Genomic DNA, 144179 nt, shown 5'->3' on the forward strand with positions numbered 1-144179 from the left:
GATACCAGCCTGCAATGTCACTACAAAGCAGTGACAAACCTGCACCACACCATCTGTTGTGTCCAGCCCGTCTCTGCGGTGGGCTGGCATGCAGCTGGCTCTACGCTCAGTAGTAGGAGCTCAAATTTTCATCCGAGCCAAGCTTTGGAGCTACCTATACAGGAGCACTTGTGTTCAGCCAGGTGTTGAGTGGATGTCAAGGAACGCGTGAGCTCAAGAAAAGGCTCAAACTCACATTTAAAACATAATCCTGGTGTAGCCTGTGTGAAATAAGCCATGCCAGTTCCAAAGGAATAGGTGTCCTCATACTAAGAATTAGCAGACTGAGAAGAGTCGGCTCTCTTAAAATCCAGTCACCGAGGAGCCAACTTCTTGGGTTTTGTTCCTTTACGTCAGAATCACAGCACTTTGGTCAACAGGAAAGCTTTGAGTTGTGGCTGCAGTGCCCGGTTAGGAGGCTAGCTCTGGGGACCTCCCTCCAGCTCTCTTGGCCATCGGTATATTCGCTGAAGACGAGGCTGTACACCCCTACGCCCAAAACCGAGCAGTATTTCACATGGCTCGTCCCAGCTTACCAGTGTGAATAGCAGGTTCACGCTCTGTGTTAACTTCATAATTGCCTTCAGTTTTATATTAGCAATTACGTTTCCTTTCCACACATAACTCGGCTTCAGACACACCAACTTTTCAGGAAAATAATTTACAGCAATATTACTTAGTTCATCCAGCTTGCTGGTTGTGCCTTATTAATGCCTAGGTACAAGACTGGAGTTTTTTCTTCGTTCTGACAGGGATTCTTGGAGTCTCAATGAGCAATTAGAATAAAAAAGCTGTCCTGGGGAGACAGAATTAATACCAAAAAACCCAAGCCCAAACCTGTGTATCTTCAACATGTCTGGAATTTTGCGTATTTTTTTATTCATTAAAGGGTACATTATTAACTAACAATCTCCCCAAAAATACATATCAGCTATTTAAAAAAAAAAAAAAAGACTAATAGCTTTTTCTTAAAGGTTTCACAAGTTAATTTTAGTAATTGTCATTTAAAGTAAAAGTATAATGTCATATTCCAAGAGATCAAACAGTGTCCTGTTTAACACATGATGCTTCGAGAGTTGGTTTTTGTTTGTTGTTTGGGTTGTGGGTTTTTTTGTAGAACAACATTTTCATAAAAAGGTACCATTTCCCAAAGCATAATTATCACAGGACTTTCCATTTGGTCTTTCTGAGTACTGTTGGCAGCATCAGTTTCTTCTTTTTATTAGAGCTGGTGGGAGCCAAAACTAGATTATGGGGTTTGTAATATGTGTGAACTATGCAACACCTTCTGCAGTAGGAAAAATAAATAAGTAACAGCAATGCATGAAGACATTATATGTAACATGGCCCAAACTAGTATCTCACTAATGTGTATATAACCTGCTTTATAGAACCATATCTTAACCAGGCTAAGTGCTTAATTATTATTGATTAGTTCTGCCCACTGTTCCAATATCAGTCGTTATTGCAATAATCTCCGTATCCCTCATTAAACATGCATCTGTTTCCATGGGAATGCATTTTTAAATAAGAAGTGCTATTTGAATATTATTGGTTTCACTGGTTGTTCAGGCACTTGGTACTGTGGTCGCCCAATCTGTCATAGTTAATCAACTCTCATCTCTTAACACTGGCTGCAGTTATCAATGAGTTGAGGATTAATATTCTGGGCGAAGCAGATGATAAATCATTTGTATATAATTAGTGTACAGCAAGGTTACAGCTGACATGAATTTTTATCTTAATTATGAGAGAAATTTGTTCCATTAATTTAATTTAGTTTGCATGAGTGGCTAGACACCTAACAAAGTTAATCTTACACCTGTCATTACAACATTAAGGAGAGTCTCATTTTCAAGCTGTAGACACAGATACTCTAGCATATAAGGATAATGTTGCTCATTCTGATGTGAAAATAGATGATCGTAGACAGAAGATATAGAGCCCACTCTTTTTAAAGTCTTCCCAAAGGATTTATGTGAGAATATTACAGAGATTCAAATCCGGTTGCCACTGTACTGAGTAGACTAATTTTCCTTCAATCTTCCTTCTGTACTTCCTCACGAAAGAAGCATGCAGTACTTAAGAACAAAGGGAAAGATTTCTTTCCTTATTTTATAGATATGTATTTTAATTACTTTAACTGTATACATACAGTTAACCTGTGATGATGCCATACCACTTGTATGACATGATATCTGCATTAATGGCAACGGGTGAGGAAATATGCGCTGCCTGCAATCCAGCCTGCATATTTATGTGAAAAAGAATTCTTCATAACTTCATCTACCACACAAATGGCAATTATGCAGGCATTTCTGAGTTTTCAGCACACTGAGTAAACCTAAATGCTGTGTTAATTATCCAGGCAATTATCAAGTCTGATAAATCATACATGATTGATAGATAAGGTGGGGCTGTTTGGGTAACAGGATATGGTGTTAGTTATTTTGCTGATAATTAACCAAGCACCTAAATGAAAGAAGACTATTTGTGGCATCCCTTATAAAAATGTTTATCTTTATAGATTTGTTGATTATAGTTATTTTATTCTGGTAGGACGACTTCGGAAAAAGAAAAGCCAATACTCGAGTCTTTTTACAGCTAATGAGATGAGACTGAATACAGTGGAGACAGAACTATAACTGAAAATTGCATTCTGCACTAGCTCAAGTCCAAATACATATTTGTAATAACAAGCCACAGTCTCCTTCACATTTGCAGCATAAAAATAACCCTCGAACAGAAACATTAATTGAACAGTAACTCAGATTAATGTTTTGTAATATTAGTTCACAATTATTACTCTCAGCTAGGGTCAAGAAGTATATAGTTGGATATTCACAAAGAAATGACTGATTTAAAAACAAAGAGCTCTAATGGAATTCAATAGTGCTTTTCAGTCATTCCAGTTGGCATCTCTATTACCTGAAATGATTCACAGTCCATTATGGAAGCTTCCATGCTAATAGAATGTCTATCTTCTGTAATACAGACACATCAGGGCACTAACTGAGAATCTGTCACAATGAATTTCATCTAGATTTCACTTCATCTCTTCATGGACTGTAAAATTTGCTCTTGTACAATGCCTAAATTTACTGTTACTGTGGGTAATTGAGAGAGATCTATAGATGCAGCACACGGTAAAAAGTGGTTTTCCAAAGATCTATTATAAATTGTGCAGATTTGGTTCAGTTCGGAAAAGATTATGACGTGCTGAACACCAGTCTCTGCTAATTAAATGTTTTTGGTGAGCTCTGAAAATATGTTGACTGGATCAAGGTGAATAGAAAAGTGAAAACAGCAGCCTGGTTAAAATGTCTCTCTTGCAGCTAGAAAGGCAATAAAAGAGCTTTTGAAATTTAAGAAACCCCAAAAAGAGGTAGGCAAATGAGTGAAAGTAGGCTCCATTACCCCTGGTAAGACTTATGGATCATATCAAGTAGACCGATGATATTTTTTATCTGTCTTATGTTTACATAGTGCAAAGTGGGATATTACCCACTTAATCTGACTTCCTCTAGTTCTTTAGAAAATCCTACTTAAATAGTGCAGGCAACTCCATTTTATTTTTGCGGCTGAGATTATTCATCCTAACTGAAAACGTTGCTGTTAAGTTCTATGCATGGACTGTTGATAAAAAATTAAAGTAACGTTTAATGCGTGGCTCATTTTTTTTCCCAGCTGAATACTTACTGCTCTGCTCATGAAGTAGATGTGCTGAGCATTTTCAACTATTTCTTTCTTTTTTTTTTTTTTTTTTTAATTTTACTTGTTCCCATTAAAAGCTAAACGAAATTATTGGTATCCTTACCGATCACAGACTTTAATATTTGTTAGCCAATTACAATTGTGATATATTCTATAGCTTTTTTCCTAAGCCACAAACAGAATAATAGCATCACGCTCCACTGCAAGTGAAGTGATCTCAGCCTTTACATTAGGAGAAAATCAGAATGGTATGACTGCAGTTCATTACTGAAATAGGTAACTGATGAACTGAAAAGACAAAGGGCATTGTTAAATGAAATGTCATTATTAGAGCTGCTCATGTTTAACAAATGTACTGTAAGTTAATTCAGTGGTGTTTTCTCCAAAGTTCTCTGTAGGATGTTCACCATTCATGCTTATGTTCTTTACGTGTTCAACATATTTTTATTTTCTTCATGGAAACAATGCTAACTAAACGTTAAATAAACACCAGTTAAACTGTTGCAAAAAATGTTACATCAACTTTTGTCCAAGGTTTACCTCCAGAGCTATTGCTCACCCAGTAATCTCTGAAAGACAAGCCTTTTCAAATGTTTTTAAATGTTTATTTCTATCATATTTGAATAAATGCCTTATTTTCCTTGAAGAGAAATGGAAGGTAAATGCTGAGTTTCATGGGAAAAAGATTTAGCCTTTAGGCTCCAATTCAGCAATCTATGACTATGCAACAGAGCACTTTGGCACGTGTTTAATGTCAGGACCTGAAGCATCTGTTTTAATATGTTGCTGAATTGGGGCCTTAAAGCACAAGCAGAATCTTGGACCTCATATTTTAAGAGCTGTGTAAAAGTGGTGTTCTGATATTAAATAAAAAACATATCATACTTTCAGCATCTGTGGGAAACTGTTTGCATTGCCCCAGAGGTGATAAAAATAATTTATGGACCTCAGTATTTTTCACAACAAGGAAATGACCTCAGCTTTGGCGATCTGGGGTAGTTAGTGAAGCTTTTCTGCTACGTTTATGGATTTATTTGAGCTACATATTCTTTGACCCGTATTTTAGATTTATTGGCAGATACATCACAGTAAATAACCTAAAAAGCAATTGATGCTCCGTGCATTTTGTGCATGGACTGATTGACAGATTAAGAAGGGCTGCTTCTTCACAAGCCATTGAAACTTGTGCCCTTGCTTGTTATAAATATGTCTACTGGGATGTCATGCACTTTTTTTAACCAAAAATTCCAATATAACCGGAAGATTAAAAGCATATTCAGACTATAGTACATATAAATATGAGCTTGGAAAGAAAATATGTAGTTATGCATGCTACAATAAGGGCAATCAAACTCTTGAGAGCAGCCCTGAAGCCCTCTCTTCTCTGAGCAGTCCCACTGGCTTGATACCTCTCTCAGGAACAGGGCTGCAGAGTCCAGCTCCGTGTTGCAGAGCGTTAACGGTCTAAAAGAGGGGGACAAGAAAGGTTCCTCTCCTTCTGCTATCACAGTATGGACATTCAGATCAGCACTGTTACTAGCTGAGGACTTCAGCCAGAGCTTGCTAATGTCTTGAACAGGTTTTGAAATGAAGACCTGGGCCTTGAGTGCTGTATGCAAGGCACTCTTTGAGTGCCTTGCATAATCATACAGGACTGAGTAATCACCTTGGTATGTGATGGAGGGAGAGTCACGCTGGGTTTCCTCAGGTGGATCAAGCACTGAGCAGTAAATAAGGGAAATAGATACTGTATTTGATGGTCAAGCATCTGATTGGAAATCACAGACCCCACAAGCATGTTTTTTTCATGATGCTGCTATGGAACTAAGATATTAATGACATTAAGTAGACATCCCTAGTATCTTTTCATCCCTTTTTCACTTAGGCAAGGAACTTAAAAGTTGCAATCAAATATCTATACTGACATCTCCATCATTTGCCTGCTGGAAATTGGAAAACAACAATTCCCGTCTCCCATCCTTCCACCAGAAAGTGAGATTAATTTAAAGTGTGAGGCAGGGCTGTAGAAGTTTACTCGCAGTCTCTTTGTTCTTGTGTCGTAAACCGAGATCTTATTAACCTTTTCATGCAGCTTTTTTGAGGTAAAAAACCCCTGGCATTATAAAAGTTTTAAAGTAACCCATGGTGATATATCTTCATTCTCTCAGATGTAGCACCAGATACGTAATAAAGAATAAAAGTTTACTCACTTGAAACAGAGCTTCATCCTCATCTGTTCAGATATGCATAGGTTTTAAATACGGATGTAAGAAAGAAATTATAACAGATTCTATCTGTTCTATTGTTTCTATGACCAAAAATGTCACAAACAAAATAAACCTGACTTGGATTACAAACAGCTATGGATGAATTAATATTTTCTGCTATCTGAATGTGCCACGGATGATCTGTGCACTGGAAATGAACCTTGCACTGTCTGAATATGCACGGAGCTCTATGAGCTCTCGGCAGCAACACCATCCAGCAGGCAAAACACATTTTCTCGATTTATTTCCATCCATTTGTTTAACTTCACTGCCATCTGCTGTTAAGGAAGGGAACCTGTACCGCGGGCCCGGGAAATATCTGTGATGTGCACAGGTATTGCCATAGCACTTCTAACTCTTCTACATTTTTAATGTGCTGTAAACGACAGGAGGGAAATATTTGTCTGTAAGACTTGTGTCCCACGGGACCCTACGCTACTGCTACCATTGCCAGGAGTTCTTCTAATAGACTAGAAGATGCTGTGTTCCTACTAAATTGTTAAAATGGCCACTGATTAAATCAGAAGCAAGCCTGTCCCCTAGTACAGACTACTGCTTGATGCCCTCCTGTGCATGCTTATACCCTGCCCAAGGGAGCGTTTTATCACATCAAGACTCCAGCAACACCAACCTAAGTAATGCCATCATTCTTTGTGCACATTTCCCCTTCAGCATCTTCCTCTCGCTTTTGCTCTAGAGAGAAAGCCTTCCTCATGTTCCTTTTCCCAGCATTATTGCCCTATGTTCCTTCATACAGATCCTGGAAAATCCCATCTTTTCCACCTAGCTTAAAAGAACCTAGAAGAGCAGCTTGAAAAGTAATCAGTAATTATAGCATCGCTCATTCTGTGCAATGGAAGCACCAGCAGTTTATTAGGCAGAGAGGACCGGACCAGATGGATCATCAACTCTTGTCATTCAGTATGTCAGGTAGTTCCTTGCAGTCTGATTACTTGATGCTGGCATTGTCACTGTATTTAACAAACAGAAGTACACTCAGTATGGATAATGGGTTGCATCCAGCAAAAAAACTGGGCTATATGTGAAGACTATGAATTCAAACAATAGAGTTTGATTATGGAAAAGGTGTTAAAAGTGGAAAATATTCTGTCACTGCTGGGTGCAGTTAGAGATAGGAAGTCTGTAAAAGCAAGGCATTTTCTATTACTTCCTATGTATGCTTATGCAGCTTTGACTCAATGACTTAATTCTTTGGCCTGATTCAATATAAAGCAACAGAGAACTTTACTTTGACCTCAGTAGGCTTTGGCTGAGGCTGCCAGTAAAACCACTGTGCAAGCTAAAGTGATATTTGAAGATTAACCTAAATATTGTGTTTAGGTAGTTCATCTGATGGCCTTGAAAGGTAAGTGATGATATTAGAGTTATATACATTTATTACAAATAGCATGTTTTTGCTCTGCAGTGTCAGGGATAGGCTCTTGTCAGAAGCAGGTTACTACTCTGGTATTAGCTCTTTCCCCATGGCAACACCTACAATCTCCTTGCTTTTCTGATTTTTTTTTTTTTAATTACTAAAAGGCTTGATAACCAATATAGCTGTAGAAAAAGCAAGATACAGTCTATCTCCCCTTATGCTTTAGCAATAAAATTGCAGTTCAGGCCTGATCTCAGAATATCTATTGCTATCAAAGCTAAGTTATGAACTATATGGCAGAAAAAATGTAGCTCGATTTTCAGATCCTCTGTTAAGTGCAGACCTGGCAGTTAGAAAAATCTTATTTTGCCTTATAAATGGGGTGAATTTGATATGGAAATCAGTGAAAAAGCATCAGAATGGAGCACCAACATGCCAGTTCCCAAGTAGAACAACATCCCTCGGGGCAACCAGATTTGTATGGAAAAGTATTATCCAGCATTGGGTTACCTGTTAGCACCAGAGTGTGTTCTGGTGGACAGAATATATTAATAGTCATACTCATGTCCACATCGCCTGAAAAACCTCTGTATGAGACATGGAACAAAATACTCTTAGAATGAAAAGGTAAAACACTTTGGAAAGAGGTTGCTTTAGAGCTGATCAAGGTCAAAGGCCAGAGATGGGGGGGGGGGTTGTGTTTTATTTCGCCGTAAAGCTTTTAAAATAATTGTTCTGACTAACCCTTTCACTATGCATTTCTTCTTTTCTTTGGTTTCTCCTATATGAACATTCGCTCTTTCACACAAGCACCCACCATATAGGCAGGCAGAATTTCAGTATACCAGCATCTCTTCAGAACTGGCTTAACATTCAAAATTCTGCCTCTGCTGGCAAGTTCATGGGAAATCACTGGTACTTCGGACTTACTGCCTGGCACGAGAGCCACTGCTTGCCATCTAACTTTGGAACCCCCAGTTCACTTTGTCTTACTGAAAGCAGACTTGGTTTTTCTCTCTCTTACAGGTGAGCACAGACCTGTTTTCTCTGAGCAACTGTGAAGCATGCTGCTTCACTTCATATACAGCTCCAGAAATAAAGGCAGGCGAATCCTGATGTGATGTTCTGATACAGCATATGCAGCTCATTTCATCCTACTTTCTAAATCAAAAAATTGCAGGATATTTTCTGCTATACAAAGGGAGAAGTATAGCAGAAGGCTCGACTACAAGGCAGCCAGCTAGGGAAGCAGAGACTGACAAAAAGAAAATGCATTGTCAGATTTTTCTTTATATTTGCAGTAGAAAGGGAGCCGGGAGAGAGTCTAGCCAGAACAGATGAAGACAGAGAAGTGTCTGAGCTCAGTAGAACAGTAGTCAAGGTAAAAGGTTAATTATTCTTTCTGTGGAAGTTACAGTCCCTGAATTAAAGGGGGCAACTGCATTTCCCCCTAGAAGCAGTTACTGGATTTGGTCGTTTTTGCTCCACATGGACTGAACTGCCAATTTATAGCATTGCTCATTGCTCACTGCTTGGCTTCCCACCAGCCCTAGGCTTCCCAAAATGAAAGGAAGTAATTCCTGCTAAGTCCATCTGCAGGGAATGGACAGTTTTATAGGATGGTATTTTAATTTACAAAAAGTCTGAATAAGAGAAGCAACATGTCTCTGCACTCACAGGTCGTCACAGCCAGGGGTGCGGTGCTAAAGGAGTACCAGTAAGTTCTAAGAGCAGGGCCAAGAGATAGGAAGCTGGAAGAGGTTATATTCCCTACACGGAGGCAGATTTAGAAGAGAAGAGGTAGTTGCACATCTGCTTCTTATACTGAGCAAAAGTAATATGGATCCCAAGAAAGAGGGCAGCAGCAATGGGAAGCAGAGCTTGCTGGAGCTTTTAATGCTTGCTTTGTGAATAAGCTGTGATTTTAATAGCCATTCCGAACAAACTAGACTGGACAGCCTGCGGCATAGCCCAGGTGTATGTGTACCTGTAGGAACCTTTTTCCTAATTTTGAAAGTTATGGAAGTTACAAAGCATTCTTTCCCATCTTCGGTTTGTAGAAGGCATAGTCACTGATAAGAGGGCATGCTCTGGGGATAGGCAGTATAACTCCAAACATATTACTTTCAGCCTTTCAAACTCACAAGAATACAAACTACTGGAGACAGTGGAGAAATTGCTAGGAGAATTCTACAACAAAAAGACCTCATTAGCCTTGAACTATAAAAAAAATCCAACACAGTCACTGGAGTCAGCCAAACTGCTGCTTTTGAGTTGACTGATAAGAAAAATGCTAACAATCTTAGAGGTAAATCTTTGTCCTAAGAGGCCCTGCGTAAAGGATGTGAAGTTGTGTAATAAGGCATTGCCACTTCTCCCTGTTTTTATTATGGGCCTTGCAATATTCAATGTTTGTTTGAAGCCCAGCTCCCGGAATCAAGAGATTAGGTGAAAGTCTCTGTTTTAATTAAGAAACAAACAAGAAAGGTTTTCTTCATTTTGTGGTTGCTGGGGAAAAAAAAAATCTCCAAGGGCGCAAAAGCCAAAACAGCAGATAGAAAAACCTTCATATTGATATATGATTTAGATATATTAAATCACCTGATTTAAGTTGATTATTTATGGAGACTGAATTTTTAATGTTCACTGTTTAGTAACACTGATGATGCCAAACCCAAGAGGAGGTTTCTTTTTTAAATGACCCATCCTTTAATTAGCAACAAAACAGCTTCAGAGAGATCCAAGCTCAAGTCAGTTGATTCCTTTGTGATAGCACTTGTGAAGGAAAAAAAGCAGGTAGCACTGATAGCTGATGTTACCTATATGACTGCAACTAAGCAGGATATGCAGTATAAAGATAGAGCAAGCATCCCTGGCTGTTTCCAAACTGAGTTGCCACATGACTGACATTAGATGCAAAAGATAATAGCAATAATATCACCCTGCGGCACACAGAAAAGGAAATAATCTTGTCTGGAACACGTAAATCTGCCAAAGAGGAATCTTCCCCTTCTGGCACGTGACATTAGATCTTTAGCAAGACTGAATTGCAGATACCTGATTCTAAAAGCAAGAACCCCCACTGAAGGTAACTCACGGTTGTGAACCTTTCTGGCCACAATGGGCAGCTGGTCTTGCCATCAGAAAGGACAGAAAGCTATCATGAATGAATGTGGGCTGCTTATTGTCTCTGCCTGAGACAGCTTCTTCCAAGCTGTAGAGCTGAATTTGATGAACCTTTACTGTGAATGTGACCCTACTAGGTGGCTTTTTAACAACTGAGCTGGAACCTGGGTCTTCTGGACTTGGGTCTCTCTTGCTTTCTATTTTCAAATTCTTGCCCTCTAAAAAGCCTTAGAAGTCATGTACGAACTGGAAGCTAAGGCTTTTGGAGACGTAACTTTTTTCTCCCTCATTCTTTTGGGGAATAATGGACCTGTTTTCTAATTTACTGTTTAGTAGGAGTGATTTTTCTCCAACTCATCAGCTACTGCCGCCTTCCTCAATATTCCTCCCTGCACAAAACAGTAGACTTACCAGTTGGGTGTTTCTGCTACAGTGTGTTCAACACTGAAGCAAACAACACTTTCAGATGGCATCACAGGCTGAAGATTTATCATCCCGCTGCTGTGAGATGGTGGGAGGAAGCAGAGCGTATCACTTTTCTTTCAGGATAATCATCATATGCTATGTGCAGACTTATTCAGACATGCTGCACAGTTTTATGCTAGGTGACGTTCTGATTATTATCTTTACATTTTGGAGAGGTGATGCTTTATTATCTTATTAAATAAAAGATTCAATCAATATTATATGGACCAGGATCATATGAGAAATTAAAAAATAACTTGGTAATTATATGAGCATGTTTTTCATTAATTATATACTTGAGTCCCGTGTAACAGTTAAGAACTTCCATGGTTCCCACATTCTTGACCTTTATCTAATTTTTGGCAAGGTTCCCTGAGGTTTAGGGGTTTTGCACAGCTTTTGAAGTGTGAGAGAGTTAGTCTGCACAAACCACAGCCTTAGAAAACTAGTTCTTTGCAGACTAAAATACCAGAAAGTGTTTTCTAAGCTTATTATGATTACTAACTGCTTTTATTAATTCCTAACTAAACTCACATTAATATGCCCTTGAACTTTAATGAAATGGGTGTGATCATCATTGTGAAAAAGAACCTATTCAGGAAAATAATGTATTTTATTTGTTAGCATATTCAGGTTCAATTTGTGCTGAAATTAGCTGTGATTTGCAAATAATAGTCAGGTTAAGATCCATCCTTTTTCCTTACCTCTGAATAGCTAGAATGGTAAAAGGTAATTCATTTTTCCTAATAATTGCTTCTGTGGAAAAATCTTTGAAAAGACAGCTAAGCCATGTTTCTTGACCACTGTAAGAAAATACTTGGATCACACACAGAAAAACCTTGAAATGTCCAGTGCAATAAAACTTGGGACTGCATTTCATGGTGCCCATAAAATCTGCTCCAAAGCCTCCTAAAAGAATGGCTCAGAACAACTCAGAAAATGTTTGATTCAGATTACAAGAACTTGTCAGTGATTAAGGGACAGTAGAGATAGGGTCACTGTCAGCTCAGATTTGTTTTCCGCAAGTTCACTCTTTTACTTCTTATGCATAATTGAATAATGGATTAAAACATATTAAAACACATTGAGACAGGCTTTCCAAAATACAGGCTGTACACCATGAATGTATTTTCTGATGGCAGCAGCAAACGGTGATGTGCCTTGTGTCACCAGATGGTGCTCTTCCACCATTTGTCAAAGTATTTGCCTTAGCGTAAGCAAGATTTGATTCTTAAAAAGATATGTTGTTCTAATGGCAGGTTTGGATTATGCCAGAATCCACTGCTTAGAAGTAGTCGGAAGATGGAGAGAGTAGACTGAACGGTAGCAAAGTTTGCTTTTCATTTAGGGTTAAGTTGCTGTCAGGCTAAAATTCTTAAAAAACATTGCTCTGTGGGACTGTTTCATTTCAGAACGGGTACATGTATGAATTAATCAAGTTAAACATGATGTCTACCCAAACAGTATACAGCTAATTTTTTCTGCGGGCAACCTGCATTGTAAAGCAGCTTATAAGTGGTCCTGGATATCTTAAAGGTGTGTTATTAGTGTCATAATGAGACATTAGTATAAGAAGAAGATGGAGGATTTATAAAAGTTAATGTTTTTAATCCAAATTTTTTCATCAAAAAGGCTGTAGGTTATTTTAAAGTTAATGAAGTGAAATAATTGTTGATGCAGTGCTTGTAATTCACAGAAAAGGCAAAGTCCTGTTTACTTGAATAAAATAGGAATCAGGTAAGTGGGAATGCCTTTGTTCAGTACTTCACATGCCCTTCCACTCACTCTTCAGCCTGTTTTCCTTTTTGTTAGCTCTGTTCAAGATTATGCTTCAAGTGCTCGCCTTGTATCTCTACCTTTCTGTCTTTTCTACCTCTACATCACTGCTATTTTCTCTTGCACCTCTTACTACTTCTCTGCCTTTTCAGTTCTCTTTCACAAAAATTGACACAGAAGAAGAAAAGCCAGAGAAACTACTCCGCCTTAGTCCGTCTTTCTCTTGGGAGTGAGGTGTACCTGTGAGAAGTCTGTTACTGTTTCAGATTATTTGGCTCCATCAGAGAACTTAACTGTTAATTCTTACAACTATTTTAACTGAAGGATGTGCCATACCATTACGACATGTAGAAGATAAAGTCTAAATCTATATATTTTGCCTAAAAAAGCCATGCTGAAAACATACACCTCTCTGTCCCTTTGTAAAGATTTGTTCCAAGACAGCCAGTGATCCAACAACCTATATTCTTTTGGTCTTTGAACATCAAATAAATCTTAAAGCATGATTCTATTTGGAAAAGTTTTAAGTAAATATATAATAAGTTCCTGAGCTTTTTGTTTTCCAACAATTCCAAATCAGATTTGCTCAGTCTAAATATAAAAATGAAACAAAGCATGTCTTCACAATGCTAGCATCACAGACACAGCTGCAATCTGAAATTTAATATCCTGGCCCAAATCGAGGACTGTGTGACGCACTTACAGTGCAATTGTTCTCATTTTCTTTGTACCTTCTCAGGTAAGGGCTCGATGACTCAGACTTAATTAGTTGTTCCACGGATGATACGTGAGTCAGAAAAACCCACTTCATTCTCCCATAGATTAATTTCTCTTGACTGTAATAGCTACAGATGCCCTGACACTTTCAGAAGAGATGTGTAATGGCACTGTCCCGAACAAACTTCACTATGGGTAATCACTGTGTCAGGGTGTACTGTGCCCGTCCTTGCCTGGACTTTGCAATGTGTACCCATGTAGAAACCGAGAAACTCCTCAGTAGCCTGATTTTCAAAGATGGCACAGTAGGCACTCTCTGAAAATCAAGCCTCTCATAAAGTTTCTTAAAAATCGAAGTACCCAAAATGACTAATTACTTGAATATTCTGACCACAGTCTTTGAGTGATGTGACCAAAATCATGACACTGCAGAAGAGAAGTCTGGTAAAAACTTCAGTATTAATCAGATACTTAGTTATAATATTCTCTTATTCTCCAGACAGACTGCTATGAGAGCTTTCATGGATGAAATTGTAGAGAGGACCAGCCACCAATTTTTTCAATTTTTGCCTATGTAGACCATGAGGGAGCTGTGTTTTTTTCTTACCAGAACATCAGCATTTTCACCATTGGACTGTCTTGTCCTCTACAAATTCCACAGGCCATAAAGTCTTTCCTCTTCCTCCTGCTTAAAAAAGGAACTATGCTAACTACATCACCAAGAAGGTGACCACGAACAGGAGCTTCTTCCATTACTCCCACCTGTTTTACCTGTGTTTGCCTTGGGTCTGGTTGGGATGAAGTAGCTAGCAGCTTGGTAAGTGAGCTAAAAATGTTCATCTTAATGTTGCCAATCTGAATAAAACAGTATTAAAGATGACACAAACATAATTAAAAAAAAAAAAAATCTTCCTGTCTCCCTGTATGTTTTAAACTATTAAATGCTGAGAATAGGAATCGTTCAGAGGAGAGACTGAATAGGATCTTGGCTAGACTGTACCTTCTAGATGTCACCAATGGATGTGACAGTGGGCATGTTTAAAACATCACTATGTAATGTTATATGTGATTGCTGAAAGGGCACTATACCTTGCAAAACACATCGGCCTGTTTGATGGGATGCAGTGGTCTGCGGCAGCCTCTAACGCAATGGCTACTGTAACAGGTCTGTGACTTTTTCATTTCACAGTGCACAGAGCCTCACTTCCACAGATGATAATTGGGAATTTGCAATTGCCTACCGAATGGTTCCTCGTGCCTACTACATCTCAAGCAACAGATGAAGGGGGGGGCTGAATAACTGTAAGGAGACGGGATACAAATAACAAGACAACAAATAAGAAAGAAGAGTAAATGCATACAGAGGAAGATAGTGCTGCTGTGCCTGGCAGTCTTGCTAATTCCAGAAATCTGGATTGAAAACTTTGGCAGGAATCATTTCATTACGGATCAGGATGGAAGTGATCTCTGTGCTGGAGCTGCCAGGCAACAAAATGGGTTGAAAACAGAGCTCATCCAAGGTGCGAGCCACAGAAAACAACGCAAAAATTGCCTGACTTTGGAAGGCTTGGGTTAAGTCCCCTACAGTTGGCTTCAGCTTCTCCTGAAATTAGGAATACAACTCAGAAGATGCAATTATGGCATTATTGAGGTCCATATTCCAATGAAGTCACTGGGTTCCTTCCCATTTACTCCAAGATCTGTCCATGACACTTTGTTTTATGGTATACATAAAAGAACATTGTTCCCTAACAAAAAGACCCTGTACAAAGGACCATTACACAGGGAGTTATACTTTATTTTATCTATCATGCAGAATTTATGGAAAAAAATCTGTCTTTTAGGCCTCCTCAGCATAGAGATCATTGGAAAATTACCTAAGTCTATCTTTTTATTTATCTAACTGTGCCTGCCCAACAAAGAGTGGAGCCCTTGCTGTTGCTGTTACAACCCCATCTCACATTTTAATTCTTGTTACAAGAAAAACCAAATTGTGCTAAAAGATACAGTGAAACCTGAAACCTATTGCTACATTTTCAGTGGTGACCAAGTCTGATGTCGTCAGAAGTCCAGGCTGAACAGCGAAATAGATCGTGTGGTTATAAAAAAGGGAGGAAGCTCTTTAGCTCAGTTTCATGGGGTCAAGATTAATGAAATTGAAAAATCAAGACAGGATTGTTCAGAGCAGCTGCACCAAGACCAGAATTTGGTTTACCTTCACAGATCAAAATGGAGCAGGGAAAGGGAAAATGAAGATTAAAGCTGAACCTGCTAGAGATTTGCAAGCACAAAATCTAAAGATCTGAAGGAAGGGGGTTGTTTCTTTTTTAGACGGTACCCCTCTTGGGACTTTTTTTAAACCTAATTGGTATTTAGAAGATTGATTATCTGAATGTCATAGGGGACAACGGCTCTGTCTGGATAACTGGGTGAATTTGCATCACAATTAGGTATTGGGAAGCAATGCTTTTGTGGAGTATTTTGTTGAGGTTCAAGTCATCAAAGATGAGTTGTAATGACAACAGAGATACATTTTTGTATTTTCATGCCTTTCCTTTTCATTTCCTAACCATATACCAGGTGAAGGAAAATTCCAGCCTTCACTGTAAAGGAGAAGAATTTTTCCAGTCCTTGTGGTCGCATAGACATAAAGCAAATTAAAAGAACCTATTATATTTCTGTAAGTATATCATTTTAAGCCAGCTTTGTGATTTTGGATGCCAGTTGCATGAGTTTTAAAGTTAACTAAAGTTAGGAGTTAATTAGCCCAGTCTCCCTCCTTTCCTTTACTGTGCTTTAAAAAGCCAAAGCAACAGTTAAGTTTTCCAGGGTAAGTTTGATCCCCCCCTTGTCTGATACTCGATTACTACTTAAGCCCCTAGTTTATACTGCCCTTGGCTTTTTATTTATCCTTTTTCTTTAATGTATTTGAAAAGGAATTTTATGACCCTATCATGGCTTAGGAAGCTTTTTTCCAAGTTGATGTTTCTTTTCAGTAGTTATGTTCTAACCTGCGCTGGCTGCTGCCTCTGAAGGTCACATACATCCCTTCCTAACACTCCTCTGTTTCAACCCTTCTCCCTGTCCCTGTTTTTTGTTTGTTTCAACCTTCCTCCCCATGACAATCAAATTAGAGCCATACAGTTCTCTATGAGGAGAAGGCAGACAAAAAGCAGAAAGCATGTATTGCTCTGGTGAGCACGTTAGCCTTTAGGTCTGCGTAAGAGTTTTCTGCAACTCTAATTAAGACGTGGCCTGTGGTTACACCAGTACGCGACCTGAGCCAGCCTGGCATATTTTTGCTTCTATTATTATTGTTTTGATCACTCTGTCAGGGCAGCAGTCGGTATGGACTGGCTTGCGTATGCTCTGCTGCCCTCCAACGGATGGAGATGATGATCTCGCACGGCTGTTCTTGCTCCTTCTCCTCCCTGAGATGTCTCTAGTTGCAGCCTAACACAGTTTATTTTTTATAACGCTGTGTGTATGGCGAAGACCCTAGAAACTGAACGCTGGGGTAGACTTGGCCACTCTCAGGTATTTCTGCAGCCGTCGTCAACAAGAAAGGCTACCCTGCCTCCAAGCTGTGGGTTAGTTTACTACCAGGCTGTTATCACCCAGTAAATCCTTGTGCATCGTGAGTCCAAAGTGTGGTGGAGCCGGATCAGGGTGTTAGCGACCAACTGGTGTCTGGGCACAGCTTTCCAGCCCCCGGCCCTGCCAACGTACACCCATCGTGCCACGGGGCCTGCCCGGTGCTGGCAAACGTGGGATGGGAGGCCAGGCTCCAGCACATCGGGTCCCTGCCGACAAACAGGCATCTGCCCTCCCAACAGGGCCGTGCTTAGACACGGGCCCCACGACGCGCCCGCTGCCAGGAGGCAGATGTAGCACCGGATTAAGCGAGTGCAAAGGTTCCTGAGCGTGGGACCTGTGTGCAGGCCAGAAAAAATACAATTAAATCCCCCTCAGCTGTTAGGTCACCAAACAAAACCCAGCTGCTGATGAGGAGTGTCAGTGCCCTGTGGGGCGTTAGAGGCCGTGAGGCGTCTCTCAGGTCACACTCAGTAACTTGTCCTCCATGCTGGTGAGAGGCCTCAGGTCCCCTTGCAAAAGAAAAAAAAGAAGAAAAAAGAGAAGGGCGAACGCCAGTAAAACAGAGGGGAAGCGCCCGGGACCAGTGGGTGCAAGCAGGGAGGAGCCGGGCTGTGAGGGGACGCCTCCCGGCCCACCCCGCGGTCCAGGCGCGGCCGTGGGCACGGGGGCACCCGGGGGGGCCCCCAGGGGCGCCGCCCGCGGGCACCGGCGGGCGGGGGCGGGACGGCGCTCCGGCGGTTGCGCTGCATGCAGTCAGTCACATGAGCCGCCGGGGAGCCGCGCAGCCCCCGCCCTCCTTCCCCCGCACCCCTTTGGCCGTGAATGGCACGGCCCGGATGCGCTTGTACGCAAGGAGGGTGCGGGCGAACCATTGAGCGGGGGCGGGGGAACCCGGCAGCCGCCGGCTGGGAACACCCTTTCGCCCGGGCGTTGCGGCGGGGGGAGCGGACGTGACAGGCTGAGCGCAGGCTGCCGGAGTCGGAGGGCGATGGTCGTCCCCAGGGGACAGGAGTACCAGGCCCCCCAGGAGGTACCGTAGCGGCGTCTCTCCCAGCCCCCCCTCCACCCTGGGCAGAGCTGCGTTGGCGAGGCGCGGCCGCCCGCTGTTCCTCCGGCCCCGCTGCACTGGCTTCCCCGGGCTCCCTGCCTGCTCCTTCCCCTCCTCGCCTCCCCGCGGGCTGGGGCGCTGACCGGCCTTCGCCGCCGCGCTGGGGCTGCGCCGGGAGCCCGGGGGTCAGTGCTGTACGGCGGGCTCAGCCCTGTGCCCTCCCCCGCGTGCGGCCCGCGGCCCCGTGAGGTGGGGTCCCTCTCCGGAGGGAGAGCCGGGCCCCTCTCCGCCCCGCTCCCGGGGGAGGCCCTGTGGGGCTGCAGGCAGCGCCTGTGTAGGTCACCTTCCGTGCACCATTACGTTTCCCTGTTCCCTCTGCTTGCCAGGCTTTTCAGGTTTCCGTGGGAAGGAGAGGAGAGGAGGAGGAGGAGGCTGTCGAAAAGCTTTTGGGGAAGAGTGAGGTGGGGAGGGTTCGTAGGTGGGTCCCTGCAGCCCCTGAGGGGGAGACCTAAAGCCCTGTTAGCCGTCTCTCTGGCCTAGGTCTGAGGTGTTTAGGTGCTCTGTGCCTCTAGTAAATCATATATATTCTTGGAGCTGTGGGGATGCACCCTATCACATGGGGACAAAAGCACTCTTAAAAGGGTGCTGTGCTGATGAGGCTTTGGAGCACAGAAACTATCCAGGCTGCCTGTCAGAGTTTGGTTTTTGTTACTGCCATGCTTTGAGTTTGCTTAAAATTGCATTACCCAAAAAGTGGAATTCCACACGAGTTTCTCCAGTTTTTGTAAAAAGATTGTAGAAGCATTAATGTGAAGTGTATGATTTTGTGAACCCTGAAGTTGAAAGAAATGTGCGAAATGGAGAATAAATTAACTGTCTTATGGTAATAGGAGCAGTCTGTCTAGCTGGAGGCAAGCAGTGGACCAGGAGTTTGAACAGCAAAAGCAGATTAAAGTATTTAGCTGGGTGGAAAAAAAAAAGTGATGTTAAATGCATTACCTATTTCTTTGATGTCTTTCAAGTTAACAACCAAGTTGCTAATGGAAGTCAAGGTTTTCCCTGATACGTGGTCTATGTTGAGATTAGGTTTGGAGAACGTTCATTTGAAGAATGAAAGAGAAACACTGAATTAGTGTTGCGTTGTTTGTTTGTCAGGTTGAAACAAGAGAAGATGAGGAACAAAACATCAAGTTGACTGAAATTTTGGAACTGTTGGTGGCTGCTGGGTATTTTCGAGCAAGAATCAAAGGATTATCACCCTTTGACAAGGTGAGTACTGACAATGCAGTATTTTTAAAAGCCTTTTTTAAGTATATGAGGATTACATATTTTTTGCAAGTTTAGCAGTTCTAGGTGATTAAAAAAAAAAAAGATATGTGGAACACATGAGGCTTTCCTATGTAAGTAATTCTGCAAATGACCCAGTTTCAGACAGATAGGACCTCCTCAGTCTTGAAAAATGATTTTGTGCAGCAAGACCTGTTTTAAAGGAGACAATTGGATGCAAGCTAATTGCTGGTGTGCTTTTTGTGGGTGTTACGGCCCGAGTTAGTCGTATATGGGGAAATTTGCCCCTCTCTCAACTACAGTTAGAATAGCTAGAAAGACTAGATACTTGGAGATAGCATGGTGATTTTAAAAAGAAGTATTCATTAATGAGAAATGAGGAAATATTTGCCTCGAGAGGCTCTGTGTAAGAATGGAACAGTTAGCCTAGTGAGATTATTTTTGGGCTGTTTTTACGTCTCTTTAGAGTGTCGTGTATGTTAATCTTTCATTGTCCTAGACAGGAAGTATGTGATACTGACAGCGAGCAAAGTTCAGGTTGAAAAGAGACTTCTAAATTGTTTTAGTGCTGACTCTGTGACAAATTCCTGAACCAAGGTTTGAAAACACGGAACTACGTCAGCTTTTATATGGACTCTTCTGTTTTCTGCTGTTTCTTTGATTATAGCACAGCCCTACTTTGCAATACAATTTTAGTTTCTTCAAACTGCTTGGTGTTACTGACCTTAGCTGCTCAGGAGGCTGTGCACACAGACACGAAGTAGTTTCAAGGAGACCGCCTTAGGATGTAATGTTGTTGCGGTTATGTGTAGAAATGGATGCATCAGGTTCATACCTGCCTAAATACAATCGCAAAGTTACCATTTCGTGACAATGTCCAACCTTTAAAAAAATTAGCATTGCTATAGAAAATCATTTAGCTGCTAGTATAAAAGGGATACTGATTAACTGTTTCAAACGGGAATGTGAGAGGGGTAATGTGATAGAAAACATCGTACAGGACACCCTAATTTACTGTGTGATGTTGGTAAGTTATTCCACATTTTAATCCCTTTTTTCTGTTCTTTGCCTTTGCATACTTTTAGGTTATCTTGCGTATGTTTATGCAAGGTTGTCTTTAAATATTTACATAATTTATGTAAAGTTGATGGAATGGCTCAGGAGTATAAATATGCCTAAGTATCTGTAGGAATAGGGCTTGACATAGAGATTTCTACAGAGCTGGGGATTTCCATTGCTATGTTGATACTGTGCCTAGCACTTGGTGTTGCATATGTCAGCAAGCAAAGAATAATAGTAGCGAAGGTGTATATATAAAGGTAAATATATGAATACAGGAATTATGATCCTTGATAAAATTTTGATATGGTCACTTTTTAAAGATCATGTCATTTAACATACTGTCATGTTTTATCTAAATTTTTTTTTTAATCTGAGAGCTGTTTCAAAACTAATACGAAGCTAAGAGAGGAATTTAGAATGTCACTAACTGCTCTGGTTTTTTTTTCTGTTGTCTTGTATATGTATATGTGTATTGTATGTAGAAATTGATACATGTATTCTATCTATATGTATTTCAGTCTCTATATAAGAATACTGAGGATGGAGAAAATACTAAGCTGTAGTTTCTAAAATAAATAAAGCCTTTAAGATGTATTTGGTTTCACCTCTTCAAATGAAAATGGAACTAACCATGCTGTTGCTCCTTTACTAGGTGGTAGGTGGCATGACATGGTGTATCACTACTTGCAGCTTTGATATCGATGTTGATTTATTGTTTCAGGAAAACTCTACTATTGGTCAAAAAATGTAAGTTGTTTAAATGGCAAGTGTGGTATTTTTTTTTCTTCGTAGAAAAGAAGCGGGTGGGGGAGGGGGAAGTTACCTGATATTTGGTTGTTTATAAGAAGGATTTTTAGTCCAAGTTCCCTGCTTTTCAAGACCACCCGTTTGCAAAACATTGCACTGGTTTCTGGGTTTCTCAGACTGTAGTTCCACAAACTCTAAAACCAGAAAGAAGCTTATTCCAAAAAAGGCAGTGCTATTCGCCTCTGGGCTGCCATGTTCTTATATCCCTACTAAGCAGTGAAAGCATTTATGTGGCTCCACACTGAACTGGATTGGGAACAGATCCAGATTAAAATCTACCAAAAAAAAGGAAAAAAAGGAAAATAGTTTTAACATGAATCAGTTCCTGGATCCAGTTCTCTATGCAGCTGCACAGATGCTTGTGCTGGCACAAGGGGGTGATGCAGAGGCCAAAACAAAGGGCAGAGGGAGACCACGCTGCTGGAAACTGGAGTGCAACATTAGAAGACCTTCCTTGAGTTCTCTGTGTCTGCAGTTTTGCTGTGTAAATAACCTCTGATTCTCCTTTATGGTTCTGGGTTGGAGTTGTAGGCATCAGCAAACAGAATTTAAAGCATGACACTGTTGTCGAAACAGTTACCTGCTCCATACTGAGGAGGAGGAGGAATTCCTGATAGTGACCCAATGAGACCATTTTGATTTAATTCATTTCTTATGCATGGAATTTGCTTATAAGCCAGCTAATTCCAGTATTAGGGAGGTTGTAAAAATTGTTTACGCTGAGAAAGGGAATACATTCTAAACTACATTATTTCTTTATGCATTTCTGTGATAGAGCCATAATTAAAATTTGCAGGAAGTAAGAATAGCCTATCAAGTTACAGTTGCATGAAGAGACTTGTTTGCTCAGTGTAGTTGAAAAGAATGTCTTTCTGTGCTGTTTTCTTGAAAGTCACTTAGCATCGGCAAGACTGTAACACATTTGAAAATAAAGGTTTGTGGTTATTGCCATTAAACTTGGAGACACTTAAATCATCATAGATAACGAACTACATAAAGCATTGTTAAGTGCACAGAATGAAGCAGAGACTAGGAATGAAGATGGTGGTGGTAGTTTTTATAATTGCCATCTTTGTTACCCTTAAGAACAGCAAGATAGGAAATAGTTAAGTTGTTCTGAAAATGTTCTGTTATCTTTCCAGCTGACTGGATGCAAAACTGGCAAAACAAAAACCAGACTCCTCTCCCAAAACAGCAACAATGATTTATTTGTAAATCTAAAGTGTTCAGAGTCACACAAGCATAGGCTGTTTTGATGTCCATGTAATGTTTATATTGGTGGTGGCTCAGTGCTTCTGTGATGTTCTCAAGATAAGGAAAAGCTAAGTTGTGTTTTCTTAGTATTATTCTGAAGACATTTTGATCATGTCCTATTATTTAATTGCTGGGTTGAAATAAACATGGAAACATACATTAGGAGAGGATCTTGCATCTGTTGGATAAATAACTTTTTTTTTTTTGAATTGCATTTGCTTTGATTGTGCTGAGAGGCGCTGCTATTTTCATGTTGTAGAATATTAGTATGGTGCCATAGTGAAAATTGCCTTATAAGAATTACGTCGAAGTTTTCACTTCTCTTAAGAAGTGTAACTTTTCAGGCTCTGTTCCCAGACTTTGGTCTCTGTCTCATATCTCTTGCTCCCCTTTTGATCTTCCAGAATATCAGTTGTCCATTTGGGCAGTAATGAACCAGTTAATTTTTTTTCCTTCACGGAAAAATAGTTTCAGTTTTCCCAGTACAGTGTTCATCTTCAGTGCTGACACCTGCTTTAAAAATGTGCTTGACAGCATTGGCAGCAAAAAAATACCTTGCCCTAAAATAAGGGATTCAGTGGAAGCAGGGTGATGTTCTTGTAGATGAATCCCTTGTGTTAGGGTAATCCTTTCACTTTACCAGCTCTTACCAGAGCTGTAGAATGAGATGGTTGCCAGCAAATTCAGTTTTACTCACTTCAAAACCATGTGAAGTATACTGTGTATTTAGCTTTTAGGTGTAATACGTATTTAAACTTATAAAGTTTCAGTAGTAATGACAAGATATATTTTGGGTGTTCTGCTAAATAAATTTTTAAGTCCTTACATTTGATTCTGGACTTTTTTTGAGTGCATATCTTCTACTTAGTATAACTGTTCTTAAAGCTAGTGTTTCTTCATGTGTGCATGTATTATAATATAAATAATAATAATATAAACACAAAGGTGTTTGTAGATATATCTTACGTGGGCATTTCATCTGACCAGATATGCAGATCTTAAAATTTTGTGTGTAATACTATAAATGAAATCACAAGCTAGGAGCCTGCAAGAGGGGTTTAATCACCTCTTCACAGACTAATAATATATATAGTGCAATGTAAAAGCTATTTTGTGAATGAAAGTTTGATTGTTTTTCACAGCTGTATACAATGGAAGTCACTAGAGGGAACCTTCTAACTACGAACTGTGTTTGCAAAAATAATTTGTAATTTACAAAAGAAAATTGTAGCATATATACATGTGTTTTTGTTGTTTTATAATAGTGCCTTAACTGAAAAAATTGTGTCAGTATTACCAAAAATGAAGTGTCCTCATCGTTTGGAACCACACCAGATCCAGGGACTGGATTTCATTCATATATTTCCTGTTGTACAGGTAATAATTTTGTGATGTATTGATACTTTGCTGAAAAAGGTCATAAAACTTGCATAAAAAATTTAACGAAGATCTGTATTATTGTTTGGCTCTTAACTTCGGAATGAATAATCACAGAGAAGTAGTTCAAATGAATGTTTTTAAAGAATTGAGTGATGTTATGGATGATAGAATTCTTAAGTATTGTTTGATCCACATTTAAGAAAAACACAAACCAAACTCTTTAAATTCTTTGAAATGGAGTCAGATTCTGCCTTTTGTGGAACATCTCCTTAAAGAAACTAAAGTTTAAGCTTGTTTCGGAATCTGATAATCTACTTTGCCAGGCTAGGAAATAGAACAAATATTTTATAGTCTATGTTTAAGCTTATGGAGTAAGTTATGCACATAGTCACTCAATCAAAAGGATATGAATAAGGCAAAAGCCAGTTGGGGTTGTTTGTTTAAGCATAATTCATCCTTCATTCGTATCACTTAAAAACTGTATGGGTGAAAAAATAAATTGCTCTGACGTGTGACCCTATTGCTGTGTATTTGTTGAGCAACACTAATTGATCATGTGCATGCTCATAGTTCTCCATTTTATTAAGGTTTAAGCTAACACGTGATGTGTTCCAGTTACGTGTGGTATCTTGAGAATCCTCGGTATGTCATTACCATTTCTTGATTTTACTTTCATCTGCACACAGAAATGTATCTTTGATAAATAGGGAAAATGAAGACTGTTAAGCAAGCTTCTTGTTCATTAAATATCTCCTTACCTCCTGCCTGTGAAAGAATTTAGCAAGTAAGAGTTTAATCTAAATTCCAGTTTGTAAGAAGTGAGGAAAACTTAGGTTGTCTCTTGTTATCTTCTAGTAGGTGGCTCCTGAGGAAAACCACCCTTAACTGCACTCCCCACAAAAAGTTATGTGGTGTGCTACTGTTACACAGCTTTCAAGCTGTGCTGGTGCTGCCTAAGGTGGAAAGTTTGTATCTTGTTAATGTGAGTTTTTACTTCTGAACTTGTATTTTCCTACCAAAAAAAAAAAAAATCCCAACCCAGGTTAATTTCTTGCCCTGGTCACTTGATGATGATGATAATGGATGGTTACATTTATCAAATACAAGACTTCTCTCACAGGAAAAATAATTCCTCTCCTAAAGTGAGAACATAAACTATTACTCCTGCTGTAAAAACTATAGCACTAGGTATTCTCTTCTGTGACCTGCTTTATCCAAAATCCTGATTTGGGATATTACCTCTGGAAAGGAGAAACATTAATTCTAAGCAGGGAGGAAATCGGCTTCTAGAGTTCTCCAAGAGCAGTAATTCTTGGTATTAGTAGCTGGCCAGTAGGTGGTATATCTAATCCATAATTGGTGAAGAAGTCTTTCTTGATGAGCTTAGTTTTTTGTATGTGGAGGATGGTTTTTAGAAATTGTGGCTTTCTGTCTGGTCCCTGTGAAGTTCTGCGTGCTCCAGATACTGTTGGTTCCTTATTTTGCCCCAACAAAGGTAGGCTTTCAAGAAAACTTTTGTTGATGTCATCAGTATACTGTGTTCTGAAAAAGACCATGCAAGAGCTATAATAGGCTGACCACACCATGGCATGTAGGAATTATGTATTTGATAATGACACTTTACTCAATGCCCTGTTAAATTCAAGATTTCACTTGCTATCTGTAAATCTCAAATCAGTCCCCAAATAATACAGAAGCTCTTTCCTTCACCTGGCATTGTGTACTAATAGCTCCTGCACTGTGCAAGCTACTCTGGTGAACTTGACAGGAGGAATTTAGATGGATCCTTCCCTACAGGAAGAAATTAGATTGAGTTGGCTCACTGCCATAGACTGTAGCAGAATATTAAAAAAAAATAAATTCCAGTGGGCAGAAATGGTGCTGTTCTTCCTAGTAAATTCTGCTTATGTTCACAGAGAAAAGTATGTATGCAATCCTGTGTTGAGATGTGCTTTGTAATGAATAGTCTGCATTTTCATCTCTCTTGTTGTCATCATCTTCCCCTCACTTTCCAGGGGTTCATGGTTATAGCATAGAAGGCTGTTGCTCGTTCAAACTTGGATCCCAAGATTGATCTGATCTCTTATGTGACCTCCTGCACAGGCTGTCAACAGCCCACAAGATTTATCCTCTTCAACATTATTTAAAATGTACTTCAATCTCTTGTGGCTTTTTGTGTGGTCTTATAAATGTCAGAAGAAGTCTTTTTCTTACATGGGCATGTGGTTGTTCTGGAACACTTCATAGGCTTGAAGATATGTCTTTTGATGGTGGACATCAAAACAACGAGTGTTCTATAGTAGGAAAATCTGATAGAAATGCATATAACCTAGCTATAATGGCTTCCACCTGAGGTACAGCCAAGATTAATAAGATGAGGTCGTGTTCCAAGTGGTGTCTTCTGTCAGAGTATAATGGACTAATGATACAAGACAGGTTCAGTGTTGGGTCCTGGCACCGAGAGCCCAGAACATTTTCATTCAACTTCTAATTGCTTCAAATTCCAGCAGAGTTCCAGCCCATCTCCTCCCACTCAGACTGATAGAGATGGGTGCTGTGAACAGTTCAAGCTTGCTTTATGGAAGGATGACCATACCATAGCCCACAGACTGTATAAAAGCCACCTGGACTATCAGTTTGTTTTAAAGTATGCTCCCAAGGGCTGCTTTCAAGTAGAGAGGGGTGAACCTGTATGCGTGCAGAGTATAATCACGTTTTTGTATACGTGCTGTAAATCTAACACTTCCTAGAACCAAGGGGTTTATTATTTATTCAGTATGGCCTGCTCAGTAGAAGGACAACATTGATAGCTTTTAGGGTACAGTAGAGTTTTGAGGTTTTTGAATGTAGAATAGGATCTACGTTGTGCTGGCTGGTATAGCTGAGCTCTTGGTCTGGTGAGTTGTGAGGTGTGCAGGCTGTTCCATGGTATAGATGAAAACAAAAAGCCAGAAAATTAACATTCCTTTGTTTCGTGAACTACTGCTGTGTATTTTTCTATATTATGTATTGTTTGTATTTTGATAACATAATGTTATTAATGTTTAACAAGTAATAACAATGAATACTATAGATAATATAACTACTTAGTGTGGTGAAATGTACTTTGTTAAAATGTACTTCTGGCTTAAGTAGTAGATTTCTTGTGCTAGGATGTAGGGTTTGTGCCACTCAGATTTTTGGGAGGGCACTTTAGGGTTTTTTTGGGGGGGAGGGGATGGTTTGTTTTTTTCTTTCCTCCTTAAAGATACAAGCTAAAAGAATAATGTTTAAAGTGGCCCACATCCATTTCTATTCCACAGATGCTCTTCATTTTCCTTTTTGGAATTATTTTATTGAAGATCAAATTTTTTGGATTACAGAAATTCATACTGGCAAAATTTCAATGAACTTTGCTATGCTTGTGAAGATTTCATATGTTTTCATTTATAAATGAATCTGTCAACTAAGAATTCCTAATAGTTGAAATTTGCAATAGAATTTTCTTTCCATACTTGCTATAAGAAATTAATTAGAATGTAAAAGCAATTCAGTATATGAGAAGTTACAGTGCAAGCTAAATAAAGGGGAAATCATGCAACAAAAAACCTAATTTTGCAATACGCTATTTACAAATAATGTTCAGAAAAGTTAAAGACAGAAAAGTGTTTTTTGGGATACCAGGCTCTGCTCCAAGGAGCTTAAGGGAGCTCCAAGGAGCATAAGGGAAGGCAGTTTGATCTTCTTTGGACTATCGAATCTCACTGTAGTATGAACTGTATGGCTCATTATGGTTCAATATAGTTCAACAGGATGAAGAATATTTAAGTTTTTATATGTAGAACTTTGATTGTAAGAAAAGCCATGTGGTTTCTTAGCTTATGAGTTATCTGATTGCTCTACTGAGCTTTTTAGTACATAGAAGAAGAGCAAACGTGAAGTTTATAAAATAGCTAAAGCTGAATCATTTTGTTAGGAGTAGGTCCCTGAGTTACCATGTTTACAAATAAATGTTCTTGTTTGTGTGCTTAAAATGTGCTTTTAGCTTTTATCGTGTATTAAAAATAATTATGCAGTAGTTTGGTGTTTGCTGCTGTTATTCTTTCCCTTTCCACTGATAGAAACTTTTTTTGTTCCCCCCCCAGTGGCTGGTGAAACGTGCAATAGAAACAAGGGAAGAAATGGGAGACTATATCCGTTCTTACTCTATATCACAGTTTCAAAAAACTCATAGACTACCAGAGGTAAGATCAAGCCAGTTCTTGTTTCTATTGTAGTATGTCAAATGCTCAGGGGCAGTACCAGCTTCACAGCTCTGAAATCAGCACAATATACCAGTGTTTCCTTTGCTATCATTTTATTAATCGGTCCTAGAGGATTCCATGCACAAATTCAGCTGGGGAAAAAAATTAAAACATTGTTATAACAGAGAGTTCTGGTTAACTTTTGCTTAATAGTTGCTTTAGTTTTTCTGCAATATTTGGTACTTCTCTGTCAGTCTGGCTTGCCAGGTAGCTCACTTCTAGAGTGGATATAGAGCTCTGTGCAGTGTATCCAGGCAAACCGTATGACTGGAGCTACATTGCCTGAAGTGTGTTCGAGAACACCCAGCGTGCTGTGGAGAAGCTGATCTAGCTAAATGAGAATTGACGTGCTGTTAATGCTCTGTAACTTGGGTTTTGTTTTTGAGTGCTCAAAGTCAGCTCTTGTCTCCCTGTATCCAAACCCCAAAATTTGTTCTTGAAAACTAGATTCCCAAAAAACTTCATTCAAAAACTGAACTTGAGGAAAGATGGAGACGGAGAGGTTTGGGATAAAAGGAAATACATTTGCTCTGTAAAATATGATTGCCAGAGGAGTGAGAGGTGCAGTTTTATCTAGAAGTGTAGTGGTAAGAGTAATTTTGCACTGTTTGAGATACCTTGATCATACTCCTTCTGATAATAGTCAAATGCTGCCTGCTTTGAAGTTACATGCTTAGAACAGTGTTGTGATCCTCTTTTCTTCCTATTATGCAGTAATGATATGAAGGTTCCTTGGTGTAGGAGGAGAGCTGGAACGAGCTTGGATTTGTGTCTATAGTGCAGAGCATCAGTTCTGTTCATGCATATCCCAAGGCAATTCCATATTTAAAACCTAGAACCCAAGTTTTGCCTCTAGTTCAGTAGCAGCATTAAAGGTAGATGTCCCTAGTATTGGGAAAGACAGCCGGATTTTATTAGCTTGAGGTGGTTTGGATTTTGTTTTGGGTTTTTTTGATTGCTTTGCTTAGAAACCAAAATAATAGTAGGGGAAACTTCTCTTTTCCACATTAAGCCCATCCCAACTTCATTTCTTCATAGTGTAGTAATGATTGGAGATCCCGGTAGTGGGCTGGGATTGCATTTTGTCAGGTAGTGTATAAGCAGAGAGCAGAAAGACTGCTGATCTGGATACAGTTTTAAAGACCGACCTGCTTATCTGATGAGAGAAGCAAATACTTTTCTGTGTTACAGGAAATCGCTAACTTTTCACCAAATAATTGGGCAGCTTGGTTAGAAACTATTTGACAACTTTGTTTGCTAAACCCATTACAATGGTTGAGATTTAACCTCCGTTCCTGGTATTTTTAATCACCTCTGTTACTGTCTTGCAGGATGATGAATTTATGCAAAGAAAAGAGAAGGCTATCAAAATGGTTACTGATATCTTTGTGAGTATGTTAGATTTTTATGATCAAGAAACAAGTGGTTTTAGTAATGAAATGGTGGTGGTTAATTCTGTTTAATGCAGCCAATCCTGGGTTTTCTCATGAGAAGGTCCCAATTAATTTACATGCCGAGCTTCATTCTTAGAACAGGTCTCAAATGCCAACATGTCAGATTGAAAACCTTTTAGGTGTGCACTGTACGAGTAGATAAACTATATCAACTGCCTGCACAGAGAGTGTGGAGTTCCACACTATCAAACAAAAGTCACAAGGTAGCTTACAGGCTCTTAAACCCTCAGCAGACTAAGTGTTTGTTTGAAGCTATCAGCAGTTGGACTATTTATCTTGAAATTAATCAAAATGGCGATGATCTCCTCAATTTAAATGTCTGCATTTCAGAACTTGTCTTTTTTACTTCTTGTAATTGGCAATGAAAATATACACCCTACTTTGGAAATGTTTTCTCCAAGTAGCGAATGTTGGTTGGGAAAGGTGGTATCACTTGTGTTCTCCCTCTTCAGATGCAGATCTTCTAACTCTTGGATAAACTGTTTATATTTTTTGAAAGCTTGTTCATGAACGGTACGAGGAGTGACATGTAAAATACATAGGCTATATCACTGTCTCATACCTGAATTCAAATGCCTAGCTAGCAACTTGACTTTCTGTCCTTGCTTTCTCTCTAATTTCCCTGTTTGCTTGTGACTGTCAAGTCACCATTTCTGACTCCAACAGTTTGCTACCTTTTTTTTTTTTGTTTACTATCTTGATAAATTCACAGGCCAGCCTTTGAGAAGGGATGAGAAATCTGGGTATGCTTTGAATGGGACAATTCCAAGGCTCTTCAATAGATGGTGAAACCCCACTCCTCTGAGAAAATCAGTGCTGTTTCAGGTAGCTCTAGCCAGACACCCTGAACTCTTCATCCATGGATAGAGGTGTTGTTAAGTGCCAGTATAACGAGCTATATGATAGCTTGTGTAATGGACCAGACAAGTCATCTTACCCTTTTGTCATGTTCTGGAGGTAGTTGTTTTTCCATATTAGAGCCTAATATATGTGGTTGAATTACAGTGTATGTTTATAGAAAAACATTGCTATGAAAGTCTCCAGGTGATGACCAATGCAAATCCCTTGTTAATCTATTTGAATAATTACTCTTGCTTTGAAAATTTCAATTACAGTCTCTAACTGTTGTTCCCTATGGTTTGATTGGTTTTTTTTAATTATTAGCAGACTTACAATGAGTCTTTTACTCCAACCAGCAATACTTGTCTTTCCAGTGAGATCTGTTCCGTTTTACAAGTTAGCTCCTTGTGTAAATGGGTATTATTGTTTTGTTTGTGCACCTGTATAACCCTCTAAATTGAGAGAGAATGCAAACCCGTGTAAGAAAGTAAATTCCAAATGTGTGTTGTATCAAGTAGCACTTGAAATTCATTGAGCTTCTGCTTATTTTCGATTTTCAGAATAATTGTCCTAATTTTTCAAGTGTGTCCATTTTCTACCTGCATTGTCTTTAAGTAGCACTAAAGATTCTGTATCCAAGTGGCTGACACCAACCTTGTCACTGAAGAGACAGAAACAAAGTAACCGCAGTGCTGTTATGAGACACCAGTACCTAGAATTTTCAGTGTCTTTAAAAAAACTCAGAAGATATTTGATTAATAGTGATGAAAGGATCCCTTTGGTTGCTGAGGAACAGAAGTGGTTTCAAGGCTTAGTTTTTATGTTCTAATAATTTGGGTTTTTAAGTTTATTCTGTTTCATTAATGCATTTATTTGGGAGAACTTGTTTGAAAAGAAGGAATGCAATCTACTTTCAGTGTGCAGTTAGCTAGTAAATGTCAGGTCCCTTCAAGTGCCTTGTCCAAAGTCCCATGGTGCTTGGCTGAGTTTCCTTTACATGTTTTCTGAAATTGCTTTTTAGAGCCTGAAGAGAATGACATGGCAAAGGTGAAGCAGGTACATGTATGCCATATCAGGTGTTTTATTTGCTGGTTGAAGCCAGTGAATTGGTTTTCACTTGCCCACTATATTAGAGCTCTTACTTTAAAATTCATAGGTCATGGTCCTGGAATCAGATATGCATGTGTCTACTTCTGCAGCTAAGGGAATAGTTCCATATTCAGGGTCCAAGAATGAAACAGATAATGGAAAGCAAGGAAAACAAGGTACAGTCTTAAAAGTTTGGTAGTATTTTGCACCGTTAGCTAGCCTGTCTGAATATCTCTGAATATCTCTATCTGCAGGGTTGATAAAGGTGTATTCTGTCTTCTCCTCCAGATCACAGATCTCTAGTTTTTAGGTGTATCTTCATGATAGGTGAAGTTTTGACATTTGTTCATCACTGCTCGGGGTATCATTAGACAAACACCTCTTCCTTAAATATATGAGCTCTGTCAGGATTATATCCTCTACAGCTGGCACCTGATCTTCTTAATGGAAGATTAGTTCATGAGATCTCTTAAGGCATCAAGGCATGAGTGCAGTCTAGAAGAACGCACAGAGTACTTTTCAGGGGAGATAGTATACAAGCTTTCCTATCTATCCATAGGAACTGGAAGAAGGAGAAGGCAGCTATTAGATGAAGGCTCTTTCACAGGTCACCTTTAAATCATTATGCATTGGAATTGGAAGAGAAATCCACTTTCCTAAAAGAGGACCAGCAAGTGTGAAAGATTAGTCTGTTGTCTGAATTCGTTATTATAACTCTGGTCTAAGGACCTACCCTGCTCTTCTCAAGGGGACAATACAATGAGATTTATGGTCACGATCAGGCCTAAAGGTTAGAAAAGGGAATATTAAATATCAGTAACGGTTATTGGAATAAGAACTACTGCTGCTGAAGGGTGACTATCTAGTGAATTGACATTATCTTGCAGTGGTTTTGTTCAGCTACTCAATTATCTGATGCCAAGACTAATGTTTATGGTATGATGCCTACACTTTATATAGCACAGGTATAGAATGCCACCATAAAAAGTATAATTACTTTTATGACTTACTTTGCTTTCATTACATTTCACTTTGTAATGTGAAAGTACATTTTGTACTTTCAAGAATTGGGAGATTCTTGATCATAAAAAGCTTTTTCATGTGACAGGCAGAAATGTAGCAAGATATAATAGCTGGAAACCAAGATGACAGAAATTCAGATTAGAAACGAAGTAAAAATTGCAAAGGGTAACTAACAAATTCAGGAGAAACTTGCCAAGGAATACTGTCTATGTTCACTTGTTTGAAATCTCTGCTTTGGGATTACATGTCTTTGAAAAAGGTTGAAAGCTGTTTCAGCAATGTTATAGTACAGGAATTGCGTGTTGAAAATAATAGTTTGTTGTACAAAAAGTCAGATCAAACAAAAAATAATCTTCCTTTTTCATTTTCTTTTAGAATCTTTGCAGCTTCTTGCATTGAATCTTTTGTCCCATGTGAATAGGATTTTCTGAAGTTAAATGTATATGTGGAAAGCCCAAGCTTTGATTTCAACTTTTGGTTTTGTAATGTATTTGTTCTAAACATTTGGAGCCTGGCCCTCAAAGGATTTAAAAGATATGAATGTAAAACAGACCAGAAGAGGGGGGTGTTCCCTTTTGATGCTGATTATTTGGTGGTGATGATAATGTTTTTCTCTGCTGTGATGAGGGCTGGAATTTTATTTCAGAAAAAGGAGAAGACAAAATGTCATCTAATTGATTGGGGGGGTAACTTTTTAAAAAAAATCAATTGGAGTAAAAAAAAAATTTTTGAGATCACAGGTTCTTGGTTAGTTGTTTTTTTTCAGTATCCTTGCTAGCAGGATAGCACTAAATACTAGACTTCAATTAACTTCAAAATCTTTGTTCCAACAACAGAAATGTTGCATTACAGACTCGCTGCACCCTAATCTTTCACCAAACAAACAGCAAAAATAATTCCAGTCACAGTAAACGTTATCTCGGTTCTAATTTCTAATTTGGGGAAAGCTGAAGACCTCATGATTATTTTTTTGTTTGGTTTGGTTTTTGGTTTTGTTTTGTTTGTGCTTGAGGCAGAACAATTTTTCTAACGTTGTAATAATAGACTTTTATAGTGGCATTGTTGATCTATATGGAAGGGGGAAGAAAAAAGGTACTTTAATATGGGCCAGATTTACAGTGCTATAACAGTTGTGTCTATGTTAACGTCAGGATAGCGGCTCTGTCCTTTTGTTTCCATTTTGTTTTTAAATTGGAAGTAGCTCTATCAGCACAAAATAGTACTTGTGAATCCGTGTTTTATTTGATGGGCTGTTGTCCAGCTATAGGATCACATTGGGATAGCAAGAGATCGAGTGATTTTAGTACTAAACTTCTTAAGATATTTTTGTTCCTTACATTGCAATAGAATCTGCTTTAATTTCATTGTAACCTGTGATCATTGAGTAGATAATAATTACATTTAATTATCTAATAAGAGATTAAAAATAGAATTAACTCGCAAAGGAGGTAACACTTCTAGACACTGGCATTATCAGCTAAATCATAGGGCCTTTTTTTAAATAGATGTTGATTGTGTTATTTTTGACTCTTCTTTCAAATGTGATGGAGGAGATGGTTGAAGAAAGTATGTTTGTTAAATACCCGTTTATAATTTTTTTTTAAAACGTGGAAAGACAGGTCCTATAGCAAATTGTTTAGAAGTAAATTCAGTAAGATTTTATCATGTAATTCTAAAAAGAGAAAGTGAAGGATGTTTATTTGGTAAGTATATTGAGTTGGAAAGCAAACAGTGGTATAAATCACTCTAGATAACAATTCTTCATTTATTTTAGAAAAGCCTTTTACAAGTTCTGAATTAATTCACTTTCTTACAGGAGGTTTACAAACCCCAGAGAAAATACAAACGTCAGAAAGGAGCTGAAGAACTGCTAGATGAGGAATCAAAGGTTCATGCTACGCTTCTGGAATATGGCAGGTGAAAAGCTTCATTTAATTGTCTGTGGGTTTTGTATTCTGTGTATTTAGAAGCATTCCGTATAAAATTTGGATTGTGAGGTTTTTTCCTACTACTTGAGAATCAAACTGTTTCAGATTTACTCCTGTTTGGTTTCAGATTTTGTTTGCTTACCCTGTAAATTCTCTGTGGACTGGACAGTCCTCTCATGTGTGAACAATGTTTTGTACAGTGGGAGCCCAAGTTCTGACTTTATGCTGCTAGTGGGGTATGTTTATTTAACATACTTGTTCTTGGCTTGATAAAAATGGCTTAAATTCATGATGCTTCTAGGTAGTGTCTGTCAATCAATATTGCCTCTTTGCAAGCAATCCCCAGAAAGTGTGTGGGGGGGAAGGAGCTGAAGTTGTTATTGCTTCTTTTTGTAGTTCTAATGTGGTTGCTACATCAGGAGGCTGAATCATGGTTTAGTGCTTTGTCTAATTACTTTCCACAAACTTCCATATAGAGACAAAGGTACCAAGGTTTGCACTTATCCATTACTTTTGGAAGTCCCTCTGGTTTACGTAGAGCTTTCCAAACACATAAAAATAATGTTACAGAGTTTCTGTTTCTAGTTTCTCTTTCCAATTTTCTTTTCATAGTTCAGTGATATGGACAGCTTGTCTGCTGTCTGAGCTGTTAATACTTAATGAGTGCAAACGGCATTTGAATTCATTTTTGTATCTTCTGTGGCTTCTTCTCCTCCAAAGCCATAGGGGGATATTTTGGGGTGGTTTTTTTTTTTTTGGTCTCATTATTTTGAGCACCTTCCTTCTACCCTTTTTATGCATTTGTCTTGACACACGGTTGAAGTCAGCAAGTGTCCTGGTTGCAGATTGCTTCTAATCTTCCCCTTTCATTCATGGTGGTATTTAGTGAGGGCAGCATGCACAAATTAACATCTTGCAGCTTATTTTCCATTAAAGTGGGATGCAATCCTCTGTGTCTTCCTAATGGAATGAAACTATTGGAAGACATCTGGGTGTCCTGTTACTCAGCAGAGCTCTTCTGGCGTTGCATAAACTTTCTAGACAAATGGTTAACTGTAGAACTTCTCCCCTCCTTCTACCACCGGTGGAGTTCAGTGCAGTTATCTAAAGTATAACAAGCTGATTTAAAAGCCTAAGATGACTGGCTGCTCTAATGAGCTTAATCCATTCAAAACACAGAGAGCTACAATGAAATACAGTGCCTGTATATGCTAATATATATGTCTATATATGTTAAACAGGTAATTTGTTAACACAGCATTCACAAATTCTGTGGGCTGTAGTCTTGAATGAGTCTTATTATTTTTCTAATGCTAGTAAGGAGTTAGGCTTGATTTACCTTGTCTATTTTAGAGTCCAATTCCTCCCTCCCCAGTAAAAATTGAATTTGCAGCTTGGTGACAGTGTTAGGGATTATTCTACTTGGCATGTGGATTTCTTCCCTGCCTCTTCAGGGGAAGACATGCATGCTGAAATCTTTAGATTTAGATCAGATCATTGATACCTCATCAGTCCTTGCAATGGGAATCCAAAGAGCAGTATGGAAAAACGAAGTGGTATACTCCTCTTCTGTCTATTTATAGTTTCTTGTACTGTTTCAGTGTCATTACTACATATTGGTGTCAATAGACATCTCCTGATAAATAAAAAGAGCATAAAATAGTTTATGCAGTTTAAGGGAATTTTTGTGTATGATTTTTCTAGAGTAATTTTAGTTTAAAAAAAAAAAAGGCAAAACTGGAAATAAGTATATAGCTTGAAAATTGAAATAAATAGAAGATGTTTTCTATAGGTCCTCACAAATTGTTTTAGCTTTAGGTACTGTGGAACAGTTGAGACCTAAGTAAAGCTCATTTCTGCTGGAAAAAACAGATGAATCTTTAACATAAAAACCAATGAAAATGGATGATGGAGAAAGTTTAAGTACAGAGAGAGGAAATAAGAACAGAAAAGTTGGAGGCATTGAAGATACAAGGGAACTGCTCTTCTGTTGTATAGTGTGCATCAGTACATAGATATGAGGAGTGTTTTGGGACTAGTAAGAAAGATGACCAAGAACTTGTGAATTTTGGGAAGGAAAATACCTCTTCAAGATAGTATTTGTTGAGATGATCTTGATGACATTGCAGTCCTAGCAGGAGAACAAATGGAGAAGAGGTATTTGGTGTTTGAAGGGCATGGAGCATGACAGAAGACTTGCTGGACTGATTATTTAAATTGGCAATATGAATGAAGGACAGTACTTAGAAGAAGACAAATGCAGTTAGTTATTTCATGTGAAAAGCTTAACATGAATTGAATGGAAGTGGGAGAAAATTAGGATAGTTGCAAGATTTGAATGTAGTTTGGTAATGCTTTCATAATGAATTCTCAAAGCGTAAAACTTGATCAGAAAAATATTTCTGATATAGTGCGAAAATAAAGAACATCTGAGGAAAAAAAAGTAGTGAGCCACACAAATTTCTGGTTCATGTGTTTTGGTAGACAAAGAAACTCTTAAGGAGGATGATAGTATGTCTGCTGTAATTATCTAGTAATAAAATAACGAGTACAAGGACTCAGATACATACAGAAATCTGTGGGGGCAGTAGGGATTACTGTCCACTCTTCAACAGTGTTAGGGGAACTAGAACACTGCTGAAAAAGGCAAATAGTAAATTTTTCATAGATTTAGGAGTAGAGTTAAATGTTTTTAGAATTCAAATAGTTAAAGTGAACCTTTCATTTTTTTACTGCATGTACATGGCAGTTGTAGAAAACTGTGAGCAGAGGATTTTTTTTCCTCCTAAATGCCCCTTGGTTATCATAGAAATGGCTCCTTTCAGAGCACACTAATCATAAAAGTTAATTTTCTCAGTCCAACAAATAGTATAGGGTCTTGCAATGTCCTGATGCCAAATGCAGCGTTATTCAGATACAACCAGTGATAGTGCCATATTCTAAATTGTTTTTTGGTCCTGTGGCCTCCAGCTTAAAGGTTATCACAAACAAGCTTGAATGTGGTACGTGGTAGGCCACAGTCTGACTTGAGAGTGGAGTTATGCCAGTGAGCATCTGTCGTGGTTAAACCTCAGTCGGCAACTGAGCACCACACAGCTGCTCGCTCCCTCCTCCCTCCCCCCCCCCCCCCCCCCTCGGTGGGATGGGGGAGAGAATTGGAAGAGCACAAGTGAGGAAAAACTCGTGGGTTGAGATAAAGACAGCTTAATAATTGAAATAAAATAATAATAATAATAATGTAGTAATAATAATACACAAAGCAAGTGATGCACAGTGCAATTGCTCACCACCCGCCGACCGATGCCCAGCCAGTCCCCGAGCAGCGGCCTCCCCAGCCAGCTTTCCCCAGTTTATGTACTGAGCATGACCTCACGTGGTATGGAATGTCCCTTTGGCCACTTTGTCCAGGCTGTGCCCCCTCCCAGCTTCTTGTGCACCTCCAGCCTTCTCAGTCGGTAGAGCATGGGAAGCTGAAAAGTCCTTGGCTAGTGTAAGCACTACCTAGCAACAACTAAAACATCGCTGTGTTATCAACTTTGTTCTCATCCTAAATCCAAAACACAGCACTGTACCAGCTACTAGAAAAGAAATTAACTCTATCCCTGCCGAAACCAGGACAGCATCTTTCCACACAGTTGCATAACCTATTTCAGCTAAGGGCTTTCATTGCCACATCTTTGCATATTATCAATCAGTTTTCAGCAAAATACGAAGTCAGTTCCTATAACAGATGTGAAATGTTAAGTCTGGGAGGTATCTGGGTTCTCTGTTGATATAACTGATGTTTAAGTTTTTGTTATTGCTGTTCTGGTGCAGTTCATTACTTGGATGTAATTATCTGTGTGGAAATAAAACTGTGCTCGTACAAAAAGCGAGAACAGATATACGATAATGGCAATACTCGTTACAAAGCTTTTATACTAATACAACTTTTATGCATATTCTGTAGGAGGGTAGTGCTCTGCCACATTCTTTGTACTGCTAAGCTTTAAAATGCAGAGGGAACTTAATGTTGGGGAATTCTTGAAAACTTGGTGTTATGCTGTAATGAAATATGACTGAATTTACCTCTTAAGTATGAGAGTTGAATAAATGGAGAACTGGTGGCAATTGATACTGCTGCTGAGGAACGCTTAACTTTTGGCCATAAAAGGCTTGTAAATAGTCCTGCTTCTGCAGTAGTTAAGTGTTTAAACAATTGTAGCCGTAAGTTGGTCAATCAGGAGCATCACTTCTTTTCGTATCTGTGTATATGCTGGGTTTAGTGCTTCATAATACTGAAGATGATTGTTTACTCATATCTAAAATTTCTTTCTACCTGTTTTTTCTTTAAGATAATATTTCTAAACTAACAACATAACTCAAATGTCAATTTTTCTTCTCCCTCAGAAAAACAGAAGTAAAAAAGTTTATTTGAATATATATTTAAAGCTCCGAACACCATGCTTCAGAAAGAAATTGAAGATCATCAAAGCATACAAGCATGAATGTTTTTTTGGGAGTAGAGATTGCACTGACAACATCCTGAGGCCTTTCCAGAATTCAGATGTATATAGCTAGTAGCTGAGGATTAACTTCCAAATGGAAAGAGAGCATTGCTTTTTCCTTTCATGAGCTTTACATGACAATATTTTATGAACAGTCTAGATTTGCAAGTCATAATGGAAGGAGTAGATGGAGCTGAAATTATTCTGTAAATATGCTGCAGTACCTGCTTATTTAGTTTATTTGAAGCATTCCAGAACTAACCTGAACCTGGCTGTTGGTTTTGTTAGATGATTAACTTTTTAGTGCATTTCTTATGTTGAAAGCTGATAGAAACTTAATTTATTTGTGGAAGTTGTAAACAACAATGTATTTCTTTCATGTTACTGTTGTTCTTCTAGGAGATACGGATTTAGCAGACAAGCAGGGAAAACAGAACAGGTAAAAATATACTAATTTTAAATATTCATATTGTGGGAAGAATTGCATTGTTTTTGTTGGAGTGTTGGTTACACACTCCAAAGAAATACAACAGAATAAACAGCTATAACTTCTATTATTACCACCTTTTAAAAATGGCTAACTGGAACTAAAAACCTGCATGCCATGAAAGATGCAATTGATTACTGTCTCCTTTTTTAAAGCATTTCCTTCATCTGTACTCAAAGATCACATTTTGCAAGCATTTTTTGTTTAGAAAAAAGGGGGTTTGGGTGTTTTGTTTGTTTGTTTTCTTTTTTAATGTGAGGTAATGAACACATCCTGTCTGTTTAATGAGTATCTCTTAACTAAGTTTTCCATGATGTGATCATTAAAGAGTTTTTTCCTTTTCTTTCTAAAGAACCATTCAGCTTGGTAAGAAATTTTGTAGGTATTTATTACATAACAGGTTATTTAATGTGATAGAGAAACATGATACCATGCCATAAATAAATCATAGTGCCTCTTGAAAAGTAGCATCCTTGCTGTGCTTTTGATGATTGTGGAATCTTAAAATGTCCTTGTCAGAGTATTCGCAGTTTTATTATTTCAGTGCAGATATTACTTTGGCTACAAGCTTTTATTACAGACAGAGATAATGAAGAAATACATTAAGCATGTCATGGACCCAGCAATACACTGAATACATTAAGGTTGCCCTTCTTCATTATCTCAATATTTCGCATACAAATTTAGCATTTAAATTTTATAATTGGACATGTTTCCAAATCTAGGCATACCTCTTTTTCCCCTCAAAGTAACTGCCAGGCTACAGTCATGTTTATAGAGTTAATTTTGTTTCTTCAAAAATTTTACTCACTTTGGAATATTGTATATTAGGTTATCATGTTTGTTGTGTGAATTGAGTCACCAGTAAGGCAGAAGTGGAAAATTAAATAGGTTAGTGGTGCAATAGAGCGACCTAGAAATTTACTCTCACCAGTTCTCATTACTTTAGTGGTATGAATTCTTCTGACTGAACTAGGCAATTTTGCACTTTTTTATGTTGTATGTTTGTTTATACCAATATTAAATTATATTAAGTTTTAAGAAATTATTTACCTTAAAAAAAAAAAAAATCAGCTTTCTCCTGTACAGCAGACATATTCTGGGGTAGCCAGAGTTGTCTTGTGAGGTTGGTAGTTCTTAAAAGGTTGTGGAATAAGGGATATTTGCGCCAGATGTATCCACTGTCAAGACACTGTCTTGAACAGCTGGAGTACTTATGAAGTCAAGTGAGGGTTACACCTCAATTGGCATGAATTGGAGTGTGAGGATGTTCCAGTAGCTAATGTGTATTCATAAAAACAGAACAGCTATATTCCAGTTTTCTTCTTCTTGTCTTTCTTAATACTTTAGATTACTGGAACTAGACACAATATTTTCTTAATTTTTATTTAAAAGGCTGAAGATAAAAAAATTGCGCTACCTCCAGGGCTTGCAGCAGCAGGAAAAGCTGAGCCTTGTGATGAAGATGACCTTCAGGCTGCTGAAGAGGTGTGCCATATACACAGTAGGCATGGATGTTACTAACTTGGGGGGAGGGCAGCAGTTATCACTGCCCAGTCATTCTCTGCAAGAAGGAAAATTTCCATGCTTAGCTGAAGTAGGAGTTGCTTCCTGCAGGAGAATATGGAACCTGAAATTGATGCATAAAATTAAATGTTTGTTGATATTTAGTACCAAAAAATTCAACTTTTGTTTTGGAATCCAAGCATTTTTAAGAGGTCAGTTTTTGGTTGATATTGGGAACTGAATACTCTGAGTGAACCTGTACTTTTATAAGGAATTTTCCTTCGTATGATAACTTTAGCCACCTCTTGTTTAACTTTCATAGACTTACTGTCCCATTATATGCATTAAAATACATGTGTTATATGAATCTAATTGTATACGTGTCCCTGTCACTAGGCAGAAATAAGTTAAATAATAAAAGATAAATTGTTATGTGTAATTCCTCATATTTTGCCCTAGCTTCGCATTAAAACTCTGATGACTGGAATGGCTGCAATGGCAACAGAAGAGGTAAGCAGCATTTAAAACTGATACAGCTTTGTTTAAATTATGGTTGGTTATGGCAATTGTTCCTAAAATCGGGTTAATGGTGAGTCTGAAGTCTTGGAATGACTGCGTTTAAATTTTCATGAAGGGAGTGCAAGAAAGAATGGATGAATTAGGAAGACAGTAATTTTTATGAGGCTGATTACTTTATCATTTGCCTTGAAATGATAAAAGTATAAATAAGTGCCTCTTTCAAATGGTTTCTACAAGAATAATTTCAGGGGAAAGACATCATGGTGCAGCTACCCAAGATGCAGTATGATCTTACTTTATTCATCTTGTGACGATATCCAGAGGAGTAATCATTTTACTGGGGAGAGTGGAGGAAAATTGTATGCGTTTCAAGGCGCGCTTGATATCAAAGCACTGATAAATATTTATAAACAACACTATTAGTGTAAAACACTGAAAATACTGGATATGTATCTTGTTCTCAAATTCTTAATTGGTTGTAGTCATTAATATAATGGAACTTTTAGGCTGTTGTAATTTTGAAAATTCTTACATTTTGATTTCTGGGCGAGAGTGTTGTTAAACACTGTTTCTGTTTATGCTGAAGTCACAGAAGAAAAGGTAGTAATTAGTCTAGTCTCAAAGTTGATTGACATGCTTTCTACTGAAATCCACTGTAGAATTCAGTTCTACTTGAAGATTGTTTTTGTACATGCATCCAATTGGAAAGGTGCGTTCTTTCACACATCTGCATTGTTATAGTTTGGCTCAAAATGTTGTCTAAAAGTGAGTTTTATTACTGCGCATGCAAAATTCAGTATACAGAATACAATTCGAAGTAAGTTTTTGAAAATCTGAATTCAAATTACCACTGTTGTTTGCTAAAAGGTTGTAAGTAAGAAATTTCCATCAGCAAAGTTTTTTGGGGGGGGCGGAATGTTTCTTGGTCTTTTTTAATGATTAGAGATTTTTGGCCGGTATAAAGGTTTTGTACATTTCTGTTAAAATTAGAGCTTGGGGAAATTGCCATGTAAAAAGCACAGGCAGTTCCAAAACTCCAAACATTATCTCGACACAATTGCAGGGCAAGTTGACAGCAAGCACAGTTGGCCAGATTGTTGGACTGCAGTCAGACGAGATCAAGCAAATAGTGTCAGAATACGCGGAAAAGGTAAGTATGTTACCTGATTATGTTTTACCAAGTCACGTTTGATAGCTTGTTAATTTAGGCCTTAAGCTTCCAACTTAATTGCCATGATTCTCTTGAAACAATACTGTCTCATATATGCTGTGGATAACAACACAGTCAGGATTCAGGAAAGTATTTTAACGAGATTTAAACATGCACGAGCTTTTGGTGTGACAGCACATATTCCTGAATTGGATTCGTAAGTAGTTTGGGTTTAAGCACTTGCTTAAATGTTTTCATGAATAAAGAAGGGCCTGGGTTGACATCTATTCAAACCAGAGGCCTAAACTCGTAATGCATTTTAAAATATGTTCAGTGTTAAGCACAGAAATACAGTTCTGTGGGCCTGTCCAGAGAAAAATCTAGTTCTCCTTCCACTTGGATTTTCAGACTCTGGGATCTTGCTTGCACTGGGCTCCAATTATCAGTCATGCCCTGGATCTCTCGTTCCGAATCTAGTGTCATCAAAAACAAACCTTTGTTGCTTTTAGAAGTCAAGGCAATTAACTGTGTATATTATTAGCTCCATTTATTGTCTTCAACTGTGATTGTTTTTACAGTAATGTGAAAAGAAAATCTGGCTCTTCAAGCAATTAATACATACAATACATCACTGCCACATATGAGTTATAGGTCGCTCTTATTTGTCCAATATTCTTCTTGTATTTCTTCCTTTTTGTTGACACACATGAGGTATGGAGCTTTCCCATTTGGGAGATAAACCCTATAACTCAACAGAGACTATAGCAAATTCTTGGCCTGCCTTTATTATAAAGGATTGGAAGAACAGAAGCCCAAGGGTCATATTTCAATGCTACATTTCTTCTGTTCTGAGAGAAGGCAGCAGGACCTTGACTATTATAGTAGAACAATGATTAATACTCTGGGAAGTAAGAACTGATTCAAGTCAAACCAAAAATATATTGCTTTTCAAATCTATTGGATGTGACCAAAAAAAAAATTCCTGTGTGTGCTTGCATGCACCAGGAAAAGAGAATTAAGGATGTTATCAAACAGTTTATTGAAGCATCAGCAATGTTTAGATACAGTTCTAACAGTTTTAACCCCTTGTAACTATACATAGTCAGACGAACACAGCAGTGCATATTTGTCTGCCAGTCTTAATAGAATCCACAGGCACAGTGAAGATAGCTGGCAAACAAAATTCTAGATCTGATGTTGCCATGTGCTTTCTTACAAGATGGCATTTTTGAGGAAGACCAATGCATAGAATTTCCTGCATTTGCCCCTCTTTTCTGCTGCTGTGTTAACTTGCTGGGTAAACTGGAAGGTAGATTCTAGTGTCATTCCTCACTGTCTAAAAATCCTGGCAGAAAATTATTAACATGGCTTTTATCTGTCTATTCATCACCAGCTTTCAAAGGCCAATTATTCAAAGTAGCTTTGATTTTAGTATGTTAGAAGGATTCTTCCTCTGAGAATTTACAACGAGTAGGAGGAAAAGCTTGTTCCCTGGTAAAATGAGAGAATGACTAAAACTAGAGAAGTGCTGTCTCAAAATCACCCCCTTCAAAAATGCCTGAAGGAGAATCCACTTCAACAGTTTTAAATGCTGTTTGCAAGTTGCTTATATCTTGAGAAGCTGACTCAGAATATTTTTGGACTTCTAGAATCCTGTATCCGATATTACTATACACCCTACACAGTCGGTTGAAGTAGCATACAAAAAGCATTTCAACCATTTAGTATGGTTAGGGGTTGTCATTCAAGGAAGATACCAAATTGGTTATTTTTATATTTTTTGGTTTGAGGAAACCCTCAGAAATAAAGTGAGATGCAGTGATTTTTATCTTTGGGTTCCTGAGCCTCGGGGAAGTGTCAAGGAAAAATGATGGCAAAGTACATTGAAATGACTGCTAAAGATCTACATGAAACTTGACTGAAAACAGATTTGAACTGTTACGGGGCTGGAGGCTGTTTTGTTGTTTGTTTTTTTTTGTCGTTCCCCCCCCCCCCCCCCCCCCCCAGTGGGCTTCAGACAGTGGCCTTTAAATTGAGGCAACTATGATGGAGTTAGTCACAGAGCTAAACCTGTGAAGTCTATTTGCTAGTAGGAGATGGTTGAACATTAAGAGATAAACAAAATTATTTTCTGCTACAAAGTGTGTATTTTTGTACACAGACTTTTTTTTTTTTAAAGAATGTGAAGTTCTGTAGAGTATTGATTGAATTCTCTTTAATTATTGGAAAGTTTATAGCACTAATGTGTGTGAGAGAATCTTATTACAAAGAATAACCATTGCATATATTTCCTTCCTCCTTCCCATTTAAAACTTTTACATGTGAACAGTGGGAGGCAGGCTCTTAAAGTCTGGAATTAGCCATTTATTTTGGCTAGCGGTTTTTGAGCTGCCATAGATTAGTGATCCTCATGCATAATTAATATGGCGTTTTAACGTAACAAATTCTGTCATAGAAAATGAGGCTACTAACGCTTCTTGTTTAACTTGTTTATTTGAATTGGCTAAATCTTTTTAGAGCAGTTAAGCAGTTGCAGGGAATGGGGAAGAATGCAGAAGTGAGTCTACACCTGTCAGTGGTGGGGATAATGTGTGTTAACAGAAAAGTTGAAGGATGTATCCATGTATCCCTTTATGTCACGTGTAATTGAAGTTCTTGTTTTGAGATAGAGTAGTAAATTGATAATCTTAAACAGTCAGAGACACTACTGCTCAGATGCAGCTTTCTTAATTTATGTTGAAAAGGCAACTGCTGTTTCAGTCTAGTAAGAGACCAGGTAATAACAATAGTCTCAAAAGCAAAGTAGCTTCTATAATTCGTGCTTTCTTCCTTCTATGCTGAAAGATGCAATTTTCTCCACAAATTGGAACCCGATTCCTCAGTAACTTTAAAGCTGTAGTGTTACTGCAGGGCAGATCCTTAGCCTAATTTGACTGCATGAGGCTTAACCCTAGCTTTTTCATTCACAGACCAGAAGGATTTTTCTGTGGAAACCTCTGTATTATAGCGATGGTTATTTCCCATTTTCAAAAAGCAGGCTTTAACAGTCCACATCTTGAGACGTGACCTTTTCTTTATGCCAAAGCTGTATTGTATGGATTTTTACTATTTTTGCAAAATCAGTCTGACTGGTTTAGCTCATGTTTCTTTCTCTTGCATTTCCAGTTTTCTTGATTTGCATGTTATGCATATTAGATAGGCTAATCATATGGTGAGAAGGATAGGGTCTTAGAATGCATGACATGATGAGGGAATGTGATTTCACTAAATAGTGAGAGGAATAAGTAAATCTGAGTGTGTATTTGTTGAATAGTTCAGTGTTACAGGTGTTGCTTAGAGGCATTTTAGCTTTCCTAAAAATGGAAGGAAAGTACGTGAATTGTTGGGTTAAGATGTCAGAATTGGTCTTGTCTTGCTGTGGATGTAAAAGTATAACAAATCATTAAGCTGCTCTTCAATATGAATAATGTAGAAAAATGGAGAAGAGGAAGACAGGTTTTGCCTCTTATTTAAAATTAAGCTGTTAATTAAGACCTGCTTACCCATCTGCCTAAAGTGGATACCAGGAGCAAATATGAGTGAGGAGTATTTCATACTTCCTGTAACATTTTTGCTGATTATACATTGTAGTGGTTGTCAACAATTGGTAATTATTCAAAAAGCACTTAATATTGAAGTCTTTGACAGACTCTGCAAAGTAGCACCTGAAGTACTTGAAAATTAACTGTTTTTCTAACAAAATATTGGAAAGTGGATTAGCTGGAAAAAGAAGTCTGAGTGCATGAAGCAAATTACCAAAGCAGATGGATGTAACTATTAAAGTGAGGATTTTCAAAAGGTACAAAGAATGTTTAGGCAAATAATCACTTGGACATCTAGCTATCGCTGATTTTTAATCATTCTTTTGTCTACTGCAAATATACAACTTCTATTATAAATGTTATTCCTGGGAAAGAATGTTTCTGACAGCTTTCATTTCACAATTCAGAGACAACAGGAGACTGGATCCAGATTGCTGTCTTCATTATGTATTTATGAGACACTTTCTTGGCAATGCATGCTGGATTGAGTAGTTTTCAAAGACTGGTGTCCATAGTGTACATGCGCACACAAAAAAAGTGCTTAGAGTGGTAAATGTATCTACCACACTGAGTATGTCATTGTCATTCAGCATAAAGATGCATCCAAGGCAGTATTTCAGAATCTAAATAAACAGTTGTTCAATGCTTTTGAAAGTTCTGGATCTACTTATTGGGGTATGGAGCATCTCTGATTCAGCAAGTTTAGTACATACCACTGCTTAAGGTAGTTTTTAGCATGTTTGTATTTTTTCTGTTTAAGAACTCTACCAGGTTTAACTGTAATGCTGATGCAAAAAGTTATTTCTTTTTTCTAGTATACTGTAGTATTTTCCACCCGTCCCAGGGCACCTGACTTTATTTTTAGCTTACTTTACCTGTTACCTTTGCGATATAATTCAGTTTTTCAACTGCTTCCTTATCTTGTTGCAAGATAAATTTGTAAGTCATTCTTTCTGTTGGATAGTGGGGTGCAGTTCTTGATAAGGAATATCACAGGTGTGTCCCACTCTGGCATTTCCTGAGCTACTGAAAAAGCAACGAGTAATGGTGTGAGGTCCAACAGGCTGTTGTTACTGTTTATTTTAGCAATCTGAGCTTTCTGCTGAGGAGCGACCAGAAAGGCTCGGAGCTGCCCAGCAACATAGAAGGAAGGTGGCATCTCTGAATAAGCAGATTTTACAAAAAAACAAACTCCTGGAAGAGGTAAGTACTGTGTGTGTAATAAAGAAGAAAACATTGATAAATGTGATTGGTCACAAAGTTTTTGCCATCCAGAAAAGATCTGCAAGCTATCTTCTATACCAGTAATTTGTCATGCTGAACATTCATTTCAGCATCTTTGAATGTCTTGTTTTCTAGTAATAAAAACATTTATTACTAAGAAATGTTGCTGGTTTTATATTAAAAATTTGTATAGCCCTGTCTGTGATGAGGGGGCTAGCTAATCAAAACACGCTTTTCCTTTTTTTTTTTTTTTTTTTTTTTGCATACCTCTCTTGGAGAAAAACAGAGAGAGTATATCCATTTGACTTGTTAGCTATAGCGTTGAATGGGTTGTTTTAACAGTTTAGGAAGTTACTCTAAAATATGCTACAAATGACTTTTTATCACTTCCTGTCCTTCATATGAGCCAGCTTGTCTGAGTGACTAAGGTGGGTTTTTTGCTTGTTTTGTTTGCGGGTGTTTTTGCACAGTCACTGCTTGGTTCCCATCTTCACATTTGTTTTAGGGGGGAAAGGCTCTTGAATTTGTGACTGATGTTCTGTTCATATCTATAAGAGCAAAAACCACCATTCTTGTATTTCAACCTACTTATGCTATTGCCATTTAGACCCAGAAAAGTATAAGTGGAAAAGCTATGCCATTAATGAAGTGCTGCTTTTAATTAGGCATACGGCTGTAATCAGCACCATGCCATCTTTAGCTTGCAGAATCTGATGAAAACATATTGCATCAGAGTCAGTAACTGGGAGAGCTTGCCAAAAAGCAAACAGTACTTGAGGAAAAACTGTTGCTGATGACTTCTGTGGTTGATACTCTGTCAAGTATAGCACGGCTCCAGCAGCCTTCATCTGTTTTTTTGTTTTGTTTTGCTCTGCTCTTGTCAGTAATGTCTTAATGCCTTACATCTTAACTGGTTTTACCTATTAAATGTTGGGGGTACAGGGCTCTGAAAGATAGGTGTCTGTATGGCCCATTTTATGAGACAGTGATGTGTTCAGTCTTACAAACAACAGAGGTAATAGAATGGTAGCTTTGAAAGCCTTACCTACTACGGTATAACTATGGCAGCACTAGATTTTAAACCTTTCTGCTCAGCCACTTACTAGACTTGACTTTTTTTTATTTATTTTTAAAATGAGAATAAAATAGTCTCTAACAGTGCAATAAAGCCTTTTATTTAAAGGATATTTATCCCTTCAAAACTTAAATCTCCTTTCAGTAAAGCATATGCTATGAACCATTTTTTGAAGTCTCTGACTAACATTCAAGTAACACTAAGTTTAAATAAAGCTATAAAAATAAAACTTATGCACAAAAAATTGGAAAGACTAATTGCCTATCCTGTTCTGTTTCTCTCTTCTTTTTTTCCAATTTTAATAAAAAGCTTTATGAAGAACCAGTGCAGGTTCTTAATGTATTTTGCATAAAAAAAGACTTTCAAAAGGTAGAGCATGACAGTATTTTAACTGGTAAATATTAGAATGCATTTCCTTTGGAACATGCCGAACTAGTGTAGTTCTTCTTAAACTGATGCATTTCTGTTTGTGTTGCCCTCTCGCATGCCCCATCTGTTAAAAATAGCATTTTTTTCATAGTCAATAGCACTACAATTGTTTGCACTGTGTGTTGAATGTAAACCATGTCTGTCACAATTCCTCTCCATTCTAGAGTGAAATATTAGAAAGTATTATGATATACTATAATTATGATGATATACTGCAATTAAATATACCTTTTTTTTTTTTTACTTGAGTTTGTAATCTTTTAACGCTTTGGTAATATGAGTTTTCCATGTCTGTTTATGTCAAACATAACTTTGGTGCCCTGTCAAGATGATGACTGTTAGCAAAAAAATATTGACAATACCTAGCATTTAAATGCAGGCTGAAGTGTCAGACTTTCAAGATCATAATATGGTCTTACAGACAGTTAAATCCTGCGTGAATTCCCATGTTGGATTGAGGTGGTTTTCCTATAATACAAATTACAGAATGAGATCTTTGGAATTTCAGAAGTGGGGGGAAAAAAGGAGGATGTTCAGTGTATCCTAAGTCATTGCAGTACGTTTCTGTCACGCTTTAACTCTTCTTTTAAACCACAAAGGCTGTAAGACAAATATATATGAGGGGAGATACAGATGTGCTAAGTGTATACTGTAGAATGGAGGCAGATGCAGGCTCTCTTGGCATCCACTCTGAGCTAGCGGGTTGCAAACCTGTTCTAGATAAGCAGCTTTGTTGTCATGACTGGCAACAGTTTAGCACTGCCCTATTATAAAAGGGGGCACGTTTGCTCAGGTTTAAGGATGTTCTAGTACAGTTGTACAGATTTTGAATGGATTTTGGTTGTGTCCACCAGCTCACGTCCATCGGCAGTTTTTCTGTAGGCAGTATGTAGGCGTACTGGAGGCATGCTCAGTTTGAATGCGTGTATGTACTAGAACCCTGCACTACAGCCCTTGCATTGTGAGAACAGTTCGTGTTCTTGGAGGCAGTTACTCAAGCTTAATTTTAGGGAGGACAACCTAGGTACAATTGTGTGGTAAGAGTGGCATTAGAAAACTGCAACAGCTAGCTCAGGTTTCAAAAAATGAAAATGTGCCTTAGCACAGTTCTCCAGCCATGCTGTTTCCTTCATCTTTCTTGCCTAGTTGAGCAGCAAGAAAGTCTGGTAAACGAGCTTAGCAGTTGTGGGTGGCTTTTGCAGCTATTCTGTGTTGTGCCGTTATGATCTGGAAAGCAGATAGGATGTGCCAATGTCTCTATGCAGTCTCAATGACTGAAATGTTCAAAAGCATTTTTTCTGTAGCAGGTGGCTCTTTATTCTAAAGAATTGTAGCATAGTGTGGCTACTGAATTAGTAATACAGAATATGCCTGTAACTAGATATATGTTGAGTGGATTACATTTTCATGCTTGGTGCAAGTAATTTCCTTTACCAGTTTCCCTGGCGTATGAATGAATGTGTGTGCTTTCTTTCCACATACTACTGAGAAGAAGAAAGCAGTTTGGGGTGGAGAGGAAACGCTTGTAAACCACACAAAATTGGTAGAGACTTTACTTCATTACAGATCTGCTTTTAACTGCCAAACAAACTTCATAATCCACAGGAAAACTTAAGTATTTTCTAAATCTGTTATCATGCTATTTGCCATTTTAACAGTTGAGGGCCCTTTAATTCTGTGTTGCTTATTGCCAGTACGTAACAGTCTCAGTACTATGTTTTTATATGGGGAAAAAAGTACTGACAGCTAGAAGCCAAATATAATCCTTCTATCACTTTAGTAAAGTAAAAATTTCTTGGCTGAATTTTTTTAACCACTTGCCAAAGACAGCTTTTGAAATCGGTGACAGTCAAGACCCCCCTTTTAAAAAATGTTTGTGAAGTTCTGGCTTCAATACTGCAGTAAGTTTTGGCAAAAGTTCTCATAACAAATAGTTCTTTAATCTTTATGTCAATTTGCATGAGATGTGGACTGCAGGCTTAAATTATATTTTTTTTTCAACTAGTTAGAATTCAGTCTATAGGTGAATTATTGGTGAAAAATATGAAAAACAATTAAAAAGCTTTCTCTTCATAAATTCGGCTGTGGAAAGAGATGAGTGCAGTGTTGAGTCACAGCTCCATGTTGTGAACAGCAAACTAAACCAGCATAAAAAAGTGGAACAGAAAGCCAAATGTGCATTTCTTTGCAACACTTCTGCTCCACTTTTGTAACCCATGTCCCATTTTTGTTCTTACTGTTTGCAATGTTATCTTAAATCATGAGGACTTTAAAGAAAGATGTTCTTCTAAAATTAGCCTCTAAATTATTTGACAAGTGAAATATTCAGTGGCATTTTGTTAACTGCCTTCTTATTAGACTTTACACAAAAGAAAACCATAAACCAGCTTGCTTATTTGGTGTGGACATGTCTATGGTATGGTGCCATGGTGCTTTTATGCAAGTCTTGAATCATCCTAACTTATTTGGAGAAGTACGAAACGGGACTCTTCTTAGCCTGGTATGAAACTAGGCCAGTATAACCAGGCTAAATAACTTTGACCAATTTAGCAGAGATTCTATCCAATAAGTTAGCATTCTGGTGACATCCATTTTGTAAAAGCTGCTGTTTATTCTGGGATGGACCTAATACATATAGAAGGTCAGGTGGAGAATGTTTGTTATTAATTAAATATTCAATCAGAATTCTTTCAATCAAGTGCTCTCAGAGTAGACGATAAGAAAGACAGTGTTTGTGATGGTTGGCCTGTTGTTTAATAGACAACCATTATTAACAGCTCAAATACTGCTATTCTCCATTACAGGTGTAATTAGCGTGAATATAGAATCAAACTCTCTTTCTCTTTCATAATAGTTGCAAGCTAAATGTGCTGATCTGCAGGCAAAATGTACCGAAGCAAAAAAGACGTTAACTGAGGTAATCTTTTTTGTTTTTCTGTGCACTGATTCTAACTGAATCATTTTAGAGATCTGTGTGTTTTGGGATGTACTAAGTGGTGAAGGTGTTTGGCAACTTACCTCGCTGATCCCATGGTGTGGGAAAGCTGAGTACCATGAATCATTTCATGTGTGGAAGTGTATTTCAATTTATTATTAATTGCAACCCTTAGGTTAAGAGTTCCAGTGAAAAGCTGGACAAGGAATTGGCAGCCTTAGAAACAATAGAATCCCAAGCAGATTCTAGGTAAGTTTCTTCCTTTGTGACCTTTGAAATTCTGAAAAATGATGGTTTTAAGATGAATCATTCAATGTTTCTTGCTTTGTCAACCTAAACAAATAACTAAAATTTAAAAATGAAATGATTCTCCAGCGACAGGAGAATATTACCATAGTATTCAGTCAGAATGAAAAGTGTCAATCTGTAGTTGAAAATAATTGTAGGTGTTTAAAGCAGAAGAACCCTAGACACACTTGACAAGCAGATGAGGCCTTCCTGATTTATTTTCTTCATACTTGAAGCCTTGATCTCACATAAATTAAATAGGAGGCTGTAGCAAAACTTCCACAATAATGAGGTCAGAACATAGCAAAACCATCAAAATACTCAGTGTAATAGTACATTTTTATTTTGATCTTGGTATATCAGTGGTGATATTTGGGTTTTTAATTTACACAGATTTTATTGGAAATGTATTTAGAACTAAGCTTGTTCTAATGTCTTTTAGTTCTCCATCTGTTTAAATTAGAAACTAAAAGTCTAATGTGGTTTACTGGATCTTCAAATTTAGCATATTACAGAGTCTGCGAGCACTGGTGGCCATGAATGAAAACCTAAAAAGCCAGGAGCAAGAGTTCAAAGCACATTGTAGGGTAAGTTTTAGTTTCTTATATAAGGATTAATTTAAAACTTGGTAAATAAGCATTCTGTTTCTTCCTGATTTGTCGTTGTGTCATGTGTCCCTGTTGTCGCCACCCTCCACCCCACCCGCTGCCCCATTTACTGGTATTTCCAGGTTCATACTGAATATTGCCACCAGCTTGATTCGCAGCAGAATCATGGACAGTTGCCCAGTTCTGCAGCGTATCATATCTGCAACACGGCTGATGACCAAGAACGTTGGAACTGGATTAACCAGAAGGAGTTGCCCCCTGCCCTGAGGCAGGGAGGTGTAAAGAAGGCTGCCAAGGCATCTAAATTAGCGTGGCCTTCAGTGTTCTGTTGTGCCTGGGACTCTTTAATAAAGGGCAGTTCCTAGACATACAATGTCAGATCAGCCTTGTAGTGGTCACAGCTGTGGCTCTTCTTGTTCCCATTACCATTCTGCTGAGAGCAACTTGGGGTGGGTTGACAGGGAGCTCTCAAATGTAAGTTTGAGATTGGGCTGTGCTAGATACCCACCTGTGCTCTTCTCAACCTGAACTGGATTGTCTCTTCTTGGATAATGCAGCCAACAGTGATCTGAGGAGAGGTACAGTGCCAAAGAGGAGGGCTTCGTGAAGGCCCCTAGCTTTGGAGCAACCCACCAAAAGAGACAAGACTGAGATGAAGCTATTGCAGTTTTCAGAGCGTATTTCAGTTTTACTGCTTAATTACCATGTTTTGCTGTCCTGTTTACTGCTGTGTTTATGGACTGCCTAGAAATATGATTGAAGAAAATTCTTTTTATTCTCTTCTATTTAAACAATAGTGGATGGGATTTAATAGAATGAAAAGAAGTAAAAAGAAATAGTGCCCTGAGGCATAGACTGAGCATAGGAACCTCATTTTCCCATACATGCTCCTTTGGAAAGCTCTAAAAGATTGTAATGGAAACTACTTTGCAAGTAACTTTAGGTTCGTTCATTTTTACAAATGCCGTATGTTGCAGTCCTGTGTCATGCTGTTGCTATTGTAATATTCCTTTGCTTCCTCGGTTTCATTCTCCATGTCACTCACTAGTCGTCTTAGCTGGATCTAGTGTATTTGCAAGTAAGAAATAAATTTGTTCCTATGTTTGATAAAAGCAGACAGTTTTATGTAATGAGTGATAATGGATGCCTTACCCTTAAGCAGGAAATGCTGTTTAATCTTAAAAATTTAAATACAAAGTGTGTGGTCAGCTCCACAATTTTGTTAGAGGTGTGTGTGTCAAGCTTCCTGCTCTACCCTGTTAAGAGCATAGGTCTCAGTTAAAAGCAACATAAACTTTTTTTGTTTTAAAGGAAGAAATGGAGAGACTTCAGCAAGATATTGAGAATTTGAAAGCTGAGGCAGTGGAAAACGGGGAGGAACAGGTAATAGCAAACGTCTAAGTTTTTATTTTCAATTTGTGTTTTAAAATACTGGTTTGGGTCCTTCTGACTTCTGGCACATTCTCGTAAGCGTTAAAGCATCTGTTGCAATCTCTGAAAAATTCTGTTCTCCCCCACTCGTAAAGCCACAGTTCAGGCTAATAATCATAGAAATACAGGAGGCTGAAAATAGCTGTAGTAGTGTTCATTATTCTTGCAGAACCCATGGGGCTAACTCACAGATGCTTTTGTGCCTTTTACTGTCTTTGTAGTAAAGAAGAATCTCTGGATGTTGTGTTAAGAGCAGTGCATACCTCTGACAAAAACAGGTCTTCCTCAGAAAGCATGTTTGTTTTGGTTGTTTTTTTTCTTAAAAGTGGATTTATTTGAAGAATGAAAGCACAAGTTTTCAGTGGCTCAGTACATTGTATGCCATGAGCAGCTATCAGAAGTTAGGCTTTAACACAAGTGCATCCAGACTGATGGCAATGAATAATGAATGAATAGAAAAGGAAAAGCTTGAATTACTTGTATTTTCAGTGGGTAAACATTTGATACATTTATGCCTCTGAAAGGAGGTAGATTACAGGTTCCATGATGCTGCTGTCCTGAGCGCAGCATGAAAAAATTAAAATGCAAACCTAAATCTTACATTTTTAAACAAGAAAAAACTATCTTAAAGTCCACAATCCAGGAAATCTAGAACACAGGTCAGAGGGTTTATGTTCTGTCCTGGGCCATGTTTATCCTTAACCCCACCACTGAATCAAAGTATAAACATTCAGACAAGGAGTATGGGCAATCTTCCGATACATATCTTCATTTAAAGTGTGACTGTTGAAAAGCAGCGGAAAAACTATTGACAAATCTTAAAAACTAAAACATCAGAGGCTTAAAAGCTAGCAAAATGCACTTGTTTACAGTAAAAGATGTCAAATTTTTTATGCAGATTATGAATCATTGTTAAAAATAACAGGAAATGCGGGTGTTATTGCGGGAGCCATCAAATGGAAGATAGACAAACACAGAAAACAAACCCAGTCTGCACATTTTTGCTACTGTAATACACAATTGTTTTGGGTTCTCAAATTCTAGGAGCCAAATAAGATTATAGAACAGCAGTACAAAACTGAGAAAGATAAACTTCAAAAGATCCGGCTGTTATTGGTGAGTAACTCTTTGTAAATTTACTTGTACAAAATTATTGACGTTTTTCTTATCTTGTAACTTCTAATACTTCTTTTGGTTGTTCTAAAAGTTTTTCTGTCACAAATCAATTACAAAAAAAATTGAGCCTCAGCCAATGCTATTTTTTTTTTTTTAATTAATTATTTGGTAACAAAATATTGCTGGGGGGGGCTTCATCCATTTTAAGAAGAGAACAAGAAGAGGCTTTGTTTTCTCCCCTCCTAACTTTCTATTCAGGCACGAAGAAACAGAGAAATAGCCATTTTACAACGCAAGATTGATGAAGTACCCAGCCGAGCTGAGCTAACACAGTATCAGAAGAGATTTATTGAACTTTACAGTCAGGGTATGTATATCAAGCAGGAACATCCTGCTGCAGGCTAAAGCCCTGGAAGGAGGGCAATTGCATTTTAAGCATATGGCGTGTAACAACAGCACTTGCTAATTTTGTGGTATTTTAAGGGTCTTTTGGTATTCATGTTATACACCCTATTTTCAAGGCTTTATAAGCTGGCTATAAGAATTTTCCTGAGGGCGAAACTTGATGCACAAGATCTCTGGAGTAAATTTTGTCTGCAACAGGTTCAATCATTAATGACCAGCGTGTTTAGAAAGTCCTTAATTCACCATTTACAAATGAGGTTGCTGTAAATTCGAGTTGTGTTTAATTAATTGCTTTTAACATTCGATTGCTTTCATTGTTTTCATTGACATGAGGTATCTGGTTATAAAATGGGGAAAATGGGCTCGGGTGACTTTTTGGATAGGTATGCGTTTGCTGTGCATGGATAGTATGGAGCATGCACACTGAATAAAATTTTAAAGTTGTTCCATTAAACTGATAACAGACCAGTGTACTTCCTGGTGTATATTTAATGTAGCTTGTGTATTAGCATAAGCTAAAGTAAGTTTCTACCAAGAAGAACTAGCTAATGTTTTAAAGGTATTCTGCATTTACTAAATATGTGTGTGACCCAAGCTCTTGAAGGTTGCGCAGTTCTAAAATTGTTATCTAACTTTGATCCAAATCCCTTGCCCTGATGAGGCATCTCTAGTGACATAGTCGTGTGCTGTCTTCCATGTGCGTGGTCTAACTCAATGCATGGAATAGGTGTACCTCTTTAGTGAGTACAAATCCAGTACTTCCTTCCCCCCGCTTTGCTTCTTATGTGCCATGCAGTTTATTTAATCAAGTCCAGCTATAAAGACAACAAAGTTGTCTTTCAGTCAATTTTCTACACATTGTTTTCTCTGTCATGTCCAAGGGAATTCAGACAAATAATCTATGGTCAGAGCATCTACCTGCTCAGTAGGTGGGGGCTTCATTTATATATGAAGTACCGAAAGGTTAAGGTGCTTAGCAGATTTGAGTATCAGTCATCATCTTGTAGGCCCAAAGGGAATGCGTGTCTGAGCCTTACCTTCCCCACTGAGCTATGACCAACATCTGCTATAATCACCTAAACCAGAAAGTGTTATTTGAAAAGAAAGTATTATTTACTCCTAACTGCATGAATAAATTGTAAGAAGAGGAAAAAAAGGCTTTAAAACAGTAAAAGCTTTCTTGGGCATCTTGCACATGTGTGGCTTGAAAAATATATATATAGTATAATGCACTTTTTTCCCACACAGTACTATCAGATTATCTGTTTCCTATCTGTCCCTGCTGAGTCTGTGCCTCTCTGCCACCATGGGCAAGCTATGCGAGGGCAACTGTTAGCAGCACAGCAACCTGTATGGTGTAAGGGTAAAGCTTGTGAAGGAAGGATGAACAGGCAGTGGTAAGGAAGCACAACTGATAGTGCCAACGTATGTTTGCATAAAGGACTGTCAGCAGTTGAGGCTTAACTTAAGCTGTGTTGTTCTCATAAAATCTGATAGCTGCAAACCCAGCTGGAGACTTACATGCAGAGGGAATATTCTTCCAGAATGTATTAAAGAGTGTTTTCCATTATTGATAGTGGAAAGTATATTATTTAAAGCCTACAAAGTATTTTTACAGGTTCCGTTTCGCCTCATGCTCTTTTATTATTCTATCCTTTTTTTTGTTTGCAGTCTCAGCAACTCACAAAGAAACGAAGCAGTTCTTTACTCTTTATAATACGCTGGATGATAAGAAAGTATATTTGGAAAAGGAGGTAAGAAAATATTATTACTATTTTCTAAATATTCAGTCTGTGGAGAAGGGGGTAAGAAGTTTTTTTTTTTTTTTTACTTGGTTTTCACCATATTCAGTGGTGTCAGAGCAGAGTTTACAGTCTTTCTAAGTAAAAATGAAATGATTCATAAGAATATTTCTAATGTTGAGGGGGAAATGGTCTGTGTAAAAAGTGCTATTAGTACAGCATGTTTAAACTACTCACTGTGTTCACAAAACATGAGTAACATTTGATTAGCAAATATCTCTGTCTTGGTATCACAGGACCAAATTACCCTCTTTTTCTCTTTTTAGTCAATATCTTTTTATTATGAACCAATGCTACAGTCAGTAACTTTGGAGGGCAAATTCTAGCTGCTGTCAGCAGCGTCAGAGTTAGTTCTCAGGGTCTGAGCCTGCCTACACTGCAGTCGCTGGTGATTTTACTGGATCAGGATCAGAAGAGTAGTTTTCATAAAAGCAACTTGGTTTTTTCCCTCCCCTCTCTCCCTACTATATAGAGTTTGGCTCTTTCTTGGGGATGATTTAATCAAGTGATTTCAATTTTTTCTTTTTTTTTTTTTTTTTCCAATGACAAGCGTGTGACTTCAGTGAAGGTGGAGAAATAGGAGCAGTCAAGACTTGATAAAAATTATGACATTACTTTTAAAATACTTAATGTTTTGATACCTCAGGCTTCTCTGTTTATTCTAATAAAATAAGAACAGATTAGTTTTGCATTACTTAGATATATTTGTTTAGTTTGAGACAAGCATTAGTCAAATTTCTGACTATGTAAAGACACTTTATCTCCTGTTTTTTGAAAGTGATGAGCAACCATTTCCTTCCATAAGGCAGCCGATTCTAATACATGTGCTAGGTAGTTTTCAGTTTTTCAATTCAGAAAAGTCATTAATTTTTGTAGCTTCTTTAAAGGGCGTGTGATCCTGACAGTTGCCTGCCACAAAACACAACTGAAGGAATAGGTTTAAATCCAGAAATATTCTTTAACAGTTAACCTATGCTGCAGGTACTGTACCTGTGCTAAAACTGTGAGGAGAGGTAGTTGGGGAACAGGGGGTACTTTTGGCAAACAGCAGCCCTTCAGGATAGAGTAACGTTAGGCATGTACAAGAGTGTGTTAACTGTGGGGAAAGAAACCAGCTTCATCCCTTCCTGACTCCCCTACTTAGTTCTACAGTAACTGAGTACAGTTTACTTACTTTTGTTTTGATAACCTTAAAAAGTGCTCCGTGTGAGTCTGCTGGAAAGCTCACTGATGTTCGACTTCTGTGCAGAACTTACTCAGATATACTCGGAGATAGAATATCTTTTTCCTTTGGCAAGCATACAAGACTGGGCTGCCTTACAGATTTTCTGGAGGCCAGGATGATGGAAAAAAACCCACAACCCAGAATACTGTTTTCACCGTACCGTTCTAAACTTTAACTTTCCGCAGTTTATCCTGATAGAAGTATTTTAAGGCATGACTGCAGTGTCAGGGTAGATCTGGCCCTTTCTGTTGCAGAAAAGTATTATACCACTCTGAATGTTGTCAGACTCCAAGCTGCATTTTAAATAAATTTAAAAGTAACTTCTGTGACTAGGTAATTTAACAACACATGTAAATAATATATGTGAAAAAAAAAAAAAATCTCAAGTTCTGTGCTGAGTTGAGCCTTATGGCTTTTTTTTATTGATATGTATATGTATTTTGAGTTAGGTCAGTGATTGGTACAAAGCAGGATCTTACAAAAGTTTAACCTGCAGTGATGATTGCCGTGTGCTGTAGAAATACCTAATTTCTGGGAGAGGTTTCAGTTTAGCATGAGAGAATGCTGCTTCTAAAAATTTTTCTACCTGATGGTCCCTAAGATCCTTAAATAAATTATCTTGGAATTAGTGGTGTAACTTACCTTTTCGTCTCCTGAAAATACCATTAAGAATTTTCCTTGAAAGTTTTTCAAACATCAACTTCTTACAAACCAACAGTGATGATACCATGTAATGTCAGTTACATACTGACTATTCAGGAACCCTAGCTGTAAAACTTGCATCCCTGTGCAAGAGCGGGTGGTATAATAGCTGCCAGTGGTCCTGGCAAATGCCTTACCTAAGTGTGTGAGAAGATTATCATATGCTTTATTTTTCTGTGGTCTTTCATTGTTTTTTTTTTTTTATTTCAAATGGTGAAATGTGTTCATAATATATAATACAACAGGTTGCAGATAACAATATACTAGATTTAAAATACTACATTAAGTAGCAGCTATAGAATTCATATTACTTTAACTTTTCCCCGAGGTTAGAGCTTAATATAGATTTTTTTTTTAATTTTTTTTTTATTTTGAGGGCAAGCCTGCAAATTTAAAAAGCATACAGAGACTGTTTTTTGAAATGGGGACATAAAAAACAGCCGACAGAATACAGAGCAGATGTATTTCATTGTTGTATAGATCAAGAGTACTCTTGCCAATATAATTCAATGCCTTTTTGGGGGGTTTTGGTTGGGTTTTTTTGTTTGTTTGGTGGGTTTTTGGTTAGTTCCAAGCTTCACTTACATGGATATAATTTCAAAAGGCAAATAAATTGATCAAGGGTTTCTTTTATCTTGATGTCAATCACAAGAGAGACAGGTCTTAATGTCTTCTGATGCAGTCATAACTTTGTTAAATAATATAGCTGAGGTTTCCTTGTGTTGCTTTTTAATATTAGAACCAAGGTTTCAGCAAGTAAATGTTGTCTAGTAATGTACGAAATGCCTTTGGCATCTGTGCCTCACAAAGATTTCCGGAATATGCTTGTGCTTTTTCTAGCCACCACCCCTCCCTTTTTTTTTTTTCCCTTTCTTTTCTCCCCCCAAAACCAACACTTTCATAAAATACGCTAAGCATAATTGCTTTAAAATAACAATAGCAGGAATTGTTATACAGTGGAATTTTGGCTATAAGGGTTATAGCTCTGACATGAAAGGTCTCTGTGAATATGGTTGATACTTTAATCATATTTTGTGAAAGATTCATTTTTAAAATGCTTGTAAACTCATTTTTTCATAATGTCTTTGATTTTGGGGGTTTGTACACTGATTTTACTGTCTGTAATGTAACACATCAGCACTCAGTATGCGGTAGTTGTACAGTACTACTTTTCATGACTTGACTGTTTTGCGGTATAAACAGTAATTACATTCTTAAACACATGCTTATTGGAAATATCTTGAGGCAAGTATGTGGACTTGGCAAATGTTGATGAGTCATGCAATAATTTCTTTCCTCTAAGTAACAGGAATTCTTAAGCATCTTAGCTGCTTTGGAGTCTGTTCAGAATTTATTTGTTTGAATTTTTCAAAGTAAGGTCAGGAACAACTGCAGATTCTGCCACGCATGTGCTTATCGCTGTCTCAGTCAGATGGAAGACTTCAGATTTGGGAGAGGTCAGTTTAGCTTTCCGTAGCAGTGAGGCGAGTGATTCTGTTTGCAATGCTTAGGTTTGTTTAGTACAGAACACTTTCAAATACTCATCAAAAGGAGAAAATGCTTGGAAGGTTTAACCACAGGAGACTTGCAAGAAGCATTCAAAGCCAAGAGAATCACATTAATTGCTACTTGGTGAATTTTAGTGCTCTCAGCAATATGTAGAAAGGAAGGAAAAAATCAAAGGTGGTAACATAGAAAATATTCAGTATATAGTCTAATTAGTTGGGGAGTTTATACCAAGAGCAACAAAATATTCCTGTGATGTTATAAATTTCTATTTCTGTCTTGATTCAGTGCAATGTTAGTATCTCATAATAGAAGCCATGCAAGTGAAATGTGTCGTGGTTTAATTTCAGTCGGCAACTAAGCACCACGCAGCCGCTCGCTCACTCCCCCCCACGCGGTGGGATGGGGGAGAGAATTGGAAGAGCACAAGTGAGGAAAAACTCGTGGGTTGAGATAAAAACAGTTTAATAATTGAAATAAAATGATAATAATAATATGATAATAATACACAAAACAAGTGATGCACAGTACAATTGCTCACCACCCGCCGACCGATGCCCAGCCAGTCCCCGAGCAGCGGCCTCCCCGGCCAGCTTTCCCCAGTTTATGTACTGAGCATGATGTCACATGGTATGGAATGTCCCTTTGGCCAGTTTGGCTGTGCCCCCCTCCCAGCTTCTTGTGCACCTCCAGCCTTCTCAGTCAGTAGAGCATGGGAAGCTGAAAAGTCCTTGGCTAGTGTAAGCATTACCTAGCAACAACTAAAACATCGCTGTGTTATCAACTTTGTTCTCATCCTAAATCCAAAACACCATACCAGCTACTAGAAAGGAAATTAACTCTATCCCTGCTGAAACCAGGACAAATGCCATTCTGTACTTTTTAGAGGTTCCTTTAACAGCCCGTAAAATACTTACAAGCAAAGCGAGTAATGGTGCATGGCTGTTTGGAAACCTGTAAAACTCATCTGCACAATGAAAGCAGTGCAGAAATTCACCTGCTGTTCCTGCACTGCTTGGTGAGTCTTTAGAGTATTGTGTGGAGATACTGGTTCCAGTCTCAGAAGCAAAAGCGGGGTGTGTTGGTGGGTGGGTTGGTTGGTTGGTTTTTCCCAGAAGCAATGCTTTGCTCAGGCCGGTGAGCTAAGTTGCAGCTTCTTGACAGAGCTATCCTGCTAACAGCTTCAAAGCTAGCATCTTCAGTACTGTTAATACAATCTGGGTTTCTTTGGTTTGGGTGGTGGGGAGTTATTGCTTGGGTTTTTTGTTTTTTGTTTGCTGGGTGGTTTTTTTTTTTTTTTTTTAAAGGTATTTCTTCATTTGCTATCCTGTCTGGCTTGTAAGCATAGTCAGGGATATGCCTAAGTGAAACTGTTCTGCTTTATCACTACAAGTAGGACTAATGATGCTAACCTAACGTAGCCACAACATATGCTTGTGCGCCCTCACTGTTGAACGCTGGATGACTACCTGGAAGTTCCTTGTATGTCAAGTTTCAACACATGTTGAACAGATGTATACGCCATTTTACTTCATTGCTTTAGTTTGGAAAGTTGTCACGCTGGAAAACTCTCGGTGGTATAACTGGGCATCAGTAAAATTAAAAATCACAATTGTGGTCTAAGACTTGCTTGCTTTCTGTGGCTCCCCCGTTGGGATAGATTTTACTAATACAGAGGGATCATGGTTTCTCTTCCAAAAGAAAGCTCATGGTGATTTTCATATAGCTGACTGCTTGTCAGGGCAACATCTATATAGTCAATTTTTTAACTTAATTTTACTTTATTGTCCCTGAAAACTCATAGAAGAAAGACAAATGTATAATTTCTCTTTTGTTCCCCCCCCCCCCCCGATTCACAGGTTAACTTACTGAATTCTATTCATGACAACTTTCATCAGTAAGTAATGGTCATTTTTCTCTTGATAGCTGAAATGAATAGCATGGTTGGTTGGAAAAATGGGAGCGGGCTTGAGTTACAGAGTCTAAAAAATTGTTAGAATTTTTTATTAATGTAAACTATTTTCTAAAATATTTTATTAATTCTGTTTAAGCCAGTGTTTGGGGAATCAAAGACTTGGGATTACCTAACTTTTATAGCCAGCATATAATATCTATATTTATAGATATTTAATATCTGGCTCTTCAGTTGCAGTTGTGGAAAGAAATCATTCAGTCATAATTTTCCTGGCATTAATTTAAATATTTTTCTCCATTTTGTGAAGTTGTGGTTATTACATTATGTACAAAACATTAGACTCGGACATATTGCAGACATGTTTATTATAGACTAAGTCTGTATTTAAAGGTTTCGATGAAGTGTGAATGCTTTAGGTAAAATCATGGTTCCCTTGGAAGTTCCAGGTCAAATATCACTCTCTGATGCAGCCAGCATTTTTTTTTCTGTGTTTTTTTGACTTCACAAGAAAAAGTCCAGTATGAATTTTTGTCACAACAGTACAATTCAGTAGAGTCATGGGGGAGGAGACGGCCACTTAATAGTCTTAAACAATTCTTCCTATTATATCTTTTTATAATTCTGTTGTGAAATTACAAGCTGCTTTTTTTTTTCCACAGTAATTAATTATGTCTTTACTCTCTTCGATACACTTGTGTCCTTCTGTGTTTGGTTAGAAATTTTGATTACTTTTTTTTTTTCCCCCTATTGTGATATCCAAAACTTTTAATTACAACAAAAACCAGGAATTAAGTATTTCAGATGTTTTACTTTGCAGCAGGGATTGTAGATCTATTTTGCTCAGTGATGAGATCCTTTTGTTCTGTCCAGTCAGTAGAAACCAATGCAGTAATGAACAGCTGGGTTTTAGATTCTTTTTTTTTGTTGGGTGGGTGTGCAGGGGTGGGTGTCTTATTTTCTTTGTTTTATTTTTCTTAATATGTTTAAGATATGTTACAAGTCTAAAATTACTTCTGGGCTTTCCCTATCAGGGCATGAAATTATTTTTTTAGAAAACTTGCTGATCTACTAGTCCTCTACTTGCCTTCTTAATATTCACAGCAGCTGCTTTTCTTTAAAAGTTTGTGCTTTTGGTTGGTTAATAGCAATTTATTTCTGTACAACACGTGAGAGAAAGGAACAGACTTAAACCGACAGGGAGAACACTTGTGACGAGCTCTGTAGTCTGTTCCCATCTCTTTGATAGTTTATACCAGCTGAAGAGCTGCGCTGTTACCTGAAATCAGTGATTAAAAAGATGAATTTTTACATGGAACACTAAGCAACGTGAATTCTTGGACATGGGTAAATATGCAAGACAACTGTAGGTGAGACACATTGTCCTACATCCCTGTCAGTTGTTATCTTCTTTTCTTTCCAGAGCAATGGCATCTTCTGGTTCTCGTGATCAGTTTTTACGGCAGATGGAGCAGATTGTAGAAGGCATCAAACAGAATCGGATGAAGGTCTGAGACTCTTCTCACTTTCTTTGCTAGAACCTGGGAATTATTTCAGAAAAGCCTCTCGGATAATGGGTTTCTCCATGCATAGTTATTATGTGAGGTGCAAATTAAGCAAGCAACTAACAAGTATTACTTATTTTCACATCCATAAGAAACTGCTCACCACTGAAATGTTAATACCTCTGTTCTACTCTATTCATTATAACACTTCTCCCTGGACGGGAAGCTTATACCCCTTAACTTCGTAATTGGCAGTGTAGTGATGTAGGTGCTTGAAACAGCTGTATGTCACTGAAGACAGTGAGAATTCTTCCATTTGGTTTGCGTGGGCGCAGTCAGACCGATGTCTCGGGTGCGGTTTCGCAGGCAGCTGGAGCTGATTGAAGCTGCTTTCTGCTGCTGAAGAGGGTCAGCAGCACCTCACAGAGTCCCAGCCATCAGCTTCCCTTGTCCCAGATGCAGTGCTCATCTGACACCTTGCTGAATCCACTCGGGTGGTTTTTTGTTGTTGTTGTTGGTTTCAACCTGATTCAGAAAAGACTCAGCGTTGCTGATGAGTGTGTTATGTCCACATAGCAAGTGAAAGGGGTTTGTGGGTGAGCAGAGCCCCAGTGCTCGTTCAGAGAAGACAAAACTGCTTCTGGTAACCTTTGGGGTCTGTTTTGTAAAAGCACAGCCTCAGTGGACTTGTGTTAAGTGGTCTTGGGGCAGTGCAACCATGAGGTCCAACAGTGGCTCCAAGTAAAGCTGTCCACAGGCACATTTGCATTCAATGGGGATAGGCTTAAGTACTTCTTGATAATGGTAGTTACTAACTTGTAGCTATTGTGTTGTTTTACTCTCTTTTATTTTCATAGGAAAATATGAATATGTTCGCTTAAGTCCCATAAAAGGGGCTTTGAGATTCTCTTCTCTATAGAGCCAGAAAATTCTTGGTAGTGGATTATAGCTGTTCTTTATTTGAGTTTAAATGGAAGTATGACAGACTATAAATCAATATATACTAGAATGTGTACTGAAAATGCAGTCTGTCCAGGTATTGGGCTGTTTTATCTCAGAAAAATAAAAAATAGAAACTTCAAGTAGAAAATATGATAAGCATGTACTTACAGATAAACAGAACGGGATGGAACTCAAGCTGTAATAAAGCTCTTTTGCACTAATAAACTCCACTATAAAAATATGAGACATTTACTATAGACTGCTGTGTTCAAATAGGTGGCTAGTTCATTGCCTTTTTTTGCAATTAATTAGTTTTATTTGCTTGATTTCTTATTTTCAGAGAGAACAAAATGACGGCAGAAAAAATAGTGATATCAGTGGTTGTATGTATGGGTCATCTTTCTGTCATGAAGGCTGTTGACATAACGAGTGACTCAGGGTCTAATTGAGATTATGAAAATACTTTAGAACAGCGCAATTCTGACTGGTGAAGATGAGCTTGAAGATAATTACATTTCTTTCTTTTTTGAAGAGTGACATTATTTTAATTGCTGCAGCAAGCAACTGCCCTAAATTGAAACTGTCCAGGAGTTCAGCGTGTTGTTTTCTGTCTTGTCCTGTGTTACACATGCAGAAACGGGTAACAGCACAGCAAATGCAAGGAGTGAAAGCAGACTGAGAGCTCTGCTGTGACTTACTTCAGGTTCTTGCAATTGAACTGTTAAATCTTTGAAGTCCATAAAATCATTCTGGACTCTCCTACTGTATTCTCAAATGGAACCAAAACTGTCAGCTGCTTCACGTACAGCTAAGGGAGAGGGGAGTAAATGGGAGTTATCATATCAGATGACTCATTATTTTGGGAGAATAATTTCAGCATCTCTGATGGTTGCTGAAAGCAATGGCAGCTCACATCACTCGTGCTGTATTTCTGCACTGGCAGTTTGGCCACTGGCATATTGTGAGAGAGTTCACAAGTGACATTTCATTCCTCGGCGTAGGTGTCTGGATCAGCAGGAGGTGGCAGTTACAACTAATGGGGAAAAACAAGAGTTTCTGAATGAAAAAGCTAAGCTTATCTCAATTGAGAGAAAAAAATTGATTGTTAGTGATGGAGTAGATAATCATTTGGTACCTTCTCGCAGTTGATTTCTCAATGCCAGTGAAGATACTGACAACAAATGGATGCTAAGAAAGTTTTAACGATTCACATGGTTCCTTGGGGAACAGCTCTGCTGCAAAAGGGAAGGTTTCCCTATTCTTCACCTAGGAAATGTCTCTTGGATGACTTTCTCAACAGACAGGCTAGTTGTACGCTGCAAGGGTTATTCATCCCCGTCATGGTTTAGTCTTATCTATTTGACTTCTGTCTGCAGTGCATTAGAAGTGCTCACAGTCAGTTTCACGATTCACTCTTAAAGTACATCCACTTTGTTTTCTGTACAGCCCTGAAGACCTTCTACCTGAAGAGAAATTTCAGTTTTCAAAGCCCATCATATTTTAACTGCATCGTAAAAGAGGCCTAAGGAGAAATCAGACATACTTGTTACCAAGAACGAGTAACTTGCGAACAAGCATTTCCGTGTAATAACAGATATTCATGAGGCTTTCTGAGGACAGAGCAGGCCAGTTTCTACTGAGGGGACTATGTCAAGAGATTTGTCATGGTCATGCATAAAGGAAGAAATTTATCAAAGGATAGTAATAGGGTCTTAGCTCTTCACAAGAATCTAGTTCCTAGATGTTTTAGCAATGCTGTTTTTAGCCTCACCCTAAAGGAATGGGACACATGTGGTAATGCTTTCTTCTGCATTAACACATGTAACGCTTTTTCTTCCTCAAGCATAACTTTAAAAACCTACTGGCCCTGATAAGTTACGTTAGGAGAGATTCCCTGATGTTTTGGACAGCAGTTGGCTTTGTAAAGGAGACGTACCTTGTTAGCAGTGTGCATACTCAGGGGAAGTTTGGGATCTGTTAATTTCTTTCAGGCATAAGAATCAGTAAGGTCGATGTTGATACATAAATCTAGAAATGCAGCAGGCTCTGCTGCTGTGGAACTACCTGCTTGTTTGGGCTTCAGGGGACTCTTGCAGTTTTTGGAATTACATTTTTCCTTGTCAAAATTTAGGAGGTGAAAGCCTGTCAGAGAGAATGCAAAAATAATTTTTGGGGAGAGGAATACAACAGGGCTTTTTTAATGTGGTTGTGCCCTAGCACCAGAGGGAGGGAGGGAAAATTTACTCTCTAGACTAGCAGCAAACTTGTTTGTGATGCTGTGATGGAAGAACTTCATTAGAACTACCCCTGAGAGGAAGGCAGTCTGTTCTGTACTAAGAACCAATCCTCTTCACATGTAGGGACTAAAGTTTTATGTTTGTCACAACTTTGGCACAAGGAGGAAAAAAAGAGATTGCTTATGTGTGGGTCTTGAGCAAGTACAGCATTGCACAGGAAGGTAAAGATGTCTCCTGCCCTCCCCGTTTGATACAACTAACATAAACAACCAAATCAAGATCTCAGTGTTGCATCAAAAACCTTTTTTTTTTTTTTTTTTTGGTGGTTTGTTTGTTTTTTTTTTTTTGTTAAGTAATTTCACTGTGTCATCGTTGAGGTAGAATTGTTCAGTGAACAAGATTCCTGGCTTGCAGAGATGTGAGCCTTAGTTTAATTCTGAATGCTACCTATAGTGCCACCGGTACTGAGACTTCGGCATTAGCTTTTTAATTTTTTTTTTTTTAAGAGGTGGCCTAAATGTTCATTGCATTTAAAGCACAAGCCAGGGCTATCATTTATGAAGCATCTGTCTCCCATTTTCTATTTTAGATAGTTGTTCCTTATACAGTATATACGTGTGTGTTTGTATATTCCTTATACAGTATATGATCTCTTAGCCTTCCTTTTTACCAACAGATGGAAAAGAAGAAGCAAGAAAACAAAATGCGAAGAGACCAGTTGAATGATGAATACTTAGAGCTTCTGGAGAAACAGAGGCTTTACTTTAAAACAGTGAAAGAATTTAAAGAGGTAAGAACACTTTTGCTAATGTAAACTGGCAAGTGTTCAGTGACCCGTTTTGGCTTGTGTCATGGTTTAACCCAGCTGGCAGCTAGGCACTGCACAGCCGCTCGCTCACTCCCCCTGGTGGGATGGGGGAGAGAATCGGAAGGGTAAAAGTGAGAAAATGCGTGGGTTGAGGTAAAGACAGTTTAACAGGTAAAGCAAAAGCCACACGCACAAGCAAAGCAAAACCAGGAATCCATTTGCTCCTTCCCACCGGCAGGCAGGCAGGTGTTCAGCCATCTCCAGGAAAGCAGGGCTCCGTCACGCCTAACGGTGACTTGGGAAGACCAACGCCATCACTCCGAACGTGTCCCCCTTCCTTCTTCTGCCCCAGCTTTATGTGCTGAGCATGACGTCATATGGTGTGGGATATCCCTCTGGTCAGTTGGGGTCAGCTGTCCCGGCTGTGTCCCCTCCCAGCTTCTTGTGCACCCCCAGCCTACTCGCTGGTGGGGTGGGGTGAGAGGCAGAAAAGGCCTTGACTCTGTGTCAGCACTGCTCAGCAGCAACGAAAACATCCCTGTGTTATCAACACTGTTTCCAGCACAAATCCAAAACAGAGCCCCAGACTAGCTACTATGGAGGAAGTTAACTCTACCCCAGCCACAACCAGCTCACTTGACTTGTGCATTAATACGTGCACAAGAGTTCCTAATATGGTGATTATCACACCATGTTCACAATGTCTCTTGGTGGTTATCGCCACATGATTCTTGGACTCTGAATTTGATTCTGGAAATTCTTTTTTCACTGATAGACTAGCACCCCTCCATGTTACAGGGGAAGGACAATTTGTTACCGAACAAGCTGTATATTGGGGTTTCCAAATGGAATCTCTTGAAGATCTATGAGCAGTTAGGTATTGGAGCAAAGAGGGTTGTGGAAATGCGTGTGAATAAGGGAGGGAATCCAGCGTCTCAGTGATAAATACCTTTAGGAACCAGCCTTGTTTTCTAAGCACTGTGAAAGCACTGTTTAACGCTTCATTGATTTAGCCCTTCCCGAGCTTTTCATCATAATGTGCTTCTGTTAATTATTGTCTCCATGATAATGAATGACAAAGTAGTGCTGCCAGGCAAAATTGTCATTTGGCTTCAGATGTTTGAGGAAAAACATCTTTCTGTAATTTGTCCTGCTTTGTTCGGAGGCAGTTCCTTCCTGTTTTGGACAATGTACTCTGGGAGAATGACAGGCACTGTTCAGCTGCTTTTCTGACAGACAGAATTTTACGTCCTAGTTGCAGAAGTTAGGTGGAATTTTTGTTTTGTTTTGGGTTTTTTTGGTGGAAGCATAAATAAGCCATTTTTCTTCCACTGCCTTGTGAGGTAACTTCTACTCGACCTTGCTATCCTTAAAAATAAATGAAGTCATGGTTGTGGTGTTGAAAACAGGTGGTATGTACTTATGTAAATATATTTCTTGACCTAGAGTTGTTCCCTGAACACTGACTTTTTTGCAAACTGTTCTGTGAAGTTCCAGATCAGCTAAAAGTAATCTCAGTTTCAGATTTATTCAATTTATAAGTGAAAAAGTGGATTTGCTTTAGCTACTTGTAACGACTTCAGATGAATGGTCAAGCAGCATTCCTTTTGGCTTCAGTGTCATAAAGTTTAACGAGTATTACCATTGGAATAACATTACGGATGAATCAGGATTATCTTCAGCTCATCAGTCACTCCAGACTACTTTGGATTTTGGAGATCTTTCAAAATAAAAGGGTTTGGTTTTGCTGATGTAAAGATACAGCTAGTGGAGTTACGAGCAACTACCTCCTTATCTGTTTGCTTTCTGTTAACAGGAATGCCGTAAGAATGAAATGCTGCTGTCTAAGCTGAAAGCTAGTTCTTCCTGAAGAACTCCAGCTGGTGAAGTTATAGATGATTGTTCGGTCCATTGAATCTCTTTTGTGAGGTGACTGTTACAACTGCAATGTAGATGTATAGAGAGAGATATATAAAAAAATATATACACACAGCTATAAAAGTCTGGTTTTTTTCCAGTATGTATTCAGTTTTACATTCCTTCATCACGTGGCTGTATTATTCATTATTGCCTCCACTACACAGTAAAGAGTTAACAGAGTATGGCAAAATAGAAATATTGTCTAACTTTATTTATTTGGGTTTGGTTTTTTCCAACAGCAAGGACAATGGGGGTGTTTTTTATTTGGGTTTTCACACTGAATTAGGTCGAGATTCTGGAATAAGTAGATACATACTGTGTAATATGTCCAGTACCACAAGACGAGCACTGCAGAATGCAGTGGTTTGTTAATTTTGGCCAAAAAAAACCACAGAATGAGATTCCTGAAATGCTTCACCAGCTAATAACGTCACATTATTTTCATTTACACTCTAGCCATAGATAAGATTCCAAAGGATAAAAATGGATTTCTAACGGTTAAGATACAAGAAAATGGAAACTTACCTTGGATAATTCCTGGTGTAAAATTATAGATCTATATTTTTATAAAGTCTAGCTGTTGTATAAATTTCTTTGAAATTTCACTTTTATATATAGAGAGTGTGCTTGTTAAATTAATAGCTCCAGGAAGAAACACCTTAATCACTAGGACCATCACGTTATCCCTGGCTGGGATGAAAATCAAAGTCTACGTCAGCTGTAGTGCAGGAAGATAAAGATTGAGACGTTCCGCTCAAGTGAACTGATGCTCACCTTCGAAGACAACCACCTACTTACCCTGCTGAAGATTTGCCCTTGAAAGTTTAGAAACTTTGTGGAACACTTTCTGAAACATTTTAATGTCTGTATATACAGTATTTTATAATTCAAACAGTTGCTTTTTGTACTTAGCATCAGGATTTTGGACTGACTTCTTAATGTACATCACATCTTCAGGAGAAGAACCACATTCTTTTTTCCCCAATAACAACGATGACAGTGCTGTTTGATTACTTTCTATGGCAGCGAATATAAAATAAAGAATGTTTGGAATCCAGTGACCTTCTGCTATTGTGTTTTTAAGGTGGAACTTGCTTTAGAAGCCCTAATACGCCTTTGAATTACGAGTGCATTAAAAGATGAATTGTGTCGATGTTCAGCCGTAAGGACGTTTTCATGTGTCACATGGCAACCGGTAATATTCTGGTTTCTCCTGCTCCTTTTGGTCAGCGTGGCGTTTTGGTATTTGGCACAAACTATCAAACCTGGTACGCGCAAAGGAGGCCCACGGGAGGTTATGATTGTCTTCCATAAGCATCCGCTGATGGTACCGAATTCTCGGTGGAGACGGTACAAGTTCATCACACTGCACTACCTGATTCCACTCCTGAATACAATGGAAGGTTTGATATTAGCATGTGAATTTATGCAAACTGTTGCACTGAACGTGGAGAAGCGTAGGCATTTGTTAAGCCTCGCATGAGGAGATTGTTGACGTTCTGTCGGGGTAAAATGCAGTGAGCTACCAGAACTGTGGTAGACTAGGCCCAATGTGATGCACCTTCTCATTTATGAGACTGTGTTTTTGTGACAACCTGAAACACTTTTCCTGTTCCTTCAGTACAAACAGAAAGAAAAGCTTTCTCCTGAGCCAGCTTGTACCTTACTCCCCCACGCTAGTTAGTGACTGAATATACACAGGCTGCTCCGCTTGTACGTATTCAAAGTCAGTCTTCCTAGAGCTAGCGAAATAATGAAGGCGAAACTACATTCCGAGTACCCTCAAAGAAGGAAAAAAATTACACTCGGAGTTCCTTCAAAGAAGGAAATTTGCACTGAGTGCTACTTGCAAACTTTCCCCACTCACCTTTGCTATTAGGAGACATTACTTATGTCTACAAACTTTGCCCTCTATAAAAACGGTAATTCTCTTTCTTTCTAACTTGTAAATCGAATAATTTAACTTTGGCACCAAGATAACCTGTTTGTGAATTCAAGCTGTGATGTGTTTGCATACCATGCACTTCTAAAAAAATAACTTGAATGGACATTTCAATTTGGGTTTTACAGTTTGCATCAAAATTGCTTTAGTATCAAGCAAAATTTCCTACGCAGGGCAAGTAATGAACTTACATGTAGAATAAATGATGCGATTATTTGTTCGGTGTAACATTAAACTTTATGCTTACCTGTTACAAACACAGGAACCTGGAAAACTTCAACATGGAATATAAAAACATTAGAACCATTGCTCTGGCTAGGAGCTAGTGATTTTGACTACGATATAAATCTGGGGTTTGTGAAGATCCAGTTACTGCTCATAGAAAGTAAATCGGAGTCCAGATTATAACTTAATGGAGCAAGTCCCTTTCTTTCTACAATAGGTTGAAATCCAGGGCAGACGGACACTGTCTTTGCCTTCAGATCCCGGTGTGAAAATGAGGGGAGCGGCTGGAGAGGTATGAAAAAAGTTACATCAGCTGTTCCTCTCGGGCTGTGTATGTTGGGGGTGCCACTTCTTCTGATGCCTGAGGAGGAATCAAAAGGAAAGAGGCGCCACTTCGATGGCCCGCTTAACCTGATGACTGTCAGGCTTAACCGTTACGTCAGGCTGTCCCCGGTCAGTTTTAGCGTGGAGGAACACGTGCACGTCGTGCTATGGCTGCTCGTGGGAAGGCGATTTTTGGGAACCGTACCCAAGATGCTTGGACACTGTAAACGTGACAGTCCTGCTAAACGGAAACAACTGGGTCGGTTTTGGCTTCCAGTAAAATCATGACGGCTATTTGCCGAAGCGAAGGGCCGTGGCGGGAGGTAACTTCGAAGTGGAGTTTCCGAAGAAAGGAGGGCGGTGCTTTAAAGTGGTTATTCTCCTTTCAGTCAATAAGCTTCAATGTGCACCATGTCTTTGCTGGAGAGTTAAGATCTTTTTGCATAATTGGTACATGAATTTTTTGGGCCACAGAATTAAGAATATTTTTAACGCCCACAGTTTGGTGATTGGAGCTGTGCAGCTGAGGCACTGAATTCTGGGAGCGTAGATGTGTGTATGCAAAGGACTATGCAAACCTGTAGCAAGCAGAATCTGTCTTAATTCTCCATTTCAGCTGGTTGCAAGGGAGGAGCTAGGAGTTTCTCAGAATTTTACCTCAGTGTTGCTGGATTTCTTTGACTGTTTAAAGAGAAAGATCTCGCCCTGAATTCATTTGGTGTTACCAGGCTTGTAAAATAACATTTACGGGACTTGTAGCAAAACTTTTCTTTTTTTATTTGATAGAGCCTGCTCGGAGCTTTAATTTGCATTTCAATACATTTAATTTTTTTGATATGCTGATGAATAAATGCTATAAAGTAAGTCTGCTCTTTGTTTCAGAAGCTGAGACAGTCTCTGAACTTAAGGCATACGCTTACCTTTTAGACCGTGACAGCTTTCTTTAAATGCAGTTCCACAAGTGCACTTGTAAAATATCTTTTGAGAGTGAAATCAGTGACATACACCTAATCCAAGCGTGACAGAATCCAGACAATCTTTTTGTTACAGTGTATCAAAACGAGTGCAGTACGGCACCGAGTCACTATTGCTTCGAATAAAAGAAAATCTTGGAAGGCAAGTTAAAATGTGACCAATATTTTCTTTAAGGTTTCTTCCCTTCTTCCTCTTTATTTAATGAAAAATCTGCTTAGTGAAGTGTAACCTTAGTGTGTAGGTTTCTGAACCAAACAGTATTTGATGGGGGGAGAAATGTATGACGTGCAAAAGCATTTTGCTGTGTGACAAAGTACTTTATTTTCGGGAGACGCTATGGCACAGGTATACCCAGCCGTCTAGGAGGCAGCAAAACGTTAAAGAAATTTCTTTAGAAACATGAAATTACTTGCATGAGAGAGAGGGTATTACTTCTTTTAGGTCCCACTTTGCATAGCTGCCTTTGCTGATGCAAAAGAGACAGCTGGAGAGTTGTGATCTGCTGGTACACCCGCTTCCTTAGCGCCAGCTTTGCTAAATTAGGCATCTAAGTAGGACACACGCACAAGGCGATACACACATCTGACTCGTTTGGGTGGTGGATGACATACTCTTAGGATAGTCTTCTTTCTAAACAAAACGTATGAACACAAGCCTGTTTATTCACACAGTGTCTACACAGCCGCGGCTGCAGCCCATGCAGACTCAGCCAGCTGGCATCAGAGCTACCACGGCTCTGGGCCCTGGAGCTCGAGGCAGGCGCTGCCTCTCTACCCAGCTCTTCAGGCAGGGTTGGTGGCCGCTTCCCACCCAGCAGCATGTTCCCGTAATCAGCTGCTGCTCATACCTGGTTTCTTGGCGACTGCGGTGTAGGCTAGCTGATGAGGTACTGCTCACAGGGGTTTGTCAACGTGTATTCCCAGGGCCAAACCCTTCCTCTTTCTTTGCGTCCATCCTCACGTAGGAAGGGCTTGGGAATTCCCATGAAAAACAGCTATTCAGATGCAGAGACTGAAGTACGGTTGAAGGATCAGGAGCTCCTGGGTACAATAATAAATTACTGAAGAGCTTTCATTGTGGAAGCTGTGGGATGGATGTGGGTTTCATGGAGCGAGGAGGGACGTAGAAAGTTATTAACATTTTCTGTTCACAGTCATCTTCCAAAGCTCTTTGATTTCTGCACAATCTGTGGATTCCGACAGCACAACAAACGGAGGCCTTAACTTCAATATAGCTGCGGGGTTCTCGGAGCCTTGCTGCAGGATACAGCAATGCCCTTCTGCTGAGCAATAGTCTCCAGTGAGTTTTTTCTAGGAGCAGATTCAGTGTCAGGAAATAAAACTAGTAGCCCACTGTGTACAAGCAGAGATGACTGGTGTACTCCAAATGGGCAACTTCTATTTGGGGAGATAAATGACCGTACGTCTAAGCACTGCCAAATGATGTTCTTTAGCATAGCTGATTTTTTTTTTCCCTATTTGAATATTCAAGATACCGTATCATTTATCTGAGTTCGCATGGGAGTTGTATTTTCCATGGGTTTTTTTGGTCATCTTGAAGTCAAGGGTAACAACACAACTATAACGTAAGATCTAAACTCTAATGCTTGAAGTGCCAGAAAGAGGAATGTTTGCATGCCTGATTTTACTCTTTCCTCTTTTTTCAATTAAAATAAAGTTGCAAGTTTTAACAATGAGAGTAATTAATCACAGAAATAAAGTAGCAAGGGAGGTAGAAAATTATCCATGGTTCCAACTTTTTTTAATCAAGGTTGATGACTATCCAGCAGTTATGCTCCCATTGCACCAAGTTACTGGGCTTGGCACACAAATCCGCGGGTAAAAGGCTGTGCTTGCGGTGCAGAAGGCCGGGGGATGGTAACGCCTCTTCTGGCTTTAAGCAGGAAGCAGCATCCAGCAGGTTAGGCCGTAACCCCGGATAGCGTATTTCTTTCCCCCACACTAAGCTCAGATTCCATGTGATTAAAATCCAGGATTTTAAATCCTGAATATGTGTCGTGGCTCTTCTAAACGCAGACATGCACAGAGCCAGTGTGGGAAGCCGATTTTGTTAAGAGCTTTCTAAAACCGCTGTAGCGAAATAAAAGCTCCGCTCGTTCCTCGTCTTCTCTGGGTGAGTATGAAGGCAGGCTGCTTTCAGTGGAAGCCCGTCGTTCTGCAACAACTCACTGCTGTCACAGATGCTTGGGTGGGCAGAGCACTAAACTAGTTGTCTCGAGAACTTCCCACAGTAAAATTACAGAGGCTCAGATTCACCTCCTAAGGAAGCTAAATTCATCTCTGAGGAGGTGGAGAGCTACATTGTATGCTACATCAGCAGCCCCGCCACCAGTTCTCAAGCTAGCTGAAGACAGCCCTGCTGCATCTTCAGCCTTTGCAGTAACACCCGTGCAAGCGTACAGCTACGCTGACCTGCACAGTAGCCTTCTGGCTTTATGGCGTTTCTCAAGTTCCAGATGCCAAGCCATGGCAAAACATACCCCAAAATCTGTGTCGCTTCTTGGAAGGGTTCCTGCACCGGAACCGGAGCCTGCTGTTCCTCCAGTCCGCTGGCACTCAGCGTTGGAACAAAGCTCTCGCTGCTGCAGCCGCAGACTGTGATGGGCGGTCTTCAGTGCAGCAGGGTTGGTAATTAGATCTGCATGCTAGTAACCGCTTGTCCCACAGGCACTAAAATCTGGCCAAAGCACGATCACTGGAAACTTCAGGAGTGGCCGCATGCAGATTTGTATGCTCTTCAACAACCAGCTTAAGACGACCTCTTCATTTTCTCCTTCCAGGTCATCTGTTTGGATTTTAAGGGGTTTAGAGCAGTGACTATCTTAGATGAAAAATTCAATTCACTTAAAAAAAAAATTCATCGGTGGTTCTGAATAAGACCCGCAGGTTTTAGTAACTTTTAGACTCTTACATGTGTCTTCCTTCCGGTTTAATTAAGCCTCCAAACACTAGTTTGAACTGTAGCTATTTGCTATGCAGGCAAACTCAGATTCACAAGGGAAAAAGTTACTTCAGTTGGCATTTAAAAGTCTGAGCTGCTATCTAACAACTTTTTGAAATTCTAGGTTATTAACATTTCTTAATTCTCATTGAAATTGAGAGGAGAAGCATCCTCTGCAGGTACATCAGATACACAGGTGGCTGCAGCCGCAGACACAGCAGGTCACACTGGAGTTTCACAGTACTGCAGGGTGTGAAGTACAGCAGTGCCTGATCTCACCAGACACTGTGCTCAGGAGGTGAGGCCAGGCGGTTCCCTTAAGGAACTGGAGGGATGCGCGCTTTGACAGCATTTGTTTAAATCACTTATTTAGAAAGCAGCTGGAACTTGCCTCGGTCTACGTTGCCCATATACCTGACGTTAAGCTCAAATTGACATCACCAGATCCATGAATCACGTTAGGCTACACAGCAATAAACTCTGCTTTACAGTTAAGCAAGTAAAGGCTCCATCATTTTTCTGTTTTTCAGACTACAAGATACAGGCATTTGATAATACCTCTCTGACATGGCTGTTAAGTACGTCAGTCCCTAGCAGACGGCAATTCGCCTAGCTGCTGCTGCCTGCGAGGGACTGCCAGGATACCAAGACTTTGGTAGGAGCTTCGTGGTCAGCACTCGCGTCGATGCGATGCCCGATAGCTCTGCCAGGTAACTGTCAGAGATGAGGCTGTGTGTGATGCACTGCAGTGAGATCAAGATGGCAGTGGTGTATATTGCTGGAGCTGAAATTCGTGACTTTTAGTCATTCCGTGCAGTTTTGTGTTGTTTGCCTGAGGGTATGCTTTGAATCAAAGAGTTGCTTAAGCAGCAGAAAACACAAAACTGGCAGAGAAAGGCAGTGTAAAAGGTTAAACCTCAGCTTCAAAAGGAGCTGTGATGTTGCCCAGCCCCATCAGAGCTACAACGTTTTGCCCTTACAGTACCTAAATGTGCTGGTTGTGGCTGGGGTAGAGTTAACTTCCTCCATAGTAGCTAGTCTGGGGCTCTGTTTTGGATTTGTGCTGGAAACAGTGTTGATAACACAGGGATGTTTTCGTTGCTGCTGAGCAGTGCTGACACAGAGTCAAGGCCTGTTCTGCCTCTCACCCCACCCCACCAGCGAGCAGGCTGGGGGGGCACAAGAAGCTGTGAGGGGGCACAGCCGGGACAGCTGACCCCAACTGACCAGAGGGATATCCCACACCATATGACGTCATGCTCAGTATATAAAACTGGGGGAAGAAGAAGGAAGGGGGACACGTTCGGAGTGATGGCGTTGGTCTTCCCAAGTCACCGTTAGGCGTGACGGAGCCCTGCTTTCCTGGAGATGGCTGAACACCTGCCTGCCGGTGGGAAGGAGCAAATGTATTCCTTGTTTTGCTTTGCTTGTGCGTGTGGCTTTTGCTTTACCTGTTAAACTGTCTTTATCTCAACCCACGAGTTTTCTCACTTTTACCCTTCCGATTCTCTCCCCCATCCCACCAGGGGGGAGTGAGCGAGCGGCTGTGTGGTGCTTAGTTGCCGGCTGGTGTTAAACTACGACACAAACGAAGCTTTAGGAGGAGATGGGAGAGGGTGCTGGAACTCTGTGTCAGTAAAAAGCTGCCACGCTAGAAATACTCAGAGATCCTGTCAGCATTCCCCCCTCAGGGAAGGGGAGGAAGTAAAACCCACTAGCGGAACAAATACAGAGTGAGAGAGAATGGGCAGTATGCATGGAAATACTTATCTTTTAATTTATTTATGTATATATTGTTGGGACAGGGGTGTTTGTTAGATCTTGGAAAAACAATTGGTTTTTTTTGCTTGGTTTTGAGTCACTTTGGAGTTTTTGGAGTCACTTAGACCTGATGGCATCAATACCTTTCTTACAGTAGGAGGAAATTGATGCAAGCTGACAAATTGTGGAATTCGCTCAGGTAGGGTGATAAGCACAACATTTACGGTGCAAGGACCCCAGACAGCGCAGTGCAGATACTCACGTACCACTGCCAAGCAGCCATGTGTTGCTGCCAGCAAACCTGCTGACTGAATCCAACATGTCTGGTGTTTGTAACACAAATGCATGCTTAGTTTTATGGTAGCATGAACTAACAATGCATACAGTTCCCCTTCACTTGGAGGTATCAGGTGTCTATCTTGAGCTCGTCTGGGTTTTGGAAAACAGGGAGAGCCTGAGCCCTGCAGAGTGAGAAAGTACAATGCAGGTGAAAACCACGCTAGATCCTCCTCCTGAGCAAGCGGTGCGAGCACGTTCTCAGTAGCTCTCAATAATTTTACAGTTGCCTCTAAAATTTTGCTTAACCCCAGGAGACGTAACTGACCTGTATTTCACCAAGACTTCCCATCAAGGATTGCTGCTTGCTAGAGAAGATGCAGCCCTTCAGTCCTACTAGAGCGTGTTTTTGAGCTGGTTAGTCATCCATTTTAATTTCATATCAATTCAACAACTGATTGAATACAGCCTGTTTATTCCCTTCCAAATAAATCTCAAAAATGAAGCCAGCATCCTGCCTGTATCACAAACATTTCAGTATTGCTCAATTAGCAGTTCCCACTTGTGCCTTTGCCAGTGATGAGCGAGCTGCAGAATGGCACCTGTAGCTGGTTAGGTGAGATCAGTCCAGTTGGATTTGACAGTCATGGTGTTGGACACATACAGTGCTTCGCTTGCAGACCTTAACACACGTTGATTGAAAAAGCAGATGGGAGGTATTCAATGCTTCTTTCTCTGCCAAACCCTGGAGCAGCATATAATTCCAAGGCGGAACTGTAAACTGTCCGTAGGTTTATATCCAAACATCTTCCATCTTCTTTTTCATTGTTCCTAAATCCCCTCAGGTAGCTCTTGCGCATGAAAACTGTACATATCACAGGCACATTTCCCTCAAGATATCTCTGTATTATGCAATAAAGGAATAATTTTCTCCTCTGTGTGCCCTTTTATCTCTGCTTTACAAAAAGGTTCTTGAAGGCATTGTTGTAATTTTTGTTAAATGCTGTATAAATGAGAGGATTAAAGAAAGAATTGGAGTAGCCAAGCCAAAGAAAGATGCTTTTCCAGACGGGTGGGATGTTGCAGGAACAGAGGGGACTTATTAATTCTGTGATGAAGAAAGGGATCCAGCACAGTACAAAAACTCCAATTAAGATGCCAACCATCAGAGCTGCCTTTTTCTCTTTCTGTTCTCTCCATGTTTCTCCATCTGTCTGGAAAGCGATAGCTGCATGACGAGCTGTAAACACCATCTGTGGTTCACACGAAGCTTCCTTCACCTCAAAACAAAAGCAAACATGGATTCTTACCAAGACAATTTGTTTGAGTGAAGTATTACTTTTAAATGACAGCACGACATCTGTGCACCTACCACATAAGGCCCCAACTCTGTTCCTTCCATGCTAAAAGAAAGAAAATGCCCCAGAGTGCCAAAATGACCAAACTTCTCATTATGTTGGAAAAGCTGCTGAGTGTGACTGACAAACAACGCTAAATAAAGAGTAACTGATGCCATGAGTGGTGTGGGCATTCTTTTTCAGTTTGTTTTATTGGATGCCTTGATACCTAGTGGGGAATCAGGTTGTTAAGGACGGCTAACAAAGGCACGTGCCTTCTGCCTGTCCCTAAACTAGACTCTCCTACGCTGCTACAAGACCTTTGGGGTTTCTCAGGCCTGAATCGTAAATTAATTTCATTCCATTGCAGGCCCTTTGGGTCATTTCCCTAAGGTATTAGAGAGGGACCTGCAACAAATGCCCGCTCGTTGACTACAAGATAAAGCTATTTTCTTCAGCCTAACTGCCTGGACGCAGAGCTCAAAACCCCACCCCCAGTGGGTGCAGGAGCTTGGCACTACCACTTGTTCTGCAGAAGGGACAGAGCATACCCCAAAAAACTCAGTTAAATCTGCAGGAATATTTTTCCATCAGAACCTTTTTTAGTGAAAGAATGGGATTTCATTTAGAAGAAAGTTTCAAGAAATGTGTCTGATCTTTGAAAAATGCCGATATTTCATCACCCCCAAAAAATCATAAATGCCTGAAATAAAATTGGATACTTCAGAAATATTTCAGTGGAAAGTAAACCCCTCAAGAGGAGTCCCTTACAAAAGACAGAACTCGGGTGCCTTCTGCTCTTCCTTGACAGAAGCTATCTCATCACAGGCACTTCTCCCTCCTGCAGAGGGACAGAGCACTGTATCGCATCAGCTGCAGCCTGGTCACAGTGCCAACACAGTATATGACAATGGGATCATAAGGATGCACCTGAAATGACGTACCCTCAGGCACTGTGCCACCATTTTGACTTCACTTATAAAATACTCTGGTAGTAATCAAAGAAAAGCTTTGCTGGAGAAGCAGCATTTTCTGGTCCTCATTTTCTCTCTTCTGTCACCTGTCCTTTATTTCACTCAGATCTACTTCATAATCTCACAAAACATACTCCATTGCCAGAAAAACACCATTTCAATCAGCCTTCAGTTCAAACTCTGGCTTCAAAAGAAGTTACACAAGAGAGGGGAAAATGTCAGCTACTCTAGGCTGCCGACGGTGCTTCTTGTCTACTCCTCTCTCGCCAAGGGCAAGACATTCTTCTGCGCAGTGAGTACAGCACAGTGCGCTGGGTGGCAGCGAGACTGTGGCAAAAAGGTTCTGAGCATAAGTTATTCATGTGCTTAGAGTCTATCCAGAAAAAGATACTCCCTTGTGATTTTAATTTGAAGATTTAAGTATCTGCGAGCTTGAAGTTCTTCTAGGCACTACAGTTACAAAGACAGCGCAATAAAATAAACAGTTTAAGGATGCAACCTGAGGCTCTAAAATTTGCCTAAGTGGCAATTCACAGGAGCTGCAAGACTTTGACACCACTCCAAAGGTGGTTTGTTAAATTAGCTACATATTCTACATGCGCGCGCTACTTTTGTGCAAGCTTTGTAACAGATGGAGGGCCTCTATTTAATACGAGCACAGCAACTCAAGAGAGGGAAGCACTGGCAATGGCTAGACAATCACTCTTCAAGATGGATATCCCTGTCTTCACCCTCAGACATGAGACATGGCTGCAGAATGTAAGAGCAGCAGATTATGGGCGCAGGCAAATAATGGAGGAAAATGAAAATCACATCTGTCCTGACAATTAAAATGCTACCCCTCATGTAGCAAGGATCACACCATTTGTCTGCAGAAGGACTTGCTCTGCACATCCTTAATCACACTCTGCAAAAAGGGATGAATGTATGACACGAGGACAAATTTGTGACAAGCAACCCTGAAAGATTACGTCTTAGCCCTGAGGAATAGCTACATAAGTATGCCTCTTGGGAAGAGCCATACAAAGGACTTTTTGTCACTAGCATCGGGCATAGTTTGGTACTGTATTTAACCTTCAACTCTTACTCAAAAGATAGAGCTTGCAGTGCGCCATCATCAAATCGGAGCCTTTTCTTTTTGGTACTTCAGGTTTTAGAAGGCTTATGACTGAACTGCAGAATTTACTAGTAGCAACTCTTCTATCACTTAATTACATATTGTGAGAAAAAGTTGTTTATTTTGATAGAAGATACCACAGTCCTCAGATGTTTTACCTAATGAAGCATGCATTTACAGCCTGGTCAAGCTTCTACTGAAATCAGAAGAGTTTTCACAAACTCCACTGGTTGTTAGATCAGGCCGCTGAATACTAAACAGCAAGTGAAAATAGATCATGGTATTTTTTGTAAATTACAGGACAGCACCTGTCTTCCTATCTACATAATTTCTACTTTCTCTGTTGTCATAGCTGTTTTTTCAATTATTTTTTTACTAGTTCTGCCTGGGACTTCTGAATAATGTTATCATAACAGTAATAATAATAGGAAAAATAATGGGATCTCCCATGGAATCTTCCATTAAGTAAACTGTGTAAATATCCCTGGCAGACTGGAGATATTTTGCTTCAATTTTCCATAAGAAAGCCTTTGAAAAGGATACACAGAATGTTCCTGAAAAGGTAACTAGTATCCCTGCTCAGCAAGGTCCTTCAGCCTGTGTCTTCAAAAGGACTTACACAGGCATTTAAACCTTGGAAGCTGTATGAAAGCTCAGCTTTCCATGATCATCAGTGTCTAAAGCTCACCCCGTACATTGCTTCCAGCTGACTAGCCGTACACGCTGTGAACGACCCTCGCTCAGTTGGCTCTCCATCAAGCTTGCCTGCCACGACACCTGCCTCTCGGGCATTCCCGGCATGGGGTACCGTTCCAGATGCCAGCCCCCGGCGTGAGCGCTGCCACTTGGCAGACCTGTGATCCACTGGCCAGCTGCTCCTGGCTTGTACTATTGCAAAAGGGACCAGACCTTACATAGGGTTTCTAGTGAGGCCCTGTGCTCAATGCTCCTGTGCTCAACGCCCCTGTAAATGTATCCGCTTTGCGGTACTGTGCTCCCTCCCTGCCTGATCACCATATACACCTACTACAGGACTGCCAGCATCTCATCCCTGCTGTGGGGACTGATTCATCAGGGGACAAGTCCACTAGATTTTTAAAGTTAAACACAGATTTCATTTGAAGTGCTGTTCATATCAGAAAATAGGTGTCAGTGCAGATTGCAAAGTCCAACCTTTCATTATAATTTCAAAATTTTTGATTTTTATTGCTCTCTATATGATTTGCTGTAGACGTCACTCATCTCCCTGGCCTGGTTGGTGCAAGATTATCCTTGCTACAACTATCAGCCCCCAAGACTATGTTGTCAAGGCTGTTTGTTATAAGCCAACCCACACAAAGTACATGGAAAGTAAATTAGTCTATTGTAGGCAAACACTGTTGTGGTACACAGTGCTGGCGGGGGAACCATGCTACAGGATTCCACCCTTATGCAGGCATGGGGTAACCCACTGTAATTTGGCATTGTCTGAACAAGAGCACAGGCCAAAAAGATTAGGTAGCTGCTTTCCAGCCTTGCCAGTTGCGATTTTCTTGAACTCAACACAGCTCTGACTATACCAAATCTGCAGTTTCCAGTGCCAATCGTGGAGGCTTTTCATGACTCCCATTTCTAATGTAAGTCAGAATACCTGACCGTTATCCCTGTGCCACATGGAACAAAGGACAAGCTCAACACAAAACCTTTCTCCCCATTTTGGGCCTACTGAGGGGTGCTAGTGAGCAGGCTGTGACAGGGGAAAAGGTGGTCACAGACTGTAAATTAAAGCAATCCATGAAGATGCCTTAGTTTATACTGGGGACATCTCTCATATGTGAGCATCTCTGCACGGTGTTGCACACTGTTCTCACTCGGTGGCTAGCAGCACGCCATCCCTCGGGCCCAGATTTCCTTCCATCTGCCCAGGCACTGCTCCAGGAGCTGCGAGTCAGGAGCAGTGGGGAAAAAAGCTGGTACGAAAGGACTGCTACTCTGAGACCAGAATTAGGTTCTGAATTTGTGAAATCCGCTATTTCTAGGACAACAGGTTCTGAGAAGTGCAGAGATGACCACTTTCCACTGAGAGTATCATAAAGAGAGTTAAACGAAGGAAAAGAGCTCTCAAGTACAAATTCTTCTACAGACACAAAAGAGTTTGGTTTTAGTTTCAGAATTCATTCTTCTGCACGTTGATCAGCAGTTACAGTTCAATGCCACTTCTGTTGTTTGTCTGTCCCTGGTAAATTACTACTACTGAATGGCTGTATGTTCCCAATTCCTGTGTTCTAGCAGCGTTATAAAAAACATGCCACCAAGGAGCTTCTGATGAAATCCCTTGATTTACAATGTTCCTTATAGCTTTAATGATTGTTATTACTGGTCCTTCCTGGCAGGTACTGTGTATGTGTTTGTACTGTACCTCCAGGGTCTGCAATAACAAAACAACAGCAAAGATTATAAACATCAGTCAAATCTGGCTTACTACCACAAATTCAGAGTTTTGCCTATGACAGTGTGATTCAGCAAAGATCATTACTGCCTCAGTGCAGCTTTGGCATACTTCTTGCTCTTTGAACAAGAACACGAGAAACTGAAATGCACAACGAAGAATCAAAACACAGGAATGTCTACACTTTCTTAGATGCTCCACCAATATGACAAACAGTACATGTGATAGGGAAAAGAACACCTGCTTTCTCTCACAAGATTTTCTTCTGCTGTAAGCAGGAATAGCTCTGCATTTCTCCCAGGAAATCACTAGCCACTCCACTTTCCTTCCTGCCTCACCTTTCTCCTGTCTGACATCTGCTGCCACTCTTCTGGACAGTTGCACTTTGTTTCCTGACCATCTCTTCTACTTGCACAGTCAGAGGCAGAAATAAGAAATAGAAGGCCCGTCACTCACTTACGGGGAGGTTTACACGGCACCGGGCCTGCTGGAGGCAGATGGAGTCCAGCTGTCTCACAGGGGGAAAAGGATCATGGCTCATGAATTGGCAGGGCTCATTGAGAAGGCTTTAAACTAGGTTCGAAGGGGGAAGGGGGGGATAAAACCAGGCTCACTAGAGATGAGCCCAGGGGTGGCGTGCCGATGCCGGGGGTGAAAGCGATAGCCCAGCTCAAGTGCATCTACACCAATGCATGCAGCATGGGCGGCAAACAGGAGGAGCTGGAAGCTGGAAGCCATTGTGCAGCGGGAGAGATATGACTTAGTCGCCATCACAGAAACATGGTGGGGTGACTCTCACGATTGGAGTGCTGCAATGGATGGCTATAGACTCTTCAGAAGGGACAGGCGAGGAAGGAGAGGTGGTGGGGTGGCTCTGTATGTTAGGGAGTGTTTCGATTGTCTAGAGCTCAACGATTGTGATGATGATACGGTTGAGTGTTTATGGGTAAGGATGAGGGGGAAGGCCAACGAGGCAGATATCCTGCTGGGAGTCTGCTATAGAGCACCCAACCAGGATGAAGGGGCGGAGGAAGCGTTCTACAAGCGGCTGGCAGAAGTCTCTCAATCGCTAGCCCTTGTTCTCGTGGGGGACTTCAACTTCCCGGACGTCTGCTGGAAATACAACACGGCAGAGAGGAAGCAGTCTAGGAGGTTCCTGGAGTGTGTGGAAGACACCTTCCTGACACAGCTGGTAAGTGAGCCTACCAGGGGAGGTGCCTTGCTCGACCTGCTGTTTACAAACAGAGAAGGACTGGTGGGAGATGTGGTGGTCGGAGGCCGTCTTGGGCTTAGCGACCATGAAATGATAGAATTCTCGCTTCTTGGTGAAGTAAGGAGGGGGGGCAGCAAAACCACAACCATGGACTTCTGGAGGGTGGACTTTGGCCTGTTCAGGACGCTGGTTGAGAGAGTCCCTTGGGAGACAGTCCTGAAGGGCAAAGGGGTCCAGGAAGGCTGGACAATCTTCAAGAAGGAAGTCTTAAAGGCACAGGAGCAGGCTGTCCCTGTACGCCGTAAGAAGAACGGGCGGGGAAGACAACCGGCCTGGCTGAACGGGGAGCTTTTGCTGGGACTCAGGAAAAAAAGGAGAGTTTACCACTTGTGGAAGAAGGGGCAGGCGACTCAAGAAGAGTACAGGGATCTCGTTAGGTCGTGCAGAGAGGAAATGAGAAAGGCAAAAGCCCAGCTAGAACGCAATCTGGCCACTGTCGTTAAAGACAACAAAAAATGTTTTTACAAATATATTAATGACAAGAAGAGAGCCAAGGAGAATCTCCATCCCTTATTGGATGCGGGGGGGAACACTGTCACTGAGGATGAGGAAAAGGCTGAGGTACTCAATGCCTTCTTTGCCTCAGTCTTTAATAGTCAGACCAGTTATCCTCAGGGTACTCAGCCCCCTGAGCTGGAAGACAGGGATGGCGAGCAGGACGAACCCCCCGTAATCCAGGAGGAAGCAGTCAATGACCTGCTATGCCACCTGGACGCTCACAAGTCTATGGGGCCGGATGGGATCCACCCGAGAGTGCTGAGGGAGCTGGCAGAGGAGCTCGCCAAGCCACTCTCCGTCATTTATCAGCAGTCCTGGTTAACGGGGGAGGTCCCGGACGACTGGAGGCTTGCCAATGTGACGCCCATCTACAAGAAGGGCTGGAAGGAGGATCCGGGGAACTACAGGCCTGTCAGCCTGACCTCGGTGCCGGGGAAGATTATGGAGCGGTTCATCTTGAGGGCGCTCACAAGGCATGAGCGGGACAACCAGGGGATCAGGCCCAGCCAGCACGGATTCATGAGAGGCAGGTCCTGCTTGACCAACCTGATCTCCTTCTATGACCAGGTGACCCACCTAGTGGATGAGGGAAAGGCTGTGGATGTGGTCTACCTAGACTTCAGTAAGGCCTTTGACACTGTCTCCCACAGCATTCTCCTAGAGAAGCTGGCGGCTCACAGCTTAGACAGGTGTACTCTGCGCTGGGTCAAAAACTAGCTGGACGGCCGGGCCCAGAGAGTTGTGGTGAATGGAGTTACATCCAGTTGGTGGCCGGTCACCAGCGGTGTTCCCCAGGGCGCAGTTTTGGGGCTGGTCTTGTTCAGTATCTTTATCAATGATCTGGATGAGGGGATCGAGTGCACCCTCAGTAAGTTTGCAGACGACACCAAGTTGGGCGGGAGTGTTGATCTGCTCGAGGGTAGGAAGGCTCTGCAGAGGGACCTGGACAGGCTGGATCGATCGGCCGGGGCCAACTGGATGAGGTTCAACAAGGCCAAGTGCCGGGTCCTGCACTTGGGCCACAACAACCCCATGCAATGCTACAGGCTTGGGGAAGAGTGGCTGGAAAGCTGCCTGGTGGAAAAGGACCTGGGGGTGTTGGTCGACAGCCAGCTGAACATGAGCCGGCAGTGTGCCCAGGCGGCCAAGAAGGCCAATGGCATCCTGGCCTGTATCAGAAATAGTGTGGCCAGCAGGAGTAGGGGAGTGATCATGCCCCTGTACTCGGCACTGGTGAGGCCGCACCTCGAATACTGTGTTCAGTTTTGGGCCCCTCACTACAAGAAGGACGTTGAGGTGCTGGAGCGTGTCCAGAGAAGGGCAACGAGGCTGATGAGGGGTCTGGAGAACAAGTCTTATGAGGAGCGGCTGAGGGAACTGGGGTTGTTTAGCCTGGAGAAAAGGAGGCTGAGGGGAGACCTCATCGCGCTCTACAACTACCTGAAAGGAGGTTGTAGCGAGGTGGGTGTTGGTCTCTTCTCCCAAGTAACTAGCGATAGGACGAGAGGAAATGGCCTCAAGTTGTGCCAGGGGAGGTTTAGATTGGACATGAGGAAAAATTTCTTTACTGAAAGAGTGGTTAAACATTGGAACAGGCTGCCCAGGGAAGTGGTTGAGTCCCCATCCCTGGAGGTATTTAAAAGACGAGTAGATGAGGCACTTAGGGACACGGTTTAGTGGGTGGTGGCGTTGGGTTGACGGTTGGACTCGATGATCTTAGAGGTCTTTTCCAACCTTAATGATTCTATGATTCCTTCAGAGAAGGAGAATCTGTTTCTCCCCCATATTATCCTGACTGGTTACGTGGGTTGGGGAGGCTGAACGGGCCAAGGGGCAGAACAACACTGCACTGCTGGAGCTCTGGGGCCTCATACTATCTAAAGTGGGAAGGACTCCCACAAAACCGATAGGGTTTGGATCAGGCCTAATTACTCATACACTATACAAGGTACTTTGAGAGGGGAGAAAGAAAAAAAAAAAACAAACCAAAAAAAACCCCCAACCATCAACAGAACTTGATTTTTAACTCCTCACATGGAAATTTAATCCTGACTCTGCAATTGCTACATGTAAGTAATCCTGACATTCAGATTCTGCCATCCTTGGTTTTGCTGGGCAAAACCTATGCTATCCAGAGCACTATCCAGCAGTAGCTGCTGTTTTTCAAGCAGTCTCATTTATTTCAATTGGACTATTTACAGAGAGAATTATTACCTACTGTCAACAAGGTGTGGCAGAGTATAGCTCTCTGTTAGCGATGGTATGTCACTATTTTTTTTAGGAGGGTCACTCACATCAGTATTGACTGTAGAATTCACTTTTTAAGGAGTTTCATAATTAGCAAACAAATAATTATACAAGCACCAGTCTAATTTACGGTCCCAATTCTGCAATTTTTTTCTTTCAAGGAAAAGTAAGAAACAAGCTCTCATTAAAACTAGAAGCACCCCAGATGTTTCATGTCCAACTCCCTCACCTTAATTTTTTTCAAAGACTTTACCAAGTGTTTTTCAAAAACACAAGTAAAATTTTAACCAAAACCAACTCAAAATAGTTATTTTGTAACTATTCTATTCAGCGCCTCTATAAAAGTACAGAAACAAAACGTATGTATGCCAACTTTCAGCTTGGAGACAACTGCCGTGTGTGTGTGTGTACACACACGTGTGACAGTGGCAACCTGCAAAGCACTTTGGTGCTTGGCTCTGTTGGCTGACAAGCACTGTGCAAAAACATCAAGGTATCATTGTAATTGTTCCACTTGGTGCATCGGTTTCTTCAAGGCATTTCTACTGGCATATGAGTACTATGACCTCAAATCTTTTCCTCATTAAATTAACTTGCTAGTATTAACCAGCTACACTGCTGGGTATACCTTAGGCCACAAACCGTAGCCCTGGCACACAGTTCCAACTCAGGGCTACCTGACAGCTGATTCCTGAGTGCCACACAGACGTCTCTCCCAGGAGGGATCACCACTGTTACTACTCACCTCCAGCCTGGGAAGCACTGCCAGCCTTCGGCATCGGCTGCCGAAAGCCCCTCTAATGTCAGATCAAACAGCGCAGGGCACCCGAGGTGAGAACTGACATAGATGCAGAGGGCACTTCACCCTCAGAATAACAGTGACAAAAGAAAGATGTTGCAGGGTGAGCACGGCAGGTGAGCATTCTCAGAGAAGGAAGGGATGAAAGAAAGTAAAGGTAGGAGAGACATTAGATGAGAAAGAAATGGAAAATTAGTGTGAGTTGATGGGCAAAACAAGGTAAGTGGAACAGAATTTGCCCCATCAGAGAAAGGACAGTACTGACACTGACAGCCCAATTACCCCTGGATGTGGAGAAGCAAAGCTGGATCACCTCACCAGGTTTGCCACATACCCTGGCAATGTTATCTTTGTGTTTGCATGTTGAAAAAAAATGGGTTTTGCCAAAGGAACAGCAGTGATGTGTCTGAAGATTCTTCTCCAGAATTCACTGGGGAACTGCTACTTTTCCTGTGGACATGCTGGATCCTGCTCCTGTAAGCTTAAATGGGATCAGGATAAAACTCGGTGAGTAAGTCTCAGTCTCTTAACTTAGAAAGAAAACCGAGAAGAAACGCATCCTGAATGCCAGCTCCCTTGATCCATGGGTTCATTTAATGTACACGTGTGCAGCTGAGCATCAGCTCCTCCTTTAGACGACGAGGAAAGGTTTGCATGTGCGTCACAAAAGTCTTTTTATTTAAGCCAGCAAACGAAGCTGCTGGGACAATGGGGAAGGTTGCCACTATATACCAATTGCAGATTCAAGAATCACTGTTATAAAAGGAGAAGTCAATACGTCAATCACTGCAAATACAAGAAAGATGAAGAACTGCTGGCTTACGCATTTTCTGGTATTGCAGTAACAGCTGTACAGCAACCCCTCCAAAACGGGTATTATGCTCACACTGACAGGAGCTCTTTTGTCAGTATAGCCTAAACCAGCTCTCGCACACTGCATCAGCATAAAGCACTTACCTGCCAGCCTAGCTGTGCCCACGCAAGGGCTTTTGCAGACAGAGCTATGACAATTAGGAGCCAGACCTGTTTCATGTTAAAACTGACATACCAACAACGTGTCTCTGTATAGGCTAAAACTCAAGCAGCAATGCCTCAGTTCATTTAGCTTCCCAGAATTTTAGATTCCGAGTAACTAGTCCTGTATGAGTATGTGTGTATGTAAAAGATACATACATGTATGCGAAACCACTACGAATATTCAGTTAGCTTTTGTGCTTGGAAAGATTACACATTAACTCCAAGCAATACATTCATCATACTTACAACAATTTGGAAAGAAATTCAGTGCAAACCAGGGGATGAAGGCTGTAGGGAAAAAAAGAATGCCACTAGAGGAGACATTCTCATCTTTTCTAACACATTTTATGCTTTTGCATAGAAGACAGCTTCATAAATCAATCTATATTAAAAACATCTTCAAGACATTACGATCCAAATCTGCAGGTCTGACTGCATATAATTGCCAGTGCTGTCATCTCTTGCTAGAATCAGGGGACACAACCTACAGACTTTTATTTGTGACCATAATAACATGTTTTCTACTGTGACTCTAAATCAAAGTTAGAGGGATTTAGCAGAGGAGTGAGGCTCTGCAGGATTAGCCCCAATTGAACAGAAATGTTCCATGTCTCTTTAGGTATCTTTAACATCCACACAGCTCATGTTTTGTTATTGGGAAGGGACTGGACTTAGCAAGTACAACTGCAATCACAAAAATGTACTGTAAAGAATCATTTCCACAGGTAGGAGTGAGAGTAAGATTATGTGACTGAAAGCAGAGTTTACAGAGAGCACTACTGAGCACCTTGGCGACATGGCATGGGTGACAGCATCGTCATGCAGAGAGCCTGACTTAACGGGACACAAGGGGCCAACCCTTCCGCAGGGACACAGCTTTCCTGTCAGCTAGGTGTATCCCCGAAATGAATGACACCTCCCACATGACTAGGGCTTTGCGGGATTACAGGCAATGTTTGGGATAAGAAGGAGGAGGACGTGGCTTTTAAGACAGCTGGTAATTTTAAAATAGAAACAATTCATTGCTCATTGCTTCAATACTATGCAGTAAGCAGTATGTTCCCAGTATTCAAGGTAAAATAGCCCAAGCACATAAATAAAGTGTACAATTTGCTTATTAAAATCTATTAAGACACTGATAGATGCCACACAAAGTCCATGCTGGTAGATGAATGTGCATGCATTTACTTTATACACGACCTAGGGATCTGTTTATGTCTTTGTTTACCCCATCAACACTGTAAAAAAGTAAAGAGGAAAAACCTCCAAGGAATGGCAAATTCTGACTAAAGAGACGCTTTTTAAATGGCTCTCCAGACTGGCAGTGTATGCACCTGTCACTTGCCGCTATGGCACACAAGAAAAAAATGAGAAAAAAGCTCTCCTCCAAGAGTGGCGCTTTTTGACTGGCTAATTACTGCTCACGTCCGGTCTGTAACAGAGCTAAATTCACACAAGAGCCCCAGGGCATGTCTCAGTCTTCTCGCTGTGCCGAAACCACCGATGCAGGGGTGATGGCTAGGAGCAGATGAGAAGCGGGAGCACAGGTGCCTGGGGGAGGCAGCGGGGGTTCTCCTCCCTGTCCCCCACCCTTACCTGGGCAGCCTCGGGCAGGGGCACCACGGCGTTCCTCCTGCGGCCCCCCACACGGAACTTGGCCGCCTTGTAGATCTTCCAGTAGACGAAGAGCACCACACAAAGGGGCAGGTAGAAAGCCCCGCCGGTGGAGACGATGGTATAGGAGGGCTCCTGGCTGACCTGGCAGCGCTCCTGCTCAGGGCTGTAGGTCTCCCCCCAACCAAAAAGGGGGGCAAGGGAGATGGCGGCAGAGAGCGCCCAGGTGAGAGCGATCATGACGTTGGAGACGCGGCGGCGGGTGAGCAGCGTGTACTCCAGGTGGCGGGTGATGGACCAGTAGCGGTCCAGGGCGATGGCGGTGACGTTCCAGATGCTGGCCGTGCAGCACAGCACGTCGAAGCAGACCCACACAAGGCACAGCTCCCGGCCCAGTCGCCACCGCCGCCCAGCTGACAGCTCCTTCACCAAGCTCAGCGGCATCACCAGGGCCGCCACCAGCACATCCGACACCGCTGTGGAAGCCACGAGGTTGTGGGGCACCCGGTGGAAAGCCTTCACTCGCAGGATGGTCGCCAGCACCAGCAGGTTCCAGAGGAAGGTGGCCACGGTCAGGAGCACCAGCAGGGTCAGGATGAGGATGGTGAAGATGGAGAAGGGCTCCCGGCCCCTCCACGCGCTGCTGCCCACCAGCGCGGAGGCAGCGGAGGAGACATTGGTGTCCATGCTGGCTGACAAGGTGTTGGTGCCCATGTTGGTCTGACACTGGCCCCGTGGGGTGCAGGGGCTCAGGGTCTCCGCCATGCCTGGGACAGGGGCTCGGCCCCTCAATACTCCTGCACACGAGCACTCTCCCCCTTCCCAGGCCGCCTGCCGCCCCGGCACCGTCCCCAGCCCCGCTGCCAGGGAGAGGGAGCCCACACAGGGCCTCCCCTCAGCGGCCGCCCGCTATGTGCCGCCGCCTCAACGCAGCCCGCGCCGCCCCCCGCGTCGCCGCCGGGCACCCGCTGCCGCCCGCGCCCGCCGCTCCTCACGCCCATACCGGGCGGCTGCGGCGCCGACGAGGAGGCTCGCCGGGACCGCGGCGAGGGGCAGGCACGGGGAGGGCGGCACCGCCGCTCCCGCCCCGCCCCAGCGGCCGCCTCGGGGGTGGCGGCGGAGCCCCTGCGCGGCGTCCGGCCCGCTCCGGTGTGGCGAGAGGCGCCGCCTCCGCCGGCTTCTCCCCACAGCCCCCGTGAGGCGACCGCCACCCTCTTCTCCTCACGGCCCCCGTGACGCGGAGGGACACCCCCTCTCCTCACGGCCCCCGCCCGCCATGTTCCCCTCAGCCCTCCCGCCAGAGCGTTGCCTCGCCTCGAGCAAGCGGCCCCTTCCCGCCGCCGAGCACCGCTGCCGGGCGCAGCCTGCAAGGTTGGTGGCGGTTTTAGTACTGAACACGAGTTATTTCTAGGCTGCAGCATTTAAATGGGAATTTTTCCAGTTAAAAAAAAATAAAAATCTCTGAAATTCTCTCAAATTTTTAAGTGGCCGGGGACATCTCCATCTTTACGTCTGTTTCAGGGCAGGTTCATGGCATGGTTTCTTTACTAAGGTCACCTGCCCAGCCTCTGAAAATGCGCCCTTCTCCCGGCCCTTTCCAGTAACTACCCTCAAAATCAAGATGTTTCAAAAATAATTTTAAACCTGTTACACAACCTCTTTTAAAATCTGTAATAGATGTTAACAGGGTGGTAGGCATAAAGGAGACACAGCGATCAGCTTTGTCACCTGAGTAATAAATGGTGACAACTAGTGTGACAGGATCATATAGCAACCTGGGTATTACATTTAAGGTGTGTTTAAGATATTATATCTAAGGTCTTTGGGAAGTATCCTTTATCCCAGCCTGCTTTTATTCCTGGGGTCCTTTACAACCCACAACCAGCATTTCCACTGGCTTAGACCATTACCAGGACAATTTCAGTGGGAGTTACTGGACAAAAGACAGGCTCTTTTCCCTTACCAGGTCATACGGTGCCGTTGAGAGCTCTCCAAAGGTGTTTGCAGTTGTTGATCAAAATGTTGATGATGAAAATAAGATCAAAGAAGGTCAGTGAAGTTTGTTTCCTTGCAAATAGCAGCACACCTACAATCACAGGCTGTAGCAGGGCAGAGTTTGGTGACAGGAGGTTGGTTGCTCATTTTTGAGGTAGAGAAGGAGTATTTTGGGGGTCAGAATAGTCCCATCTAAATGAATGCTGCTCAATTCAATGTTTTTCACTTGCATTCACATTCACTGAAGAAACAGCACCATCTGACAAAACACAAACCTCTCACAGCACCACTATGTTACCCACAGCAAGCAGGGTCTAGCTTGCCTCACTCAGGGGGCCCAACTTCAAAAGCTGGAACAATCATGAAATATTACAGAAATGAAAGACAATGACTGTAGTCAGAATAACCAGGCTGTTGTGTTTGGTTAACTTTTGGATGCCACTTCACTCACCAAATGAACAATAAAGCAAATAAATACTTTCCCAGGCTCTTAATGCAGACATGATTTTAGTTGTTCTTTCCTATAGTAATTCTAACAAGTGCTCTAGTATAAGCCAGCAGCAAAGAGAAAACTATCTATCTGCATTACTTACCAGCTTTTATTATTAGGAGAAAAGGACTTCTGAGTGCTAAGTGTCTCACATTTTGCCATTTGAGCTTCCAATAAGCAGAATCTGACAGAGCTTGTCAAGAAAAGCATTTTCACAATACTGTTACAAGTTAAGCCTAAAGCAGCATTTGAAACAATTAGACACTGGTAAAAAAGTGTCAGGGTTGGCAGACAGCATGTGACTGCTTCACAAGCAACTTCGCATGCTTTCTCTTTATATTGCTCCTTTCTAATTTGTGTCTCGTTTTGTTAGTTAATGCTACTTTTAAAAGGCCAGCCAAAGAATTACTGAACAACATTTTATTCCTTTAAAAGGCACCCAGACCTAAAAGCAGTAAGGGAAACAAGCAAATAGAAAAGCTCTTTAACTGCTAAATCTTTCGACAACTGTCAGTCCAATTCTGTGAACTTAATAAAAGAATAAAAGAATCTTGTCACAATTTGAGTAACTCAGCTATTAAAGAAAGACTGCAAACAAACAAACAAAACTCAGACTAACTGCAGAAGTTTCATGTTTAGGCTCCCAAATGGGCCAGGATATGATCTGTTTGTTCCTGCTTCTGCAGGAAATTAGATTGTCTTTTTCTTGTGTGAGGGTGCTTCATTTGTGGGTTGCGGACTAGGTGTGGGCCACCATTAAAGCAGCCCAGATGATCTCAAAATCTTCCTTTCCTAGAAGCCATGTGTCCCATCCCTCTACTCCTATTTATTATGTGTACGTTATATGCCACATTGGGATAGTTACATTTCAGTCCACAAGTCAAATGCATTGAAATCTCCCACTTCTTCCTCCCACTTGGCTGAAATAATCTAGTCCTGTAATAGAGAGGCTTGAATAAAGTCTCAAAGGGATTTATTTTTTTCTTGATAATTACCCCACTGCTGTCTTGTCCTGTGAATGCAAAGGCTTAGTGCTCCTCAAAGATTGCTATGGCAACGCATTAGAGTGTCTCAGGAACCAGGGTATACTTTGAAAAAGAGAGGAGGGAATTTTAAAAAATGAGGAGACTTGCAGGTATTCCTGTATTCTAAATGACAGAACAGCAAGTAAATATTGCATGAAATAATAAAATTAAAAAAAAATAAACGAGAGAGACAAAACCAAACCAAACCACACTTTTCTTCTTCTACTGAAACTAAAGGAGGACCTAGTTTACCTTTGTTTAGTTACATAAGCTACTGTCATGTCAAAGTGCAGTGAAAACAATGAAAATCCTTTGTTTCATTCACTGATACTTTTCAATGACTTCAGAAACTAGTCTGCATCTTCATAGTTTCTTCTCTCAACGAAGTATGGCAGTATGTATCCTCAAAAGACAACTGATATGACCAACTGTTTCATTGCTCTTAAAATAAGCAAATAAATATGTGACTATGGACTTGGAGCAAGATGATGGAATTCACAGTAAATACAAAAGAACGTCATCTTTCCATCTGGATGTTTGGAGCTTTGTGGGCTGAGAAGTCTGAGAAATGCAAAGCGTGAAAGGGTGGGAAATAGTAATCTGCTTATAAGTCTAAGTGTAGAAATCCTTTACATCTTCCTTTGCAACTTTTCTCACTTTTCCTTGGTGACCTGAGAATCACTGAGGAAAGGACTTGTGACAGAGGTGAGGAATTGCAAAACATATCTCCTAGCCCTTATCACCTTACCAAACACCACCTGCAAAGCTCACTCTTCTGGCTGCCAATGTTGAAATGAATCTCCTCAGACTTGGTCTTGTCATAATTTTATTTTTTTTCTGTCAGTCTGAAAGTTCTTAACTTAGCTTAATCCTCCCTGCACCCTTACAATTCCTGTCCAAGCTCCTCTTTTGTACAGTTGTGCTAAACAAGCGGCTGTCTTCACCAGACAGCAGCTACCCAGGCCAGCTTCATTATAGCTCTCTATTTTTAAGCACTTTCAAGGACAGCATGCTGCTTAGGAACAGCTTTGGAGGATGATGATTCATCCAGATAACAGAATTCCAACTCATTATGTGAAGTGATGCTGTATTTTTATAACAAACACATAAAATTTAAATATAGTTTACATTTTTCAGAAGTTTGCTTTTATCTGTTAGAGAGAGCAGATTATTTTTAGACCATTATAAAGGGACTACACTGAATTCAACTGTTTTGACTCATTTTCCATTTTTTGTTTTAGGTACAAAAGTCCTATGAGAACTTGTAGTAGATGCAGTTTTATTCCATCCTGTTTTCTCTGCTAGCTCTTTAATAGAAAACAAGTCTCCTTTATAAAGCATTTTTCAGAACAACCAGTTATATAAATCCTGCAATTAATTTGATAAATATCTAGAAAAAATTTCAGCTGAAGGGAAAAACAAACCCTCAAAAGCCCTTTGACAGCTGGTTCCATATTTTTATGATTGCAAATGTGATGGAGAATCTAGATGTCACATAAAGGCTAGCTAGTATTGATTTTATTAATAATAATGACCAAATCTTTGACAGAATAATTGCCATTTAAGTATCAGTTTTACGTAACCTATGAGGATGTGAACGACTAAGCACAAGGTTTTCAAACACAAGGGGTAGTCAGCAAAGATCTGTATACCTGCATGAATTAGGTTTGCCACAGAGGTGTGTGCACGCATGTTAACAGGTAACGAGCCCTAGCACAGCTAAGGCCAACACATGAATACAAAGGGGATTATATAGTAGCATATTTGCTAACACTAGGCTTTTCTCCTGTTAGAGCAGCCACATAAAAAAAACCCCTTAACTAGTAATCTGTAATTGAGTACATCTAATCTGCTTGATCTTGACTATGGGCTTCTGCTACCACCAATAATCTTGAGGAAGAGCCAGATTTTTTTTTTTAATTATTATTTTGACTGTGTACAAGACATGGGCTTTCCACTTGTGGATTTTAATATTTTTAAGTGTCAGATTCAAAGTTATTTAGGAGCTCACCTCCATTGATTTCTATTTTAATTGGTGCCTGAGAAAGTTGCGGTGGCCAAATGCCTTTGATTCTCATTCTAGCTCGCTTCAAACCTGTGCAGCAACTCTCTCACATTTGTCTTAATTTTGGTAGAAATGGCCTTCTTTCCCTGGACAACGTGTTCACAAAACATTCCTCACATGGGCCACATATTACTACTAATTAACTCCACTGCCATTATAATGTGGAGTGAACATACAGTAAAGCAAGACCTTTATATGAATTCATCATGAGTACAAGTCTGGAATATACCTCTGTGTGTGGTTTATTCCTGCGTGCAATACTTTTGAATAGACAAGTTTCATACACGTACTCAAAGAAAGAATTCTTTCAATGAGTTTAATGATTAAAACCTGTATACCTTATTGATTAGTTTGCACCTGAAATATCAACTATCCTTATTTACAAATAATCCCTTGCTGAATTTATGTAGAAAGTGGGACAAAAAATTATGGAGAGTTTACATAAAGTTGTAGTAGCAGATACTTGCAAAGCACCAGAGCGAGTCATAAAATTTTGCAACGAAGCAAAAAAGACAATGTTTAAATCATCATTTAGCACTTCATATAGTTTTGTTACAGGTCGTCTGCAGCTAGGGCTTATTAGAAGTTAAATTCTTTTTCTAGTAGTAAAGAATTACCTCTTTTAGTACTACAAGCCATTTAGCTAACTTTTCTTCTACCACAATTAAGAGAGGAATGTAAAGATAGCAGTGAATACAATTTCTATGGAAAAATGAAGTTGCTTTATGTTTTTTTCTTTTTTTAAGCAATGTCATTTTATGGTTACATTTATGTTCTCAAATTACAGTTTGTAGGTATTAGCGTTACTATGTACCTTCATAAATTCATTCTCAGATTTCCCAATAACAATTAGAGAAAGGTGCCAGGCAGAACTTACCTGCTACTCAAGTCTGTTTCCTCTTCCTGTACAGAAAAGGTTTTATTAGAAGAAGTGACAACATATCAAGAACACTTATCCAGAGCTTATGAGGAAGACTCAATAGCTCCTACAAATTCACATGGTCTGTCAACCCACATGAGTGAATGTCCAGTTTTAGTTACGCAGAGTAACACGGTTAATATTCCTGTGATTCTCAACATTCATAGGGGATTGCAACCAGAGAAGCCCAGAAAGCCCTGCACAGCTAAACGTCTTCAGATGACAGCCAAAATAGACGCGTTTTGGAAGAAGTTTTGGAGCCGTTATACAAGATTTTGCAGGGCCTATGATTTTCTTCTTTTTAATTCTGACCAAGGGGGGAAAAATAGTAGACATTTTTCAGTGTTGTAGCTTACAGAAGTGTTTGGGAAGATGGACTGCTATTGTAGAGTATGCTCAGACATTTTTTTGAAAGGTGAATGCAGTTCTTAAGCTGGATAACACCAATATAATGAAGTGAATGCGTGTCTAGACAGCACCCCGATTTTCCATTTGTCTTCCATTCTCTTAATGGCATCCTTCCTCTACCTCTTCTCACAACTCCATACCAAAAGTTTATCATGGTGGCTAAGAGGAGAAAAAAAAATGTAATCTCTTCCCCACGTGGCTGTGCAATAAAGAGATTTGACACAAGCAACATTATAGTATTTATGACTTTGATGCAAGCCAGCAAATTTTTTAGAAGCAAAGAGCATTCCAGTTCAAGAGGCTGGATTCTTATTGTCATTGCTCAACATCTTCTATAAATCTAGAGCAAACAAAAGCATCGGAAACAGTTGCATGAATTCTCCTGTCAAGCCAAGCAGCTAAAATCCTGAGGAAATCAAGCTAGTAGAGCAAAAGTCAAGAGCAGAGAAAGATTTTATTCTGCATGCCTGGGCAGTTGATGCTAGGCTTTCTTCAGCATTGCTATTTTAGTTTGAAAAAAAAAAAAACAACCTAACCCACCTTTTAAGGGCTAATAACTGGCTCTTTTCTAGTTGTTAGGTTTTTAGTTCCCTGTAAAATCCCTTCTAAGTTTTGTGGGGTTGAAGTAACTGGACAACCATCTCCTAAACAGAACAGTGGTACAACTAAAAACACAAGGCACAGACCTGTGCTGTATCCTGTCAGTACCCTGCCTTCCTTCACAGTGGGAAGGAACTGGAGACCTCTACTCAAATGCTTTTTTTTTTTAATCACATAGTCCTTTTCACCCTTCCTGTGAGAGCTTGCTTCCCCTCAGCCTTAGATTACTGGCTTGAAAGCAAATCATTAGAGTATCTAAAGCTTTGGTAGCTTACTTAAATTGAGTTATCAAGTCATACATGAAACAGAAAGGCTAATTACTGCCAAAATATAAATATACTTCTTATTTACAGCAAACCTAAGTAGATAATATCCTATCCAGTTCTCAAGTATTCTTGCTCTACACTGTCAATAAACGTGCCCTCTACTTGTGACATTCACCCTGAAAAATTTGATGGCAACACTTTCTGACTAGTCTTGTGCTTGTGTGTTACTCGGCAGTGTTATGGCATAGGAAACTCATATCATGACAAGATTTTTCATGATTATGAGCAGTAGCTCGGCAATGGAATTCTCCTTTATGGGCCTGTTCCAAGAACTGTCAATAAAATCTTCCAGTTCAAGCAGGACAGTTTTGATCACCCCCTTAAGCCGTTTAAAGAGTCCAATTTCTTTGTCAAGGTTCTCAGAGAAAGAAGGCAGTTTCTCAAGGCACACAATATTAGTCCCCAACCTATCAGTCATTGTTATGAGACAAGCCTTGAGAGTCTGATGGCTGAGGTCTATTAACTGCTCACAAGATTGATAACAAGGTAAGTTGCAAAGGAAACGTTAGATTTCCAGTTTTACAATCTTTTAAACTTCTTGCAATACCATAGTAGAATAGATGCTGCCTGATACACACAGATATTTCATCAGAAACTATGTTTCATTTATGATTCCATAAACAAAGAGAAAGGTAACTGCATCTGCACAAGCCAGGAAGCTGAAGCCCTTCTCTTCCAATACCTGCTTAGTCTGAGCTCAGAAATTTCTCTTCTGCTTAATCAGGAAATTAGTGTGAAATAGCAGACTATGTAGTTACTTCAGACTGTGCAGCCATTATACATCTATAATGTTTAAGTAACTGTTAACTTTTTTTTTTTTAGGGTAAGCTAGTACTACTCTAGAGCAGTACCATCCAGTCTTTTAATTTCCTAGATGAGATTATTTCAGATTCCTTCATATTAGGGTAATATAAGAAAATGCAAGCCAAAAATACCAGGGAGGAGTTGTGCAGACTCACGCCAAACCCCTATTTTCTAGTTGTCCTCATGTCAGACTTTAGAAATTGACAGTGCCTCAACTCTTCCAAAGAAAAAATTAGGTGGAGCTGGAGGTTGTCTAGCTGCTGGGAAAGCAGACAGCCCTCTGTTCCCAGAACAACGAGTGACAGAAAAAGGCAGTTCCCTGTGAAGCAGATTCTTGCCTACATAGAGAAGTGGCAAGAATTCGGATGCGCTTTTAAGCCCAACCAGTTCTGGGTGTGCAGCACATGGTCAGGCAGGTGCTCACTGACTGTGCCCATCATCTCAGCTTTTTTCCTGTTCCAAACGAATACTCCACGCTACTCCGTTCACACTGCTTGCGCCCACATAACCACACTCTGATCTTTTCGGTGGTTTACTGCAGCTTTGCTTACATCTCTTCCCAAGTAATTAATTTTGCAGTTCACCTAACGAGTCTCTCAATTTCACTATAATGTAAGTTAATTCCTATATTGTTACTGCACAGCTTGCAGGTGTAGACAGAACCCTTCAACTGTATGATGCTGTAGATCTGAGATAATTCTTAAAATGTGCTATTAACAAATGGACATGAGAACTATTTTGACATCTATTATTATAAATATATAAGCAAACCCACAATCAAAGATTAGAACTCAATGAGCCAGGCATCATGTACTTAGTATTGCTTACCCTTCAGAGCAGATTTTGCTTTTTCATTGCAACCCTGGAAGCATGAGACATTCAAATCCCAGTAACAAATTAATTTACTCAAATATTTTGACATATCAGAAATTCTTAATATCTGACCAATGTTAATTAAGAGTCTTGAAAAGTCGATTAGGGCTAAAAGTCAGCTGTTTCACAAAAAAGGGAAAAAAAGGCAACACTCGGTAAGTTCTGAATGGTGGAAGCACTAGCAACAGAACGGTCATACTATTTTCCCCCAAGAAAATGATCTGGGTTCTCCAAGGGTGAAAAGAAAGTTTGCCAATGTTTTTCTGCAATACTTCAATGCACGTATCATCATTTGAAATCTGACATTCTACTTCAAAAGACCTAAGGAGTAACAGTCCATTTTATATTGGAATAGCTATGTATGCTTTTGTATTCATAATTGGTCCTGGGTTACATTTTAGATGTAAATGAGCAGCTGTTTTACTGTAATCACACGGGGCCCAGATTCCTGGATTCTGTGACATTTTAGTCTTTCCCTGCATTGACGAATATACATTTTTGAAATATTATTGCCTGCCCACCACCACTGTAGCCTCGTAAGAACAGTTATCTACTTCTACAATGGTAGAGATATGAAAAATAATACATGTAATATAGTTACTCTACTTTTGCCCAACTTGTGTATTCTCCATGTTTGTTCTGTTTGCAATGTGGATTCCACCCTCCTCCATTTCAGTCTTTTAGAGTTCTCTCTCCAAAAATCCTTCTAGTATATTTATACTCCATTTCACTTTTTCCCTTACCGAGTCTCTCCAGCCCCTCAATCCTGTGGTAGTATCTTTGACTCTGCCCATCACTGATCTGATAAACTAAGACTAAAAGGCAATTCGCTTTTGTAATTTACAAGATACAACTGCAAAAATTCTCACTGCATCAAGGTTATGGAGCATTTTAAAAAACATTATCTGGGCTGAGTGCTTCAATTTATGTAATCTGCTTTTCTTAATTTCTTTGCGTATTCATAAGAGAGTACACTAGACATTACCAAATGGATAAATTCAGATTTAAAGAGAACATGAAGGAAAACCAAACATTTCACTAGAATGTTAACATTTTATCACAACATTAAAAGAAACAGTATTAAGCCTGTCCCAGCTGTGGTATAAGAGAATTATTTTTTTTTTTATCTTGGACACTGTACCTGTTATACAGATACCATGACTGAAATGAATCACAAGCTCATACAGTCTTAATTATTCATAAGTATGTTCTGTTCTAAAGGAATCTTCCTATATTCTTCAGCATATTTGATGGACAAAGCAGAGTTCTGTAGCGCTAAACACCCTTTAATGATTCACGTGAGCAAATTTTTTTTTTCCTCTCACACTGTAATCTGTCCTTGTGTTTACTCCAATTTTCAGAGGTGTGCATAGAAAAAAGGGTAAATGTAAAGCAAATTCTTCTATAAAGAAAGAAAAAATGCTTTTAGGTTTTAATAAAAAACTCTGTAGTATTGACTTAAGATAATTATATTCAACTATCTTCTTCCTTACAACAAGCATGGCAAAATTAGCTGGCCACATTCTCCCTTTCTACCTTTAGTCTCCCCTCCAAAGAGTCTTCCTGAACTGAAAAATAAAAGATGTTCCCAGAAACAAAACCATAAAGACCCCTAAAAATGTGAATAGAGCAGTTTAAATTGGAAGTAACTGTCAGATGGTTTTGATCAAGGTAGTCTATTCCAATGCCACAAGCCATTTTAATGAATGTATGATTAACGAGAAAACTGCCGACTGTCCGATTTCTTGCTGATGTGTTTGAAGATTTTAGCTTTGTGGACGTTCTTTGACTTCTGGTAACCAAATCCCCCACCTCCACCTCTTTTCTGTAGTCTTCTGCCATGGTTGCTGTTCACATCTGGAATTTTATTGGTTAAAGAACTTAAAAAGGAGTAATTTGAAATGTTGCTTTTAGGTACTGTAAGAGTTATTAATATGAGAAAAAAAATAACAGCATTATACAAAAAGTTGAGTTGCATAACTACAGACAAAACTAGAGCTTTGTGCCTGTAGTTCTAAATAATGCTTTTACTCCTCCAGTTGTCCAATGAAGTTGGCCAAAGTACTACTGCTTCAAATTCCATCTACTGGCAGGTTTGACAGTAATCTAGATACAGTCTTCTATTTCATGCTCTTGCCCCCTATTTCAGTATTCCATGATTATTAAACTTAAGCACGTACCTTTCAATGAAATAATTCTGCATGGAGGAGAACAGTAGTCTACAACACGTATGCAATATTCCAGTATCTGCTACCCTGCAGCAACTGAAGCACGTACATGCACTAAAACATAGATGTTTGTAAGCAAATATTAAAACTGCAAAAATTGCAATTTAACATTTTCTTTGAAAAAGCATTGTTGGAGCATGATGCATTTATGTGATTAATAGGAAAAAAAAATCAGAATATGAAGTGGCGTAGGAACTTCACTAAGTTGCATTTAACATTTATACAGCAGAAATTCAGCTTTGAAACACGGCAGTAAAAGGATACTGAGGTCAACAAACGGAGGAACTTTAAAACCAAATGAAAGGCTGACTTTGGGAAGATCCAAGTTATTGACATTATAGATCTGCTTCAGAGAATGGGAGTCATAAGCTCTAATGTAAGCTTTGTATGCTTCCTGGGCTGACTTGTGAAGAAAGTAGTTCTTCTCAATCAGTTTCTCCAGCTGGTGAGGGAAAAAAAAAAAACAAACCAAACCCAAAAGACATATCCAATTGTAGCTGTAACAAGTGTATAAATTATATTCAAGCAAATTATTTAGCGTGAGTTGCAGTGACATTCACTATTCACTTCAGCAAAATTGCCCCATGATGGTAGAGTGCACATACATGTATCTGAGTGCTTTTATGAACAAACAGAGGGACAAAAAAGCCTGAAGTTAATTACAGTACAAAGCCTCAGCAATATGAAAATTTACAGAAATATTAGATCAGGTTGTCCCAAACAAGTTAATCAAGAAGGAGTATACAACTGCAGCCACACCATGAAACTATGTGTACTGAGAATTAATGGACAACGACAGCATACTTTTAAGTCAGACATCTAAACTGTACCATTCCATGTAATTCTATACGTAGTCTTATCTGTTATGGTGCAAATGCATTGTAAGATAAGCAGTATTAATTCTAAGACAAAAATGCAGATGCACTAGTGTAGACTGAGACATTTTATTTGTTGTGGGCTAAGTTCCCAATACTCTTTAGATCCAAGCGTCTCATTTGCTGTTTAACATACATTAATTCAGCATACTAAAAATAAGTTACATTAGACATCATTACTTCCTAATTATTCTTAACTAGGAACCTCTTTCTGTAAGGACTGTCTTCACTGCTTCTTGTACTTGCTATTTCAAATTTAAGTTACTGCAAAGAAGCTTTACAGAGGTCTTATCAAAAGTGTGATTCACAGAACTAAACAACAATAGAAATTCACATCTACAGAACTGTCTATGCTATTCTATTCAACTTTGTGCTCCATGACTATTTTTGTAGCACTGGAGCACAAAACAGGTTTAGCTGATGCTGGGCCTTATTACCACCAGCGAGTTAAAAATACTAACATTTCTAAGTGTTGGTACTGGATCTCTTTCTGCACACTGAAATCTGAATAAATCATCTTTTAAGACATAGGTTACTCGCAACTGATCTGAACATACGTAACTATTCAACAAAAGCTACTGAAACCCTGTTTGCTATGCTAGGCAAGAACATTCTGTTCAAAAGTTGAAAGCAGGTTCACATCACTGTGGTTTTGCGATGTAATGAGAAAAAACAATTCTTGCAAGCAAATTCGTACTGTATAATGAGGACAATTTAGTACTAGATATTAAAATTCATCTTTAATTTCTAAACATTTTATCGCTTTACTGTCATCAAGGGACAATATGGAAGGATTTACTGCACAGTACTCATCTACAGGAACTTTTCCAAACAAGCATACATATTTTTAAACTGCAGTTGTTATAGACTAACATTCTGCATGTAAATTATTATACAGATATTCAGAGTAGCTGTAGTATGAAATCATTTCATACCTGAGACTGGATGTCTGAGATTTTTGACCAAGAAAATTCAAATTCACTTAGTGGTACCTTAAAAAAAAAAAAGAAATAAAATATCAAAATTATTTATAGTGTAAATAGTGAATGTGTTTAAGACCTAAGACAAACAGAAAAAGACCTGTTATGTAAGATTTTAATACCACAGCTGCATCTGTAAAGTGCCTTTACATCAATATGCCAGTATTATCACTTCCTTAATTTAAGCTAGAGTAATAAAGACGTTCAGTATGACACTTTTACCACTTTAGGTTTTGCTTTAGAAGCTATACCACTTCAGTTACAAGTGGCAAAACTGTAGTGTAAACAAGCCCATAAGGAGAGCAACCAAGAAACTATGTGCAGTTCTATCATACTAAAATGATTACATTTAGAGGAAGGCTATGCTTCTTTTGGAATTGAACAAAATGCAATTGACTCTTTGAATAGAAAAAATAAAAACCACACAAGCAACATCAAATTTCCTCTGGATGGTCAAGCTCCCAGTATCCTTCCACAGAGGGGTCATAGGAAATTGATTTATTTTTTAATAACGCAAGTTGCACAGTTGCAAAGCAACTATAAATACACTCAATATTTACCTTTGTGCTGCTGACTTTAAAGTCAGATGTTCAGTTAAATATTTTCTAAGCAACAGAATGTTTTTTGCTTAAAAAATTAAAATGTTTGATTCATCATTACAGTTTTTGCCTTTAAAAACCTGTTGTTGAAAAAAAAGAATAATCTAGACATAAGTTTACCCTGGCTTGCTTTAGGTAACGAAGAAAGCCCAGTTCTTCCGGTCGTAAAATGAGCAGAGCATGTCCTCTACCATTTATGCCTCTGGCAGTTCTACCAACTCGATGAATATATTCCTTTTGGAAAGAATAAGAAACAGCAAGTCCAATCAGTCTTTCAAATATGTAATAATCAAACAGCTTCACAAAAAACCCCAAATTTAACATTAATATAGTGTAATGCATCACCCATTATTTTTTAAGACTTTTTCTTAGCACTGACACATGGATAAGGGAAACCAAGTGCTGAAGATGCAAAGCATAATTAGGCTGAGACAGAACCCCTGACAAAGTATTTAACCTTTTACTGAAGAAAAAAAAAAAAAAATCTTACGTCTGCTGTAACTGAAAGTTAAACTTTGCTTTTGGTATATTTGTTCTGTGTATCTGTCAAAACTGAGTTTTTTGAGTTTTGCTTGTTGACATTGGACATTTATTCAAAGAAGAATACTGACTTTTAAATAAAAATCAAATTTCCACTGGAAAGGCTGTTAGGAGACTCAGGGATGCATGTATAATCTGATACTCCTCCCAAGAAGTGTTTTGTTGTTTAGCTGATTAGATTTTAAATTAATTTAACAGCACAAAGAATAATGTTTTAAAAAGCAACTCTTGAAAAGGTAACGAAGGTCTCAGCTAGGTGCAGTATTTCCTAGGAGCTGGTGAAGGGAAGTGGAAGAAATCAGTGGCTAGATATGAACACGGCTGAATCCTGACCTCTGTCAAGCAGCAGTTCTAGCTTTTCTCTGCAACTACGTCTGTAGCTAGGATTTGATTTGTTGCTGTGAAGTTTCTCTATTTCCTTAACTTACTTTTGGATCATCTGGAGGGTCATACTGGACAATCCAGTCAACTTCAGGAATATCCAATCCTCTGGCAGCTACATCGGTGCACAACAGTATTCCAGATTCTGCATTACAGAACTGGAAAAATGTTGTAGTACGTTTGGTTTGTTTCTGCTTGCCCTAAAAGGAAACAAACAGATTAAGGATGAAATATCAACTAAAAAAAACCCCAACAAACCAAACCCCCAAAACCCTGCCAACTTGTAAGCTTAAATCTAATTTTCCATTTCACATATTGTATCACTGCCAAAATATAAAATAATTTAGGGGATCTGTCCATATTATGGACTTGTACAGACCAAGCAGGACCATTTCACAGTGAAGAAACAATGCTACCACAGTAAACAGCACAGGGCTACATGAAATGGTATCTCTCAGAGCTTACACTGTAACTTCAAAAGCATGAAAAATTTGGTTGCATAAGCATTCCTTTCAGGAGGGCTGCAAAAATGCCGGAAGTTCAGAAAAAGGACATTTGCAAGTCTAGCAATATATTAGATAAATTACAGGTTTAAAAAAAAAAATTAAAAAAATAATACTTGTTACAGTTCTATCAAAGTATAGCAAAAAAAATCCCCCAAAAAACAAAATAAAAGAGGACATTTGTGGTCAGTTATAACTATTTCATAAACTTTCAGTCAATTCTTTCTCCTGAACTATGCATTTGGTGGTTTTGATAAAAATTTAAAACACTCATCCAAACGGTAAGAATCAGCACAGTAAAACCAAACATCACCCTGGCCTTAGAAAAAGCACCCAACACTCCAGGGATCAGTGTTTGGATTCCTCTGACAATAGCTTTGCTCCACAAATTGAGTTTTAGTGCTTATGAAAAGCAACCCCTTGGAAGAAAACAGAAAGCTTTCTACACACAGAGCATAAATCAGTATCAGTGTTCAACCCTCGTTTGGAAAATAGCAAGATTAACAACGTTGAAGTGTTGTTATTACATAGTCTTTGTTTTATCTCCTTCCTCTACAGACTAACCAAGATCACTATCAGTTTTGTGAGCAGGGTATCTGTTTATAGAAACTGGACTGAAATAAACAAGGCAAATGCAAGGTCAGTAACAACTTACGGGTACTGTCAGATTAATTAATCAATGAATAAAATACTTACATGAATGGCCAAAACAGGCAGATCAATATAGTTGAGTAATTCATAGTGGTACTTCACTGACATACATGAAGAAAAAAATACCATTAGTTTCTTCTTCCGGTTCTTCTTGAGGAATGTGAAGAGCAAAAGGAATCTTTTTTCAGATGGACACACTACATACCCCTGGAAAATTTTTAAATACTGTTAAATAAAGTAGTATGGAACAAACTTTGGTTTCAGCAATACAATCAAATCAGGGAAGTGTTATGTTGTGAAACAAATAGGCCAAATAGTTTATTTTTCCAGCTATATTGGGCCAAACCATTCAATTTATTGTCTGTCCCTCACCTTGGTATATGAAACTCCTAAAGATGATGACCTTGGCGAGAAACTGACTGTACTAACTTGAAATATGAAGAAGTAATTTTTAATTAATTCTCCAAACTAATGTAAGTTCAGTGAAAAGTAATTAGTTTATACAATAAAAATTCATTTCAAGAACTTTGAATTACTGACATTATGCATGAAAAAAACTGCATAGGATTCTTAACATTTTTTAGTGATTTCAAGAATTTTATTTTATGGAATTCTTGCTACTGGTTTACTCTTTTAAGGTAATACATAGCTACCAGTAATTTTATAACAACACTCACTATGTCAACTGCACAAACACAGAAACTGCTGTGCAACTCCATTTAGCTATTATCTGAAGCAGCAACAATGAAATATATCTGAAGTATATATGTCTCTAGTCAGTAACGTGGAAAATACAGTTAGAAAGACAACTGGAGCTTAGGTATGTAATACAGGTAGGAATAGACAAGTGCAAGTAACTATATTACCGTTTCATGAGGTTTTATGTCATCTGTCCTGCAAACATTGACTAGCTGCATATAACTTACTATAGTTAGCAGACCGAATAAGGCCCTTTAGGCAACTGATAGTTTTTGCCCATTAGGATGGTAAACACCCTTTAAGACAGTGTTTGTACAACCCAGTTAAAAACACATAGGACTTGGTATGTTCACAGATCATACCCCTTTTAATAACACTTGTTTTTTACCTGTTCAAGACCATCTACTGTTGCTGTCTCCTTATTATCATCAACCCCAACATATAGTGGCGTTTTTTTCAGAGAGATCTTTGCCAGATCATCAACCTTTCTGGTTTGTGTGGCAGAAAAAAGCATCGTCTGTCTGCGCTCTGAAAAAACATTTATTTTTAAAGACAGCCTCATTTTTCAAAGGAGAATTCAAATAGCAAGTCCATAAAATCTCTAGCTGCAAACTTCCCCGAGCAAGTCTTCTACTCTTTTGAATTACATTCTAATTCAAACATACTGCTACTGACAAAGACAGGTGTAGTTGTATTACGGATTGTACAGGATGTTTACTTAGGCTGCCCCCACCCCCAAAATCCTAACAGCTATCAAAACACAATATTCCTTCTCTCTGGGAAAATGTTAATAATCATTTGCACTCCAATTTAGACACAAAACAATGATTTAAATAGAGACCGACCTTGTAATTCTAACTATAAATTGATTTCATTCCCATGAACATCAATGTTTTTGTTTAAAAAAAAAAATCATGCTAGAGATTATGCAAGAAAAAACGTACCAAAACTAAAGTGCATTGTTACTGTTTGTCTTGCAAAATCAGTCTAGAACATAGACACATTTGTGCATGCTGTTTAGTCAGGTGGCAGTACGTCTGTACTGAGCCTCAGTGACTTCAATGGTCTTAGAGCAGGTGTAGGAAATCTCCTGCCTGCCTGTCATCTCTCAGCTCAAATATACACCCTGATCCTGTAACATTTTCTTGTTACACGAGTACATGGAAAACGCAGACTTAGCCTGTTCCATTTCACAACCGCAAGAACAGCAGCAACTGTTCTTGCCAAACCACCGGTGCTACCATTTTTGATTTTTTTTTTCCCCTATTTTGAAGTGTCCGTTTTAAAATAGTTTCCTTCCTAACAGGACAAAACCAAAATTAAACTCATGCAAAATAAAAATTTCTTTTATCTATAATTTTCCCACTCTTCCTTCCCTTTCCATTTTTAGCACTGTTCATTAATATTCTTCACAGGATGCTATTTATTAGATTTATATATCTGCATTTTAAACACGCAGATCTGAATTTTAATATTTAAGATATGGAACCTCAAAATATTTATCACTGTTTTTTTATATATTATTTCCATGGGGTTTTTTTTCTGCATTTTGAAAGTTAAAGGGAGAGCCTTGTTGACTCTGAGAATGTGTTTAATACATCAATTACAAGGAATAACTAAATGAAAAATTAGGAAAAGAAGATTTTAAGGTAAATACTTAAACTTCCTTAAGATACTGTTCTTGGAGGTATGAAGAAAATTCAAACTGCAAGTCAGAAGACCTTTTTCCTTATATTTAAGCCTTATTAGGAAAAAATGAATTGTACGAAATAAACGGGCAGAGGAAGATGAATGAGAGAATGCAGATGTTAAACTAAAAGGATCTTATATGAACAGAATTATATCCCTAAAGTGCACAAGAAAACTCTGTCCTTCAGATAAATGATGTTAAATAAAGTAATATATACTAGCTATCAGAAAGAAAGGACAGAGTAAGACAATCACTCTGAAGTGCATTTACAGAACTATAAAAATTAATGACTTCTCTTATAATAATTGAATCATAAAGAAGACATAATGTTAGTCAAGTGATTTCCAGGAAGAGATTTTTTTTCCTTACTTGGTAGAAGTTTTATGATCTGTTTCATTTCTTCTTCAAATCCAACCTCCAAGATACGATCTGCCTCATCAATTACCAAACACTGCAGGTTCTTATACATGAAACCTGGAGTGTTCTAGAAGATTAACAAATTCAGAGTCAGACAGGGACAGGAGTTTTATTATCTTTTAATAACGCAGACTAGACATCAATGTTTTATCTACCTGCATATGATCCAGCAGTCTTCCTGGTGTTGCTACAATGATGTTGATTCCATTTCCAAGTTTCTGTGCTTCTGCTGATCTGTTACTGCCCCCCATTATCAGACCATAGGTGTGAACATGATGATTCATAAGTTCTTTAAGAACTCCATAGGTTTGCATAGCAAGCTCTCGAGTAGGAGAAAGAATAATAACACCCGTTCCTAAAAAATACATCAGACGAGTAAGTTACAACTCATCCAATCCCCCTCCCAGCCACGTCCCTAAATGGCTGCGCCACAGTAAAATTCAACTGTGAAATGAAGAGCCTTACCATTTCTAGGCATGAATTTTAGCTTGTAGATGAGCTCTACTGCAGGAACAAGAAACGCGAGTGTTTTGCCACTGCCTGTTTTTGCAGCTGCTAAAATATCCCTGTACGCAGCAAAGTAAGAAAAAGAAGTATTTAGTTGATCATACAGAGAAAAGAACAATCCTATTTTGAACAATGTTGACAACATAAAAACGTAACGTGGCTTAAAGGAAACCAGTAAAGTTGATATGAAGAGCTCGGTGGCAGATGCGGTCCACAGCAATTGGTCACTACGTCTCTAGTGACAGCGTGAGATGGCGTCTTTGAGACACACTGACAACAAGACTAGTGAAAACAAACTTCCCCGCTTTCAAAGCCAAAGCAGTTTCCATGAGCTTACCCTAAGTTTTTCTTCACATGCAACACAGATATACTTTGTTAACCTGTATTAACGTCTATAAACAAAATACAGAAAACATATGAGAACATATTTAAAAAAAAAAAAGTTCAGCTGCAGAAAGTCACATTTCATGTATTTAGCTTGCCAGCAAAATTTACACAACATTTGGGGTCCATGTAGTGATTAAAAAGATATATTTCTTACCTGCCTTCCAGAAGCGGCTTAATACTTTTATGCTGAATTTCGGTCATGTGCGTAAAACCCATGTCATTTATGCCTTTCAATGTATTCTCACTGACAACACCAGCCAGGGAAGTAAAAGAATTGTCTTCAAAAGCACCTGAAGTGAGGCGGGAAAATAAGAAAATATTCAAACTTATTTCTCTGATTCCATCTGTCCTCTGAGATGACCCAGTTAAAATTGACCTAGATGAAAAAAAATCAAAGGACTTTTTCTTATTCCTTTCTACCACAAAATCTGAAGACATTAACAAAATACTCTGTGTTAATGCGTTCCTAAGAATACTACACAGACCTGTTAGAAATGAACATGAATGCACTGCTTCTCCTGCCAAATTTACTAGTCATACACCTCCATCTTGCTCTTCATTGACTTTTCCTCTACAGTTAAATGTATGTGTGTATATATGTTTTAAAACAGATTTTCACTAGTAATTTTAAGACTAATAGGAGTGTGTGTATATAATGCAAATTTCAAAGAACAGGAACTGACTAATAGCTGTAACAGTTGCCAGCGTCACGTCACCTATATTCCAACACCTGACTTAAAAAGCTGATTTGAAAACTGCAACTTGCTCTGGAAGAAAGTGTTAGACCTTGGCTTTTTGCACACGCATGAAAAAGAGGACACAAGATACCTGTTACACCTAGTGGTAAACTGGGCACTTCATCATCCTCCTCCCCCTCCTCCTCTTCCACTTCTTTCTCTCCAGAATCCTGCTTATCTTCATCTTCTACCTCCACAGATTCATCTTCTTCAGTTTTTGCTTTTTTAGTTTCTGTACCTAGAGTGTTATTTTACAGAAGTCAAGTCAGTCAGAGATACGAAGAACGTGTTCATCATTAAAAGTTGTTCCAGAGAGTGAATGTCATTAGTCTGTAAACCCCTTACAAATGTCATGCTTTTTTTGTGGGGTGGGAGGGGGGCAGGAGAAGGGGAGGCAAGGTTTCTACGGAAATTTCTGAGGCAGAGAGCAATTCAGAAGTTCCTTGCACACAATCCACTTCGCACAGCAAAACAGTGAAGCTTCATGTATGCTACATGAAATTTTCTGTGGAAACGTGGAACAAGTTACAGATAGGAAAGAATTTTGTAACGCAGACATCAAGTTTCCAACGCGGTTTGTGCTCAGGTCATGTGAAATGTAATGTCTGTTCCGTTTTAAGTACCTGAATCCTCAAGAGAAGTGCACGAAAACACCTCTTTATTTGCATAACCATGCGAAGTGTCACAAAGATCAAACACAAAAGAGACAGAAGTTTCAAATATATATATATGTGTGGTATATATGTGTATAAAAATATATAAAAATCTAGCAATATTTGCAGGATGCAATTTTTGGGGGTAGTCTCCCAGCATACTTTAGTTTCATAATATACAGATGTTGCCAAAGGCAACAATGTTTTAGGCCTTCCTAAAAAGACGTACTGGCTGGACATTCAAGCACAGGAAACATCCATCTGTCAAAGCTCTACTGTGAAAGACAGTATATGTATTTGTATAATAAACAAGCAAAACAGCCAAACTTAATGCTACAAAGCAGAATCCTATGCAGCAATTAAATTGGTTGCTACCGGTTTAGTACACGTTAGAGTTGACACGTTACAGTTGGAATAGGAGAACAGGTAATACTGCAGACCTCCAGGGCTTTAACACGTGCACCAGACCAACACATGGTACTTCTCGCAGTCCAGCCGACAAATCCTCTCTCACCGGGCGGAAAACGAAAGTAGGCGCTTTTGGGGTCTCCAAGATAACTCAGCCCTGGGAGACAAGGGGTATTTGTTAGGATAACGTACCGCCTTCCGCATGAGCCGCCGCTTTCCTCTTTTTCTTCTTCCTCTTCTTCTCCTCCCCGCCGCGGGGACCGGCGGCCTCCGCAGCCTCCGCGCCCTCCGAGGCCGCTCCGGCCGCCGCCGCTTCTGCCTCAGGGGCCGCCGCCGCCGCCGCCGCCTCCTCCTCCTCCTCCTCCACGGGGCCCTGCGATGCCGCCTCGCCTGGCGGAGGCACTGCGCGGCGCGGAGACACGTTTCGGAGAGAAAGGGGGGGAAAGAACCAAAGTCAGCGACGGCTCCGCAAGCGCTCAGCCGAGGAGAGGCTCCGCAGGGCCGCCCGCCTGCCCGGCCCCGGCCCCGGCCCCGGCCCCGGCGTACCTGCCCGCTCGGCCGCCCGCAGCTTCAGGTTGCGCTGCCGCAGCTTCAGGTTACGCTTGTGGATCTTCCTGCGGAGCAGCCGCATGGGCAGGTTGCCCGCGGCCACCGACACCGACATCTCCACCGCCCGCCTCCGCCCAGCCGGCCACGCGTGGGGACGGCGGCGCGGCGCATCCGGGCCCCGCCGGAAGCCCTCCCCTCGCCGCCCGCGAGGCCTGACGCGCGGCCCGCAGCGGCCTCCGGCGGCCCGGCGGAGACAGCGCCGGGCAGGCGGGCGGGACCCGCGCCTCGCCGGGAGGCAGCGGCTGGTCCCCGCCCCTCACGGGGGCGACCCCGGACGCGGCTGGGGGGCCGCGGCGCTGTCCCCCCTGCCCGTCCCCTGTAGCTCAGCGAGCGACGGCGGAAAACGCCCCGTTTTACCCCCGGGAAGGGAGTCGCCACCTCTGCCCCAGACACCCCCTGCCCCACAGTACGCGTTTGTCCCGTGGTGTTGCCGCCGCTCATGGTTACAGGCGTTTAAATCCAACGGGAGAGAGAAGCGCTCCCGGGCATCCACCTCTGCGGTTCCAAATTTAGCACCTCCGGGAGAGGCTGGCTTTGGGGACACCCTGCGTGTCCTCTCGTGTGCAGGCCGGAGGGGCCGGAGGCACCGCTGTGTGCCCCCCAGTGCTGCCAAGCCGCAGGCAGTAGCTGACAGTGGTGATCCCCACCGGCTCTTAGCTCCAGCGGCATCCCCAGGGAACGCAGCGCGCAGCGGTGCAAACTTTCACGCCGACTTCCAGCACTACAGCTGGTGAAACTTTCAGGCTTGCAGAATCCCCAGCACCGACCCTGGGGATGAAGGACACAGCTGTGCCTTCGGTGAAGTCCTGCATCTTCGGTAGCCACCTGGTCCGCTGTCTGCTCCTCCTGATGGGTGCAAAGAACATGGAAATCCCCTGGGTTTTCACCAGCCTGGCAGTGCTAGCGAGTGGGCCAAATCTGGGAGCCCGTCCTTCCCAGGGCACGGTTTCTTGGAGCTCTATTAGGTAGGGCTTTCCAGCTGGCCAGCTGGAGCTCCCAGCTGCTCCTCGATTCCAGTGACAGGCAGCATGACATTTCCTTTTAGTGTTCTCCCGCTTTTTGGCTCTACATACTCTTCCAAGGAGCGATTCCTGCAGGCTGAAATGCAGCACCCTTCAGGTCCTCTTGACCAGCAGATGGCACAAACAGTGCAGGAATGTGCAGCAGATTGCTTTGCTGTCTTAAACCAGTCACCACCGTGTTTGTAGAAATCTGAATGATTACAAACTGTGTAAGGTTCAGCCTGCAATACCTTGCTGTAATGCAGATTAAACTGCAAAACAATTACGATATTAATTTCAAAGTGCATATAACGTTTTTTTCAAAAGCTACTGATGTTAGAGATGAAACAAAAGTCATTTTTCACCATCTGTAATTGCTGTCTTGCAGAGGTCATATGGATCACCAGGATGATAATTAATTTTTTTTGCCAGAACTTCAAAATACGAATGGCGTGATCTTGTCCAGACTTTGACAGACTGGATAACAGGTCTGGCCAGGCCACTGGTTTATCATGTTGAAAGGATAACTGCTATCTCCATCAGCTGCGTTTTGAAAATAAACTGACCATCCTCAGCAAGAAAGGATTTGAGTACAAAACTCCAGGGGAAGTCAGGTCAAGGCTGAATTTTAAGGAGGTAAAAGTTCCTTATCGCAACCCAGTGTAATTTAGGTTCTGGACATATTTTCTTCCTGGCTACCTTATATTGTGTCTGCAGAATGTATTTTTGAGTAGATACGGGTTTGCTCTTCCTAGCCTGTACTGATTTATACGTATGTGACTAGGTTTACTGTTTGGATCCAGATTTCGCCCGGGCATTGCTCCTTTCTGGAATATGGTCATTGTGCAGAGAGAGTGAATTAAAAATCTGGGCAGGAGGGAGCTGACACTAATACTTACACTGAGGGAGGAGAAAATTATGTCCTTCGGGCGTGGCATGGTCCACATGTTCCTATCTTAACCGGTACTGCCAGGATCATCACTATTTTGCTTTCACCCCCGTCATCACACTCGCAGCTCTGCCAAGAATCAGGACCTGGAAACCCTGGTCAGGTAAAATCCTAAATAAAGAACTCACCTCAGTGTCCATGTTGGGTCCCAGCTGACTTGGCAAGTCTTCATGAAATTGCATTAGTGTGGCACGAGGCCCAAACTGATAAACTGTCCTGAGAAGGTATATTAGATCCCGCTGAGCAGAATATATTGACTAGGTCAATTGGCTATTATCAGCGTGGCGCACAAGGAAAACTTTGTTGCATTTGCAGATAAATTATGATCTTGCATCTGTGTAAACAGATGTCATGGCATTATGTACAGGAATTCAGAAATTACAGATTTCATTAGGTGGCAAAGTATCATGTGCTCCAACATTGCTTTGTCCCAATATTTTGTAAACGATGTTGGTTAGAGTTAGCAAAGAAGTGTGCTTCTCTGGAAATTTCAAAACATGTTTTATGAGCTTCTTTCTTTTTGTCTTTGTTTTTTCTTCAAGCTGCAATTGTGGAAAGTCACAAAAAAGAAGGCTCAGAAGGCAATAATGATAATTTTATTGTGACAGGTCTAGACAATAGTTTAAACCACTAACTCATGTTAATAGTTTTTCTCTGAAGTTTGGCAGTTCTTAGACATCATATGAATTCCCCCTGATACATGTCTCTTTTCTGTCCAATAGATTCATTCCTAATTGCTTGACTTATCAGACAATCGTTACTAACAATAGGATTTTCTCAAATGGTTATTGAGTTGTTGTCAAAATGTCTCAAATTCTCTACACATGATCTTGCAGGAACGTTTGTAGGGAATCGTGTATTGGGTTATCAAAGCCTTTATAGAGCTGAATAAGTCCATATTAGAAACTCTGAGTTTATCTCTGAAGATGAATGGTTTTAATGGGATGCCAATGTCAGTATCTCCCAGAGTCAATTCATCATTAACGCCAAATTCAAAATCTTTGCTCCTACTTACCGTTAACTAACTTGTGTTGACTAACAGTGTAACACAAAAGTAGTCATTGATTTCAGTTGTATCATTTCACGTAGATGGTGATAATTTATACAAAAGCTATCAAAATCCCATATAGAAAGAAAAGATCATGAAACAAAAATGTGTAGTCATTTTCGGATACTAGAGTTGTGGTACAGAGCTGAATTAATGCAGACAGGTTTTATTTCCAGAAAGCAGAATCTCTGAAAAAATGCTCTTTTGATGTCTTAGGTTGGACATGACAAAAACCACCACTGATGTAATTTATGAACATCTGCACCATTAAGCTAAAACTTTTGAACTAGAAAACTAGAGCTTTTATTGCTTGCAGCCACAAACTGGAAAAGCTTTCAGAGTTGTCTTTTAATTTTTAACAGATTATAGTTTGCCCTGCTAGATCAAATTTATCTGTCAGACAGTAATAAGTTCTGGGTAGGGACTTGGTTTAAAATCAAGTATCGGATAGATATCAGGTTTTTTCAAATGTGTCTGACTTAGGTAGGAAAAAATCTGTATATGTATACAAGGGATGGATACAAAGGTATCTGCAGAAATAATAAATTTTCCAATTTAATTGAGACATATAATTCTGAAATCTGGACTTCAGCAGAGAAAAGTTACCCACACCTGAACTGATGTAAATGGTGTAGATACAGATATATCCAGATATATCACGTAGAGAATAGATGACTTGATTTATAGAACATGTTAATGTTCACGGGGGTTAGAAATTGCTGGTGCAAATCATATCTCCATAGAGTATCATAGAATATCACTGAATCTGTGACGGAATTTAAAGTATGGCTTTGAGTTTAAGACAAGGAGAGTAAGATACCTGTGTTTGTAAAAAGCAAGCTAGGCTATTATAATCACAGTTTTGTAGGGTTTTTGTTTAATACTGCTTTCAAATAACGTCTCCCTTGTGTCATATGGAGGTATTGTCTCAGTTATAACTGGCATCATCAACACTTCGTGTAGCATGTGGAATACAGCTGGATTCAAATCACATTTGTGAGTTTTTTAGGAAATTTCTCATTTACCCCATATTTTACAACTGAAGCTATTCAGTGTATCAACTGTAAATGCAGGTGGACGTTTACCTGAATGTGTTCCAAATCAAATCCAGTGCAGATCTGCAGCCAGGATGAGAAAGTAGAGATGGGTTGAATTGTATTTCATAGAAGACCTTGTAGATTTTGCATAATTCTTGTGGATTTTCTGGAACTTACAACTGCTCAGGTGTTTCTGAGAAGCAGTTTAATATCTCAAAGTGTTAGGCTGTCACCATTGCCCTTATTAGTTCATTAAAGGGAATCCAATATTCTAGAGCTGGAATAATCTGGATTGTGCCAGGGTAAGGAACTGAAACCATTTTAATTGTTCTAATGAATGATCTCCTCTTTTATACACATAGAGGGCAAAAGTCTGATCTCACTATTTTAGACCTCTCTGCAGAGTTTATCATGGTTGATCGTGAAATTCCGGTGTGTCATATGAGCTGGGTGGCAGGAGTCCAGGTTACTGTGCTAGTCTGGGCCCTTCCTGAAGAGATGCATCCCACAGTGATGATCAGCTACATGCCTACCCTATTTGATCCTTAACGGCTGGAAACCCACAAAAATCAATTTCTTTGTGTCCTTTTCTAGCAATGGAATGCAACCACATTGGCAGCTGGATTCAGAGGCTAGCAATTTGCAGATAATACCCGGGCGGTGTGTATTTGTTACCATCTGTGACTACATCATTGACTCTGTGATCCACCAAGGTGATCAGCTAATTGTGTGAGATTAGCTTAATTAAACTGAAGTGAGCTATATAGAGGTGATTACAGCTAGATTATGTGTCGTTTATGGGCAAAAAATCTTCAGTGTTTAGGAAATGCCACCTAGTATAAAATGCTGTAGTTCTTCCGTGCAGTAAGAGGGATTATGCATTGGTTTGCCACAGAAATTTATGCTAAGGTCAGTATTTTGTTCCTCGTCTCCAAAATACATCATCACTAGGGCCCAGCTTATCTAAAATATTGCTTAAATCTCTCTGAAATGAAGAAAACAGTTGCAATCGTAGAATCACAGAATGGTTGAGGTTGCTAGGCACCTCTGGACATTGCCTAGTCCAACTCTCCTGCTCAAGCATGGTCAGCTAGAGTGGGTTGCTCAGGACCCTGTCCATTCAAGTTTTGAGTGTCTCCAAGGATGGAGACTCCACAGAAGACTCCATCATCTTTATTCCCTCCCATCAGGTATTGATATGCATTGAACCTTCTCTTCTCCAGGCTGAACAGTCCCAGCTTTCTCAGTTTCTCCTTGTATGCCAGATGCTCCAATCCCTTTATCATCTTTGTGGCCATTTAGAATCATAGAATCATAGAATAGTTTGGGTTGGAAGGGACCTCTAAAGGTCATCTAGTCCAACCCCCCTGCCGTGGGCAGGGACATCTTCAACTACATCACGTTGCTCAGAGCCCCGTCCAGCCTGACCTTGAAGGTTTCCAGGGATGGGGCATCCACCACCTCTCTGGGCAACCTGTGCCAGGGTTTCACCACCCTCAGCATAAAAAATTTCTTCCTTCTATCTAGTCTAAATCTACCCCCCTTTAGTTTAAAGCCATTGCCCCTTGTCCTGTCGCAACAGGCCCTGCTAAAGAGTTTGCTGACATCTTTTTTAGAAGCCCCCTTTAAGTACTGATAGGCTGCAAGAAGGTCTCCCCGAAGCCTTCTCTTCTCTAGGCTGAACAACCCCAACTCTCTCAGCCTTTCTTCACAGGAGAGGTGTTCCATCCCCCTGATCGTTTTCGTGGCCCTCTTCTGGACCCGCTCCAACAGGTCTGTGTCTTTCTTATGCTGAGGGCTCCAGAGCTGGACGCAGTGCTCCAGGTGGGGTCTCCCCAGAGCAGAGCAGAGCAGAGGGGCAGAATCCCCTCCCTTAACCTGCTTCTTTGGATGCAGCCCAGGATACAATTGGCCTTCTGGGCTGCGAGCGCACATTGCTGGCTCCTGTCCAGCTTTTCATCCACCAGTACCCCCAAGTCCTTCTCGGCTGGGCTGCTCTCAATCCCTTCATCCCCCAGCCTGTGTTGATACCGGGGGTTGCCCCGACCCAGGTGCAGGACCTTGCACTTGGCCTTGTTGAACCTCATGAGGTTCACACAGGCCCACTTCTCCAGCTTGTCCAGGTCCCTGTGGATGGCATCCCGTCCCTCTGGCGTGTCAGCCGCACCACTCAGCTTGGTGTCATCTGCAACCTTGCTGAGGGTGCACTCGATCCCACCATCTATGTCATTGATGAAGATATTAAACAGTACCGGTCCCAATACGGACCCCTGCGGGACACAACTTGTCACCAATCTCCATCCGGACATTGAGCCGTTGTCCACTGCCCTCTGGATGCGACCATCTAACCAATTCCTCACCCACCGGACAGTCCACCCATCAAATCCATACCTCTCCAGTTTAGAGAGAAGGCTGTTGTGGGGGACCGTATCAAAGGCCTTGCAGAGGTCCAGATAGACGACATCTGTAGCCCTTCCCACGTCCAGTGATGTGGTCACTCCATCACAGAAGGCCACTAGGTTAGTCAGGCAGGACTTGCCCTTGGTGAAGCCATGCTGGCTGTCTCAAATCCCCTCCCTGTCCTCCATGTGCCTTACCATAGCTTCCAGGAGGCTCTGTTCCATGATCTTCCCAGGCACAGAGGTGAGACTGGCCTGTAGTTCCCTGGGTCTTCCTTTTGTCCCTTTTTAAAAATGTTTCCCCTTTTCCAGTCAGTGGGAACTTCACTGCACTGCCACGACTTCTCAAATACGATGGATAGAGGCTTAGCAACTTCATCCGCCAGTTGCTTCAGGACCCGCGGATGGATCTCATGGGGTCCCATGGACTTGTACGCCTTCAGGTGCCTTAGATGGTCTTGAACCTGATGTTCTCCCACAGTGGGTGGCTCTTCATTCTCTCAGTCCCTGCCTTTGCGTTCTGTGGCTTGGGCGGTGACGCTCGAGCACTTGCCGGTGAAGACTGAGGCAAAAAAGTCATTGAGTACCCCTGCCTTCTCTGTGTCCCGGGTAACCAGGTCTTCCGTTTCATTCTGGAGAGGGCCCACATTTTCTCTCATCTTCCTTTTATCCCCGACGTACCTATAGAATCTTTTCTTGTTGCCCTTGACCTCCCTGGCCAGATTTAATTCTCTCAGGGCTTTAGCTTTCCTAACCTGATCCCTGGCTGCTCGGACAATTTCTCTGTATTCCTCGCAGGCTCCCTGCCCTTGCTTCCACCCTCTGTAGGCTTCCTTTTTGTGTTTGAGTTTGTCCAGGAGCTCCTTGGTCATCCATGCAGGCCTCCTGGCGTTTTTGCCTGACTTCCTCTTTGTTGGGATGCATCGCTCCTGAGAATCAAGCTTCAAGCTGAGTATTATTCAAGGATCAGGAGGTGATCCTTGAGTATTACCCAGCTTTCTTGGGCCCTCTTCCCTCCAGGGCTTTGTCCCATGGCACTCTACCAGTCAGATCCCTGAAGAGGCCATCATCTGCTCTCCTGAAGTCCAGGGTAGTGAGCTTGCTGTGTGCCCTCCTCGGTGCCCTAAGGATCTTGAACTCCACCATTTCATGGTCACTGCAGCCCAGGCTGCCCTTGAGCTTCACATTCCCTACCAGCCCCTTTCTTGTTGGTGAGAACAAGGTCCAGCAGAGCACCTCTCCTCATTGGCTCCTCTACCACTTGGAGAAGGAAGTTATCATCGACGCATTCCAGGAGCCTCCCGCATTGCTTATGCCCTGCCGTGTTGTCCCTCCAACAGATGTCGGGGTGGTTGAAGTCCCCCAGGAGGACCAGGGCTTGTGCATGTGAGGCTGCTCCTGTCTGTCTATAGAGGGCCTCATCCGCTCAGTCTTCCTGGTCAGGTGGCCTGTAGCAGACCCCCACCGTAATGTCACCTGTAATTTGCTGAACTCACTCCAGTATGTCCCTGTCCTTGTACTGGGGAGCCCAGAGCTGGACACAATACTCCACATGTGTCTCACCGGTGCTGAGCAGAGGGAAGGATCACCTCCCTTCTGTTTGTCACAGTTGTCACAGTGGGCCTTTCTGTTATAATTATATAACTCTTTTTGCTAAGAAAACTTTGCCATTTCCAAATTAAATATATGGTCATTTTACATTTAACACCTACACACTGCAAACAAAAAAATCCTCTAGGAAAACAAGGTGCTATACACATTTTTATCCTCACAGAGGCAATGAGAGAACAAATAATACATAATACAAGAGCAGTGCACAATTTGTAATGTACTTCTGGCAGGCAAGAGGGTACCATGAGGATAACTGTAGTGTAAAAGCATGCATGGCACACAGCTGAACAGTTTAGATTCTATTTTATTTTATTTTATTTTATTTTTTTATTTTATTTTATCAGTGCAGAACAAGTTGTTTCTGACATTCGTAATTTAAACTTACAAAATATTTTTTGTGTACTCAGAAACTGCTTTTCTGAATTGGATGAAATAATAATCAAACATTTTCTGTTCTATTTCGGGAGGCTGTTTACAGCTGTTTGTTTCAACTATTCCACCATCCCTGGTAAGTATTGATAAATAGCCTGTTTTGCACATGACAGTAAGGTGCAGTCACTTCTATTAAGATAGCATTTAAATTTGCGATATTCTTTCTTTACATATGAAGATCCATTTTTTAATATTTTCCTGTTTTAAAAAAACTTAGTGAAGGTTTTTCAAAATACTGCAAAGGCTACAAGTAGGATCAAGTGATTAATTAACAGATTAATCAAACTGCAGGTGTAGCAGCTAGTTTATAACTTACAGACTGACAGGTTCATAATCTTTAAAATAACAATTTTCTCAGGCATAAAAGGCTTTCCTTTTACAGTACCCTCATTAATTTAAATAGTCCTAGTAAATACATTACTGTCTCCTTTTCAGAAGGGGTGTGTCTTTTATATTGCCTTATCATTTAACATATCTTCATTTAAAATAGCTCTGTTCAAATAATATAAATTCACAATTAAAGAGGTTATGAAATCTGAGACAGTGAGTGAAATACATAGGGTCAGCTAAGATTCTTTGCAACTATTTTGAAGATACAATTTGAAGGGGAGGGATAGAGCTTTGGACGTTCTGGATGCATGGCAGCTGGATGGAGACAAATCTGTGGCATTTTGTGGATGGAATGAACACAAGATGTCACCCTAGCTGTGAGATAGCTCCGACACAAAAATGCCATTAGTTGAAGAGGAAAGGGAATGAAGGATTGAGGTTACTTCCCCCCCCCCAGCTGTCCATCATGTGTTCCTTCATTTAACTATCACAGAACAATGTTCCACTACAAAATTTTCTATGCATTGCCAAATGTTTTTAATTCAGTTCTATCATGCCATTTATGATTTTTTTAATTGCTGTTTTAAAGTAGGTTCCTGAAATTTGAAGTCAGATTTGACTTCCCTGAATAGTAGCCCTATGTTTCTTATATTGTTAGTGAGAAAGATGAGGGAGAAAGTGTAATGTTTTTCTGAGTTTTCTTCAGTCTTACTCATTTTCATACATATACCTAGAAGTCTAAAAGCTTATAGAAGGACGCAATGGCAACTATTGTGAAAAACTTTCAGATAACATAACATAGTTAAATTGTTATGTTTCTTTCTAAACAGTGTAAGCCTTTTTGTGCTGAAGAGTAATATTTTCTTTATGTTACAGTTTGAAATTCCTTTTACCTTTACTCTAAACAATGCAAAATTATTCCTTCAAGGAAGAAGGGGTTGAAAATCTTGAATTAAACAAAGCATTATTTAAACAATAGTATTAGCATTCTTCTGATTATGGATGGGGAACTGATACCTTAAACATTAAACTCCTTGAGCTCAGGCCCCTGACTTCAGTAATACTGACAACATGCCTATGTTCAGAATAATATTTATGCTTTAAATGTTTGTTTCCTTCCTGTATAAAATAATAAAAAAGATTTTGCAGTCAAGACATCTGTCTGGGACTTGTGAGGACAGAACTCAATGCCTTGTTATGCTGTAGATGCTCATATTATCTTAAGTGATCGCTCTAACTTCATTTATCTCATCCATACAGTGAGAATGTCTTCATCTGTAAGATGAGGATAGCCATATTTCTTTACTCTCACTGCCTGTTTGTATTTAGATAGCAAGCCCTTAAAGCAAGGACTAATTTAAAAAACACGTTTGTATGGGACCTATAACAAAGAAGGCATGTACGTTTCAGGGAGTTCTGGGCACTGTTGTAATATTAAACAAAAGTGTGATATTCTTAACCATCAAAATTTAAATATACAAGTGACAGTAAAATACTATTTTGTAACGACGTGTACATCTTGGGGGACCAGATTTTCACAAACCTGGACAGAGGAGGAAGCTAATTAGTTAACATACATGTCGTGGTTTCAGCTGGGACAGAGTTAATTTTCTTCCTAGTAGCTGGTACAGTGCTGTGTTTTGGATTTAGGATGAGAACAAAGTTGATAACACACCGATGTTTTAGTTGTTGCTAGGTAATGCTTACACTAGCCAAGGACTTTTCAGCTTCCCATGCTCTACCGACTGAGAAGGCTGGAGGTGCACAAGAAGCTGGGAGGGGGCACAGCCAGGACAGCTGACCCCAACTGGCCAAAGGGACATTCCATACCACGTGAGGTCATGCTCAGTACATAAACTGGGGAAAGCTGGCCGGGGGGGCCGCTGCTCGGGGACTGGCTGGGCATCGGTTGGCAGGTGGTGAGCAATTGCATCGTGCATCACTTGTTTTGTGTATTCTATTATTATTATTACTACTACTACTACTACTATTTTACTTTATTTTATTTCAGTTATTAAACTGTTTTTATCTCAACCCACGAGTTTTCTCACTTTTACTCTTCCGATTCTCTCCCCCATCCCACCGGGGGGGAGTGAGCGAGCAGCTGTGTGGTACTTAGTTGCCAACTGAGGTTAAACCATGATAATACAGCTTGTCAAATAATCTTTGATACCTCTACCTAAGTGTGCTTTTAGCCCATGGTGAGTTACAGAATACACTCAAGAAAATATCAAGTGAGTCCATTCTCACATTTGCTGCAAGGCGCAGTTAGGAATACAGTTACTAGTGATTTTCTTGAAGTGGCTCACCCCTCACTTGCTCAATATTATTAGTATGCTCCTACATCCATAGTTTTACACTACTCTTCTGCTTTACATCATTCTGCATGTCCTTAAAACCAGTGTAAGTTACTTTTACTCTTAAGACCATTTCAGATTGCCTTTTAAAGGGGTTTTAATATTCCTGAGAATGAGAATGGTTAATTATTAGTCTGTTACGTAATATTGCATTTTTTGATTGAAATTCAGTGGGAGCTCGGACAGTCAGCGCTCCATAAGAGACTGCTCAATAACTTGTATTATTGGACTCTGAGCTTTTATGGTTCAAGCCTTTATAAGCTGTGTCAAGCTGCGATAGTTATAATTATTACACACATTGGCTTAACCTATACAGTGTAGTCATAATGCATTAGCCTTTCGAACTTTCACTTGCCTGTCCTTTATTATCAGTGACATTTTCCCCTAAAGGTTCAGAGCAAGCGTGACTTTATGATGTGCGGAGAGCTTTAACGAAACCATCTTTTTTTCTGTGAAAGACTGTTGTTGAAGAAACCAGGAGATGGCAGTCTTTCTTAATGGATCAGAGTTAAATTCTACTGGTGATCACAATTTCTGTTCTTGCGCCCCAGAACAGGCAAAATTTAAAATGAAGTGATGGAAGAGCCACACATCTTGTTGGCACAGCAAGTCATTGCATGCTTGACCCCTCTGGTATCTTCCAGAGCCTTTTCTTTCAGGTGTCAGGTCTTGAACAATCATGTAAATCCAGGGAGAATCATGGTCTTCCCAGTCTTCAGATTGGCCTTAGTGCAGTCCAGCTGTTTCAACATACCTGAACTACAGTTCTCTCTTCTCTGGTAATACTGATAGGAGAATTCAATGACTAGGCCACCTCCCTAAGACTGTGTACTTCATCTGAAGGCAGGCTATTTCAGAGAAAACTGTCTTAGAAACAAAGCACAATTCATTCATGTGTGTTTAATCGGTAAAAATGTAGTCACCCGGAAACTGTATGACCTACTCTATCTCTTTGTTGATTTGTTCCTAACAGGTACCAGTCACCTTTCTTAGACAACTCGGAGCCTCCACAGGGGATCAAAGTTGTTTTAACTGGCTGTGATGCTTTTGGTCTCTGTTCATGTAATCTGACAAAAGGCAGCGTCACATCAGCTTATAACCCAGTGGGATATCACGGCACTAAGATATGTGATTGTCTATTCTTACTGGAGAAATAATTGCTACATGGCAGTATTAGATACTAGTTTCTCTTGAGCTGTTGGCAGCAAACATAAACAAGAACTTCTTACCTTTCTATATGATTTTCTGTAGAGTAAGCACCAAGGACTCAGACAGGAGAGGATAAAGGTGGCTTAAATTGACTCTTTGTCGTTATTGTCACAGTCCAACTCAAACAGAGCTTAGGAAAACCATGATCTGCCTTCAATTATTTACTAGAACCAAGGACCACTGGTAGATTTAATTCTAACAAACTAATGATCATCATGGCTTTTGTGCTTCCAAAGCTGCTTCTCACTGTTACCACTCCTTCCCTTAAACTGCAGTAAGGTACATGGGAATGGCAAGTGTGTAGAGAGCAAGAGCACATATTATTCATGACCACATCAGGCTTATACATTGTTTGGACTAACACTTTGTCTTCTATTGGGGCAAACTCTTGCTTTGTACCTTACAACCATTTCAAACTGTCTTAAACAACCCCTGACTGACTAATAGCAATAATAACAATAGTAACATGAATAAATTCTTTTCGGCAATGCTGAGTAAGATGAGCAGATTTAGAAGCTAGCTAATGTTTATTAAGTATTTGGTTGCCACCTGAGCTTATTGCAGAACCAAGCAAAGGAGGAAAACAATAAATTGTTCCAAATGTCCAGCTACATTCTCACTCATATTTGTCAGTATTATAAGGGAAAGGTTTTTGGTTTTTTAAGTTAGTGATAACGGACCTCCATGTCACGTTTGTGTGTAAAGGTCCTCAACCTTTCTTCTACAGCTCACCTTGTTCAGTTTGATGCACGTTACTCAATGTCTTGCCACTGCTTTCCTGAGCATTCATGCCTGTAGACATCCTGCAGATGGCTGGTTCTCACAGCAGAGCTCTATTTTTAACTGCAGGAAGACAGGCTGTTCACATCTAGCAGAAGGCAAATGTCTTTGGACATTATGTGCCAGGATTCTGCAGGTGAGAATCATGTACATTGTAAGGAATATCTGGATATAGGTTTGCAATATGGATACATCGAGAGTGCAAAACTCCTTGGTGTGGCAAAACTGCTTGATATACAAATGACACTGAATATATTGACCGGTTTGTTATTTTGTCCGCTTCACAAAATCTCAGCAACAATTCCCAGATAGCTATAATGGAATTTACCTTAGCTGTGTATATGAAGTTTCAGTTGCTATGCAGCATCATAATACAAGCCTCTAAAAGCTATGTTAAACATTTAGTGTGCACTTAATCATCTGCCAGAAATGTTTAAAGGCGTAATGTCTCATTAATAATTATTAAATCATTGAGTCGTGCGAAGAGACATGTTCCGTCTTTACTTACATAATGGTAAAACACAGGTCATTTGCCAAGCATGCAACAGCACATCAGATATTGGAATTTTCTTGAAGGGAATGAACAGAGCCTTATTAGAGGATATGTATTAGTAAAGGAAGGAAGCATTTGGTGATTGAAACAGTGTTCAGCCATGGCATGCAGTCTAGTTTCTACACTCCCCTGTACTCTGACAGCTTAAAACATTCTCATATAAATTGGCAGGTGTAAAGAAATGACATTAATAATATAACCAAAATTATTTCAGAGTGTCACTCAATTATGGGACTGGGACTCAGAAAATACATGTAGAGCTTCTACCTCTGCCACAGACATCCTGCATGATTGAAATAAATCATTCATGCTCACGTTCCTGCCATCTAACTATGGACATTAACAGCGGTCCTGTATTAAAGCACTCACTTCAAAAAGCAGTTCAGATGTCACATGGGCGCCATAGTGGTGTCTGTCTCTCTTCACTGACTATTGGGAGTACAGGGTGAATAGGCTCTTAACATAGCCAAGGTCCTTAAGTGCAGCTTTGGAAATAGTGCTGGATGTTTATCTGGGTTTGTAGGCTTTAAGTATTACCTAGTTGAGTTGAAATGCTGGACTTCTCTAGGGGGTTCCTCATACCCTTTTGTACAGAGTTCAGTAATTACTTATGCTTGCTTATCCATGATAACAATCAACCTTTGCCCCAGGTCCAGGGTATGTAGGGAATCAAAGCTCCTGGTTACTGTCAGAGACAGGGTCTGGCCTAGAGCTGTTCCTGTGTCCTTCTGGTGAGCCCTTGGTCTCTCAGAGAGCCTGTCCTCCCTCAGCCCTCTCCGCACTAAACATGAGGGAGTCCTGGTATTCAGCTTGCTTTGCAGCAGTTTTTGTGCCTATGCCTTCATTCCTCTTCTGGAGGGTACGGAGCGAAAAGAAGTTTTTTTAAGAAAGATGATTGAGTGAAATGGAAAGGATTTTTATTTTGTTCTAGGCTCAGAATGACATTGCTTCTATATAATGCCCATCCTTTGGATTAATAGTGTGTTTTACCCTTTCCCATCCATGTCCGTAAGGAATGAAGATAATCAAAGACAAAGAAAAGGAGGCAGCAAATCAGTATAGGTAAGCTCCAGGCAGAGAACAAATGTACTAACTGTATATTGTGTAAAAGGGCAATTTAGGGCTTTAAATGAAGCCTGAATTACTTCAAGCTTGAATGGCAAAATGCATTAATCTGTAATTATGTAATTCCACAAAAGAAAGCAAGAACAACAAGAGATGCCTAACCGATTTAGATGGCAAAATGCAAAAAAAAAAAAAAAATCCTGAGCTGGGTTTTGTACATTTCAAGAAAAATAAAGCAAGGATGCACATGGAAACCTGGAGCATAAGACATATATATTTTGCAGATGTGCAGCAGGTTTTGATGAATGAAGCAGGTCTCTGTGTGACTTCTTAGGCTCTAAGCCTTAACAACCCAGCAAGAATAAGCACTCAAAAAAAAATGTCTTCTGTCTAGATACCAAATGTGAAGCAAAATTTCTGTTGTAAAAAATGCTATTTCAAGTGCCATAGAACTAAACTTCAATTAAAAAAAAGTGATAGTCGACTTCAACAAAAACATTTTTTTTTGTTATACCCTGGAGTCCCTTGAGTGTGCTCTTCTAAAAGAGCACATTCCCTCACTGACCCTGACAACAGTAGTGGGACAGTCCTTTGATGATGCCAAAATGCAATGTCTCACATCCAAGCACATGCCACTGCCATCTGGTGGTCACCACCACCGTCTACATGTTGTGTATCCTCAAAAATAAGCTTGTGTTTTCTCAAGAGCCCTGTTACATCCTGAAATTAATGGCTCCTGGTTGGTCATCTCACATCAGAAGGACAATGAGCATCTCTGCTGATGGGTGGTGCTTACTAAGAACAGTGGAGATGTCTTTTGCATGAGGTCAACCATGTTCCCTGTGCTCAGAGGCTGCCTCACCCAGGCCCATATCTCACATGGGTTTGGGCAGTGTAGTGTCTGGGATAAGCTGGATGCCATGTCTCAGCTCCCTCAGTTGTTCTCCCTGAATTTCGTGAGCCTGTTATGGGATTCTGGCACAGTAAAGCCAGGGGAAATCATTAGGGAGAGTAAGGAGCTGGCAGGATACATTGTTGGACTGTGTGTTGAGCCATGGAGCTGTGCATAGTGCAGGTGAGGTGGTGGGGACATAAGTATTGGAAGGGCTATGTTGGAAGCTCAGTGAGGACGCAGTAGGTGGTACAGGTGTTATTTAAAATAAAACTTGCTGTGCTGGCAGCTCAGACTTAGGACATGCACAGATCTCAGCCTCCTCAGAATATACATGCCCTGTGAAAATAGCATTTTCAGTTGTATTCCACATTCATGATCTTGCAGTACTCTCACATTGGCTGATGTTGTACAGCTATTTGTTGGTCGCTATGAGACTTTCTCTGGAGTCTGATTGCTCAGGATAAGAACTTACCTGCAAAAGTAAAGTCATTTGTGCTGTGCCATAGAACTAGTGTTAGTCGGGTTTTTTTTTCTGACAGAAGAAGATAAAGCATTGAATAAGTCTGGCCCTGCAGGTGATGCTGAGAGACACTGAGAGATATGACAAATAGAATTCCCTAGCCAGCCTGATATTAGTGTAGAATATTTACTGCTTCCGGGGAAGTTAAACCTCACCTCCACCATGCATTTCTAAACATTTACACCTTTACACCTTACAAGTAGTTAACTGTCTTCAAAAAGGATAAACAAACTAATTGTAAATAATTTTTTTAATTACATAATTTCCAACACCATATTACCTTTCCATTAAACAGTGCAGCTTTAACAGAGACATAGACCTGTGAGGCAGCAGCTGTGGATCTGTTAAGCTCTCCTTCATTATTAACGTCTTGTTTTCATTGGTTTTAAGACAGATTCTTTCAGTCACATTTTCAAAACCATCTTGTAGATTTGCACACATGATTTTAAGTGTGAATGATTTGAAAGCTCCCGGTGTTCCTACCTGACTTCTGTGATTTTGCCTTTTTATATTGCAGTGAAGGTGCTGAATGAAGAACTGATCCTACTTCAAAATTATGTCTCTATCTTGTTATATTGCACTTAATGGGAAAATGTTTATAATTTCAGCATGTAATTTTTCACTATTCTCAGACAGCTTTAGTGGTATAAGCAGTACTCAGGGTGTGTTTAAGAGAGACACTTTGATTAATCAAAGAACAGACTAGTGAGCTACTATGAAGGACTGTGTAAAGATTAAGATTTTGCTATACTGTTGGAATGCAAAGAGACCCTTGGGTAAAATATTTTAGGAAACAAATCCAATAAGGGTCCAATTTAAAGAAAAAAGTCCACTTACATGCGTAAGTGCAGGTGTCTGACTTTTCTTCTCTTAAAGAATTGTCTCCAAAATTATAAAATAAGAATAATTACTCTTAGCAAAATTTTCTGATCATTTATTCTACCTGGATTTTCTGGAGTACATCTTCAGATCATGGATTATATGTGCATATCTCATTATCACTAATGAGAATTTCAATGCAGCATATAATTTTACTGTGCTATTTTGTCTGACTTGTATTACACCTGTCAGTCTGCTTTCCTCCTACTATTTCATTAATATTTAAATATTAATATTTAAAGGTGAAACTTAGCCTGTGGTGATATTAAAATATATTATTCAGTTTCATCTGACTTGAGAAGAACATCTTTGGGACAGTGTTCACTAGATAGGGAAAAAGGCAATCACCATACACTTTGCTGCCTTTTTAATGCATTTTTTTCTTCTCCCTCCAGTAAAAATTGGGCAGTTTCCATCTGAGAGAGGGAAGAGAGAGATTTGAAAAGGAATGAAGCGTAATTCATACTGCAGTCAATGGGAGTGACGTGGCACTCTTCTCTGTACCTGGAGAGTCTTGCACTGAAGCAGTCACAGAGCTCAAAGTCTTCACAGGACAGTGAATCAAAACTGTTTGTCCACTAGAATTTCTCAATGGAAAATGTATCTATCAGGCTCGATGCAGCTCACATTCAGGTCAGTGAAAGAAGGTGTGTGATGGCAAGATCTGGACCAAAACCTTCCCCTTCTGTGCTGGGTTCTTGAAACAAACATGGAGCACATTTCAATAGTATGTCATCCTGGAATAAAAAACAAATGCTAAGTGTTAAGTACAGTGGTGTGGTAAAGGTAGTGCTCCAAATTAAGCAGTATTTGTTTACACAAATATTTAGATAGCTGAACTGTGTTCCATATATGGGATTTTTCATTTTGAACAAAACTGGGTTATCCCAGAAACTGCTTATCTGTGTAAATATTTGTGACATCAGAATTGAAGGTTAAAAGGTCAGGTTTGCAAAGAATTATGAATATGGGATGCAAATTCCATAAAACAATGTTATTTGACTTGAGACCACGCTAATGCTAACATTTTTCTGTGACTGAACTCTCCTGAGAACACCGAAGAAATTATATGGCCTTTATTTACTTGCTGTGTTCCAGAAGGTAGTCTGGTGCTGCAGAGAAAATGGAAGAGGTCCTACAAAGAGTGGAATGGATCTGCATAGATAATCTTCACTGTGTCAAAACTGCTTCTCTTGAGAATTTAAGTCTGCCATGCAAACACCTGAGAGGAAGGTAAAATTAGAGCTGTGCATATGCTGTGTATGTAAATTGTTGCCTATAGCATGCACTTGCTTGGAGTGCAGGAGCCCTTGCAATATTTGCCCACGTGCAAACAAAAGGGTCCCAGGAAAGACCTAGTAGACGGTAAGTCTTCTTGACCTCAGCCATGAGACATTGCTGCAAAAGCAAGTGGGATATGTGGTAGTGGCCAGGTTAAATGTAGCATATCTGTCCCATCCACACTGGATATTGATGTATTTAGACTTGTGCCAAGGGACACAAGGGAACCAGCCTTTCTCATTGTCTTATCTCGATACACACCAAGGGATTATGCAGTCCTAAACCAAGAATTGTGTCCACACAATGTGAACAGAGTAGTGGTTTGGATTGAGCACAAGTTTGACCAGCTGTTGATTATATAGACATACCTCTGGTGCTGGGAAGCTGTGCAGCTTGACATATTTTATTGTAAAAGACTATCAAGCAACATGGAAACTATTTAGTCAGTGTCAAATCTCTACCATGGATGTGAACAGAAGTGTAATTGTTGACTTCAGTGGAATTAAGATCAGTCTCCAAGTGCCTAACGGTCTAAATAATCCTGAGGTGGTATCCTAAATCTGCCCTCGCAGTTGTTCATCACTGTTGAATGCCAGGCTGTAAGTTTTTTTTTAACCATGAATCTTCATATTGTGCCATTTGAGAGTATATTAGTCTTCCACAGGCAATGTAAAGAGTCCACAGTCTTTGAGTCTTTGAACTTGCCTAATAACATGTGGCTGTGAGGTGGTAAATTAAAACGGACCATATTTCTTTTTTCTTCAACATTTTACCTAACCCAAACATCTTAGAAGGGAACTTTCCATATCTGCACAATGAGTTGGTGATTATATCTTTTGCTATCAGATACAAAAACAGAAATTGTAAATGCATGTAGTTTTAATAGGAGAAATTATCTTCAGCTATGTAGCTGGTAATCCAAAACCTAATGTCATTCTTATGAACCTAGAGCTACCTGCTTGTAAAGGTGTGATGTAAAGTTATAATTAATTTTGTGACTCTCCCCAGCTTAATATCATTAATCAGTGTGATTTTCTGACCTCAGCTGGTGCTGAATAATCAGATGCCCTTGCTGTATCTCTAAATGCCTCTTTTGAAACACAGAACAGCAATAAGAAAATATAGTTGCAGATACATCAAAGGAAATGTTTAAAGTGGGATATGATATAAATAGCTGATCTTTTATCACTTTTGGCATATTATCAAAGAAGAAAAAATATTTTTAATAAGCTAAGTGAATCTTCCTAAATTCAATAGCTGAATAGTTCCTCTGGGGGGGGTGGGTGTGGGAAAAAACAAACCCCTTCTTTTCTGCTGCCATAGAAACCATTCTTAACCAGGATGCTGTAAATAAAAAGAGCACCCTCTGGCTTCATATTTATGTTGCACGTATATTCCTTTTTAAACATGAAAAATGACACTTAGTTTCTCAAATAGGTAGTCTGTTGATCCCCTTTTAGATTTGGCTGTATTTTCAGGAACAAGCTTAAGAAGTAATTTTTGACTGAGAAATGAAAAATGCACAGACCCCAAAGAGACTGCAGAGGCAGCCCAAGTCCCACCACAGACTTTCATCTCATCACAGAGTGCCTTGGGTGGAAGGAGTCAGAATGTGCCCATTGTATCTCGGTATGGGGGACAGGCGGCAGATGTGCACCTCTTCCCTTACTGTGCCGTCACCCTTCATGTAACTCATCATAGATAGTGGGTTTTCATCATTTCAAGTCTTTTTTGTAAGAAATCAAACATTTTGTTAGAGTGGAGCAACTGATACAGCCATTTTCCTGTAGCTCAGTTCTTACCGTAAAAAAACATGACTCATTTTCTGAAGAAAGGAGCTAGTTGGTGCTTTGATTGATAAGTGTCCATCTGACAGCAATATTTGTCTTGAAAAGGAGTAAGTTTCATTAAAGTGTCACAAGCTGAAAACCCCAAAATGAAGGCACTGAAATGACACATGAAATGCTGTCTCTATTGGCATGGAAATTTTGGCACATATCAACCGCTTCTTGTGGAAAAGAGAGAACACTAGTACATTTTTGCAAACATCATTAAAAATTGCAGAAAAATTATTTAATTTCATTTTTATTGTTGAATCTACTTTTTTAATAAACCCTTTTTTTTTTTAAAATGGCTGAACTTACCTTGTTTCTCACTGTGATCCTGCTCTAGCACTCTATTTCTAGACACAACTTTAAAATATGCTAGTTTTAGAAGAAGAAACTGTACGCTAACTACTAATATATCTATAAACTGAATTAACAGCTAGTAGTATTTTTCCACACATTGTGTGTGTTGTCTGTATACCTGCTTTTGGTGCACTACGGAATTGTACATTGCAGATTGAAACTCCAGTGACCTTTTTATCCTTGACACTGTGGTGACTCTTCTAGGGAGATAAGACTGGGCTGGACTGGACTGGGAACACGGCTCTGTAAAATGAAGGTCAATCTGTCTGCTCAGTGCAGCTATACTTTTCCAGCTGTTTCTTCAGTTTCTACATTTAACTTGAGGAAGAATATATTTAATGCTAACATAGATTAAAAAGGCTTTCCACCACTCACTCCTGCTGCCTCAGGAGGGATGCCGTCTGATTGCTGTGACTCTCTAGAATAAGAAGCTGAAATGCTCATTTTAATATCTGTGAGAGTGAAACCAAAAGACAAGGCTGGGTACAGCCCATTCTGGAGACCCGCAGGGGCATTCCTATCAATGTTTTCTTGTGGGCCACGGCAGTCCAGCTGCACCATAGTAATGAAGAAACCTGGCAAAAAAACACTCTTAGGAAGGGTCCTACACTGTTGTTTCTCTGATGTCAGTCATACAGCAATGCCACGAGGATAAACAGATAAGTGAAAGCAGCCAGATCACAGCCTAGTTAGTTCTACATATTTTACATATGTAATAGCAAAGCAGTCAGCCACCCACAGGCTGGGTAATGACGGTGACTGACTGTCAGTAGGTACAAAATACCGTGTCTGTATATGTATAAATATCTGTATGAATATCTGCAGTCAAGTCAGGGTACAACTAGCAATATTCTGTGTGGAAGTCTGCTGTTCATTTCAGTAGGGTCTGGGTCAGCCCCCAAGGCTTTGTGAAGGGCATGCTGAAGCTGGATATCCATGCTGTAAAAGAAAGTATTTCATCATAGCCCTGTCTTTTTTGCCATTGTTCGTTTCATTCTAGCACATGCTGCATTTCTTTCTTCTCCAACTGGTCTCTATGTTCTCACTTTAAAATATATACCTCTACCTTAAAATGCATTTGTAGATCAAAAAGTATCTATATAAGGACAGCCTCTTCCTTCTCAACAAGGCTGCACTCAGAGAATAATACTCACTGATGAGTGTGACAAGAGACAGCTTTGAATGATTTTTTACTCTGTTAGCAGAGTGCCTATGAGGTTTGCTCAGCCAGTACCACAAAGAAAAACACTTCTTTCCTTGTCTCTCTTCAACATTAGACCCATTTGCTAAGTCACAGCTGTGCAAATACACTGACAGCGAGGGTGTTACACAGGTGAAACTGGGCACCTCATCTGACCTACACAGCCTTCCCCCTTGATGATAATGTCCTACAAGAAATAAAGAGCCAGTATAAGGTTTAGATCTCTCTGCCTTTCTAGATAGCAAGGCTATTCTTTCACAGAAAGACATGGTTTAGTTCAAATAAGAATAAAATGAAATCTCTGGGACTTTTCCAGGTGCTAATGGCTGGGGTGTGGTATAGGATGTAGATGCCAGGATGGGTGTTCAAGGGCTGCTTCTAAGGAAGAAGCAAAGTTAGGGGTGACGCAAAGGCAGCACGTGGGGGAGGAAAAGAGTTGTTATATCCATTTTAGCTCCTTGGTAAATGCTTGTTTGACCAAGGGGCTGGGAGTCTTTCAGGGCTCAGTGATACCCTCTGAATTCAGAAGTGGCTTCAGGCAAATGCAGCCAGACTCCCATGGCACGGGGCTGTGTGATTAGCAGGTGCGTCCATAGCATGACTGACAAATTGACTGTGGGGATGTAAGCTTGGGACCAGGTAAAACTTAAATATAAAATTATGTTAGTTATATTTCTTCCCACTTCAAAGTGATGCTTGTCTAGATTAACAGTCTACTTCTTATTTGGAGCAATGCAGTTCATTAAGATAGTTACTTAGGTTGCAAAGTCAAGCATTTTGAGGCTGAAAAATGCCAGATTTATGGTTGGCAATATTAACTACATGTCCAGTGTCTTAAATTATAACATCCTACTTTAGTTCTCTACAGGGTATCTGCCTTATTCAGTGTGCAGAAGGGACTTACAAAGGGAATGGAATCAAGGCAACTGAACTGGCCTTTACTAATTGCTGTGTGCTAGACTTTGTTCTTAATAGCTCCCATTTCGCTTGGTTTCTATAGAATATAAGGGATACCTAATGTTAGTCCAGTGATACCAGACTGCCCTTCCAACTGAAGACTTCAGGTCCTTTGTAAATGGTACCTTACCTTTGCAAGCCTTCTGCAAATTAAATACTTCATTTTACAAAGACAGCTAGCTACACAAATATGAAATTATATACTTGGACCCACAGGTACCTAGACTCAACCCAGAAATATAACCTAGATATATGGGCTCCTGACCTTCCATTTTAATAACAAATCTCTTTCTCTTGTCTTATGCCTCCTAGTTATTGATTTTCAATACAAATGGGAATCAGAAATCTATGGTCCCTTTCAATAGATCTGCTGCAAACTGCTAGAATTATATTTTATAAAATTTCAGGCAGAGTCTCTGAAACAGGTAGAATGAATCTTCTAATTGATTCATACAGCCTATAAACAGGCTGTAGACCTGTTTATATATTGCTAAGTGACAAAGTCTGAAACTGAAGTCTGTTGATACATCCAGCAATGTTAGTGGGAGAGGAGACTTAAATGGAAGCAATTTTTCTTTTCACAGTAACAGTATGTGAAACTACAAGTCGAAACTTTATCTATACCTGTATCTTCATTACAGTTCCCTCTTTCTGCTTTCGTATGCAGTGCATGCACTTGCCATAAATTCTTAAGCAGAAATTGTAATGTTACTCCCTCCTACCAAATTTTGTGAAAGTCTGTGGAGATGAAACTAGGGTTGTGACTGCATTCTCCCCCAGCAGCCAATGTAGCTGGTCAGCGTGGGACTGGGAAGGCTCTGGATAATGGGAATGCCAGAAGAGCATGGGGAGATAGGTTGACAGTCCTTCCTGGGGATTGTGGTTGGAGATAGTCCAAGCCCCATGCTAAGCAAGGTGGATTTTTGCTTGAAAATGTTAGTGCTTCATTAAAGGCGTAACTACCAATTTTTTTGGCCCAAGTTGAAAAAGGGGTGCTTTAAGGGTGAAAGAATATATATATAATCTTCCAACAAATATATAATACAAATATATTAAAAGTATATATAATCCTCCAAGAAATGTGGCCTCATTGCCACACATAATTATAGGTTTGCAGAACTTGGAGACAATTTTAATAACAAGCATACTAAATACTTTTTAAAAATGCTGTACTAGGACCATAGGTGCTTTCTAGCAGAGACCAGTGACATGTATACACCATCACTGGAAGGTGTGATTGCGGCACAGAAAAGCAAGTCAGCTCGCTGTAGGTAGAATGAATACTGACAGCAGTGATACTCTAGCATCCACAGGCTTCAGCGTGAGCTGCACGTGTCGGTCACAAATTCCAGGTGGATCTTTGCAAGTAAGGAGTGTCAGCTGATATGCACTGGTGTTGGTCTGCTGTCCCATGTGGCTGTTAGCACCAAAAAAAGATCTGGCCCTGGGGTGCTCTTAAGACCTCAGATACCGTATGTATTCTTTGTTTGAGCAAAAATGCTGTTGTCTCAGGAGCATAGAGAGAGAAGAAGAGAATAATAGTAGATGTTGTTCTGTCTGTAATGGAGGCCTGTTTACAGAGTGAATGATTTGTCTGTGTGGAATAAGGCTGCCAAAATTCCTGCCAAAATGTAACCACCAAAAATAAATATAATTCTATTAGTGTCTTCGCTACATACTATGCCAATTTCTTTACTTAGCATGAAGTCTGGAAGGGGTTATCCATTAGCATGAAAACCTACTGTGTAATTTAAGAAATAATATTTGTCTTAATCCTTCTTTCTATCTCCTCTCCCTCCCCCATTCTGTCTCCTCCCTGCTGCAGTAGGATGTAGTGCTACTGAATGCTGATGAGACCATGTTAAGTCCAACCCCAGCCACTCATTACTGGCCAGCTAAATTGGCACCATAGCAGCATTTAATACTTCTGACTGGGAGAAAGTCTATGGAGAAGGCTAGTCGTGATACTGAATTCTCAAGGGAAAATGTGGCTTTGTTTTATTTTGTTTGTTTTTTAATGTATTTATTCAAGTCTGACTTGATTATATTCCCTCCTCACCATGTTCATCTCAAAGAGGCAAAGTCTTCCTGTGTTCAATAATCTCAATCTGTTTTCTGAAGATGCACGTACAGAGAGAAGCCAAGGCCGCCTTTCAGCATGCAGTGAGAGAGATTTATTGTTCATATTTCTGACTGTTTCTGTCAGGGTAGCACCTGTATGCCTTGGTTGAAATGCTTCTTGCTCCAAAGAAGTTTATAGATGAGACAAGCAGATTCAGCAGAGAAGTACCAGCATGGAGGGTGGTGTTTTGAAATTCAATATTCATGCTATTTGAGACATATATACACTAAATTTAGGTAAATTAATCAGTACAGAATTGCTGCAGGGAGGCAGTGATTGCTACTAAGCAGCAACTGACTACAAGCAGGTGCCTGTGAGTGAAACAGCTCTTCTTCAATAAAAATATAGATGGATTAGAGGGGAAAAAAAGGGATCCTTGGCTCTGAGAAACAAGTCCCTGGACTTAGGAGTTGTAAGTATAATCAATTACATGTACGTGCTGGTATCTTTGAATTATGAAAGCTTTAAAATATATAAAATATGAGTTATAATTTCTTTGTGCGTTACCAAAGAGGCTGGGCTCTTTCATAAATACATTACTTTGGAAAGAGCAATGGCGTCCATTCATTTCAGGTACTTCTGTCTAATAATGGTACCTAGACAGCAGGAGCAGTGTGCTGGTTTTGGCTGGGGTAGAGTTAACTTTCTCCATAGTAGCTAGTCTGGGGCTCTGTTTTGGATTTGTGCTGGAAACAGTGTTGATAACACAGGGATGTTTTCGTTGCTGCTGAGCAGTGCTGACACAGAGTCAAGGCCTGTTCTGCCTCTCACCCCACCCCACCAGCGAGCAGTCTGGGGGTGCACAAGAAGCTGGGAGGGGGCACAGCCAGGACAGCTGACCCCAACTGACCAGAGGGATATCCCACACCATATGACGTCATGCTCAGCACATAAAGCTGGGGAAGAAGAAGGAAGGGGGACACATTCGGAGTGATGGCGTTGGTCTTCCCCAGTCACTGTTAGGCGTGACGGAGCCCTGCTTTCCTGGAGATGGCTGAACACCTGCCTGCCGGTGGGAAGGAGCGAATGGATTCCTTGTTTTGCTTTGCTTGTGCGTGTGGCTTTTGCTTTACCTGTTAAACTGTCTTTATCTCAACCCACGAGTTTTCTCCCTTTTATTCTTCCGATTGTCTCCCCCATCCCACTGGGGGGGAGTGAGCGAGCAGCTGCGTGGTGCTTAGTTGCCAGCTTGGGTTAAACCACGACAAGCAGTCACACTAATGCACTGCAAAATAAAGTATACTTTAAAGCCATTTCCCTAACTGGAGCTGTCAAACACAGCATCAAACGTGTCCTGCCTAGTGGAATACATACATTTTTTTAGATTAAATAATAGTCATCTCACAATTTTGTTAAATTACACTACTGAAAGATATGTAGACAATTAACCAAAATGGTAAATTCACATAATCCCAGAATGGTTGAGGTTGGAAGGCACCTGTGGAACTAATCGGGTCCAACTCCCCTTCTTAAAGCAGGGTCAGCTAAAGCAGATTGCTCAGGATCCTGTCCAGTCAGGTTTGGAATAGCTCCAAGGACGGAGTTACCCTGCAACCTCTCTGGGAAACCTGTTCCAGAGCATGAACATCCTCTCAGTGAAAAAGCTTTTTCTTATGTTTACACGGAATTTGCCATATTTCAGTTTGTGCCCGTTGCCTCTTGTCTGGTCACTGGGCACTGCTGAGAAGAGTCTGACTCCATTTTCTTTACTTCCCCCATCAGGTATTGATACACACTGATAAGGTTACACTGAGCCTTCCCTTCTCCAGCCTGAACAGTCCCAGCCCTCTCAGCCTCTACTTGTATGCTGAAAGCCCTTAGTAATCTTTGTGATGTTCTGCTGGACTCCCTCCAGTATGTGCATGTCTTTCTTGTCCTGGAGAACCCAGAGCTGGACACAGGACTCCAGATGTGTCTCATCAGGGCTGAGTAGAGGGGAAACATCACCTCCCTTGACCTGCTGGCAACACTGTTTGTAATGCAGCCCAGGATGCCTTTGGTCGTCTTTGCTGGGAGGGTACATTGCTTACTCATGTTCAACTTATTGTCTATCAGGACTGCCAGGTCCTTTTCTGCCAAGCTGTTTTCCAGCTGGTTGTTCCCAGACTGAACCGGTGTATTGGGTTATTTCTCCCCAGGTGCAGGACTTTGCATTTCCCTTTGTTGAACTTCCTGAAGTCCAACATTATTCTGTCCATTTTTTGACCCTGCTGAGGTCCCTCCAAGTGGCAGAACAAGCATCTGGTCTACCAACCACTCCTCCCAGTTTTGCATCATCTGCAAACTTCCTGAGGATGCCTTCCTGATCTGCCCCGTCATCTAGATCATTAATGAAGACTCAAACAACACTGGCCTTGATATTGACTCTTGGGGTACACCACTAGGAAATGGTCTCCAGTTGGACTTTATGCTCCTGATCACAACCCTTTGAGCTCAGCAATTCAGCCTGTTTTCAGTCCACCTCATTGTCCACTTATCTGGCCTGTACTTCATCAGTTTGTCAGTGATAATGCTGTGGTAGACAGTGCTGAAAGCCGTAATAAAGAAGAGATAAACAGCATTTACTGTCATCACCAAACTGGTCTTGTAATTTTAGAGGGCTATGAGGTTGGTCAAGCATGATTTCCCTTTCATAAATCCATGCCCAAGCACCTTTCTGACCTTCATTTTTATGTAAAGGACCACTGGCAGAATTTGTCCTATCACCTTCCCCATGACTGAAGTGAGGCCGTCTGGCCAGTAGTTCCCTGGATCCTCCTAGCCATTCTTGAAGATAAAAGTGATGATTGCTCTCTTCCAGTGCTCAGAAACCTCCCCTCATCACCATGATCTTTCATAACTGAGAGTGGCCTTGCAATGACATTAGCCATTGCTCTCAGCACTTGTGAATACACACCATCAGGTTACATGGATTTATGTAAGTCCAATCTGTTTAAACGTTCCCTAACCTGAACCTCCTCCACTAATGGTAAGTCTTTCTTGCTCCAGACTTTCCCACTGGTCTCGTGGACCTGGGATTGCTGATGGCAAGCTTTACCAGTGAAAGACCAAGGTGGAGAAGTCACTGAGTACCTCGGCCTTTTCTGTGTCCTTTGGTACCAGGTCAAACTTTTAACATATTTTAACATGTGAAGTCACTACTATGGGAGACTGCATGGAGATGCTTCTGTGTGTTTGATCTCTGCTTTCACACCTGTCTCTCACTGATAAATGTGTCTTTCATTTTCTGATAGAACAATTATTTGACACAAGTACACTCTGCCCAAAATATCAAGTGTTGCAATCCAGCCTGTCAAGATAATCCAAAATGTAATCTTCTGGGCTGGAAGTGCAAGAATGTGGGTTGTATAATTTCATATTTTTCCTTCCTGGTAACTGTGGCCTGAGTTCCTCTGCAGCTATAAGTGTCTCGGAGCTTAGTGGCACATTTCATTGTCAAAAATCCAGTCTTAGAATCAAAACTGATCTGTATCGGTTTATATTTTCCTGGGTTTATATTTTCCTGTTTTTTCCTTTTAAAGGAAAGTTGAAATGGTGCACGTGATGCTGTGGTGCAAAATGCTTCTGTTTTTCCTGAATCAAAGCTACATGTAGCTCTGGCTGAGGCTTGTGAAAAACAGCATTTAACTTGATCTGTATGCACTACTCACTCACCGGTGCTGTGGCAGACGGCTGTTTTGCTTCATGTCAGGTTTTCTCACTAGTCCTGTAAGGAATCTATGGCAAATGATTTGCAGGGCTTTCCTTCTAGGTCAGCACTTTGCAAACACTCTTTCAAAACTCAATTAAAATGTTCCACTTTCTCATTGGCATGAGGATAACAAATGGAAAAATTTCAAGGATTAATATGTCTCTCCCTCAGAAATACTTCAGATTGCACAGCTGTGAACAGAGGTGCTTTATCACAGATTAGTTTGTTCAGATTTCCTCCATGACTGAAAATTGTTAACAAGAATTCGATTAGTGTTGTGGGGAAGTAACCTAGGAAATAAAGGCTATTGCTGGCTATTTGCTGAAGGAATCAGTTAAAGTAATAGTATCAGTTAAAGGCAGTTGGTGCTGCTTTAGAAGTTTCTACTAGCTTAATAGCAATCTTTTCCAATGTAGCATCCTGTAAAAATAGAACTGCAATATGTCCTGCACTTCAAGTTGTTTATATGTCTTGTGCTATATCTTATGTGTACTGTCTGCAGGGGAGATCCAAAATGGGAGAGTGATGTTGTTTGTGCTTCTCACCGAAGCTTCTTGATGGTGCATTGCTGTCTGGATGCACGCAAGCAAGATGCTGCTCTCTCTTCTGCCAGTCTTACATTGCTCTGCTGAACAGTTTAATACTTTGGAGGTGAAGTGCTCCCCCTCTCCTCCCTGTCCCACAGCAGTCGCGGGCCACATTTCAGCTTGTAGCAACCATGTGTCCCTAGTGGTCCGTACAGCTGAACTGCATGTGTTTTCATCTGCTCATAGCATTTCTGCCAGTAGCCGTGGCTTCATCCAATAGTATTATGTCACTCTGTACAGCTAATTCTGGCTCAAGGACTAAACATTTGGACATAGAGGTTTAGTCCAGAGGTTGGGTTCAGTTAGTCACCCTGTCCTTCAGAACGCAAACTGTTTGTGCTTTTGTTGAAGAAAAGTTAAGTTTGTATTGAGTAGAAAAAAGTATGTAATTTACTGCTTTCCTCCACCTGCCGCTGCAAAGCATGGGACTGCCTCCTGCTTACCCCAGCTCTTCTCACCCAGATATCACCAGTTTTCATATGGCCTTCCCTAGCTTTGACACATCTCACCTCAGGGTGATTATGCTCAGCCTCCCACTAGTTTCCCCTGGATTGTTTCCTCCATCAGAGGAATTGTCATGCTCATAACTGCTTGCTGCTCTTTCTGAACTTTAAT

The 144179-nt window shown here is 40.3% G+C and overlaps 3 protein-coding genes across 3 annotated transcripts; 1 reads left to right on the forward strand and 2 right to left on the reverse strand.

Moving 5' to 3' along the window:
* Positions 1-17902: 17902 nt before the first annotated feature.
* CCDC93 (CCC complex scaffolding subunit CCDC93) lies at positions 17903-71391 on the forward strand. The gene is made up of 23 exons (XM_076343050.1): positions 17903-18109; positions 19283-19396; positions 21129-21223; positions 23803-23914; positions 28042-28140; positions 29532-29588; positions 34423-34523; positions 39421-39460; positions 40904-40996; positions 41474-41524; positions 42597-42683; positions 47351-47467; positions 51847-51909; positions 52103-52176; positions 52721-52802; positions 54135-54206; positions 55299-55370; positions 55629-55737; positions 57447-57529; positions 62870-62907; positions 64346-64430; positions 68283-68396; positions 70231-71391. The coding sequence occupies exons 1-23, from the start codon at positions 18068-18070 to the stop codon at positions 70282-70284; spliced, it is 1854 nt and encodes a 617-aa protein (XP_076199165.1). The 5' UTR covers positions 17903-18067; the 3' UTR covers positions 70285-71391.
* Positions 71392-79256: 7865 nt separating this feature from the next.
* Positions 79257-92983, reverse strand: LOC143162518 (5-hydroxytryptamine receptor 5A-like). Its single transcript, XM_076343051.1, has 2 exons — positions 92085-92983; positions 79257-80078 (listed from the first exon to the last, which is right to left on the reverse strand). The coding sequence occupies exons 1-2, from the start codon at positions 92865-92867 to the stop codon at positions 79746-79748; spliced, it is 1116 nt and encodes a 371-aa protein (XP_076199166.1). The 5' UTR covers positions 92868-92983; the 3' UTR covers positions 79257-79745.
* A 9657-nt stretch (positions 92984-102640) lies between these two features.
* On the reverse strand, positions 102641-114562 carry DDX18 (DEAD-box helicase 18). The gene is made up of 14 exons (XM_076343052.1): positions 114409-114562; positions 114055-114264; positions 112893-113039; positions 112219-112354; positions 111636-111736; positions 111326-111525; positions 111123-111237; positions 109452-109591; positions 108410-108571; positions 107258-107410; positions 106410-106523; positions 105646-105702; positions 104100-104277; positions 102641-103464 (listed from the first exon to the last, which is right to left on the reverse strand). Exons 1-14 carry the CDS (start codon positions 114524-114526, stop codon positions 103322-103324), a joined length of 1974 nt encoding a protein of 657 aa, XP_076199167.1. The 5' UTR covers positions 114527-114562; the 3' UTR covers positions 102641-103321.
* Between the last annotated feature and the right edge of the window lie 29617 nt (positions 114563-144179).

The sequence above is a fragment of the Aptenodytes patagonicus genome, chromosome 6 (genome assembly GCF_965638725.1).
Source record: "Aptenodytes patagonicus chromosome 6, bAptPat1.pri.cur, whole genome shotgun sequence".
Classification (NCBI taxonomy): Eukaryota; Metazoa; Chordata; class Aves; order Sphenisciformes; family Spheniscidae; genus Aptenodytes; species Aptenodytes patagonicus.

What these genes read in the sequence shown, in the direction of transcription:
- LOC143162518 (XM_076343051.1), bottom strand. Translation starts at nt 92,867, where the DNA reads ATGGCGGAGACCCTGAGCCCCTGCACCCCACGGGGCCAGTGTCAGACC. An exon ending in CCCTGCCCGAGGCTGCCCAG is followed by an intron (nt 80,079 to 92,084) that starts GTAAGGGTGGGG and finishes TTTTGTTTTGAG; the next exon opens with GTGAAGGAAGCTTCGTGTGA.
- DDX18 (XM_076343052.1), bottom strand. Translation starts at nt 114,526, where the DNA reads ATGTCGGTGTCGGTGGCCGCGGGCAACCTGCCCATGCGGCTGCTCCGC. An exon ending in ACCCTCCAGATGATCCAAAA is followed by an intron (nt 106,524 to 107,257) that starts GTAAGTTAAGGA and finishes TCTTTCCAAAAG; the next exon opens with GAATATATTCATCGAGTTGG. An exon ending in TCTCAGACATCCAGTCTCAG is followed by an intron (nt 104,278 to 105,645) that starts GTATGAAATGAT and finishes TTCCCTCACCAG; the next exon opens with CTGGAGAAACTGATTGAGAA.
- CCDC93 (XM_076343050.1), top strand. Translation starts at nt 18,068, where the DNA reads ATGGTCGTCCCCAGGGGACAGGAGTACCAGGCCCCCCAGGAG. An exon ending in AGTACCAGGCCCCCCAGGAG is followed by an intron (nt 18,110 to 19,282) that starts GTACCGTAGCGG and finishes TTTGTTTGTCAG; the next exon opens with GTTGAAACAAGAGAAGATGA. An exon ending in AGTTCAAAGCACATTGTAGG is followed by an intron (nt 52,803 to 54,134) that starts GTAAGTTTTAGT and finishes TTTGTTTTAAAG; the next exon opens with GAAGAAATGGAGAGACTTCA.